At 47.0% G+C, this 109,748-nt stretch overlaps 5 protein-coding genes and 1 pseudogene across 6 annotated transcripts; all 6 read right to left on the bottom strand.

Annotated features, from left to right (window-relative positions):
• Positions 1–39,083: 39,083 nt before the first annotated feature.
• LOC311248381 (uncharacterized protein) lies at positions 39,084–54,883 on the bottom strand (the record flags this gene model as incomplete). Its single annotated transcript, XM_084339271.1, has 4 exons — positions 39,084–40,514; positions 43,251–43,988; positions 48,386–49,024; positions 54,683–54,883. 4 exons carry the CDS (start codon positions 54,881–54,883, stop codon positions 39,084–39,086), a joined length of 3,009 nt encoding a protein of 1,002 aa, XP_084195397.1.
• A 338-nt stretch (positions 54,884–55,221) lies between these two features.
• On the bottom strand, positions 55,222–71,515 carry LOC311248379 (uncharacterized protein; the record flags this gene model as incomplete). The annotated part of the gene is given in 4 exon segments (XM_084339270.1): positions 55,222–56,652; positions 64,360–65,605; positions 65,607–65,704; positions 71,315–71,515. Coding segments are annotated over 4 exon segments (2,976 nt in total).
• A 338-nt stretch (positions 71,516–71,853) lies between these two features.
• Positions 71,854–76,784, bottom strand: LOC311248378 (pleiotropic regulator 1-like; the record flags this gene model as incomplete). The annotated part of the gene is made up of 2 exons (XM_084339269.1): positions 71,854–73,284; positions 76,584–76,784. 2 exons carry the CDS (start codon positions 76,782–76,784, stop codon positions 71,854–71,856), a joined length of 1,632 nt encoding a protein of 543 aa, XP_084195395.1.
• A 338-nt stretch (positions 76,785–77,122) lies between these two features.
• Positions 77,123–82,053, bottom strand: LOC311248377 (pleiotropic regulator 1-like; the record flags this gene model as incomplete). Its single annotated transcript, XM_084339268.1, has 2 exons — positions 77,123–78,553; positions 81,853–82,053. The coding sequence occupies 2 exons, from the start codon at positions 82,051–82,053 to the stop codon at positions 77,123–77,125; spliced, it is 1,632 nt and encodes a 543-aa protein (XP_084195394.1).
• A 338-nt stretch (positions 82,054–82,391) lies between these two features.
• LOC311248376 (uncharacterized protein) lies at positions 82,392–102,816 on the bottom strand (the record flags this gene model as incomplete). Its single annotated transcript, XM_084339267.1, has 3 exons — positions 82,392–83,822; positions 95,556–96,932; positions 102,616–102,816. The coding sequence occupies 3 exons, from the start codon at positions 102,814–102,816 to the stop codon at positions 82,392–82,394; spliced, it is 3,009 nt and encodes a 1,002-aa protein (XP_084195393.1).
• A 473-nt stretch (positions 102,817–103,289) lies between these two features.
• On the bottom strand, positions 103,290–104,661 carry LOC311248386 (pleiotropic regulator 1-like; annotated as a pseudogene). The gene has a single exon. The product of its transcript is annotated as a pleiotropic regulator 1-like (transcript).
• Between the last annotated feature and the right edge of the window lie 5,087 nt (positions 104,662–109,748).

The following is a 109,748-nucleotide window of genomic DNA, read 5'->3' as shown; positions in this document are numbered from 1 at the left end:
ATAAACACTTAAATCTCCTATTTTACTAAAGATTGGTGAGATTTTATTTTTGGAAATCATAGCAATAATAAGGGTTAGGTGTAAACCAGAATTACTAGAATGTGTTGTGTGTTTTGTCTGTTAAAATGAGCAAAAACAAGGAAAGGGTATTCCCAGTAACTTAACAAACAAGTGCAAAAAATACTCTATACTCTATATATATTTCTATATTCAAGAAAGTGGAAAGGAACCCAACATTTTCAATTGTCTGCACACAATCGTTGTTTTGTTATTCCAATATGGCATTTGAACTGAATTTTGAAAAAAAACAGGTATTCCTGGTCACCATGCCCCTAGTCAGTCTACACCACCACCATGCCCCTAGTCAGTCTACACCACCACCATGCCCCTAGTCAGTCTACACCACCACCATGCCCCTAGTCAGTCTACACCAACCTGCGCCTAGTCAGTCTACACCACCACCATGCCCCTAGTCAGTCTACACCACCACCATGCCCCTAGTCAGTATACACCACCATGCCCCTAGTCAGTCTACACCACCATGCCCCTAGTCAGTCTACACCACCACCATGCCCCTAGTCAGTCTACACCAACCTGCCCCTAGTCAGTCTACACCAACCTGCCCCTAGTCAGTCTACACCACCACCATGCCCCTAGTCAGTCTATACCAACCTGCCCCTAGTCAGTCTACACTACCACCATGCCCCTAGTCAGTCTACACCACCACCATGCCCCTAGTCAGTCTACACTACCACCATGCCCCTAGTCAGTCTACACCACCACCATGCCCCTAGTCAGTCTACACCACCATGCCCCTAGTCAGTCTACACCACCACCATGCCCCTAGTCAGTCTACACCACCACCATGCCCCTAGTCAGTCTACACCACCACCATGCCCCTAGTCAGTCTACACCACCACCATGCCCCTAGTTAGTCTACACCACCATGCCCCTAGTCAGTCTACACCACCACCATGCCCCTAGTTAGTCTACACCACCATGCCCCTAGTCAGTCTACACCAACCTGCCCCTAGTCAGTCTACACCACCATGCCCCTAGTCAGTCTACACCACCACCATGCCCCTAGTCAGTATACACCACCATGCCCCTAGTCAGTCTACACCACCATGCCCCTAGTCAGTCTACACCACCATGCCCCTAGTCAGTCTACACCACCACCATGCCCCTAGTCAGTCTACACCAACCTGCCCCTAGTCAGTCTACACCAACCTGCCCCTAGTCAGTCTACACCACCACCATGCCCCTAGTCAGTCTATACCAACCTGCCCCTAGTCAGTCTACACTACCACCATGCCCCTAGTCAGTCTACACCACCACCATGCCCCTAGTCAGTCTACACCACCACCATGCCCCTAGTCAGTCTACACCACCATGCCCCTAGTCAGTCTACACCACCACCATGCCCCTAGTCAGTCTACACCACCACCATGCCCCTAGTCAGTCTACACCACCACCATGCCCCTAGTCAGTCTACACCAACCTGCCCCTAGTCAGTCTACACCACCACCATGCCCCTAGTCAGTCTACACCACCACCATGCCCCTAGTCAGTCTACACCACCACCATGCCCCTAGTTCAGGGGTGGCCAACCAGTCAGAGACTAAGAGCCACAAAAAAATTACTGTGGTACCACAAAGAGCCACACCATATACCAGCGTTTCTCAACCTTTTTTTTCAGTCACGGCACCCTTCATGTGTTTATAGGTCTCACCCTCTGGCCTCTGAAGTTGCTAATGTCTTTTTTATTTGGGCCTCACAGGGTTAAAAGTACCCTGTGAGACCCACGGTTGCAAAATTACAAAATCACTTTTAGCCATTTAAAAAAATAATGTTTATTTAAAAAAAATTAAAGGGGAACTATTTTACTATTTCTTTCACTATTTGGGCACTTTTACACAATTCCTGTGAGTCTATGGAACACCTAGGTTTTTTTTTTTTTAAATGCATTGTTTTGTATTTCTAATCAAGTACTAAAAACCGCATTTTTCTACCTCAAGATCTTAAGCCGTTTTGAGGCTGGGCTCCAACCACTGTGTGGCCTGGTGCCAACTGCCACATCAACTGCCACATTATTATGCAGCTGAGAAATCTCTGACATCACAGATATGCACATTTTCAGATGACTCAGTTCAGTGAGGGTGAATATTGTGAGAGGAGAATTGGAAGAATTCGCCAATATGAGAATTAGAGACATATATCCTATTAATATAAGTCCACATAGCTAAGAAACAATGGTAAACACTGAAAAAAGCCATTTATAAGATAGTTCCCCTTTAAGCACATGTATAGTCAATTGGTCCTGTTGTTCAGCCTCACAATGCTATTTGATAGTAAATGTGTTTATATGTCCCACCCTCTGGCCTCTGAAGTTGCTAATTTCTTTTTAATTTGGGCCTCACAGGGTTAACCTCTTAAGCCCGAGATATACAGTAAAAGTGTATATTTTCAGCATTATGTTTGTTTACCAATTATTTTAACTGTTATTAGTGAAATATAAGATTATAGAAATCTCAGGGCATTGAGTCGGAAACCGGCGCATATTGACAGGAGGAAGTGGCACAGCCAGAAGTGAGTGTAGTCTTTTGAAGGAAGAGACGCAGGGCTTTCAAATTTTGAAAAACGACCCTACCCAGCTCACACCAGCCCCTGTCAATCATCTGACTTCTGGATTTACTTTTTAATTTCTCTTATTTTTTGGGATTATCTCCCACAAACCTGAACGTTATTGTCATAAAACAGAACGCAGTTAGTTTCTCTACCTTTCTGTGAACGTCTTGCAAAAAACGGTGTTGCAATATGATGAAAATGGTGGAGAAATTTACATTATAAAAAAGATGGCAGAATTCAGTACTGTATCTACAAAACCTTCTGTTTAATCATCTTCCCTTTATTCATTTGCTTAGATTTTTCAGGTCTGGTCAATTTTAGCATGGTGTTATTTACAGTCAAAGATAAAAAAAAATTTAAATAGAATTGATATTCTCCTTTGGTTCATTACAATTTACTCAAGCCTAGTAACAGACACACTATTTCTGACACTGATCCATATATGTCCCTAGATTCAGATACCAAGAACATGCAAATGGACCATTTAAAAAAAAATTGTAAATGTTTATTCTACGTCCTTATGGAATGAGTGACATAAAATAAAAAAAAAAGTAAAAAAAAAAAAAAAAAAAAAAAATTTAATTTTTTTTTATGGATGGAAGAGCCGCACATTGACGGGCAAAGAGCCGCATGCGGCTCGCAAGCCGCGGGTTGGCCACCCCTGCCCTAGTTAGTCTACACCACCATGCCCCTAGTCAGTCTACACCACCACCATGCCCCTAGTTAGTCTACACCACCATGCCCCTAGTCAGTCTACACCAACCTGCCCCTAGTCAGTCTACACCACCACCATGCCCCTAGTCAGTCTACACCACCACCATGCCCCTAGTCAGTCTACACCACCACCATGCCCCTAGTCAGTCTACACCACCACCATGCCCCTAGTCAGTCTACACCACCACCATGCCCCTAGTCAGTCTACACCACCATTCTATTATATATGCTAGCCTACCCCTGATAATATTAATACATTTAATTAATGTGTTAGCTTGTAGCTAACGGCCTGGGCCTCCATGTTGTGTTGTTAGCTTGTAGCTAACGGCCTGGGCCTCCATGATGTGTTAGCTTCAATTAATTAATTACCGGAATACATATAAGTTACCGTGAATACCTATATGGTAATAGTATTCCTGGTAACCTCTCCTTTTCACAAGTCACCGGAATACATATCAATATCTAAAGTTACCGTGAATACCTATCAGGTTACGGGAATACCTATTTAGGTAACCAAGAATACCTAGGCATGGTATTCCTGGTACCTAAAGGTATTCTCGGTTACGGGAATACCTTTCTCCAGTTACCGGGAATATATTCTCTCTCCCTCTCTCCCTCTCCCCCCCTCTCCCTCTCTCCCCCTCTCCCCCTCTCCCCCTCTCCCTCTCTCCCCCTCCCCCTCTCCCCCCTCCCCCTCTCTCCCCCTCTCTCCCCCTCTCTCCCTCTCTCTCCCTCTCTCTCCCTCTCTCCCCCTCTCTCGCCCCCTCTCTCGCCCCCTCTCTCTCCCTCTCTCCCCCTCTCTCTCTCTCTCCCTCTCCCTCTCTCTCTCTCTCGACTGTATCATGCCCAGCTCGGGCAGCGCTATTATTTAAGAATATGTTGACTGCGCAGCTCCAGTCATAATATCTATGGCTCCGTCAGCTAGCAACGTTCGGTTCATATGATACTCTTATTTTGAAAAAACCTGTGGCAACTCCGCGAGTCATATCCGCCCAGTCCGTGCTTCTGCTCGCATTACAGCCGAGCGGGGCTACACAGCAGTGCGCCTATTTTGCTAGCGGAAAAAAGTCTGTGGTGTCAAATGCATCCAACATGCGTTGCATCGTCGCCATTCCTTTATGCCCACATCGCCCGAAATGAACGTTACGTTAGCGTAAGCTAACAAGCTAATCCTGATCAGAGGCAGAGCAGAGCCATAGAGAACAGCAGACAGTGTGGACTGGGGAAAGGGAAATGGGGGGGCACTCTCCCTGTGTGTGTGCGTTTGGAAAGACGATGACGTCACTAGTCAGGACAGGAGTATATTATAGTAAACTGAGGATTACTGAGGATGGACATATAATGTTGATATTCAAATATAAAAAGGTTTCGAGAGGAGTGGAAGTTTGAAGACAGACTAGACTACAATATGATGCAGGGGTGGTGAGTTGAAACAGTGTGTGTGTGTGTCCCGACCCCACTTCTATGTTTCAATAAATTATTTGCATTTAAAACTATTAACGCTGACTCATTCCTTCAGTCCACTCAAAATTATGCTAATATTCCTTATGTTGTTTATGATATTAATTGAAAATAGCATATGAGAGTATTATATAGTAATAATAACACATGGCGATATACTAAAAAGCTATTTATAATTTTTGGCTGGTAAAAAATCTGCCTGGCTGGTAGTTTTTAAAATCTAGCAGCCAAATGGCTGGTAAGTCAAAAAGTTAATTTTGTTCCCTGCACTCAGCTCAACATCAGCACCTCAACCTCCACTCCTCTCCCCCCACAGCACCTTGTCAATTGCCTCCTCGACGTCAAGGCCTGTATGTCATCCAACTGCCTTAAACTGTGTACAGCAAGTAGGGCTGAGCCCAAACGTTCGAACCTTCGTTAGTTACGTTGGCATTCAAATTCTAAATCAACATTTGAATTTTTTATTTTTTATTAAAAAAGAAAAAAAATTATATTTTTTTTCTATTCATTCCATTTAAACCAATGGGGTTTTTCTTCACAGTTGCAGATAAAGATTATGCTACACTAATATTCTAGTATTAAAAGAAACTGAGTTATATTTATTAAAGAAAGTTGATTTAATTGATTTAGTTGGGCTGGGGCTTCTCCCTGGGCTGGGTCTGGAAAGTTGATTTAATCACTTTATTCAAATTGAGGATTTAGTTGGATAGTAAAAAAAAAAAAAAAGTATTAAATTTTTGTTTAATTAAAAACGAAGGTTTGAACGTTCGTTCGAAAAACCCTGACGAAGTTCGAATCCCAAAAACAGGGTTCGGGGACAGCCTTAACAGCAAGAAGACAGAGCTCATGGTTGTGGCCAAGCAGTCACTGCTCCGGAAGGTTGGAGATCTCCTTCTAGAAGTTGATGCTCCATCCTGCTCCATCCACCCTTCCCCAGAAGTCCACAACCTGGGTGTCATACTGGACTCCACCCTCTCATTTCATTCACACATCAAATCAATAACCAAATCAGCTTTTTTCCACCTCAAATATATCCAGACTCCGGCCATCTCTCCCTGTAGAGACACTCATCCACTCCTTTATCACCTCCCGTCTCTGGACTACTCCAATTCAGTCCTTCATGGCTACCCAGCAATGACCTGAACAGGCTGCAATATGTCCAGAATTCAGGGTTCTCACACACACCAAGCCCTGGCACCACATCACTCCCATCCTCATCCACCTCCACTGGCTTCCAGTCAAGTCCTGCATCGACCTACAAATCCCTTCACTCCCTTGCCCCCCGGTACCTAGCTGACCTCCTATCCATACATCCCACACCGGAGGCTGCGGTCCTCTGACTCTGGTCTCCTCTCCATCCCCACCACCAACCTGTGCACGGTCTGTCCCAGAGCCTTCTGTGTTGCCGCACCCACCCTCTGGAACTCCCTCCAAACATCCGCAATGCTACTACATCCCTGGGCCCCGTTCCATGTACCGGGATAACCGAGTTAGCCGGATAAAGTTATCCGGCTAACTCGGTTAGCCTGACTTTCCGATTTCATGTACCTGGATTTTCCAAATCACCATGACAACATATCCAAAAGTTTGAGCCTGGTCGAAAGCAGAGTTCAAGTTCAAGTTAGCCTGAACTATCGCCACGCCCCCGCAAAGAAGTGACAGCCCGTTTCCTGAAACTATTCCCACAGTCTACGATCTGCATTATACCATTCTGAATTACGTTTTTGTGCTCCATTCTTCCAGAGGGGGCTTTTGAAATGTAAAATAGACCCAAAATGCTGATATTAAATTCACTTTGTCCTAAATAATGCACGTTATATATACCGTGGCGACGGTGGCGCTCGCCCGTGCGATGTACACATGATGTGGTTATTTTAATTGTAACTGGGATTAAGATGTCTGATGAGATGCGCTGTTTGACGGATTTGAGAAATTGAATGAGCCGTTGACGTCACATTAATGAATGAGGATAAAGAGATAAACTTCATTCAAAACAACGGATATTCTAAACACGGGTCTCTCGTTCATTAATGTATAAACAATGAATTTATCCCATCTGGCCCAGTGGCCCAGCGGTAGTGCTCATGCCTGCCAATTCAGCGACCGGGGTTCAAATCCCCGTGTTTCCAATATGATTTTTTTGAATATAATATTAATGATTATACGCCAAAGTAGCCTGGTTTTAAGTTAAAATACTATAAATCTACATGCATTGAGGATGTCATTCTTTATATAGCTCTCAACGTGCACCAAATTGAATTATTCCTATATTGCAAAAAGAAGGAAAAGACTAGGGCCTTGAACCCCGGTCGTCCGTGTGAAAGTCAAAAGAAGAACCCGTTACACCACAGAGAAGATAAGTAAAAGATTGACTATACATCAATCAATGGGTAAGAGAGCCGTATCGTAATTCTGTATAACAGTTAACTAATAATTTTCGCTAGCAAGATCTCATTTGATTATTCAATCCAGCAGGCAAGTTTAAAGAAATATAATCTGATTGATTGAGGTAATGAGGGACTTAGAATTAGCCTATAGATAACGCATTTAACTTGTCGGCGAGGCGATTGAGCCTATTGCAATCTGTCAATAAAGTCTTAAATCAATTAATCAATCAATGCCGTTGAGAATCAGGGTCTCTGCCATCGATACGTGCTGGCTTTCCACCTAAAACGGGAGCGCGCATCTAGCCTGACTTGAGCCTGACTCTCAAGTCTGGCTTGAGTTAACGAGACTGAATCCTCCTTTGTGAAACAGGAAAATCCCGGCTTTGAACATCGGGTTAACTGAAGCTGGATAATGGACATGTTGATCGACTTAGTTGAACCACGTACATGGAACGGGGCCCTGGACTCCTTCAAATGACAACTCAAATTTGACCTCTTCACCAAATGTATCAATGACTCTGCCTGACTTCCCTCTTATTGTTCCTCTGATTTCCTTCCCCTTTGTCCCCCTCCTCTGTTAAGTGCCTTGAGTTTCCTGAAAGGTGCTATATACATTTAAGAAATTATTATTATTATGAATTCGGAAAGTCTCTAATTATGGCTTTATAAAGAAACAGATTCCAATGCAACTCCTGTCTCTGCCAGAGAAGACCACCAACTTCATCATATAAGATACAATGGTGAGTACCATAACTAGTTATAGAGTACATGAAATGGTTGAATGATAAAGGGAGTCTTAATCTTAGAAAAGATGAGAGCTAGAGCCATCTTTCAGTTTAGGTCTAGTCGATTCCATAACCAACTGAGATACAGTAGGCTGAGGTTGCTACTAACCTCCATAAAAGAATTAGAGGCGTTACTCAGCCAGTCAATATTAAAATCACCTATCACAATTATTTCAACATTAGAATATTGAGACAATAGATCTGCCAATTTATCAATATAACTATCATTAGCAGATGGAGGTCCCAATAATATGGGGGAAGCAACAGGCAGTGTTTCCCATTAATTACCTATAGACTGTTTTTCTTTTTTAATATATATATATAAAGTTTGCCAATAGGGATGTATCAGTAGTATTGGCAGTGGTAGTAGTCGTAATAGTAATCCAGTATATATTTTTATTAAAAAAAAAAAAAAAAAAAAAAAAAAAGTTCAACACAGGTAACCACTTTTGCTTCATTCAGTTTGGATTTGATTGAAGTTTATTTCAAATATGCAACATAACAAACATCAAGTATATATAGCCTTAAGCAGTGTTGAGCACAAAGTTAATCATAGATCTAGTCTCTTTATTTTGCTCTCAAAGTGCACCAGATTGATGCATTTTACTTTCAAATGTACAAAAACTATTTTTTTTGCATGCCGATGGACCACCCTAGAGGGTCCGAGGTTCACCCACCACAGTCTCACAAAATCCTGAGGGAAACACTGAACAGCTGTAATTGCATAATTCAGAAAAGAGGTGGGGCTTAAGATAGTCAATTCAGATAGGCTATTTTATATATAAAAATAAATCTCCATTATTACACTCAATCACAAGAGTGAGTCTGCATCTCTAAACTTCACTCTGCTACACTTACCAGTGCTGTGTTTGGACCCTGAAGAGCCATCCTTGTCGACTTTGGACTTCCTCTTTTTGTGAGAGTCTGAAGTTGCTGATCTTTTCTCTATGGAAAAAAATTGAAAAACCTTCGAACCTTCATTTAATCAGATTAATCACTTTATTCAAATTGAGGATTTAGTTTGAGGATAGTAAAAATATATATATATATTATTAAAAAGATATTTTACTTTTTATTTTTTTTTATTTTTATTTAATTAAAAACGAAGGTTCTAACGTTCGTTCGAAAAATCCTGACGAAGTTCGAATCCCAAAAACAGGGTTCGGGGACAGCCTTAACAGCAAGAAGACAGAGCTAATGGTTGTGGCCAAGCAGTCACTGCTCCGGAAGGTTGGAGATCTCCTTCTAGAAGTTGACGCTCTATCCTGCTCCATCCACCCTTCCCCAGAAGTCCACAACCTGGGTGTCATACTGGACTCCACCCTCTCATTTCATTCACACATCAAATCAATAACCAAATCAGCTTTTTTCCACCTCAAAAATATATCCAGACTCCGGCCATCTCTCCCCGACTCCGTAGTAGAGACACTCATCCACTCCTTTATCACCTCCCGTCTCTGGACTACTCCAATTCAGTCCTTCATGGCTACCCAGCAATGACCTGAACAGACTGCAATATGTCCAGAATTCAGCTGCTAGGGTTCACACACACCAAGCCCTGGCACCACACCACTCCCATCCTCATCCACCTCCACTGGCTTCCAGTCAAGTCCTGCATCGACCTACAAATCCCTTCACTCCCTTGCCCCCCGGTACCTAGCTGACCTCCTATCCATATCCCACACCGGAGGCTGCGGTCCTCTGACTCTGGTCTCCTCTCCATCCCCACCACCAACCTGTGCACGGTCTGTCCCAGAGCCTTCTGTGTTGCCGCACCCACCCTCTGGAACTCCCTCCAAACATCCGCAATGCTACTACATCCCTGGACTCCTTCAAATGACAACTCAAATTTGACCTCTTCACCAAATGTATCAATGACTCTGCCTGACTTCCCTCTTATTGTTCCTCTGATTTCCTTCCCCTTTGTCCCCCTCCTCTGTTAAGTGCCTTGAGTTTCCTGAAAGGTGCTATATACATTTAAGAAATTATTATTATTATGAATTCGGAAAGTCTCTAATTATGGCTTTATAAAGAAACAGATTCCAATGCAACTCCTGTCTCTGCCAGAGAAGACCACCAACTTCATCATATAAGATACAATGGTGAGTACCATAACTAGTTATAGAGTACATCAAATGGTTGAATGATAAAGGGAGACTTAATCTTTGAAAAGATGAGAGCTAGAGCTATCTTTCAGTTTAGGTCTAGTGGATTCCATAACCAACTGAGATACAGTAAGCTGAGGTTGCTACTAGGGGTGCACGATATTGATTTTTTGACCCCGATACAGATAACTTTATGCTCCTCAAGCCGATAACGATAACCGATATTTATTGTATTATACAATTTCTTTTTAAATGTATATTCCTGTAGTTTTGACCTACCCAGATTTCACAAAATTCACAATCCGTCAATAACTTATAATACATCCAAGTCACCTGCAACATCACCACCGCTACGATGGTGTGTTAAAAGCCTACGACGACGCGCGAGCAGCTTGCTGCTGTGAATCCAAAGCCAGCTACAAAGGAACCGGCGGCGCTTGCCTTGTACCTATTGACGAGGCGTTTGCTAAATTAAAGAAGTTTGACAGAAATGACCCAAGGGCTCAAGCCGCTAGCTTTTAAGCAGTGCTTGGTGGTGCAAATTAACCTGGCTACTACGGAGCAATAAGTGACTGCGTATTCAACCAAGGGTTGCATCACAGTCATGAAAGGGGATAGATTTGCAGCAGCTTTAGCTGCGCGTCGTCGTAGGCTTTTAACACAATAACGCACCATCGTAGCGGTGGTGATGTTGCAGGTGACTTGTTAGGTTGGATGTATTATAAGTTGTTGCCCTTTTCCCTCCTCGTGAAACTTCTGCATTGCATTTGTTACAAATAGCAAGCAAACTTTTTTCCTCTGAAACTATTCCACACTACCGACGCCATCTTTGTTTACATCCGCGCTGCTGCATAAACTTACGTTACGTCATTTTGACCTCCGACAAGTCCATGATCTCCAATAAAGGGGTGATAGCATGCAGGTTAAGTGATCATTATATGATTTTCTGTACCCGCAAAAAGCTAAAACAGAAGGCCGGCTGTCACAAAACAGTCACATCTAGAGACCTCAAAACTTACTCTAGAGAGGCCTTTAACCTAGAACTGGGGAGCTTGGACTTGTCAGATGAACTCAGTGGTACACAGGTTGAAGAAACATGGCTTGGATTCAAAACAAAATTCACAGCAATACTCAACAACATGGCACCCATAAGAACCACCAGGGTTAAAAATCGCGCTGAGCCATGGATGCACACTGAAATACTGGCCGCTATGAAAACCAGAGACAAAAAATGCTCTGAACTTCATAAAAGTCAGACAAAGCTTTCCAAAAGCTCAAACAGTGAACTCCAAGCCCACGTGGTTGAACTAAAAATTCAAAGAAACAGACTAAGAAATGACGTAAACACCATGATCAAAACCGCAAAAAGAAATTTCATCAACGACAAAACTGAGGAAAACAAAAACAAACCCTGCGAACTTTGGAAATTACTCAATAATCAACTAGGCTGCAGTAAAAAACTTAAAACCAGATTCTCAAACATAAACATAAAGACGGACAACACGCTCATCACAGACAAGCTGAAGCTGGATGTAGCCAATTACTTAAACATCTTATTCACAAACATAGCCACAACACTGGTAAACAAACTACCCTCCCACTCACTCAGGGCATTATGGGGTAGAACACATAGTAGCATACTACAAAAACCTAGGGGTCCACAAAGACGACTTCAAACTTGAAATGGTAACAACCGATGAAGTACTAAAAAAATTTAGCGCCCTCCAACCTAACAAGGCCACTGGCCATGACAACATCCCCTCCAAATTCCTCAGAGACGCAGCAGCCGCCATCACCCCAGTCATCACTCACATAATAAACCTCTCTAAACCTCTCTATAAAACAGGGAAAATTGCGAGAGTGACCCCTCTGCACAAAAAGGGCAGCAAATTAGACCCAGGCAACTACCGCCCTGTTTCTATTCTTACCTCCATCTCGAAAGTCATGGAGAAAATAGTCTTCGAACAGGTCGAAAAGTACCTGGCGGAAAAAAATCTAATGTACGAATTCCAATCTGGCTTCAGAACGTCCCACTCCACTGACACATGCCTCCTCTATTTGAACGACCACATCAAACAAGAGGTGGACGCGGGCAAATACTGCGGCATGGTCATGCTGGACCTACAAAAGGCCTTCGACACTGTCAATCACTCCATTCTGATTGACAAGCTAAAAGCAATTGGTTTTGATTAGGGCTGGGCGATATGGCCTAAATATGATATCACGATATTTTCTGACCTTTCGGCGATACACGATACACATCACAATGTTTTTCTTTTTTCCCCCAAGCATCGACGGGGCACCAGTTGAGAGAGTGAACAGTTTCAAGTACCTCGGAGCCCACATATCCGAGGACTTGACATGGACCACACACATTGACAGTGTTGTGAAGAAGGCACGACAACGCCTCTACTTCCTCAGGCGCCTAAGGAAGTTCCAAGTCAGTCAGAAGATCCTTAGGAACTTCTACTCATGTACAATAGAGAGCATCCTGACCGGCAACATCACCTCCTGGTTTGGGAATAGCACTGCACAAGACCGTAGCAGACTACAAAGAGTGACACGTTCAGCCGAACGCACAATTAGAGGGGGGCTCCCCACCCTCCAGAACATTTACAACAAGCGGTGCAAGGGGAAGGCTAAGAGAATTATTAAGGACTCGAGCCACCCGAACAACTGCCTCTTTGAACTGCTGCCGTCAGGCAAGCGATACCGGAGTCTTATGGCGAGCACAGAAAGACTCAGAAGGAGCTTCTACCCCCAGGCCATCAGGCTGCTAAACGAACAATAATCGCTAAACGAACAATAATCACTATGCAACAACCATCAAATGCACACAGCACACACACCCACACGCACACACACACTCACTCAAACAAACAACACACTGCAGCACCCACTCTCCACACTTTAGATCACACAAACACACTTACACTTTATATTTATTGATAAAGGATTTGCACTACAACTCGTACACCTACTGTGAATTGTACCTAAACTGCACCTCGTCCATTTATGCCTTGCACTATATAGTATTGTATATTAGTACACTGCACAGTATTGTATATTGTATGGTAACTACGTCTACGAACATTGTACATATGTCTAAACTGAACACTGTGACCTCTTTTTTTCTTCTAATTTTTACTATGTTTTTATTTCATACTTATCTTGTCATGCACAGTCTCTGGAGCGCAACAGTAAGAAGCATTTTGTACAAAAGTATTCTGTACTTCTGTATGACAACTATTAAAGAAACTTGAAACAATTCATTATGAGGCTTACCAAGACAGTATTTGAGTTTGCAAGCTAACATTAAAGACAAAATAAAATACCCATGCATTTAGCATTTTTATATTATATATTAGATTTAGATTATTGTATTATTAGATTATATATTGCATATATTTAGCAACGAGATATTATATGATTAAGATATGAAATATGATTAATTGAAAATGGGGGACCCTGATGTAAACAAGACGACAGTCTTTCTCTGGTCTGCATCCCCTTAACAATTGTATGTATTGAGCTGTACTGTACCCATTCTGCAATATGTTAATAAAGTTTTAAATCAATCAATCAATCAATCAATAGCATTTTAGCATTTTTATGAAACTATTGTATATTTGTATGTCTCTAAATGTTTTGATGAATTGAAAATGGAGGACCCTTATGTAAAAAAGCCGAAAGTCTTTTTCTGGTCTTCATCCTCCAGTCCACTGTTGTTGTATTGAGCTGTACTGTATTGTACCCATTCTGCAATCGTTAACACTTTCACTGCCACACACGAGAATACTCGGGTTTATTTATAGGTGGTTGAAAGCCACTCACGAGATTTCCCGGATTTTTTTTTTTTTAGCGATCTGAAATCATATTGCATCACCCGAGTATACCCGAGCGGCGCCGGCGATCATTGTGGAAAAAAGCGCCCCCTGTCGTCTCCCAGATGACATAAGGGATTTTGGAATGGACTCAATGAAAATGGATGGGGAAAGAAATCCGGTACTCCACATTTTCCAGTACACTGATGCAGCCGGAGTCCCAGCGTTCATTCAGGGGGCTCTGAGCCCCGCGGATTCATGTACTGCACTGTACACACGTTGGATCAATACACTTATCGATTTTTTCGAATGGTGATCAGGAATTGGAATATACCAGTTGGATACCATCTGATGTCAGGTAAGGAATCTATGTTATCAGTGTTAGGATAATCAGACTAATTCTGATGAAGATATAGGCTGTTTTGTGAAATGGGCTCTTTCGGTTTCTATGTAAAAGTCGAAGAGGAAATGAAAACGGCGATTATCCGTGTGCGCGGCCCGAATGTGCTTGCGTGCACGTATAATATTGATCATCTAGCGTTTATTTGAAAACGATTCATAAATAGGCAGACAAATAACAACGTTATGGAATATTACAGTAAAAGACTATTTTCACAGAATGGTCCAGAATGAACTGTTTTTTATCTCAAAACGAGTGCTTTTCTAAATGCTCTGGAACGGAAATGAAGTGATAAAAAAAACAATCTGCCTTGACAGCACTGACTGGAAAAGCGGTCTTTGATAAGCGACGGGCAGATTAGACACAGCCATAATTTAAAACATAGATTAGGCGATATTAAGCGTAACATTGGAGCGGACCGTGGCATTCAGGGGGTAAAAAGGAAAACCCGGAGTGGCACTCAAAGTGTTAATAATGTTTTCATTCATTCAATCATTCAGCCGGCAACAGAATAATTTTGATTGACAGTCGAGTCTGCCAATTACGTCACACCGCTTGCACCCGCCCTGCTGTTCTTAGCACCAATCGGCAAGCGCTATGCGTTTTTTACTTTCCTGAAAGTCCTCCATTGATTTTGACGAGAGCTCAGCTCAACGACAACAACAACAACAGCTCCCCGCGGCCGACGAATGATTACCAGCGCACCGCAGCATGACTAAACGAGGCATAATGATTTTACTGCAACGAATGTTATAATAAAAGCCTTTCCATACATCTGTCCGATTGAAAACTTTATTAACAGACCGCAGAATGGGCACGCACAACTCAGCACGGGCTGAGATATGAACAGTAAATTAATGCTTGCCATCTACCGGTATGTCGTCATCGTTGCTATGTTTGGGTAAATACGCTGATGTTATTGAACGTGTAACTATATAACGTTAATGCCACAAAACGAATGCCTTTGTTAATAATAAGTAGTGTGGCAACCCCAGGCCACCCCTGGGCTTGGTGATTGATGGGCGTTACGTGGCGACCCAATGGCTGGGCGCTGCCCATGTTTGGGCATCCGCTTCCGGACGCACCTGTCGCTAGAGAACCATCAGGAGTGATTATCGAATCACGGCGCAGTGCGCCTGTTGGGGAGGGGGGACTTAACAGAGCCTCCTCTCAGTCCCCCGTAGCAGCGCAAGGCGAGAGGCCACAGAGCGGAGACGCCGCCCGGCCGACAGATTAACGCCAACAAGCTATTATTTAATAGGAAATAAAGAGTATGATTTTGGGAACTGCAACCTGTCTGTGTGTTGTTTATTCTGCCACCCCTACACCTGGAATTGCCACAGTAGTAACTTTGATGTAGTAGTGTGTGTGTGGGGGCGGTGTTGTTCAAAAGTTTGAACGGGTGTGGACCAGATTGACGCGACACAATCCTCTTGGGCAAAACATCACGATATCCACGATACGTTAAAAAAGTGTATAGTTAATGAACTGTACCCGATATTTATATAATATCGTCATATCGCCCAGCCCTAGTTTTGATAGCTTATCAGTGAGCTGGATGCAATCCTACCTGGAGGGGAGAGAACAGATGGTAGAGGTAAACGGTACTCTATCCCCCCCCCCCTCACAGTGAGCTGTGGTGTTCCACAAGGAAGCATACTAGGACCGCTACTCTTCCTAATTTATGCAAATGACATGTCGTCAGCCTGTGACTGCAACTTGTTCCTGTTTGCGGACGACTCAGCCCTGCTGGTCTCTGACAAGAACAAGTTGCAGGTTGAAAAAACCCTCAGTTCGGAACTAGGCAAAATCTGCATATGGCTCTCTGATAACAAACTATCATTACACATGGACAAAACAGAGTCCATTTTCTTCGGTTCAAATAACAAACTCAGCAAGACCGACGGCTTCTCAGTTGCAGTGGGTGACAATATTGTCACAAGGAAAGACGAAATTACCTACCTGGGTTCCATCCTAGAGGCAAATCTTTCCTGTGACAAAATGGCATCCAATGTAATAAAAAAAAGTCAACCAACGAATTAGATTCTTGTACCGGATCTCCTCTCTGGTAAACAAGAATACCCTGAAGACTCTGGCAGGAGCACTCATTCAAGGGTAATACGACTATGCGTGCACCTCATGGTACCAAAGCACCTCAAAGGCGCTTAAAACAAAATTACAAACATCACAAAATAAACTGGTCAGACTACTACTTGACCTTACCCCCAGAACCCACCTCACCCCTGCCCACTTTGACAACCTAGGATGGCTTAGAGTAGACAACAGAGTACAGCAACTTGCAATGGGCCTGGTCTACAAGATACACTATACGACTAAGGTACCCATGTACATGTCAAAATACTTCCCAAAGGTCAGTGAATACCACAACCACTACACCAGAGGAAGCTCAACAAATCATGTTAAACCCAGATTCGGCTCAAACAAGGGACTAAATACGTTTCGCAATTATGCCACATCAATGTGGAACGCCCTACCTAAAGCTGTAAAGGAATGTGAATCCCTACCCACATTCAAAACCGCTCTTAAAGAGCACCTACGGGAGGCTGCAATTCGAAACTGGCCACCGTAAATGCCCAAAACCCCCATCACCTCCTAATAGACAGTCTCCTCCCCACCGCATGTATATATTTCCTCCCCGCCGTATGTATATCTCTCTCCCACCCACCCCCTCCTAATGTACAGTCCCCTCCCCATCATATGTATATACTCTGTCAGGATCTAGGGGTAACAGTACTGTATATTTGAATACCGTTTATGTCACAAATGTATCAGTACTAAATACCTATATGTCCCTATGCCATAAATGTCATGTATGTTGTGTATGTCATAAATGTCTATATGAATTGAAAATGGGGGACCCTGATGGAAACAAGACTAACGTCTTTCTCAGGTCTGCATCCCCTTAACAATTGTGTGTATTGAGCCATACTGTATTGTACCCATTCTGCAATCTGTTAAATAAAGTTCTCATTCATTCACGTGGCTACGTCACAGCCAAGAAAGGGAGTGCTGGATTTGTGTAAAACGCCCTCTTCCTAAACCACACGCTATCAGTCGTACCACAGTACTGGCTAGCCCCTTTCGTGACTTTCGGTTGCAAACCGAAAGTCACGAAAGGGGCTAAGTACTGGCAAAACGGGAGGAACCTACAGTAAAACGCCCTTCATCCCAATTCACCCACACCGAATTTTTTTTAACCAAAGAATATATTATATTATCGGAGCCATTAATAACGTTATCGGGTTTATCGGGATGACGTCATAATTGCTGATATCGGCCCGATAATTATCGTGCATCCCTAATACTAATGCACCAATATTTGACTCAGATATTTAGGTACATGTGTAAATGTCAATTTCAGAGTGATTTTGTCTTCCTTACAAATACATTTTCTTTTGTAATTTCCATACATATACATTTATGGCCCCTGACAAATCAGCAGGATATCTTGCCGAGAACTTTTAAATCAGAATGTAGTTCCCAGACGTGGGAACGAAAATAATTTTCTAGACACTTTTCAGGGTTCACCTTATGGCCTATTCCCCTTAATTGGCTGATAGCAATCCCTGTCTCCTGAGCCGTTCAGCCATTGTGTAGTGTGATGTGTGCCTGGTGCCAGTGTATGGCAGCCATTGAGCCTGCGTAGCCCAAGGTTGGGTGCTACCAGTGGTGGTGAAGGAGTCAATTTCCACCCTACATTGTGGGGAGCACTTTGAGTGTCTAGAAAAGCGCTATATAAATGTAATGAATTATTATTATAAACAGTTATGGAATTTTGGACTAGATCATAAAGAAAAGAAAATAATCCTCTCAGACGGGGGTTCACTGATATGAAAAGGTTTGAGAACCTCTGCTCGACCACACATGCCATCCATCTCCATCAAGCCCGTGTGTGTCGCTCTCACCTCCTCCTCCTTGTCCTTGTCCTCCTCCACGTCCTCCTCCCTCACCCCCCGTTCCAGGGGACTCTCAGTCACGCGGGTCTCGGTTGCCCAGGGCGTCATGCCAGGAGCGTTTGCGTGAAGCCATGTCCATGCCCTGTTTGGTAAGGCTGTCCCCGAAGCCTGTTTTTTGGATTCAAACTTCATCAGGGTTTTTCGAACGGACGTTTGAACCTTCGTTTTTAATAAAAATAAAAAAAAATTATACTTTTTTTTTTTATCCTCAAACTAAATCCTCAAACTAAATCCTCAATTTGAATAAAGTGATTAAACGGACGTTCGAACCATCATCCCTCCTGGGGGCCCTTGCATCCCACCAGGTGGCCCCTGCATCCCTCTGGGTCCTTGGGCCATCCCAGGAGGCCCCTGAGGGCCCATGTTTCTGTGGGGGCCCGGGTGTCTCTGCATACCTTGTCTATGTTGGTCCGGAGGCCCCATCATACCCCGAGGGGGTCCTTGGTGTGGTGGGGGTCCGGATGGAGGGCCCATCTGTCCTGGGGGCATGAAAGGCGGCTGCATGCCACCAGGACCCATAGGAGGGCCCATGTTGGGTGGCATCTGCTGAGGGGGCATGTTTGGGGGGAAGCCCTGTGGTGGAGGTCCCCCTGGGCCAGGAAAGGGTGGCATGGACCCCTGTCCAGGTGGAGGACCCATGCTGCAATCTGGATTCATCCGCTCCATCTTAATTTGCTGCACAAAAGGAAAACATATTATGCATGGCTTTTTATAATTTCTTCTTAACATATGCACACTGTGCAACAGGTAGGTGCTAAACCCGGTGTTCTGGGTCTCTGCACGACAGCGAAGCCCCTTGGTGTTTGTCCAATTATCTAGCAGTCTCAGTCAATGAGTCAACTAGATGTCCCCCTTGGAAGGGTGTGGGCGAAATGACTTTTCTTAAACCATAGAAACAATTCGGACTTTATAAGAATGTTCGTTTATTTGGACCTTGAAGCCCAGCATCCAACTCATCCTCTGTTACAATAATCACCAGGTGGTCAATTAACAAGGGGTTAGCTTGTAGCTGATAGTTGGTAGTAGGCGTAGCTTAGTTACATCCAAGCATTAGTGGATAATGTTAGTGGAGGTCGATATGGTGTTGGTAATGTTCAACCAAGTCGCCTCTGTTGATAGTTCGTTAATAGTTAGGTTGCAATTTAGCAACCGGTTCTGGTTAGTGTAGCCAGACATTAGTTGGTCTGCATGTACATTCAGCCAGACGTTTAGCCAGTCTATTGTCAATAGCGTGTAGTCAGCATGTAGACAGCGTTTCCATTAAGTCAGTTAGTACCAGTGGTGCGTTATTGAAATCATCTGGGGTGACACGCACCACGTGCACGCGCGCTCCCGCGAATGCGCATTTAATGTCCCCTCGCTTGGGCACAGACTAAAGACAGTGCCTAATTGCCTCTACGAATGGAATGTAACACGTCTTCACAACAAGGTTAGGTGTGAATGTGTCTGAGAACGTATTTAACACACCTGACGACCGGAGCTATTGATATGCAAATAGCGAGTGAGGTCCCACACCGTGGGACCCCGTCCCATGAACAACGCATGCCTGGTTAGTACATTCAGTCAGCATTTAGTCGGCAACGTACAATCAGACGTTAGTCAGTCAGTCAGTAGTTAGTCAGTAGTAGATTATTTACCTATACAAAGGAAAGGAAAACAAACGGGATTAATTAATAACTAGACATATGAATTAAAGAGAAATGCGGATATTAACGGCGCATATAATGCTACGTACCGTTGGCCAGTCAAGAGTTCGCCCACAGGGCTTTTCACCTTACAGTCTAGACTGAGAGTGTCACTTAAATAGCGCGACGCGCCTGCGCAGAGCCAGCTTACCTGCTCAGAGTCGCAATACGTACTCCAAAGTGCGTCCACTAGGCGGCACCAGATAATAATTAACTCATGCAATAAATGTATACAATAAATGTTACCCATGATAATAATGAAGGATAATAATGATTAATATATTAGGAAAAACGTCGGATAATTCTCCAGTGTTTTCATGGTCACATCACATGCTCGCGCACATGCATACTTTAGCGGCATCCCATCAGGGCCCGCGTCCACCTAGCGCATATTTCTCCGTGAAACATGCTGGGAGTGCGCCGGCAGCGCTGGCTTGCAGCGCATCTTGTAGATGACAGAAATAAATCTACAGCCATGCCGCGGTTTTGCACATATTATAGCATATTTGAATAACTTTATTGTATATTAATTATATATATAGTTATTGCCTGACACCACAGTTCGCCCTTTGCTTTTTATTAGCTTTTTAGTAGTGTATTCGTGTAGTTATTATTATTAGTTTTGTCGCGAATCTCAATGGTCTGTGGGAGACAGCCAGACAGGCAGGCAGCTCCGGTGTCAGGTTACAAACAGAGTGGTAGATGAATGGCTGTGATTGTGTGGTGTTATCATAGTTTTTAGACCATCTATGTGGGCCGGGTCTATTGGTATGACGAACAGGAAGTAAGGTGAGTGCCCGGCCAATAGGAATGGGGCTGGGGACTATGTATAGGAGGGGAGTTCAAGGTAACGGGAGAGTTGGGCAGATCCGCCCTCTGTGCGAAAGGGAACTCGGACGAGTGGAGGGAAGTTTAACCAAACGAGTCAGTCTACCCTACCGCGGAGATGTCGTCAGAGAGAGGAGGAAGGCACGGAGGAGGGTTGGACCCGGTCGCTCGGAGAGAGAGAGAGAGAGAGAAAGCGGAGTCGAAGCGTGGCGGGGGAGGGTCTGAGAATTGGGAGGAAGTGTGTCGGCGGATGGACGAGAGGGTGATGGCGCGGAGTTTGGAAGTTGATGTCAGAAAGTTATGCGGAGATGTGGAGGCGGTGCCGGCGTTTAGGGTGGGATCTCGCTGTCGTGCTGTGTTTTCGGGGGATGGCAAGAGTTACTCGGGGGTTGTTTCCTGGATCGAAGGAAAAAAGTGCCGGGTCGAGTTTGATGGCTGTAACGGTGACGAGGAGATGGATGTGGCAGCCTTGTTGGTCTGTGATGAACTGCTTTCGGCGTCGGGAGCTGGGGAGGGTAGTGAGAGCGAGGGAGGAGTCGATAGGGACGGGGACGGTCGTGACAGGGGAAGGGAGTCAGATGGTGAAAGTATGGAGGGGGGTGAGAGCGGGGGAGAAGGGTGGAGTAAGGTGGAGAAGAGGAGCAGAGACAGTGGGAAGGGGATAAAGAGGAAGAAGGGTAGGGGAGATAGCTCGAGTGGGTCAGAAGGTGAGGGTAGCGGAAATGTTAGTGCAGAAGTGAGGAAAATTGTGGTGGTAGTTCGGTTTGGGGATGCAGAGCGGAAAATGATGAGAGAGTTTAATCCAATGGTGCTGTCTGATGATCTAAAAAAGCAGTTGGGGAGTATAGGGTATGCGAGGGTCCTTCCTGATGGGAACCTGTTGGTTTCATGTAAGAGTGAGGGGCAGGCTGAGAAGGCTAAAGAGTTGAAGATGGTAATGAATTGTGCAGTGGTGGAGGTGGGTAGGGTGGGGGAGCGGAGAGGGGCAGGCAGTAAGGGGGTGATAGCCGGGGTGCCGAAGGGCTTGAGTGAGGATGAATTAAAGGAGAATCTTAAGGGAGGTACGCTAGTTAGAGTAAGGAGGTTGCAAATGACTAGAGATGGGAAGAAGGAGCCTAGTGAGGCAGTGTTACTGGAGTTTGAGGGGGAGGGGCTGCCTGGAAGAGTGAATATGGGGTATGTGAGCTACTCGGTGAGGGCTTATGTGCCGAGGGCGATGCGGTGCTTTAACTGCCAGCGGTTTGGCCATATGGCCCGGGGATGTAGGGAAAGTAGGAGGTGTGCGAGGTGTGGGGGGGACCATGAGTATGGGGATTGCAGGGAGGTAAAGCCTAGGTGTTGTAGCTGTGGTGGGGAGCATAATGTGGCTTCTGGGGATTGTGAGGTCATGAGGAGGGAGACGAATGTCCAGAAGGTGAGAGTGGAAGGTCGGCTCTCATATGCTCAGGCAGTGAGGGCGGAGGGGGGACAAGGTGGAGAGGCCAGGGGGCGGGAGGCGAGGGAGGTAGTGGTCGGTGAGGTGGATAGGCAGATGGCTGGTAGGATATTAGTGGAGAAGAAGGCGCTTGTGTTTTTTATAGCTGAGGTGATTAATAGTGCTTTCGGGGTTACATCTAGGACTGCAAAGGTTCAGGTGGTAGTGAAGGCAGCAGTGAGTCATTTGGGAGTAGAGGGGCTGGGGTGGGAGGAGGTGCATAGGGTGCTTTATTCGGGCGGGGTATCACAGAAGGTTTGAGGGAGATGGGGGTTAGGGAGTTGGGGATATCGGAAATACTGAGTGGGGGAGGGGGTGATAAGGCGAGGGTGGTGATGGGGTTTTGAGGAATGTGGGGGTGTATGATAGGGTCTGAGGGAAAGGGTCAGGGTTGGAAGTTAGATAGAAAGTTGAAATATACATGAGTCAGAGAGTGGGATATGTAGTATAATGTAGATGTAGGTTTATAGGGATGGTGAACAGTGTGGTTGTAGGAAGGTGTTTGTAGGTTAGGTAGTTAGTTAGACTAGTGGTTAGAGAGGGGAGACTGGAAGGCTGGCCCGATCGCCGGGTCGGTAGGTGGCGGTAAATGGCCCAAATTTGGTGCCCGTCCGCCGTAAAACACCATTTAGAAGAAGAAGAAGAAGAAGTAACGGGAGAGTTAACTTACGTGATTGCGATGGTAAATAAATGACCAGATCAGTTCACAGTTGTAGTCTCACGTTATTCCAAGAATACGCGACATGGTGTCAGAAGTGCTGTGAAACAGATCAAACGGTCTACCTCGGAGGTGGAATGAAGAGGCTTCATGAGTGACAAGGAGGAGAAAGAGCAGCCAGGTAGAAGCGGAGGTAGCATCATGGCTAACGTACCTGCGGCTACTTTCAACATCCAACCGCCTGAGCCCTTTGATTTCTCCAAGCCGCTCGAGTGAACTAAATGGATCAGGAGATTCGAGAGGTTCCGTCAGGCAAGCAATTTAACTGCAAACTCAGAAGAAAATCAGGTAAACACGTTGATTTACTGTATGGGAGATGAAGCGGATGATGTTTTGAGAGGCTTGAATCTCAGTGCTACAGACCAGCTGGAATACGGTAAAGTGCGAGATGGCTTTCAGTCTTTCTTTGTTGTGAAAAAGAACATTGTGTATGAACGTGCACGTTTTAACATGCGCAAGCAGGAAGCAAACGAGACTGTGGATGCATTTATTACTTCACTGTATGGATTAGCAGAGCACTGCAATTATGGGACGTTGCATGATGAGCTAATTAGGGACAGGATCGTAGTGGGACTGGCTAACACACATCTCTCAGAACGCATGCAGATGGAGAAAAATCTAGACCTGGAAAAAGCCATTAACATGGCTAGACAATCAGAAGAGATTAAAAAACAGCAACACACACTGAGGAGCGATGCCGGTTGTGTAAGACTCATGGATAGTGTTAGCTCTATGGACAGAGTGTTTAAAGGCAGGCAGCAGTATGACAAGCCTAGTTTCACCAAAAATAAGAGTTATGGAGCACACAGCAGCCAGAGTAAAAATCAAAACAGCTCACAGTGTTACAAATGTGGGGGCGGACCCCATCCTAAACACGAGTGCCCTGCAAATGAGGTCAGGTGCCATTCCTGTGGGAAAATGGGTCACTACCAGCATGTGTGCCGTGCTGGTAAGGCTGTGCATGGTATTGAGGAAGAAGAGGAAAGGGGCTATTTTCTTGGCTCTGTGACATCTGAGCAAGAGGCATGGACTGCTGAGATAGGCATAATGGGGAAAAGCATCGTTTTCAAATTGGACACCGGAGCGGATGTTACGGCTGTGTCACAGACAATGTTTAACGGTATATTTTCCCATGCACAGCAGCCTCTTCTCCAGAAAGCAGAGAGACCCTTATTGGGTCCAGGACGGGTTCCGTTGGATGTGTCGGGTTTCGCCAGACTGCAGCTGAGAAAGGGAGCCAAACATACCACGGAGAAAGTCTATGTGGTCAAAAATCTGAGTACGCCATTGCTCGGGTTGCCAGCCATAGTAGCCCTGGGCCTGCTCATCCGAAAGTTCATCCCTCAGCTGGCCGAGACTGATAAGCCGCTTCGTGACCTCCTCTCAAAGAGAAATTGTTGGGTCTGGGACGTGGACCAAGCTATGGCGTTTGAAGCGCTGAAGAAGGCACTGTGTTCTGCTCCTGTGCTGGCTATGTATGACCCGAACAGAGACACTAAAGTGTCAGCTGATGCATCATCATATGGATTGGGAGGCGTTCTTCTCCAGAGAGAGGAGGAGGGATGGAAGCCTGTGGCGTATGCATCACGCTCGCTCAATCCAACTGAGCAGCGTTACGCGCAGGTAGAGAAGGAGGCGCTAGCCCTCACATGGGCCTGTGAAAGGTTCCGGGATTACCTCATAGGGAAACATTTCTGCCTGGAGACCGACCACAAACCCCTACTCAGTCTACTTGGAGCCCAAGCACTGGATCTGCTGCCGCCAAGAATCCAGCGCTTCAGAATGAGGCTCATGCGCTACTCATACTCCATTGTGCATGTACCAGGAAAGTCACTTTGGACAGCAGACATGCTGTCGCGTGCACCTGTGGAGTCACGTATGTCTGCAGGAGATAAAGAGCTGATGGAGAGCACCAACATATACGTGGACTTTGTTCTCGAGAGTCTACCTGTCAGTGCCTCATACATGGAAAACCTGAAAGAACAGCTGAAAGCTGACAGTGTTTGCTCACGTATTATAACACTGTGCACAGAAGGATGGCCAGCGCATGTAAAAGAGGAACCGCTGTTGAAAAACTACTGGCCAGAGCGAGATACACTCACAGTGGAAGATGGATTACTGTTGAAAGGAGCACGGCTTGTAATACCAGCAACAATGCAAAATGATGTGCTGGCCAAAATTCATGAGGGACACCAAGGCGTGGTGAAATGTAAAGCGCGCGCGCATCAGTCCGTGTGGTGGCCAGGACTCGGGCAGCAGATAAATAACATGGTACTCAACTGCAGGACATGTATACAAGAGCGCCATAACCACAGAGAGCCACTCATGGTGTCTGAACGCCCTGAAAGACCATGGCAGAAGTTGGGGGCAGATCTGTTTGTCTTGGGAAGCAAGACATACCTGCTCGTTGTCGACTACTTCTCCAGGTATGTTGAGATTGCACTATTATCTCACACCAGGTCCACCGACATCATCGTTCACCTCAGCTCAATCTTCGCCCGCCATGGCATTCCAGAGGTCCTGATGTCAGATAATGGGCCACAGTTTTCTGGACAGGCCTTCGCGTCCTTTGCAGCTACATATGGATTCAGGCATGTCACCAGCAGCCCGAGGTTTCCCCAAAGTAATGGCGAAGCGGAACGCGCAGTCCAGACAGTAAAAAATCTGCTGAAAAAGGCTGGAGATCCTTATCTGGCTCTACTCGCCTACAGAGCCACACCTCTCCAGAGTGGTTACAGCCCGGCTCAACTTCTTATGGGCCGACGTCTCCGCACCACTGTGCCGACCATTCCCTCCCAGCTGGTTCCTGCGCTGCCGGACTGCAGTGCGTTCGCTCGGAAGGAGGAGAAGAGAGGCGTGGCGGATGTTGAAACTTACAACAAACGTCACCGTGCCAAAGCTCTCAGTGACTTGTCACCAGGAGAACAAGTATGGGTCACTGACGCTGAAGAGTCTGGGACAGTGCTCCAGAAGCACTCCACTCCAAGGTCATACTTGGTGGATCTACCTCAGGGGGTGGTGAGACGCAACCGCCTGCACCTGATACCTCTTCAGACATCTGAGCAGGACAGAGGTTCCCCACTACAGCACCAAACGCCAGAGCCAACTCTTGAGCAGGCTGAGCCAACTCCTGAGCAGGCTCCCATGTCACCGGGTGTGGTATCCCAAGCCGCACCTAAAGGGACTCTCACTCTCAAAACCCGGTCTGGGAGAACTGTAGTGAAACCTAATAGGCTTGACCTGTGAACTGGGGGGGGAAAAGGGGATCTGAAATTGTAAAAAAAAAAAAAAAAAAAAAAGGGCACAAATGTATAAGACAAATTAAATGTTATGTAAATATGGTATGTAGAATGTAAATGGTATAGTCTAGTATAAGGCACTATGAATAATAATGTTTGTGTTAACAGGGTTAAACAGGGACAGACCTTTCTACACAAGAGGCAGAATAATCCTCTAAGGTTTGATGAGACAAAGGCAGTCTACCCTTTTGTTCTCGAGAAAGGGGAGATGTGGTGTTATCATAGTTTAGACCATCTATGTGGGCCGGGTCTATTGGTATGACGAACAGGAAGTAAGGTGAGTGCCCGGCCAATAGGAATGGGGCTGGGGACTATGTATAGGAGGGGAGTTCAAGGTAACGGGAGAGTTAACTTACGTGATTGCGATGGTAAATAAATGACCAGATCAGTTCACAGTTGTGGTCTCACGTTATTCCAAGAATACGCGACAATTGGTTGTCTGAAAATGAGCCCAGCGCATGGCTCTGAAAGTTCAGAAAGTTTCAACTTTCGTCCGCACAAAAAAGCTGAGAAAAGAAGCCGACGGCAGCGCACTTCCTAGAGGCGGCCGCATGCGGCCGCATGCGCTCCCTCCCCATTGGAATACATTGAAAACAGATGCGTGCGGTCAGAAATATGCGCCAAGTGGACGCGGGCCCTTAATCACCCATTTCTGAAAAAAAATTATTTGGCGCTGTACTACACAATACTCCAGGCTATGGACCCGCAGTGTTTTCCAGCTTATACCAATTTTTTGGGATATAATTCTTTGGGATATTGCAACTATACTACAGAAAAACGTGAGTACACAAGTACAAGTACAACTCAAGTTCAGCCCTATGTTACTCTATTTCATTAGCACTAAAAGTGATTTTTCTTTATTGTGTAAGAAACGTCAGAATGTTATCTTTCAAAAGAGACCAGGCTCATGCATGTGCTATAAGTAATGTATAAAGATAAGCTTTGCAAAAAAAGTATGCAGTCCTCAAGTTCAAGTATAAAAGAATGGCCGCTTTTCTGAGCGCTGATGTTATGTGGTTAATTTGTGTTGATGACAAGACCTCAGCAATGCTTCTGGTGATGAAATTTGTGTTCCTTAATCAAACCCATTATTTGTATTTCTTTGAGGAAATAATTGTCAATTTATCTTATAAAAGGACCAACATGTTTCAAATGTATTTCTATGAGATTCAAAAATAACAAAATATCCTCAAAAGGCAGGCGTGCACCCATGCCTCGATTACTGACCAGGCATTATGGGTAGTCAGGGCCCCAGACCACTAAAGACCCCAAAAGCCCAGGATTCATATGGATATTAATTGCATCATCTCACTAATTACACCTGAGGTGGTATTGCAATCACGTCTGTCTGTCTGTCTGTCTGTCTGTCTGTCTGTCTGTCTGTCTGCCTGCCTGCCTGCCTGCCTGCCTGCCTGCCTGCCTGCCTGCCTGCCTGCCTGCCTGCCTGCCTGCCTGCCTGCCTGCAGTTAGTTTTGAGATGTTTGTAATTTAGTTTTTAGCGCCTTTGAGGTGCTTTGGTACCATGAGGTGCAAGCATAGTCGTAGTACCCTTGAATGAGTGCTCCTGCCAGAGTCTTCAGGGTATTCTTGTTTACCAGAGAGGAGATCCGGTAAAAGAATCGAGTTCGTTGGTTGACTTTTTTTATTACATTGGATGCCATTTTGTCACAGGAAAGATTAGCCTCTAGGATGGAACCCAGGTAGGTAATTTCATCTTTCCTTGTGACAATATTGTCACCCACTGTAACTGAGAAGCCGTCGGACTTGCTGAGTTTGTTATTTGAACCGAAGAGAATGGACTCTGTTTTGCCCATGTGTAATGATAGTTTGTTATCAGCGAGCCATATGCAGATTCTGCCGAGTTCCGAGCTGAGGGTTTTTTCAACCTGTAACTTGTTCTTGTCAGAGACCAGCAGGGCTGAGTCGTCCGCAAACAGGAAGCCGTACTATTTCCCCTAAAATACACATTTGTGATGAAAAAGATAATAATATATATAATAAATTACTGAACGACTATAAATGTTTTGATGACCAAGACCTAACAACTGATGGACTACCTTCAGTCAGCTCTTGGACAGTGATTGAGTGGGCCTGTACACACCACTTATTTCTTCACAGCAGCCTGTGTGTTACACTGAGATGTGCCAGTGACTCCTAGGTGGAGGGGGGGGGGGGGCAACCGCGGGGGGGGCGGGGATGCTCTCTTATTGTCGGTACACAGTGTGAGAAGAGCATTTATGCAGGTGAACACCAGAAAGGCTGCTGGCCCAGATGGAATAACAGGTCGCATACTTAAGTCCTGTGCTAACCAATAGCCCCTGTGTTCACCGCCATATTTTATCGATCCCTGGCGGAGTCAGTGGTCCCTGCCTGCTTCAAGATGTCTACCATCATCCCTGTACCAAAGAAACCCTCCCCAACAGGTCTCAATGACTACAGACCGGTGGCACTCACCTCTGTGGCCATGAAATGTTTCGAGAGGCTGGTCAAGGATCACATTTGTGCCTCCCTCCCCAGTGATATGGACCCTATGCAATTTGCATACAGGCTGATGATACTGCACAGCACCCTCTCTCACCTGGACCGCCAGAAGGGGGGCTATGTGAGACTGTTGTTCATTGACTACAGCTCAGCGTTCAACACCATAGTCCCCACCAGACTGGTGGACAAGCTGATCGAGCTGGGTCTGAGCTCCGCTCTGAGCGCCTGGATACTGGACTTTCTGAGTGAAAGGCCCCAGGCGGTCAGGGTGGGGGGACAGACCTCCAACACCATCACCCTGAGCATCGGGTCCCCCCAGGGCTGTGTTCTGAGCCCCCTGCTGTACTCACTATACACACATGACTGTGTGGCCAAGTTCAGCTCCAACTCCATAGTGAAGTTTGCGGACGACACAGTGGTGGTGGGGCTGATCTCGGACAACGACGAGAAGGCCTACCGGGAGGAGGTTGAGGTACTGGAACGCTGGTGCCAGGACAACAGCCTGCTCCTGAACATTGGTAAAACCAAGGAGCTGATCGTGGATTTTAGGAGGAGACAGCAGGAGACACACACACCACTGAGGATAAACGGGGCTACCGTGGACAGGGTGAGCAGCTTCAAGTACCTGGGGGTCCACATCTCAGAGGACCTGACATGGACAACACACATACTGTAGACTCAGTCGTAAAAAAGGCGAAGCAGCGCCTCTACCACCTGAGACAGTTAAGGAAGTTCAGAGTATCTGGGAAGATACTCCAGTCCTTCTACTCCGGAGCTGTAGAGAGCATCTTGACTGGAAACATCACTGCCTGGTATGGCAACAGCACGGCACAGGACAAGAAGGCCCTACAGAGAGTGGTGCGCTCAGCCGAGCGTACCACGGGTATTGCACTACCAACCCTGCAGGTCCTATACAACAAGAGGTGCAAATCCAGAGCCTGCAGGATAATGAAAGACCCTCACCACCCCAACAACAGCCTGTTCATGCTGCTGCGGTCAGGCAAACGCCTGCGAACACCAGTAACTAGGACAGAGAGACTTCGGCTCAGCTTCTTCCCCCAGGCCATCAGAACCTTGAACACTGAACTCTCCATGCACAAGAACACATGAGCACACACACAACACACACACTGTACACGCTCACACACTAGCAGCCACTTTAACATGAGCACACACACACTCATGCTGCACACGCTCACACGTAAGGTCACTTTACAGAAGGAAAGGTCACTTTAAGAGTAGTATAGTAGAGCTTAAGATTGTATAATATACCGGGGGCGGCTACGTGGCGTAGTGGGCAAGGCGCTCGCCACGAAATGCTGGAGACGCTGGGCTCGTCAGTTCGAGCCCAGCGCTCCACATTTGCTTTCAGTTTAGCTGGTCGTCCGTACTAATACACATTGGCCGTATTAGGGGGTGGGAAACTGATGGGTGGGGATCGGGCGTTGTGGACAGCGACTCCTACAGGTCGGTTGGTGCGCCTGCGCAGTAGAATCAGGAAGTGTCGGGGGCAGCGTGAGCCTCCCACGCGTTACTCCTCGCCACTGAGAGATCGAGCTGCGCAGGTGAAAAGATGCGACTGCTGTTACCTCAAGTACCGGAGGGGACTTGTGCTATGTATGACTTAGTCCACATTGCAGCCGGCTTGTGGGAGGCAAGAAACAGCGTTCGTGACAGGGGAGGGTTGAATTGGATGATACGAAATTGGGATGGGAGGAAAATATAGAAAATGGGAGAAAAAGTGGATCAAAAAAAAAGATTGTATAATATACCATTGTATAGCAGTGTACATACTGTAAAGACCCAGTGCCTCATCCGTAGCCAACAGTGTATTGCACTATCACAGGACCTAGCATGTCCTACCATGCTCTGTAAATAACTCATGTACAGATACCGATATGCCCTACTTATTTAGTTGTTTATTGCACAATGTTGTTCTATTGGTTGGATTCTTATTATATATTACTATTGTATTATGCACATCGTTGCGGGCGGGACCCCCCGCATTTCACTGCATATCTCCTCAATATTGTGACTGCGGCCATGTTATTTTCCCCTTTTGCTTTTTAATGGAAAGCAGCTCTATGACTGGCAATGTCACTAACTCTGTACTTACATTGTAATCATAACTACCTACCTCAATCTATAGTTTATCCATATAACACTGTATGGTAGCTATGTACAATACTGTACATATACATTTATCTATATCTGTATGAATATATCTGTTATGGTTTGTAACCGACCCCAATCGCACAACACAAGACAGGTATGATGGTTTGCCAAGAAACAGATATTTATTTAGAACAGGGAAAAAGGGCACTGTCCCTTTAAGGGAGAAAACACAAAACACTGGAATAACTCAAGAGGGGAAGGTAAAGTGCCTTTAAGAGGCGGGCAGGAAAAGGGAACACTATGGGAAGGTAAGGGAACGCCTAAGGGAAGGTTAAGGGAACGCCTAGGGAAACATTAAAGGAACGCTAGGGGAAGGCTTAAGGAAACAGAGGAACTAGAGACTAGGAGATGTCGGGACAAGGAGAGCTAGGGAACAGGAGAACTGGGGACTAGGAGAACTAGGGACAAGGAACTAGCTGGAACTAGAAGGGGAGAACTTGGGACCAGGAACTAGGTGGAACTAGAAGGGGAGAACTAGGGACAGAGGGAACTGAGGCCCGCGGAGGCGGGCTGGGGAACAGGGAGGAACTGGGGACAGAGAACCGCGGAGGCGGGCTGGGGACAGGGAGGAACTGGGGACTGGTGGGAAAACATCTGGGCCGCTCTGCAGAACAGAGGAGAGGGTTAATATTCAAAAGGAACAAACAGAGCAGATGCAGAACAGTCCAAATAACAAAGTAACAAAGTAAATACTATCTTCGTGTGAACAAACACACAGTGGGAGATGAAATGTCCAAAATAATATCCACGAGAGAACAAAACAGAGTGGGAGATGAAATGTCCAAACTAATAACTAAGTGAGAACTAAAGGGGGCAATACGCTGGGGAACAGCAGCGGGACGAGGGCAAGGGGCATTACGCTGAGTGAGTGACATCACAATCAAAACTCACCCAGGCGTATGCGTAAAGGTACAGGGACAGCTGCGGGAACGGGGGCAAAAAGCATTACGCTGAGTGAGTGACATCACAATCAAAACTCACCCAGGCGTATGCGTAAAGGTACAGGAACAGCAGCGGGAACGGGGGCAAAAAGCATTACGCTGAGTGAGTGACATCACAATCAAAACTCACCCAGGCGTATGCGTAAAGGTACAGGGACAGCAGCGGGAACGGGGGCAAAAAGCATTACGCTGAGTGAGTGACATCACAATCAAAACTCACCCAGGCGTATGCGTAAAGGTACAGGGACAGCAGCGGGAACGGGGGCAAGGGCACTACGCTGGGTGAGTGACATCACAATCAAAACTCACCCAGGCGTATGCGTAATGGTACAGGGACAGCAACGGGGCGAGGGCATCGCCACCGGGTGGCTGGCTGTCCGAGCCGAGGAACAGAGCGCTGGGACAGCGGCGGTGGCGAGGGCGTCGTCCACCGGGTAGCCGCTGTCGGAGCCGAGGAACAGAGTGCTGGAACAACGGCGGTGGCGAGGATGTCGTCCACCGGGTAGCCGCTGTCGGAGCCGAGGAACAGGGTGCTGGAACAGCGGCGGTGGCGAGGATGTCGTCCACCGGGTAGCCGCTGTCGGAGCCGAGGAACAGAGTGCGCGCCACACCTTGGTGTGCGCGTCGGAACAGTGGCGGTGGCGAGGGCGTCGTCCACCGGGTAGCCGCTGTCGGAGCCGAGGAACAGAGTGCGCGCCACACCTTGGTGTGCGCGTCGGAACAGTGGCGGTGGCGAGGGCGTCGTCCACCGGGTAGCCGCTGTCGGAGCCGAGGAACAGAGTGCGCGCCACACCTTGGTGTGCTTGTCGGAACAGTGGCGGTGGCGAGGGCGTCGTCCACCGGGTAGCCGCTGTCGGAGCCGAGGAACAGAGTGCGCGCCACACCTTGGTGTGCGCGTCGGAACCGAGAGACGCCTCGGGGTGCGTCTGCGAGGAGGAGTGTGCCAAGCACGAAGGTCTGGAAGATGCGCGTCGGCGCGCTGAGGTCTGGAGAGCGTGCCAAGCTCGAAGGTCTGGAAGATGCGCGTCTGTGCGCTGGTACGGAGGAGCGTGCCAAGCTCGAAGGTCTGGAAGATGCGCATCTGTGCGCTGGTACGGAGGAGCGTGCCAAGCTCGAAGGTCTGGAAGATGCGCGTCTGTGCGCTGGTACGGAGGAGCGTGCCAAGCTCGAAGGTCTGAAGTGGAACACTGGAATACCTCCCGTAGAGGATTAGAGAGCGCAGTACAGTGTCTCCCTCCAGGCAAACGGCGGCAGGTGGCGAAGGCTTGAGCGCATCTGGCGCGCTGGTCTGGAGTGGAACACTGGAATACCTCCCGTAGAGAATTAGAGAGCGCAGTACAATGTCTCCCTCCAGGCAAACGGCGACAGGTGGCCAAAGCCCTTGAAGATGCGCGTTGCGCGCTGGTGACTGGAGAGCGTGCCAAGCTCGAGGGTCCGGGAGATGCGCGTTGGTCTAGATGTGCGTCAGGACGAACAGCTGCGCTGGGGTCTGCAGTGGAGCGCTGGGGTGCCTCCCGTGGAAGTTACAGAGAGCGCAGAACAGTCTCCTCCACAGGCTACGGCGACAGCAGACGAAGGCTGGAGCAAACATCTCAAGGCTGGAGAGATCCATCTTACAGCATTGGTAGACCAGAGGATCTCCCGAAAGAGTCTAGATGTTAGAGAATATGACTCAGCATGAATACAACACGACCCCACGCCAAAACGAGGGGAAGCGCCCTGGTATTTAAAGCCCACAGGGGGACTAATTAGCCTGCCACCACAGGTGCGAGAGATAATAGAATATCAAACAGGTGTGGCCACTAAGGGTAAGGAACGAGAGGGTGGGGGCTAGAGAGAGTGAGTAGGGAATTCCTAACAGTAGGCTTAAAGAAGACAGAGAAAAGGTAGTGAGCAGCGGGCAAAACCTCACAGTACCCCCCCCTCAACGGGAGCCACCCGGCGACCCAAAACAAATACAGACAGAGTGGCAGGGGGCAAAACAAGAGGTACTGGCCAAGCCAGCAGGGGAAGCCACCACAAGAGTGGGGCTAGCAAAAGAAACAGGGTCGCCGAGGGGTAACTAGGGTAGCAGAGGGGCAACTGGTCTAGAGGAACTGGGTCTAGAGAACTAGTCTAGCGAACTGGGCAAGAGAACTGGTCTAGAGAACTGGTTTAGGGAACTGGTCTAGAGAACTGGTCTAGAGGAACTGGTCTAGAGGAACTGAGGGGCAAGCAGGGTAGCTAAGGGGTAACCATGGAAGCACCGGGAAAGGGCTAGCAGAGGGAAGGTTAGCTGCCAGGGCACTGATAGCTACAGGGCCTATGCTAGCTGTACTGCTACATCAACATAGAGGCTGCGCTAGCTGCCGGAGCTAGGCTGGCAGACAGGGCTGGACCAGCATGAGAGCACAAGCTAGCTGGAAGGACAGTCCTAGCTGTGTGAGAAAAACTGACCTTGCTAGCTGAAAGGGCAGTCCTAGCAGTGGGATAAACTACACAAAAAAAGTGGAGGCCATGCAGAGGGACCGGGTTAGCTGCTTGGGCCTGGCTAGCTACAGGGCCTATGCCAGCTGCAAGGCTGCATAAACATAGAGGCTGTGCTAGCAGCCGGGGCTAAGCTAGCAGACAGGGGCTCTGCTGAGGGACTGGGTTAGCTGCCAGGGCATGGCTAGCTACAGGGGGGTAACAGGCTAACAAGGGAGCTAAACAGGACTAACAGGGAAGCTAAACTGGGCAAACAGGGAAGCTAACAGGGCTAACAGGGGAGCTAGAGGGGACAAGAAAAAAAAAGGCAAACTCAACATACACAGTCTGTGCTGGCTGGGGTCGTAGACTTGGTGGGGTCGTACTGTTATGGTTTGTAACCGACCCCAATCGCACAACACAAGACAGGTATGATGGTTTGCCAAGAAACAGATATTTATTTAGAACAGGGAAAAAGGGCACTGTCCCTTTAAGGGAGAAAACACAAAACACTGGAATAACTCAAGAGGGGAAGGTAAAGTGCCTTTAAGAGGCGGGCAGGAAAAGGGAACACTATGGGAAGGTAAGGGAACGCCTAAGGGAAGGTTAAGGGAACGCCTAGGGAAACATTAAAGGAACGCTAGGGGAAGGCTTAAGGAAACAGAGGAACTAGAGACTAGGAGATGTCGGGACAAGGAGAGCTAGGGAACAGGAGAACTGGGGACTAGGAGAACTAGGGACAAGGAACTAGCTGGAACTAGAAGGGGAGAACTTGGGACCAGGAACTAGGTGGAACTAGAAGGGGAGAACTAGGGACAGAGGGAACTGAGGCCCGCGGAGGCGGGCTGGGGAACAGGGAGGAACTGGGGACAGAGAACCGCGGAGGCGGGCTGGGGACAGGGAGGAACTGGGGACTGGTGGGAAAACATCTGGGCCGCTCTGCAGAACAGAGGAGAGGGTTAATATTCAAAAGGAACAAACAGAGCAGATGCAGAACAGTCCAAATAACAAAGTAACAAAGTAAATACTATCTTCGTGTGAACAAACACACAGTGGGAGATGAAATGTCCAAAATAATATCCACGAGAGAACAAAACAGAGTGGGAGATGAAATGTCCAAACTAATAACTAAGTGAGAACTAAAGGGGGCAATACGCTGGGGAACAGCAGCGGGACGAGGGCAAGGGGCATTACGCTGAGTGAGTGACATCACAATCAAAACTCACCCAGGCGTATGCGTAAAGGTACAGGGACAGCTGCGGGAACGGGGGCAAAAAGCATTACGCTGAGTGAGTGACATCACAATCAAAACTCACCCAGGCGTATGCGTAAAGGTACAGGAACAGCAGCGGGAACGGGGGCAAAAAGCATTACGCTGAGTGAGTGACATCACAATCAAAACTCACCCAGGCGTATGCGTAAAGGTACAGGGACAGCAGCGGGAACGGGGGCAAAAAGCATTACGCTGAGTGAGTGACATCACAATCAAAACTCACCCAGGCGTATGCGTAAAGGTACAGGGACAGCAGCGGGAACGGGGGCAAGGGCACTACGCTGGGTGAGTGACATCACAATCAAAACTCACCCAGGCGTATGCGTAATGGTACAGGGACAGCAACGGGGCGAGGGCATCGCCACCGGGTGGCTGGCTGTCCGAGCCGAGGAACAGAGCGCTGGGACAGCGGCGGTGGCGAGGGCGTCGTCCACCGGGTAGCCGCTGTCGGAGCCGAGGAACAGAGTGCTGGAACAACGGCGGTGGCGAGGATGTCGTCCACCGGGTAGCCGCTGTCGGAGCCGAGGAACAGGGTGCTGGAACAGCGGCGGTGGCGAGGATGTCGTCCACCGGGTAGCCGCTGTCGGAGCCGAGGAACAGAGTGCGCGCCACACCTTGGTGTGCGCGTCGGAACAGTGGCGGTGGCGAGGGCGTCGTCCACCGGGTAGCCGCTGTCGGAGCCGAGGAACAGAGTGCGCGCCACACCTTGGTGTGCGCGTCGGAACAGTGGCGGTGGCGAGGGCGTCGTCCACCGGGTAGCCGCTGTCGGAGCCGAGGAACAGAGTGCGCGCCACACCTTGGTGTGCGCGTCGGAACAGTGGCGGTGGCGAGGGCGTCGTCCACCGGGTAGCCGCTGTCGGAGCCGAGGAACAGAGTGCGCGCCACACCTTGGTGTGCGCGTCGGAACCGAGAGACGCCTCGGGGTGCGTCTGCGAGGAGGAGTGTGCCAAGCACGAAGGTCTGGAAGATGCGCGTCGGCGCGCTGAGGTCTGGAGAGCGTGCCAAGCTCGAAGGTCTGGAAGATGCGCGTCTGTGCGCTGGTACGGAGGAGCGTGCCAAGCTCGAAGGTCTGGAAGATGCGCATCTGTGCGCTGGTACGGAGGAGCGTGCCAAGCTCGAAGGTCTGGAAGATGCGCGTCTGTGCGCTGGTACGGAGGAGCGTGCCAAGCTCGAAGGTCTGAAGTGGAACACTGGAATACCTCCCGTAGAGGATTAGAGAGCGCAGTACAGTGTCTCCCTCCAGGCAAACGGCGGCAGGTGGCGAAGGCTTGAGCGCATCTGGCGCGCTGGTCTGGAGTGGAACACTGGAATACCTCCCGTAGAGAATTAGAGAGCGCAGTACAATGTCTCCCTCCAGGCAAACGGCGACAGGTGGCCAAAGCCCTTGAAGATGCGCGTTGCGCGCTGGTGACTGGAGAGCGTGCCAAGCTCGAGGGTCCGGGAGATGCGCGTTGGTCTAGATGTGCGTCAGGACGAACAGCTGCGCTGGGGTCTGCAGTGGAGCGCTGGGGTGCCTCCCGTGGAAGTTACAGAGAGCGCAGAACAGTCTCCTCCACAGGCTACGGCGACAGCAGACGAAGGCTGGAGCAAACATCTCAAGGCTGGAGAGATCCATCTTACAGCATTGGTAGACCAGAGGATCTCCCGAAAGAGTCTAGATGTTAGAGAATATGACTCAGCATGAATACAACACGACCCCACGCCAAAACGAGGGGAAGCGCCCTGGTATTTAAAGCCCACAGGGGGACTAATTAGCCTGCCACCACAGGTGCGAGAGATAATAGAATATCAAACAGGTGTGGCCACTAAGGGTAAGGAACGAGAGGGTGGGGGCTAGAGAGAGTGAGTAGGGAATTCCTAACAGTAGGCTTAAAGAAGACAGAGAAAAGGTAGTGAGCAGCGGGCAAAACCTCACAATATCTGCATATATTCCTGTTTACATACCCGTATATACTACCCACACACTGTATATACTTTATATATATACTCTGTTATACCACTGGATAGTATGGCTTACTACCAGTGTATCTGTGTATTACTGTACATACATTAGATTAGCACAATTACTCAGTAGCTTTGTTATATCTATTCCATATAATCACTTGTTACATTGTATATTGTTTTGCACTTTACTGTTACCTTGCACTCTGGTTAGATGCAAACTTTTCATTGTACTGTATTTGTGCTGTACAAGGATGATACATTTTTATCTAATCCACTAGAAACTCAGTGGCATGACGTTTAATATATTTGAGAACGCGTTGCATCTATGCAACACTTTGACCATGTTCCAATATTGTTGAGTAGGTTGCCATAGGGCATAAAAAGACAGGACATGTTGGGAGCTATTCAACACATAGGCCTACAGTAAGATAATGGTAATGATGACCCACTGCAAGGTAGTGGAAAGGAAGTGACCAAAACACAGAAAATATATATTTTTGGGTATAAAATCAAGTTTATTTCACAAACATTTGTAAATAGTAGATATCTGCAGTGAGGAGGATGAAACTATCTCACAGCCTTGTATTATAGCTGACCTCTGACTGGGTTGATCCACATTTCTGGCGCAGTGGTGGTTGGAGGGTATTTTGGTTTTGGTTCCACATACAGTGCATCCCTGTTCTGGTCCCGGATATGGTTCTAGTGCAGAACACACCAACCAACAGTGTTCTTATTTAGATCCTTTATTAGAATATGTTTGTATTTTGAGGGCAAATTAAGCGAAATCATAGTTACTTTAATTTCTACATTTATTTTAGTGGAGGTAAAAAAAAATAAACGGAACAAAAAATACACTGGTGGTGGCATTCTGAATGTATAGGGTAAACAGATATGCTAAGATACATAAAGAAAAGTCAAAACACACTAAAAGCCATGATTGAATTTGGTAGAACATCCCCACCCTTCAGGAAGCACACTGCAGCCGAGGAGCAGCTAACACTCTGGCAACGGCACCAGGTTCTTCAGCCAGCGTGAATCGGTGAGTCTTCTTGGCCGAGCCGAAGCCCGAGAAGCCCATGACTGCGGCCATCTCGTCATCCTCCTCAAAGTCCACGTCCTCCTCCGCCCTCCTCTTCCTCTCTTTCTGCTTCTCCTTCTTGTACGCCTTGGATTTCTCCTCCTCCTCCCGGAGCTCCTGCATGCGCTCATCGAAGTCGTACTCCTTTTGTTCTTATTCTTAAGTTAAATCAAATCAAATACAAAATACAATATCAAAATAACACAAGATGAACGGGATCGACTCCCTTGGAAGTCCTTGTAGTCTCGTTCAGTTCAATCCTACCGGACTGTTAGTTGAGCAATAGTTGGCATTAGTCTGGGCGATGTTGCTGGTTCGGAGGTCGAGGCGGAAAGAGTTAAGGATGAACAATTAAGTAAAACAAATGGATTTGTATCTACAACAGACTGGTAGAAATGTTTTTGTAAGATGGGTTCTATGACAATATGAATAATTAACAATAAAAAAAAAAAAAAACATTTCTAAAATCTTTTCCTCTTGAGGATCTCTGGTTTCCAGTTGACTGGATGGCTTTCCTCCGTCGCTGTGTCGTCCTCCTTGTACACTTTAATGGTCTTGTCGGCCTCTGCGGTGATCAGTCTGCTCTCCGAGTTGTCGAACATGCAGGCGAAGATCCCGGACTCGCTGTCCAGGGACCCGGGCTGCACGGCGGAGTGGATGCGCTGGAAGTTGTAACCCGTTCTCCAGTCCCACATGTGGATGGTTCCGTTGTCGGCTCCAGACACCAAGACGCCGTCGGAGTTGACGGCCAGTGTGTTGATGATGGCGTTGTGTCCAGACAGATTTTGGATGAAGTTCCCATCTGGGAACATCCACTGTTTGATGTTGTCGGCAGAGCCAGAAGCAAAGGTGTATTGTCGGGGGTGCAACACCACAGAGCGGACAGACTTCTTGTGGTTGGTCAGAGTGGCTCTGGTCTTCCCAGCAATCAGATCCCACAGCCTAATGGTTGAGTCGTGGCTGCCTGTGATGATCTGTGGCTCGGCCGCCTGGCACCTCACTGTGGCCACGGTGTTGGTGTGGCCCGACAGGGTGTGTACGTTGGCTTTGGTCCTGATATCCCACACCCTGGCTGTGGCGTCTCGGCTGCAGGTCACCAGCACGTCGATGGTGGGATGCAGGTCTAAACCATACACAGCACTGAGGTGTCCATGGAAGTGCCTGATGACCTTGTTGTACTCCAGGTCCCAGCACTTGACTTGCTTGTCTTCTCCACAGGAGAACAGGTACGGGCTGCGGGTGCTGACAGCCACACCCCGCACTGTGCTGATGTGTCCAGTCAGAGAGAGCTTCAGCTTCCCACTGGCCAGGTCCCAGATCTTGATGGTTCTGTCGGCAGATCCAGTGACAAACCATTGATTTCCTGGTTCCACGGCTATGGACCTCACCCAGCCCAGATGACCACTGATGACCCGAAACAGCTTCCATGGGGGATGCCACTGGGGTTTGGGCATAGTCGGTGCTTTCCTGGCGAGGGCAGTGTTTTTGGTACCACCTCCTTCCATGAGTGACACCGTGTTTGAGTGAGGCAGGGATCTTTCCGCTCCCACAGCATGTCTGTGGATATCACCAACACTGGCTGCTGTGCGACTGGCATCCAGCCTGGCTTGAGAGGGCGGCAGAGTGAGGGCCAGGGCGTTGACTCCTCCCTCACTAGGCAACCTGTGTAGCTTGGAGTCAGCCGTCAAGGCGATGCCAGGTCCAGCGGGGTAAGCGTGGGTCCCGGTGATCAAATACTCTGGGTCGTCTCCTCCTGGCTCTGTGTAGCTATGCGGACCGAGCACACCACCAGCAGGCATGATCTGTGGGGGTCGGTCCTTCCCTCCTTCCTTTAGGACAGGCATGTGCATCACAGCAGCAAAGTCTGATTTCAGCTTCACGGACATCTTCACCTTGTGATCGTGAGTAGTACGTCCGTTGATAAAGAAAAGCAAGGTCCACAGGGTAAATAAGGATAGCCAAATGGTTTATTTGCGAAGTATCTCTTTACAGAAGTGGTCCTAAATCTACTTTCCTGCTTTCTCCTGTCAATACTACTACAAGGTAAGAAAACTGTATTTTCCCAGTCTCCAAAAGTCACCGCCGACTCCACACAGGAAATTCCTTAGTAGGGCGCAAGCCGTAAAATTACTTGCTGGTTTCTGCCTTCAGGCCCTTGTTGAGTCCATCCTTCTTCTTCTTCTTCTTATTTGAATTTCCGGCAGTGTAGACGGAAAGATATATATAGATACACAAATGTTCTAGAATGTTCTATCATGACATCATACTGTGACATCACAAATGTTCTAGAATGTTCTATCATGACATCATACTGTGACATCAAAATGTTCTAGAATGTTCTATTATGACATCATACTGTGACATCACAAATGTTCTAGAATGTTCTATTATGACCATACTGTGACATCACAAATGTTCTAGAATGTTCTATTATGACATCATACTGTGACATCACAAATGTTCTAGAATGTTCTATTATGACATCATACTGTGACATCACAACGGAACATGTTTGAGTTCCATTTGAATAATAATAATGTTTGGTAAGGCTGTCCCCGAAGCCTGTTTTTTGGATTCAAACTTCGTCAGGGTTCTTAATTTTTAATAAAAAAATTTAAATACATTTTTTGTTTTAATATAAATTCTTAATTATTATTATTTTTTATCCTCAAACTAAATCCTCAATTTGAATATAGTGATTCAAACTTCGTCAGGGTTTTTCGTACGGACGTTCGAACCTTCATTTTTTATTTAAAAATGTTAATAAAAATTTCTCAATTTCTTTATAGATTTTATATATTTTTTTATATCCTCAAACTAAATTCTCAATTTGAATAAAGTGATTAATCTGATTAAATTAGTCTTTTTTCTTTTATTATTTTGTTATTGATGTAATCAAAAATAACACTGAAACAAAAAAAACGATAATATACGATTGGTAAACACTGTGATTAACCAAAACACTTAAAAGAAAACTGGATGAATTATTATAATAATATGTGGTTGGCACTTCTTTAGCGTTGCTAAAGCCACTAGCCAATGAGTGTATAGCTTTCCAATGATACCCCACGTGGGGTTGTGCGAATCAGGGATCTATAGGTGAAAAATGACAAGCGAAAACAGGAAGTGAAAAACACACACTTCAATGAGTAAATGGAATACTGGAGAACTTTTCTTTTTGTACACAGTTTACCAAAAATCACTCTTAATCACCCATTTCTGAAAAAAAATTATTTGGCGCTGTACTACACAATACTCCAGGCTATGGACCCGCAGTGTTTTCCAGCTTATACCAATTTTTTGGGATATAATTCTTTGGGATATTGCAACTATACTACAGAAAAACGTGAGTACACATGTACAAGTACAACTCAAGTTCAGCCCTATGTTACTCTATTTCATTAGCACTAAAAGTGATTTTTCTTTATTGTGTAAGAAACGTCAGAATGTTATCTTTCAAAAGAGACCAGGCTCATGCATGTGCTATAAGTAATGTATAAAGATAAGCTTTGCAAAAAAAGTATGCAGTCCTCAAGTTCAAGTATAAAAGAATGGCCGCTTTTCTGAGCGCTGATGTTATGTGGTTAATTTGTGTTGATGACAAGACCTCAGCAATGCTTCTGGTGATGAAATTTGTGTTCCTTAATCAAACCCATTTATTTGTATTTCTTTGAGGAAATAATTGTCAATTTATCTTATAAAAGGACCAACATGTTTCAAATGTATTTCTATGAGATTCAAAAATAACAAAATATCCTCAAAAGGCAGGCGTGCACCCATGCCTCGATTACTGACCAGGCATTATGGGTAGTCAGGGCCCCAGACCACTAAAGACCCCAAAAGCCCATATGGATATTAATTGCATCATCTCACTAATTACACCTGAGGTGGTATTGCAATCACGTCTGCCTGCCAGCCAGCCAGCCAGCCAGCCAGCCAGCCAGCCAGCCAGCCAGCCAGCCAGCCAGCCAGCCAGCCAGCCAGCCAGCCAGCCAGCCAGCCAGCCAGCCAGCCAGCCAGCCAGCCAGCCAGCCAGCCAGCCAGCCAGCCAGCCAGCCAGCCAGCCAGCCAGCCAGCCAGCCAGCCAGCCAGCCAGCCAGCCAGCCAGCCAGCCAGCCAGCCAGCCAGCCAGCCAGCCAGCCAGCCAGCCAGCCAGCCAGCCAGCCAGCCAGCCAGCCAGCCAGCCAGCCAGCCAGCCAGCCAGCCAGCCAGCCAGCCAGCCAGCCAGCCAGCCAGCCAGCCAGCAGTCTGACCAGTTCGTTTTGAGATGTTTGTAATTTAGTTTTTAGCGCCTTTGAGGTGCTTTGGTACCATGAGGTGCAAGCATAGTCGTAGTACCCTTGAATGAGTGCTCCTGCCAGAGTCTTCAGGGTATTCTTGTTTACCAGAGAGGAGATCCGGTAAAAGAATCGAGTTCGTTGGTTGACTTTTTTTATTACATTGGATGCCATTTTGTCACAGGAAAGATTAGCCTCTAGGATGGAACCCAGGTAGGTAATTTCATCTTTCCTTGTGACAATATTGTCACCCACTGTAACTGAGAAGCCGTCGGTCTTGCTGAGTTTGTTATTTGAACCGAAGAGAATGGACTCTGTTTTGCCCATGTGTAATGATAGTTTGTTATCAGCGAGCCATATGCAGATTCTGCCGAGTTCCGAGCTAATGGTCTTGTCGGCCTCTGCGGTGATCAGTCTGCTCTCCGAGTTGTCGAACATGCAGGCGAAGATCCCGGACTCGCTGTCCAGGGACCCGGGCTGCACGGCGGCGTGGATGCGCTGGAAGTTGTAACCCGTTCTCCAGTCCCACATGTGGATGGTTCCGTTGTCGGCTCCAGACACCAAGACGCCGTCGGAGTTGACGGCCAGTGTGTTGATGATGGCGTTGTGTCCAGACAGATTTTGGATGAAGTTCCCATCTGGGAACATCCACTGTTTGATGTTGTCGGCAGAGCCAGAAGCAAAGGTGTATTGTCGGGGGTGCAACACCACAGAGCGGACAGACTTCTTGTGGTTGGTCAGAGTGGCTCTGGTCTTCCCAGCAATCAGATCCCACAGCCTAATGGTTGAGTCGTGGCTGCCTGTGATGATCTGTGGCTCGGCCGCCTGGCACCTCACTGTGGCCACGGTGTTGGTGTGGCCCGACAGGGTGTGTACGTTGGCTTTGGTCCTGATATCCCACACCCTGGCTGTGGCGTCTCGGCTGCAGGTCACCAGCACGTCGATGGTGGGATGCAGGTCTAAACCATACACAGCACTGAGGTGTCCATGGTAGTGCCTGACTACCTTGTTGTACTCCAGGTCCCAGCACTTGACTTGCTTGTCTTCTCCACAGGAGAACAGGTATGGGCTGCGGGTGCTGACAGCCACACCCAGTGGCGGACTGGCCATCGGGACGTTCGGGACGAATCCCGATGGGCCGGGACCAAAGTGGGCTGGTCCAAAAAAAAAAAAAAAAAAAAAAAATATATATATATTTTTTTTTTTTTTTTTTTTTTTACTTTTTTTTTTTTTTTTTTTGGCCAGTGTGTGGGCCAGTGTGTGGGCCACTAATGTGGGCCGATGTGTGGGCCAGTGTGTGGGCCAGTGTGTGGGCCAGTGTGTGGGCCAGTGTGTGAGTCGGTGTGTGGGCCACTAATGTGGGCCAGTGTGTGGGCCGGTGTGTGGGCCAGTGTGTGAGTCGGTGTGTGGGCCACTAATGTGGGCCAGTGTGTGGGCCAGTATGTGGGCCGGTGTGTGGGCCGGTGTGTGGGCCAGTATGTGGGCCAGTCTGTGGGCCGGTGTGTGGGCCAGTGTGTGAGTCGGTGTGTGGGCCACTAATGTGGGCCAGTGTGTGGGCCGGTGTGTGGGCCAGTATGTGGGCCGGTGTGTGGGCCGGTGTGTGGGCCAGTATGTGGGCCAGTGTGTGGGCCGGTGTGTGGGCCAGTATGTGGGCCAGTGTGTGGGCCACTAATGTGGGCTGGTATGTGGGCCGGTGTAGTGTGTGGGCCGGTGTAGTGTGTGGGCCAGTGTGTGGGCCATATGTGGGCCGGTGTGTGGGCCATTATGTGGGCCGGTGTGTGGGCCAGTGTGTGGGCCGGCAATAAAACAATAAACAAGTTGCATAAACTAAATCAGATTAAACATGATCACAGTTCTGGTTTGCCTTAAGATGCAGTTTAAGATGGGTCTTGAACATGGAGTATGTAGGGCACTCTCTAATCACAACTGGCAGGCTATTCCAGTAGTTACCACTTTTAACAGAGAACACAGTTTTTGCAATGGTATACCGAAAAGGCACCTTACAGTCCCCTCTACTGATGGCCCTGGTGGTAATGCCAGTGTCTGCTTTCTGTTGGATGAACTCATTCAATGGGGGAGGGGCAAGTCCATGCAGAACCTTGTACATGAAGCAAGTATATTTGAAAACTTGGAAATTCTCGAAACTTAGCATGTTATGTTTTTCTAAAACATTACAGTGATGAAATGAAATTGGTTTCCTATCAAATACTTTTATGGCTTTTTTGTAGAGTAATTATATTGGTGTAAGAGTAGTGACATATGAAAGAGACCAGTTGATAAAACAGTAGGCCTACTCGATGTGTGATAAAATCATTGAATGCAGAAACATCCTTGAACAGGGCCTGATCTGCCTGAAGTTTTCGATGTTAAACTTGACTGTTTGTCACTTTATTCACATGACTTTTTGAAGGTCAATGTAGAGTCCAATGTGACCCCAAGATACTTGAATTAATGTACAATGTCCAGCTCCGCCTCTCCCAGAAACACATTAGAGTGAGTGACCTCTACTGGTGACTTTGTGAACATCATACACACTGTTTTCTTGGTGTTAAGTGAAAGACATGCTTTTGTTAGCCAGTCTTGAATGAGACATGAGACATCAGTGAATGAGATTCACGTTTCCTCCCAACCGCGAGTAGGCCTAGAAGCGCAGAAATGGAGAATGCAAAAAAAAGAAAGGGTGGAGCTGAAAAAGCTAGAATTAAAAAACTAAAATTGCTAGTAAAAGACGCAGAACAATGTTCTAAAATTACAGACATGTTTACCCGCTGCTGCTGCTAATGATGATGAAGTTCAAGTGGAAGGAACCAACAGTAACATGACAGGTGCATGCAGTAGCCTAGTGCATATTCTACTGTTGGTGTCTGCCGGTTCATGAGGGCTAGCTAGCCTATACTAGCTCTTGCAGTGATTTCAGTCATTCTATTACAAGACAATGTGCTTTCCGTATTCCTGATTCCTTACAGCACGTGGACGTAAATAGTTGTGACTCGTGACGTTTTTTCTCGGACTAAAAGTTTAGTTAGCAATGTTAGGACTAGTGCCCACCACAGCATCAGAAGCTAAAGTGCTAACCTAGAGAGCCAATCAGAACCTAGGACGGGCTGCAAATTAATCGGCTACTAATATTATAATAGTAAATACTAAAATAAAATACTATTATGTTCCCTTCCAAATTTTCATGTTGATATAATATTGGTAATCTAATTGATTGAATTGATTAGTTGCCATTTTACATGCTTAAATAAGATGTACCTTAGAATTCCCAACTGTTAGCCATGTTCTCGATCTGTATATGATTAGTCTCATCTACATGTTTGTAAATAACCACAGCTAACTAGCTTAAGCTAACAACTAGGTCAACTACTACCCTGTAGTTAAACATATGTGATTGCATATAACAGCTAACTGCTACAGCTAAGTTGGTAGTTAGCCTATTCCATTAATGTTGAATCTATTTATGAAGGTTGTTGATGGTGGTTGGCGCTGATTAGCAGACATGATTCCGTCAGTCTGCCACAGGGCAGCTGTGTTTGCTGATGCTGCTCACAACCACCAGTAGTGTATGACTGTGTGAATGCTTGATGGTTTCTGTGAAGCGCTTTGTGGAACAATGCTGATATACAGTTAAGAATAATTCGCTTTTGGTTTTTAAGAAACATTTGTAAAGCTATTTTTGAAAACTACAGGGGTGAATAATACTGTTTTCTTTTGCTATTTTCTTTTAGAATACTGTTTTGGAGTCTTAATTTTTTTAATTTTTGTTTTTTTTTATCCACTTTTTCTCCCATTTTCTACATTTTCTCCCATCCCAATTTCGTATCATCCAATTCAACCCTCCCCTGTCACGAACGCTGTTTCTTGCCTCCCACAAGCCGGCTGCAATGTGGACTAAGTCATACATAGCACAAGTCCCCTCCGGTACTTGAGGTAACAGCAGTCGCATCTTTTCACCTGCGCAGCTCGATCTCTCAGTGGCGAGGAGTAATGCGTGGGAGGCTCACGCTGCCCCCGACACTTCCTGATTCTACTGCGCAGGCACACCAACCGACCTGTAGGAGTCGCTGTCCACAACGCCCAATCCCCACCCATCAGTTTCCCACCCCCTAATACGGCCAATGTGTATTAGTATGAACGACCAGCTAAACTGAAAGCAATGTGGAGCGCTGGGCTCGAACAGCCGAGCCCAGCGTCTCCAGTATTTGTGGCGAGCGCCTTGCCCACTACGCCACGTAGCCGCCAATTTTTTAAATTTTTGTTAAGAATATAGGACAGGCATATATAAGCATTATGCTTCAGTCTGTACCTTTTCAGTCACTGTAAAATCAAATATTGTTAAATGATGGGGTATATTGTATTGTGTGAGATGATGACTGAATAAACTACTACTACTACTACTACTACTACTACTTTGGGTGTTTTCAAAAGGCTGAAAAACGCTGTATGAATTCAAGCCATTATTATTGATTGCTGATGTTCTTCTTATGCAGTTGACTCTGAGGAAAGAGAGAGAGAGAGAGAGAGAGAGAGAGAGAGAGAGAGCGAGAGAGAGAGAGAGAGAGAGAGAGAGAGAGAGAGAGAGAGAGAGAGAGAGAGAGAGAGAAAACAGGCTCTTGGAATGGGTGTCTGGGAGGAAGTGGGGGGTCTTTCAATGTTGATTAAACGGCAAGCAACTAATGTCATGAGTGCCAAATTAAAGGACAATAAATCCAATCTAACTGAAATTGTGTAGCACAGACCTTTCTATTAGGGATGCTTGATATTGGCTTTTTTACCGATACCGATATACCGATATTGTCCAACTCTTAATTTCCGATACCGATATCAACCGATATCAACCGATACCGATATATGCAGGGTTTCCCGCCCCAAGAAATGGAATAATTTCAGGTAATTAACATTACATATCTCTTGTTGTGGAATTAACACAACATTATGCATACTTTTGACAATAAATAAAATCAGAATTGGTTCTTACTTGCTTGCCTGGGTAAATAAAGGTTATAGAAATGTAAATAAAATATTATTTCTTTAAAACCGATACAGATATTTTTCGATATCACATTTTAATGCCGATATCGGCCGATAATATCGGTAGGCCGATAATATCGGACATCCCTACTTTCTATGGATCAAAACCTCAATATTATTATGGTGTAGTTAATACTTCATGTATCCTTAATCCCTAGGCTAATGAGGCACTAAGATGTTAGTAAAAAAAAAACATATGCCAATGACGGGAAGTAACGGTATATGTATGTGTGTGTCTGTGTGTGTGTGTGTGTGCACTGTGCATGAGTGCACATCTAGGGGCGGTGTGTAGATTTGGTCTCCCTGATGTTGACTCCTCTGGACAAGTGTTTCATAACGCCCGTTGTGTGGGCCGGTTTCGGGGCCGGTGCGTGGGCCGGTTTCGGGGCCGGTGTGTGGGCTGGTGCGTCTGAATGTCCCGGGCTGAATTTGTGTCCCAGTCCGCCACTGGCCACACCCCGCACTGTGCTGATGTGTCCAGTCAGAGAGAGCTTCAGCTTCCCACTGGCCAGGTCCCAGATCTTGATGGTTCTGTCGGCAGATCCAGTGACAAACCATTGATTTCCTGGTTCCACGGCTATGGACCTCACCCAGCCCAGATGACCACTGATGACCCGAAACAGCTTCCATGGGGGATGCCACTGGGGTTTGGGCATAGTCGGTGCTTTCCTGGCGAGGGCGGTGTTTTTGGTACCACCTCCTTCCATGAGTGACACCGTGTTTGAGTGAGGCAGGGATCTTTCCGCTCCCACAGCATGTCTGTGGATATCACCAACACTGGCTGCTGTGCGACTGGCATCCAGCCTGGCTTGAGAGGGCGGCAGAGTGAGGGCCAGGGCGTTGACTCCTCCCTCACTAGGCAACCTGTGTAGCTTGGAGTCAGCCGTCAAGGCGATGCCAGGTCCAGCGGGGTAAGCGTGGGTCCCGGTGATCAGGTACTCTGGGTCGTCTCCTCCTGGCTCTGTGTAGCTATGCGGACCGAGCACACCACCAGCAGGCATGATCTGTGGGGGTCGGTCCTTCCCTCCTTCCTTTAGGACAGGCATGTGCATCACAGCAGCAAAGTCTGATTTCAGCTTCACGGACATCTTCACCTTGTGATCGTGAGTAGTACGTCCGTTGATAAAGAAAAGCAAGGTCCACAGGGTAAATAAGGATAGCCAAATGGTTTATTTGCGAAGTATCTCTTTACAGAAGTGGTCCTAAATCTACTTTCCTGCTTTCTCCTGTCAATACTACTACAAGGTAAGAAAACTGTATTTTCCCAGTCTCCAAAAGTCACCGCCGACTCCACACAGGAAATTCCTTAGTAGGGCGCAAGCCGTAAAACTACTTGCTGGTTTCTGCCTTCAGGCCCTTGTTGAGTCCATCCTTCTTCTTCTTCTTCTTATTTGAATTTCCGGCAGAGTAGACGCATCGAGGCGTATTACTGCCCTCCGCAATTCTTTTTATGGGCTCTTCTTCTTCTCCTTCTTCTCCTTCTTCACCTTCTTTTTCTTCTTCTACTGGACCCCGTCATCACCTACATTGTCCATTGGAGTGCAGCTACGGGTTCGATTCCCGCTCCTCCCGGGCAGCGTGTCGATGTGTCCTTGAGCAAGACACTTAACCCCTAATTGCTCCCGATGAGCAGGTTGGCACCTTGCATGGTTGCTTCCGCCGTCGGTGTGTGAATGTGTGAGTGAATGGGTAAAATGTGAGTAACAAATTGTAAAGCGCTTTGGATAAAAGCGCTATATAAAAAAGCAGCCATTTACCATTTACAAGTACAACTCAAGTTCAGCCCTATGTTACTCTATTTCATTAGCACTAAAAGTGATTTTTCTTTATTGTGTAAGAAACGTCAGAATGTTATCTTTCAAAAGAGACCAGGCTCATGCATGTGCTATAAGTAATGTATAAAGATAAGCTTTGCAAAAAAAGTATGCAGTCCTCAAGTTCAAGTATAAAAGAATGGCCGCTTTTCTGAGCGCTGATGTTATGTGGTTAATTTGTGTTGATGACAAGACCTCAGCAATGCTTCTGGTGATGAAATTTGTGTTCCTTAATCAAACCCATTTATTTGTATTTCTTTGAGGAAATAATTGTCAATTTATCTTATAAAAGGACCAACATGTTTCAAATGTATTTCTATGAGATTCAAAAATAACAAAATATCCTCAAAAGGCAGGCGTGCACCCATGCCTCGATTACTGACCAGGCATTATGGGTAGTCAGGGCCCCAGACCACTAAAGACCCCAAAAGCCCAGGATTCATATGGATATTAATTGCATCATCTCACTAATTACACCTGAGGTGGTATTGCAATCACGCCTGCCTGCCTGCCTGCCTGCCTGCCTGCCTGCCTGCCTGCCTGCCTGCCTGCCTGCCTGCCTGCCTGCCTGCCTGCCTGCCTGCCTGCCTGCCTGCCTGCCTGCCTGCCTGCCTGCCTGCCTGCCTGCCTGCCTGCCTGCCTGCCTGCCTGCCTGCCTGCCTGCCTGCAGTTAGTTTTGAGATGTTTGTAATTTAGTTTTTAGCGCCTTTGAGGTGCTTTGGTACCATGAGGTGCAAGCATAGTCGTAGTACCCTTGAATGAGTGCTCCTGCCAGAGTCTTCAGGGTATTCTTGTTTACCAGAGAGGAGATCCGGTAAAAGAATCGAGTTCGTTGGTTGACTTTTTTTATTACATTGGATGCCATTTTGTCACAGGAAAGATTAGCCTCTAGGATGGAACCCAGGTAGGTAATTTCATCTTTCCTTGTGACAATATTGTCACCCACTGTAACTGAGAAGCCGTCGGACTTGCTGAGTTTGTTATTTGAACCGAAGAGAATGGACTCTGTTTTGCCCATGTGTAATGATAGTTTGTTATCAGCGAGCCATATGCAGATTCTGCCGAGTTCCGAGCTGAGGGTTTTTTCAACCTGTAACTTGTTCTTGTCAGAGACCAGCAGGGCTGAGTCGTCCGCAAACAGGAAGCCATACTATTTCCCCTAAAATACACATTTGTGATGAAAAAGATAATAATATATATAATAAATTACTGAACGACTATAAATGTTTTGATGACCAAGACCTAACAACTGATGGACTACCTTCAGTCAGCTCTTGGACAGTGATTGAGTGGGCCTGTACACACCACTTATTTCTTCACAGCAGCCTGTGTGTTACACTGAGATGTGCCAGTGACTCCTAGGTGGAGGGGGGCGGGGGCAACCGCGGGGGGGGGCGGGGATGCTCTCTTATTGTCGGTACACAGTGTGAGAAGAGCATTTATGCAGGTGAACACCAGAAAGGCTGCTGGCCCAGATGGAATAACAGGTCGCATACTTAAGTCCTGTGCTAACCAATAGCCCCTGTGTTCACCGCCATATTTTATCGATCCCTGGCGGAGTCAGTGGTCCCTGCCTGCTTCAAGATGTCTACCATCATCCCTGTACCAAAGAAACCCTCCCCAACAGGTCTCAATGACTACAGACCGGTGGCACTCACCTCTGTGGCCATGAAATGTTTCGAGAGGCTGGTCAAGGATCACATTTGTGCCTCCCTCCCCAGTGATATGGACCCTATGCAATTTGCATACAGGCTGATGATACTGCACAGCACCCTCTCTCACCTGGACCGCCAGAAGGGGGGCTATGTGAGACTGTTGTTCATTGCCTACAGCTCAGCGTTCAACACCATAGTCCCCACCAGACTGGTGGACAAGCTGATCGAGCTGGGTCTGAGCTCCGCTCTGAGCGCCTGGATACTGGACTTTCTGAGTGAAAGGCCCCAGGCGGTCAGGGTGGGGGGACAGACCTCCAACACCATCACCCTGAGCATCGGGTCCCCCCAGGGCTGTGTTCTGAGCCCCCTGCTGTACTCACTATACACACATGACTGTGTGGCCAAGTTCAGCTCCAACTCCATAGTGAAGTTTGCGGACGACACAGTGGTGGTGGGGCTGATCTCGGACAACGACGAGAAGGCCTACCGGGAGGAGGTTGAGGTACTGGAACGCTGGTGCCAGGACAACAGCCTGCTCCTGAACATTGGTAAAACCAAGGAGCTGATCGTGGATTTTAGGAGGAGACAGCAGGAGACACACACACCACTGAGGATAAACGGGGCTACCGTGGACAGGGTGAGCAGCTTCAAGTACCTGGGGGTCCACATCTCAGAGGACCTGACATGGACAACACACATACTGTAGACTCAGTCGTAAAAAAGGCGAAGCAGCGCCTCTACCACCTGAGACAGTTAAGGAAGTTCAGAGTATCTGGGAAGATACTCCAGTCCTTCTACTCCGGAGCTGTAGAGAGCATCTTGACTGGAAACATCACTGCCTGGTATGGCAACAGCACGGCACAGGACAAGAAGGCCCTACAGAGAGTGGTGCGCTCAGCCGAGCGTACCACGGGTATTGCACTACCAACCCTGCAGGTCCTATACAACGAGGTGCAAATCCAGAGCCTGCAGGATAATGAAAGACCCTCACCACCCCAACAACAGCCTGTTCATGCTGCTGCGGTCAGGCAAACGCCTGCGAACACCAGTAACTAGGACAGAGAGACTTCGGCTCAGCTTCTTCCCCCAGGCCATCAGAACCTTGAACACTGAACTCTCCATGCACAAGAACACATGAGCACACACACAACACACACACACACACTGTACACGCTCACACACTAGCAGCCACTTTAACATGAGCACACACACACTCATGCTGCACACGCTCACACGTAAGGTCACTTTACAGAAGGAAAGGTCACTTTAAGAGTAGTATAGTAGAGCTTAAGATTGTATAATATACCGGGGGCGGCTACGTGGCGTAGTGGGCAAGGCGCTCGCCACGAAATGCTGGAGACGCTGGGCTCGTCAGTTCGATCCCAGCGCTCCACATTTGCTTTCAGTTTAGCTGGTCGTCCGTACTAATACACATTGGCCGTATTAGGGGGTGGGAAACTGATGGGTGGGGATCGGGCGTTGTGGACAGCGACTCCTACAGGTCGGTTGGTGCGCCTGCGCAGTAGAATCAGGAAGTGTCGGGGGCAGCGTGAGCCTCCCACGCGTTACTCCTCGCCACTGAGAGATCGAGCTGCGCAGGTGAAAAGATGCGACTGCTGTTACCTCAAGTACCGGAGGGGACTTGTGCTATGTATGACTTAGTCCACATTGCAGCCGGCTTGTGGGAGGCAAGAAACAGCGTTCGTGACAGGGGAGGGTTGAATTGGATGATACGAAATTGGGATGGGAGGAAAATATAGAAAATGGGAGAAAAAGTGGATCAAAAAAAAAGATTGTATAATATACCATTGTATAGCAGTGTACATACTGTAAAGACCCAGTGCCTCATCCGTAGCCAACAGTGTATTGCACTATCACAGGACCTAGCATGTCCTACCATGCTCTGTAAATAACTCATGTACAGATACCGATATGCCCTACTTATTTAGTTGTTTATTGCACAATGTTGTTCTATTGGTTGGATTCTTATTATATATTACTATTGTATTATGCACATCGTTGCGGGCGGGACCCCCCGCATTTCACTGCATATCTCCTCAATATTGTGACTGCGGCCATGTTATTTTCCCCTTTTGCTTTTTAATGGAAAGCAGCTCTATGACTGGCAATGTCACTAACTCTGTACTTACATTGTAATCATAACTACCTACCTCAATCTATAGTTTATCCATATAACACTGTATGGTAGCTATGTACAATACTGTACATATACATTTATCTATATCTGTATGAATATATCTGCATATATTCCTGTTTACATACCCGTATATACTACCCACACACTGTATATACTTTATATATATACTCTGTTATACCACTGGATAGTATGGCTTACTACCAGTGTATCTGTGTATTACTGTACATACATTAGATTAGCACAATTACTCAGTAGCTTTGTTATATCTATTCCATATAATCACTTGTTACATTGTATATTGTTTTGCACTTTACTGTTACCTTGCACTCTGGTTAGATGCAAACTTTTCATTGTACTGTATTTGTGCTGTACAAGGATGATACATTTTTATCTAATCCACTAGAAACTCAGTGGCATGACGTTTAATATATTTGAGAACGCGTTGCATCTATGCAACACTTTGACCATGTTCCAATATTGTTGAGTAGGTTGCCATAGGGCATAAAAAGACAGGACATGTTGGGAGCTATTCAACACATAGGCCTACAGTAAGATAATGGTAATGATGACCCACTGCAAGGTAGTGGAAAGGAAGTGACCAAAACACAGAAAATATATATTTTTGGGTATAAAATCAAGTTTATTTCACAAACATTTGTAAATAGTAGATATCTGCAGTGAGGAGGATGAAACTATCTCACAGCCTTGTATTATAGCTGACCTCTGACTGGGTTGATCCACATTTCTGGCGCAGTGGTGGTTGGAGGGTATTTTGGTTTTGGTTCCACATACAGTGCATCCCTGTTCTGGTCCCGGATATGGTTCTAGTGCAGAACACACCAACCAACAGTGTTCTTATTTAGATCCTTTATTAGAATATGTTTGTATTTTGAGGGCAAATTAAGCGAAATCATAGTTACTTTAATTTCTACATTTATTTTAGTGGAGGTAAAAAAAAATAAACGGAACAAAAAATACACTGGTGGTGGCATTCTGAATGTATAGGGTAAACAGATATGCTAAGATACATAAAGAAAAGTCAAAACACACTAAAAGCCATGATTGAATTTGGTAGAACATCCCCACCCTTCAGGAAGCACACTGCAGCCGAGGAGCAGCTAACACTCTGGCAACGGCACCAGGTTCTTCAGCCAGCGTGAATCGGTGAGTCTTCTTGGCCGAGCCGAAGCCCGAGAAGCCCATGACTGCGGCCATCTCGTCATCCTCCTCAAAGTCCACGTCCTCCTCCGCCCTCCTCTTCCTCTCTTTCTGCTTCTCCTTCTTGTACGCCTTGGATTTCTCCTCCTCCTCCCGGAGCTCCTGCATGCGCTCATCGAAGTCGTACTCCTTTTGTTCTTATTCTTAAGTTAAATCAAATCAAATACAAAATACAATATCAAAATAACACAAGATGAACGGGATCGACTCCCTTGGAAGTCCTTGTAGTCTCGTTCAGTTCAATCCTACCGGACTGTTAGTTGAGCAATAGTTGGCATTAGTCTGGGCGATGTTGCTGGTTCGGAGGTCGAGGCGGAAAGAGTTAAGGATGAACAATTAAGTAAAACAAATGGATTTGTATCTACAACAGACTGGTAGAAATGTTTTTGTAAGATGGGTTCTATGACAATATGAATAATTAACAATAAAAAAAAAAAAAAACATTTCTAAAATCTTTTCCTCTTGAGGATCTCTGGTTTCCAGTTGACTGGATGGCTTTCCTCCGTCGCTGTGTCGTCCTCCTTGTACACTTTAATGGTCTTGTCGGCCTCTGCGGTGATCAGTCTGCTCTCCGAGTTGTCGAACATGCAGGCGAAGATCCCGGACTCGCTGTCCAGGGACCCGGGCTGCACGGCGGAGTGGATGCGCTGGAAGTTGTAACCCGTTCTCCAGTCCCACATGTGGATGGTTCCGTTGTCGGCTCCAGACACCAAGACGCCGTCGGAGTTGACGGCCAGTGTGTTGATGATGGCGTTGTGTCCAGACAGATTTTGGATGAAGTTCCCATCTGGGAACATCCACTGTTTGATGTTGTCGGCAGAGCCAGAAGCAAAGGTGTATTGTCGGGGGTGCAACACCACAGAGCGGACAGACTTCTTGTGGTTGGTCAGAGTGGCTCTGGTCTTCCCAGCAATCAGATCCCACAGCCTAATGGTTGAGTCGTGGCTGCCTGTGATGATCTGTGGCTCGGCCGCCTGGCACCTCACTGTGGCCACGGTGTTGGTGTGGCCCGACAGGGTGTGTACGTTGGCTTTGGTCCTGATATCCCACACCCTGGCTGTGGCGTCTCGGCTGCAGGTCACCAGCACGTCGATGGTGGGATGCAGGTCTAAACCATACACAGCACTGAGGTGTCCATGGAAGTGCCTGATGACCTTGTTGTACTCCAGGTCCCAGCACTTGACTTGCTTGTCTTCTCCACAGGAGAACAGGTACGGGCTGCGGGTGCTGACAGCCACACCCCGCACTGTGCTGATGTGTCCAGTCAGAGAGAGCTTCAGCTTCCCACTGGCCAGGTCCCAGATCTTGATGGTTCTGTCGGCAGATCCAGTGACAAACCATTGATTTCCTGGTTCCACGGCTATGGACCTCACCCAGCCCAGATGACCACTGATGACCCGAAACAGCTTCCATGGGGGATGCCACTGGGGTTTGGGCATAGTCGGTGCTTTCCTGGCGAGGGCAGTGTTTTTGGTACCACCTCCTTCCATGAGTGACACCGTGTTTGAGTGAGGCAGGGATCTTTCCGCTCCCACAGCATGTCTGTGGATATCACCAACACTGGCTGCTGTGCGACTGGCATCCAGCCTGGCTTGAGAGGGCGGCAGAGTGAGGGCCAGGGCGTTGACTCCTCCCTCACTAGGCAACCTGTGTAGCTTGGAGTCAGCCGTCAAGGCGATGCCAGGTCCAGCGGGGTAAGCGTGGGTCCCGGTGATCAAATACTCTGGGTCGTCTCCTCCTGGCTCTGTGTAGCTATGCGGACCGAGCACACCACCAGCAGGCATGATCTGTGGGGGTCGGTCCTTCCCTCCTTCCTTTAGGACAGGCATGTGCATCACAGCAGCAAAGTCTGATTTCAGCTTCACGGACATCTTCACCTTGTGATCGTGAGTAGTACGTCCGTTGATAAAGAAAAGCAAGGTCCACAGGGTAAATAAGGATAGCCAAATGGTTTATTTGCGAAGTATCTCTTTACAGAAGTGGTCCTAAATCTACTTTCCTGCTTTCTCCTGTCAATACTACTACAAGGTAAGAAAACTGTATTTTCCCAGTCTCCAAAAGTCACCGCCGACTCCACACAGGAAATTCCTTAGTAGGGCGCAAGCCGTAAAATTACTTGCTGGTTTCTGCCTTCAGGCCCTTGTTGAGTCCATCCTTCTTCTTCTTCTTCTTATTTGAATTTCCGGCAGTGTAGACGGAAAGATATATATAGATACACAAATGTTCTAGAATGTTCTATCATGACATCATACTGTGACATCACAAATGTTCTAGAATGTTCTATCATGACATCATACTGTGACATCAAAATGTTCTAGAATGTTCTATTATGACATCATACTGTGACATCACAAATGTTCTAGAATGTTCTATTATGACCATACTGTGACATCACAAATGTTCTAGAATGTTCTATTATGACATCATACTGTGACATCACAAATGTTCTAGAATGTTCTATTATGACATCATACTGTGACATCACAACGGAACATGTTTGAGTTCCATTTGAATAATAATAATGTTTGGTAAGGCTGTCCCCGAAGCCTGTTTTTTGGATTCAAACTTCGTCAGGGTTCTTAATTTTTAATAAAAAAATTTAAATACATTTTTTGTTTTAATATAAATTCTTAATTATTATTATTTTTTATCCTCAAACTAAATCCTCAATTTGAATATAGTGATTCAAACTTCGTCAGGGTTTTTCGTACGGACGTTCGAACCTTCATTTTTTATTTAAAAATGTTAATAAAAATTTCTCAATTTCTTTATAGATTTTATATATTTTTTTATATCCTCAAACTAAATTCTCAATTTGAATAAAGTGATTAATCTGATTAAATTAGTCTTTTTTCTTTTATTATTTTGTTATTGATGTAATCAAAAATAACACTGAAACAAAAAAAACGATAATATACGATTGGTAAACACTGTGATTAACCAAAACACTTAAAAGAAAACTGGATGAATTATTATAATAATATGTGGTTGGCACTTCTTTAGCGTTGCTAAAGCCACTAGCCAATGAGTGTATAGCTTTCCAATGATACCCCACGTGGGGTTGTGCGAATCAGGGATCTATAGGTGAAAAATGACAAGCGAAAACAGGAAGTGAAAAACACACACTTCAATGAGTAAATGGAATACTGGAGAACTTTTCTTTTTGTACACAGTTTACCAAAAATCACTCTTAATCACCCATTTCTGAAAAAAAATTATTTGGCGCTGTACTACACAATACTCCAGGCTATGGACCCGCAGTGTTTTCCAGCTTATACCAATTTTTTGGGATATAATTCTTTGGGATATTGCAACTATACTACAGAAAAACGTGAGTACACATGTACAAGTACAACTCAAGTTCAGCCCTATGTTACTCTATTTCATTAGCACTAAAAGTGATTTTTCTTTATTGTGTAAGAAACGTCAGAATGTTATCTTTCAAAAGAGACCAGGCTCATGCATGTGCTATAAGTAATGTATAAAGATAAGCTTTGCAAAAAAAGTATGCAGTCCTCAAGTTCAAGTATAAAAGAATGGCCGCTTTTCTGAGCGCTGATGTTATGTGGTTAATTTGTGTTGATGACAAGACCTCAGCAATGCTTCTGGTGATGAAATTTGTGTTCCTTAATCAAACCCATTTATTTGTATTTCTTTGAGGAAATAATTGTCAATTTATCTTATAAAAGGACCAACATGTTTCAAATGTATTTCTATGAGATTCAAAAATAACAAAATATCCTCAAAAGGCAGGCGTGCACCCATGCCTCGATTACTGACCAGGCATTATGGGTAGTCAGGGCCCCAGACCACTAAAGACCCCAAAAGCCCATATGGATATTAATTGCATCATCTCACTAATTACACCTGAGGTGGTATTGCAATCACGTCTGCCTGCCAGCCAGCCAGCCAGCCAGCCAGCCAGCCAGCCAGCCAGCCAGCCAGCCAGCCAGCCAGCCAGCCAGCCAGCCAGCCAGCCAGCCAGCCAGCCAGCCAGCCAGCCAGCCAGCCAGCCAGCCAGCCAGCCAGCCAGCCAGCCAGCCAGCCAGCCAGCCAGCCAGCCAGCCAGCCAGCCAGCCAGCCAGCCAGCCAGCCAGCCAGCCAGCCAGCCAGCCAGCCAGCCAGCCAGCCAGCCAGCCAGCCAGCCAGCCAGCCAGCCAGCCAGCCAGCCAGCCAGCCAGCCAGCCAGCCAGCCAGCCAGCCAGCCAGCCAGCCAGCCAGCCAGCCAGCCAGCAGTCTGACCAGTTCGTTTTGAGATGTTTGTAATTTAGTTTTTAGCGCCTTTGAGGTGCTTTGGTACCATGAGGTGCAAGCATAGTCGTAGTACCCTTGAATGAGTGCTCCTGCCAGAGTCTTCAGGGTATTCTTGTTTACCAGAGAGGAGATCCGGTAAAAGAATCGAGTTCGTTGGTTGACTTTTTTTATTACATTGGATGCCATTTTGTCACAGGAAAGATTAGCCTCTAGGATGGAACCCAGGTAGGTAATTTCATCTTTCCTTGTGACAATATTGTCACCCACTGTAACTGAGAAGCCGTCGGTCTTGCTGAGTTTGTTATTTGAACCGAAGAGAATGGACTCTGTTTTGCCCATGTGTAATGATAGTTTGTTATCAGCGAGCCATATGCAGATTCTGCCGAGTTCCGAGCTGAGGGTTTTTTCAACCTGTAACTTGTTCTTGTCAGAGACCAGCAGGGCTGAGTCGTCCGCAAACAGGAAGCCGTACTATTTCCCCTAAAATACACATTTGTGATGAAAAAGATAATAATATATATAATAAATTACTGAACGACTATAAATGTTTTGATGACCAAGACCTAACAACTGATGGACTACCTTCAGTCAGCCCTTGGACAGTGATTGAGTGGGCCTGTACACACCACTTATTTCTTCACAGCAGCCTGTGTGTTACACTGAGATGTGCCAGTGACTCCTAGGTGGAGGGGGGGGGGGGGGGGGGGGGCAACCGCGGGGGGGGGGCGGGGATGCTCTCTTATTGTCGGTACACAGTGTGAGAAGAGCATTTATGCAGGTGAACACCAGAAAGGCTGCTGGCCCAGATGGAATAACAGGTCGCATACTTAAGTCCTGTGCTAACCAATAGCCCCTGTGTTCACCGCCATATTTTATCGATCCCTGGCGGAGTCAGTGGTCCCTGCCTGCTTCAAGATGTCTACCATCATCCCTGTACCAAAGAAACCCTCCCCAACAGGTCTCAATGACTACAGACCGGTGGCACTCACCTCTGTGGCCATGAAATGTTTCGAGAGGCTGGTCAAGGATCACATTTGTGCCTCCCTCCCCAGTGATATGGACCCTATGCAATTTGCATACAGGCTGATGATACTGCACAGCACCCTCTCTCACCTGGACCGCCAGAAGGGGGGCTATGTGAGACTGTTGTTCATTGACTACAGCTCAGCGTTCAACACCATAGTCCCCACCAGACTGGTGGACAAGCTGATCGAGCTGGGTCTGAGCTCCGCTCTGAGCGCCTGGATACTGGACTTTCTGAGTGAAAGGCCCCAGGCGGTCAGGGTGGGGGGACAGACCTCCAACACCATCACCCTGAGCATCGGGTCCCCCCAGGGCTGTGTTCTGAGCCCCCTGCTGTACTCACTATACACACACGACTGTGTGGCCAAGTTCAGCTCCAACTCCATAGTGAAGTTTGCGGACGACACAGTGGTGGTGGGGCTGATCTCGGACAACGACGAGAAGGCCTACCGGGAGGAGGTTGAGGTACTGGAACGCTGGTGCCAGGACAACAGCCTGCTCCTGAACATTGGTAAAACCAAGGAGCTGATCGTGGATTTTAGGAGGAGACAGCAGGAGACACACACACCACTGAGGATAAACGGGGCTACCGTGGACAGGGTGAGCAGCTTCAAGTACCTGGGGGTCCACATCTCAGAGGACCTGACATGGACAACACACATACTGTAGACTCACTCGTAAAAAAGGCGAAGCAGCGCCTCTACCACCTGAGACAGTTAAGGAAGTTCAGAGTATCTGGGAAGATACTCCAGTCCTTCTACTCCGGAGCTGTAGAGAGCATCTTGACTGGAAACATCACTGCCTGGTATGGCAACAGCACGGCACAGGACAAGAAGGCCCTACAGAGAGTGGTGCGCTCAGCCGAGCGTACCACGGGTATTGCACTACCAACCCTGCAGGTCCTATACAACAAGAGGTGCAAATCCAGAGCCTGCAGGATAATGAAAGACCCTCACCACCCCAACAACAGCCTGTTCATGCTGCTGCGGTCAGGCAAACGCCTGCGAACACCAGTAACTAGGACAGAGAGACTTCGGCTCAGCTTCTTCCCCCAGGCCATCAGAACCTTGAACACTGAACTCTCCATGCACAAGAACACATGAGCACACACACAACACACACACTGTACACGCTCACACACTAGCAGCCACTTTAACATGAGCACACACACACTCATGCTGCACACGCTCACACGTAAGGTCACTTTACAGAAGGAAAGGTCACTTTAAGAGTAGTATAGTAGAGCTTAAGATTGTATAATATACCGGGGGCGGCTACGTGGCGTAGTGGGCAAGGCGCTCGCCATGAAATGCTGGAGACGCTGGGCTCGTCAGTTCGAGCCCAGCGCTCCACATTTGCTTTCAGTTTAGCTGGTCGTCCGTACTAATACACATTGGCTGTATTAGGGGGTGGGAAACTGATGGGTGGGGATCGGGCGTTGTGGACAGCGACTCCTACAGGTCGGTTGGTGCGCCTGCGCAGTAGAATCAGGAAGTGTCGGGGGCAGCGTGAGCCTCCCACGCGTTACTCCTCGCCACTGAGAGATCGAGCTGCGCAGGTGAAAAGATGCGACTGCTGTTACCTCAAGTACCGGAGGGGACTTGTGCTATGTATGACTTAGTCCACATTGCAGCCGGCTTGTGGGAGGCAAGAAACAGCGTTCGTGACAGGGGAGGGTTGAATTGGATGATACGAAATTGGGATGGGAGGAAAATATAGAAAATGGGAGAAAAAGTGGATCAAAAAAAAAGATTGTATAATATACCATTGTATGGCAGTGTACATACTGTAAAGACCCAGTGCCTCATCCGTAGCCAACAGTGTATTGCACTATCACAGGACCTAGCATGTCCTACCATGCTCTGTAAATAACTCATGTACAGATACCGATATGCCCTACTTATTTAGTTGTTTATTGCACAATGTTGTTCTATTGGTTGGATAAAGTGATTAATCTGATTAAATTAGTATTTTTTCTTTTATTATTTTGTTAGTGATGTAATCAAAAATAACACTGAAACAAAAAAAACGATAATATACGATTGGTAAACACTGTGATTAACCAAAACACTTAAAAGAAAACTGGATGAATTATTATAATAATATGTGGTTGGCACTTCTTTAGCGTTGCTAAAGCCACTAGCCAATGAGTGTATAGCTTTCCAATGATACCCCACGTGGGGTTGTGCGAATCAGGGATCTATAGGTGAAAAATGACAAGCGAAAACAGGAAGTGAAAAACACACACTTCAATGAGTAAATGGAATACTGGAGAACTTTTCTTTTTGTACACAGTTTACCAAAAATCACTCTTAATCACCCATTTCTGAAAAAAAATTATTTGGCGCTGTACTACACAATACTCCAGGCTATGGACCCGCAGTGTTTTCCAGCTTATACCAATTTTTTGGGATATAATTCTTTGGGATATTGCAACTATACTACAGAAAAACGTGAGTACACAAGTACAAGTACAACTCAAGTTCAGCCCTATGTTACTCTATTTCATTAGAGCTAAAAGTGATTTTTCTTTATTGTGTAAGAAACGTCAGAATGTTATCTTTCAAAAGAGACCAGGCTCATGCATGTGCTATAAGTAATGTATAAAGATAAGCTTTGCAAAAAAAGTATGCAGTCCTCAAGTTCAAGTATAAAAGAATGGCCGCTTTTCTGAGCGCTGATGTTATGTGGTTAATTTGTGTTGATGACAAGACCTCAGCAATGCTTCTGGTGATGAAATTTGTGTTCCTTAATCAAACCCATTTATTTGTATTTCTTTGAGGAAATAATTGTCAATTTATCTTATAAAAGGACCAACATGTTTCAAATGTATTTCTATGAGATTCAAAAATAACAAAATATCCTCAAAAGGCAGGCGTGCACCCATGCCTCGATTACTGACCAGGCATTATGGGTAGTCAGGGCCCCAGACCACTAAAGACCCCAAAAGCCCAGGATTCATATGGATATTAATTGCATCATCTCACTAATTACACCTGAGGTGGTATTGCAATCACGTCTGCCTGCCTGCCTGCCTGCCTGCCTGCCTGCCTGCCTGCCTGCCTGCCTGCCTGCCTGCCTGCCTGCCTGCCTGCCTGCCTGCCTGCCTGCCTGCCTGCCTGCCTGCCTGCCTGCCTGCCTCACAGCAGCCTGTGTGTTACACTGAGATGTGCCAGTGACTCCTAGGTGGAGGGGGGGGGGGGCAACCGCGGGGGGGGCGGGGATGCTCTCTTATTGTCGGTACACAGTGTGAGAAGAGCATTTATGCAGGTGAACACCAGAAAGGCTGCTGGCCCAGATGGAATAACAGGTCGCATACTTAAGTCCTGTGCTAACCAATAGCCCCTGTGTTCACCGCCATATTTTATCGATCCCTGGCGGAGTCAGTGGTCCCTGCCTGCTTCAAGATGTCTACCATCATCCCTGTACCAAAGAAACCCTCCCCAACAGGTCTCAATGACTACAGACCGGTGGCACTCACCTCTGTGGCCATGAAATGTTTCGAGAGGCTGGTCAAGGATCACATTTGTGCCTCCCTCCCCAGTGATATGGACCCTATGCAATTTGCATACAGGCTGATGATCCTGCCTGCCTGCCTGCCTGCCTGCCTGCCTGCCAGCCAGCCAGCCAGCCAGCCAGCCAGCCAGCCAGCCAGCCAGCCAGCCAGCCAGCCAGCCAGCCAGCCAGCCAGCCAGCCAGCCAGCCAGCCAGCCAGCCAGCCAGCCAGCCAGCCAGCCAGCCAGCCAGCCAGCCAGCCAGCCAGCCAGCCAGCCAGCCAGCCAGCCAGCCAGCCAGCCAGCCAGCCAGCCAGCCAGCCAGCCAGCCAGCCAGCCAGCCAGCCAGCCAGCCAGCCAGCCAGCCAGCCAGCCAGCCAGCCAGCCAGCCAGCCAGCCAGCCAGCCAGCCAGCCAGCCAGCCAGCCAGCCGTCTGACCAGTTCGTTTTGAGATGTTTGTAATTTAGTTTTTAGCGCCTTTGAGGTGCTTTGGTACCATGAGGTGCAAGCATAGTCGTAGTACCCTTGAATGAGTGCTCCTGCCAGAGTCTTCAGGGTATTCTTGTTTACCAGAGAGGAGATCCGGTAAAAGAATCGAGTTCGTTGGTTGACTTTTTTTATTACATTGGATGCCATTTTGTCACAGGAAAGATTAGCCTCTAGGATGGAACCCAGGTAGGTAATTTCATCTTTCCTTGTGACAATATTGTCACCCACTGTAACTGAGAAGCCGTCGGTCTTGCTGAGTTTGTTATTTGAACCGAAGAGAATGGACTCTGTTTTGCCCATGTGTAATGATAGTTTGTTATCAGCGAGCCATATGCAGATTCTGCCGAGTTCCGAGCTAATGGTCTTGTCGGCCTCTGCGGTGATCAGTCTGCTCTCCGAGTTGTCGAACATGCAGGCGAAGATCCCGGACTCGCTGTCCAGGGACCCGGGCTGCACGGCGGCGTGGATGCGCTGGAAGTTGTAACCCGTTCTCCAGTCCCACATGTGGATGGTTCCGTTGTCGGCTCCAGACACCAAGACGCCGTCGGAGTTGACGGCCAGTGTGTTGATGATGGCGTTGTGTCCAGACAGATTTTGGATGAAGTTCCCATCTGGGAACATCCACTGTTTGATGTTGTCGGCAGAGCCAGAAGCAAAGGTGTATTGTCGGGGGTGCAACACCACAGAGCGGACAGACTTCTTGTGGTTGGTCAGAGTGGCTCTGGTCTTCCCAGCAATCAGATCCCACAGCCTAATGGTTGAGTCGTGGCTGCCTGTGATGATCTGTGGCTCGGCCGCCTGGCACCTCACTGTGGCCACGGTGTTGGTGTGGCCTGACAGGGTGTGTACGTTGGCTTTGGTCCTGATATCCCACACCCTGGCTGTGGCGTCTCGGCTGCAGGTCACCAGCACGTCGATGGTGGGATGCAGGTCTAAACCATACACAGCACTGAGGTGTCCATGGTAGTGCCTGATGACCTTGTTGTACTCCAGGTCCCAGCACTTGACTTGCTTGTCTTCTCCACAGGAGAACAGGTATGGGCTGCGGGTGCTGACAGCCACACCCCGCACTGTGCTGATGTGTCCAGTCAGAGAGAGCTTCAGCTTCCCACTGGCCAGGTCCCAGATCTTGATGGTTCTGTCGGCAGATCCAGTGACAAACCATTGATTTCCTGGTTCCACGGCTATGGACCTCACCCAGCCCAGATGACCACTGATGACCCGAAACAGCTTCCATGGGGGATGCCACTGGGGTTTGGGCATAGTCGGTGCTTTCCTGGCGAGGGCGGTGTTTTTGGTACCACCTCCTTCCATGAGTGACACCGTGTTTGAGTGAGGCAGGGATCTTTCCGCTCCCACAGCATGTCTGTGGATATCACCAACACTGGCTGCTGTGCGACTGGCATCCAGCCTGGCTTGAGAGGGCGGCAGAGTGAGGGCCAGGGCGTTGACTCCTCCCTCACTAGGCAACCTGTGTAGCTTGGAGTCAGCCGTCAAGGCGATGCCAGGTCCAGCGGGGTAAGCGTGGGTCCCGGTGATCAGGTACTCTGGGTCGTCTCCTCCTGGCTCTAGGCATGATCTGTGGGGGTCGGTCCTTCCCTCCTTCCTTTAGGACAGGCATGTGCATCACAGCAGCAAAGTCTGATTTCAGCTTCACGGACATCTTCACCTTGTGATCGTGAGTAGTACGTCCGTTGATAAAGAAAAGCAAGGTCCACAGGGTAAATAAGGATAGCCAAATGGTTTATTTGCGAAGTATCTCTTTACAGAAGTGGTCCTAAATCTACTTTCCTGCTTTCTCCTGTCAATACTACTACAAGGTAAGAAAACTGTATTTTCCCAGTCTCCAAAAGTCACCGCCGACTCCACACAGGAAATTCCTTAGTAGGGCGCAAGCCGTAAAACTACTTGCTGGTTTCTGCCTTCAGGCCCTTGTTGAGTCCATCCTTCTTCTTCTTCTTCTTATTTGAATTTCCGGCAGAGTAGACGCATCGAGGCGTATTACTGCCCTCCGCAATTCTTTTTATGGGCTCTTCTTCTTCTCCTTCTTCTCCTTCTTCACCTTCTTTTTCTTCTTCTACTGGACCCCGTCATCACCTACATTGTCCATTGGAGTGCAGCTACGGGTTCGATTCCCGCTCCTCCCGGGCAGCGTGTCGATGTGTCCTTGAGCAAGACACTTAACCCCTAATTGCTCCCGATGAGCAGGTTGGCACCTTGCATGGTTGCTTCCGCCGTCGGTGTGTGAATGTGTGAGTGAATGGGTAAAATGTGAGTAACAAATTGTAAAGCGCTTTGGATAAAAGCGCTATATAAAAAAGCAGCCATTTACCATTTACAAGTACAACTCAAGTTCAGCCCTATGTTACTCTATTTCATTAGCACTAAAAGTGATTTTTCTTTATTGTGTAAGAAACGTCAGAATGTTATCTTTCAAAAGAGACCAGGCTCATGCATGTGCTATAAGTAATGTATAAAGATAAGCTTTGCAAAAAAAGTATGCAGTCCTCAAGTTCAAGTATAAAAGAATGGCCGCTTTTCTGAGCGCTGATGTTATGTGGTTAATTTGTGTTGATGACAAGACCTCAGCAATGCTTCTGGTGATGAAATTTGTGTTCCTTAATCAAACCCATTTATTTGTATTTCTTTGAGGAAATAATTGTCAATTTATCTTATAAAAGGACCAACATGTTTCAAATGTATTTCTATGAGATTCAAAAATAACAAAATATCCTCAAAAGGCAGGCGTGCACCCATGCCTCGATTACTGACCAGGCATTATGGGTAGTCAGGGCCCCAGACCACTAAAGACCCCAAAAGCCCAGGATTCATATGGATATTAATTGCATCATCTCACTAATTACACCTGAGGTGGTATTGCAATCACGCCTGCCTGCCTGCCTGCCTGCCTGCCTGCCTGCCTGCCTGCCTGCCTGCCTGCCTGCCTGCCTGCCTGCCTGCCTGCCTGCCTGCCTGCCTGCCTGCCTGCCTGCCTGCCTGCCTGCCTGCAGTTAGTTTTGAGATGTTTGTAATTTAGTTTTTAGCGCCTTTGAGGTGCTTTGGTACCATGAGGTGCAAGCATAGTCGTAGTACCCTTGAATGAGTGCTCCTGCCAGAGTCTTCAGGGTATTCTTGTTTACCAGAGAGGAGATCCGGTAAAAGAATCGAGTTCGTTGGTTGACTTTTTTTATTACATTGGATGCCATTTTGTCACAGGAAAGATTAGCCTCTAGGATGGAACCCAGGTAGGTAATTTCATCTTTCCTTGTGACAATATTGTCACCCACTGTAACTGAGAAGCCGTCGGACTTGCTGAGTTTGTTATTTGAACCGAAGAGAATGGACTCTGTTTTGCCCATGTGTAATGATAGTTTGTTATCAGCGAGCCATATGCAGATTCTGCCGAGTTCCGAGCTGAGGGTTTTTTCAACCTGTAACTTGTTCTTGTCAGAGACCAGCAGGGCTGAGTCGTCCGCAAACAGGAAGCCGTACTATTTCCCCTAAAATACACATTTGTGATGAAAAAGATAATAATATATATAATAAATTACTGAACGACTATAAATGTTTTGATGACCAAGACCTAACAACTGATGGACTACCTTCAGTCAGCTCTTGGACAGTGATTGAGTGGGCCTGTACACACCACTTATTTCTTCACAGCAGCCTGTGTGTTACACTGAGATGTGCCAGTGACTCCTAGGTGGAGGGGGGCGGGGGCAACCGCGGGGGGGGGCGGGGATGCTCTCTTATTGTCGGTACACAGTGTGAGAAGAGCATTTATGCAGGTGAACACCAGAAAGGCTGCTGGCCCAGATGGAATAACAGGTCGCATACTTAAGTCCTGTGCTAACCAATAGCCCCTGTGTTCACCGCCATATTTTATCGATCCCTGGCGGAGTCAGTGGTCCCTGCCTGCTTCAAGATGTCTACCATCATCCCTGTACCAAAGAAACCCTCCCCAACAGGTCTCAATGACTACAGACCGGTGGCACTCACCTCTGTGGCCATGAAATGTTTCGAGAGGCTGGTCAAGGATCACATTTGTGCCTCCCTCCCCAGTGATATGGACCCTATGCAATTTGCATACAGGCTGATGATACTGCACAGCACCCTCTCTCACCTGGACCGCCAGAAGGGGGGCTATGTGAGACTGTTGTTCATTGCCTACAGCTCAGCGTTCAACACCATAGTCCCCACCAGACTGGTGGACAAGCTGATCGAGCTGGGTCTGAGCTCCGCTCTGAGCGCCTGGATACTGGACTTTCTGAGTGAAAGGCCCCAGGCGGTCAGGGTGGGGGGACAGACCTCCAACACCATCACCCTGAGCATCGGGTCCCCCCAGGGCTGTGTTCTGAGCCCCCTGCTGTACTCACTATACACACATGACTGTGTGGCCAAGTTCAGCTCCAACTCCATAGTGAAGTTTGCGGACGACACAGTGGTGGTGGGGCTGATCTCGGACAACGACGAGAAGGCCTACCGGGAGGAGGTTGAGGTACTGGAACGCTGGTGCCAGGACAACAGCCTGCTCCTGAACATTGGTAAAACCAAGGAGCTGATCGTGGATTTTAGGAGGAGACAGCAGGAGACACACACACCACTGAGGATAAACGGGGCTACCGTGGACAGGGTGAGCAGCTTCAAGTACCTGGGGGTCCACATCTCAGAGGACCTGACATGGACAACACACATACTGTAGACTCAGTCGTAAAAAAGGCGAAGCAGCGCCTCTACCACCTGAGACAGTTAAGGAAGTTCAGAGTATCTGGGAAGATACTCCAGTCCTTCTACTCCGGAGCTGTAGAGAGCATCTTGACTGGAAACATCACTGCCTGGTATGGCAACAGCACGGCACAGGACAAGAAGGCCCTACAGAGAGTGGTGCGCTCAGCCGAGCGTACCACGGGTATTGCACTACCAACCCTGCAGGTCCTATACAACGAGGTGCAAATCCAGAGCCTGCAGGATAATGAAAGACCCTCACCACCCCAACAACAGCCTGTTCATGCTGCTGCGGTCAGGCAAACGCCTGCGAACACCAGTAACTAGGACAGAGAGACTTCGGCTCAGCTTCTTCCCCCAGGCCATCAGAACCTTGAACACTGAACTCTCCATGCACAAGAACACATGAGCACACACACAACACACACACACACACTGTACACGCTCACACACTAGCAGCCACTTTAACATGAGCACACACACACTCATGCTGCACACGCTCACACGTAAGGTCACTTTACAGAAGGAAAGGTCACTTTAAGAGTAGTATAGTAGAGCTTAAGATTGTATAATATACCGGGGGCGGCTACGTGGCGTAGTGGGCAAGGCGCTCGCCACGAAATGCTGGAGACGCTGGGCTCGTCAGTTCGAGCCCAGCGCTCCACATTTGCTTTCAGTTTAGCTGGTTGTCCGTACTAATACACATTGGCCGTATTAGGGGGTGGGAAACTGATGGGTGGGGATCGGGCGTTGTGGACAGCGACTCCTACAGGTCGGTTGGTGCGCCTGCGCAGTAGAATCAGGAAGTGTCGGGGGCAGCGTGAGCCTCCCACGCGTTACTCCTCGCCACTGAGAGATCGAGCTGCGCAGGTGAAAAGATGCGACTGCTGTTACCTCAAGTACCGGAGGGGACTTGTGCTATGTATGACTTAGTCCACATTGCAGCCGGCTTGTGGGAGGCAAGAAACAGCGTTCGTGACAGGGGAGGGTTGAATTGGCTGATACGAAATTGGGATGGGAGGAAAATATAGAAAATGGGAGAAAAAGTGGATCAAAAAAAAAGATTGTATAATATACCATTGTATAGCAGTGTACATACTGTAAAGACCCAGTGCCTCATCCGTAGCCAACAGTGTATTGCACTATCACAGGACCTAGCATGTCCTACCATGCTCTGTAAATAACTCATGTACAGATACCGATATGCCCTACTTATTTAGTTGTTTATTGCACAATGTTGTTCTATTGGTTGGATTCTTATTATATATTACTATTGTATTATGCACATCGTTGCGGGCGGGACCCCCCGCATTTCACTGCATATCTCCTCAATATTGTGACTGCGGCCATGTTATTTTCCCCTTTTGCTTTTTAATGGAAAGCAGCTCTATGACTGGCAATGTCACTAACTCTGTACTTACATTGTAATCATAACTACCTACCTCAATCTATAGTTTATCCATATAACACTGTATGGTAGCTATGTACAATACTGTACATATACATTTATCTATATCTGTATGAATATATCTGCATATATTCCTGTTTACATACCCGTATATACTACCCACACACTGTATATACTTTATATATATACTCTGTTATACCACTGGATAGTATGGCTTACTACCAGTGTATCTGTGTATTACTGTACATACATTAGATTAGCACAATTACTCAGTAGCTTTGTTATATCTATTCCATATAATCACTTGTTACATTGTATATTGTTTTGCACTTTACTGTTACCTTGCACTCTGGTTAGATGCAAACTTTTCATTGTACTGTATTTGTGCTGTACAAGGATGATACATTTTTATCTAATCCACTAGAAACTCAGTGGCATGACGTTTAATATATTTGAGAACGCGTTGCATCTATGCAACACTTTGACCATGTTCCAATATTGTTGAGTAGGTTGCCATAGGGCATAAAAAGACAGGACATGTTGGGAGCTATTCAACACATAGGCCTACAGTAAGATAATGGTAATGATGACCCACTGCAAGGTAGTGGAAAGGAAGTGACCAAAACACAGAAAATATATATTTTTGGGTATAAAATCAAGTTTATTTCACAAACATTTGTAAATAGTAGATATCTGCAGTGAGGAGGATGAAACTATCTCACAGCCTTGTATTATAGCTGACCTCTGACTGGGTTGATCCACATTTCTGGCGCAGTGGTGGTTGGAGGGTATTTTGGTTTTGGTTCCACATACAGTGCATCCCTGTTCTGGTCCCGGATATGGTTCTAGTGCAGAACACACCAACCAACAGTGTTCTTATTTAGATCCTTTATTAGAATATGTTTGTATTTTGAGGGCAAATTAAGCGAAATCATAGTTACTTTAATTTCTACATTTATTTTAGTGGAGGTAAAAAAAAATAAACGGAACAAAAAATACACTGGTGGTGGCATTCTGAATGTATAGGGTAAACAGATATGCTAAGATACATAAAGAAAAGTCAAAACACACTAAAAGCCATGATTGAATTTGGTAGAACATCCCCACCCTTCAGGAAGCACACTGCAGCCGAGGAGCAGCTAACACTCTGGCAACGGCACCAGGTTCTTCAGCCAGCGTGAATCGGTGAGTCTTCTTGGCCGAGCCGAAGCCCGAGAAGCCCATGACTGCGGCCATCTCGTCATCCTCCTCAAAGTCCACGTCCTCCTCCGCCCTCCTCTTCCTCTCTTTCTGCTTCTCCTTCTTGTACGCCTTGGATTTCTCCTCCTCCTCCCGGAGCTCCTGCATGCGCTCATCGAAGTCGTACTCCTTTTGTTCTTATTCTTAAGTTAAATCAAATCAAATACAAAATACAATATCAAAATAACACAAGATGAACGGGATCGACTCCCTTGGAAGTCCTTGTAGTCTCGTTCAGTTCAATCCTACCGGACTGTTAGTTGAGCAATAGTTGGCATTAGTCTGGGCGATGTTGCTGGTTCGGAGGTCGAGGCGGAAAGAGTTAAGGATGAACAATTAAGTAAAACAAATGGATTTGTATCTACAACAGACTGGTAGAAATGTTTTTGTAAGATGGGTTCTATGACAATATGAATAATTAACAATAAAAAAAAAAAAAAACATTTCTAAAATCTTTTCCTCTTGAGGATCTCTGGTTTCCAGTTGACTGGATGGCTTTCCTCCGTCGCTGTGTCGTCCTCCTTGTACACTTTAATGGTCTTGTCGGCCTCTGCGGTGATCAGTCTGCTCTCCGAGTTGTCGAACATGCAGGCGAAGATCCCGGACTCGCTGTCCAGGGACCCGGGCTGCACGGCGGAGTGGATGCGCTGGAAGTTGTAACCCGTTCTCCAGTCCCACATGTGGATGGTTCCGTTGTCGGCTCCAGACACCAAGACGCCGTCGGAGTTGACGGCCAGTGTGTTGATGATGGCGTTGTGTCCAGACAGATTTTGGATGAAGTTCCCATCTGGGAACATCCACTGTTTGATGTTGTCGGCAGAGCCAGAAGCAAAGGTGTATTGTCGGGGGTGCAACACCACAGAGCGGACAGACTTCTTGTGGTTGGTCAGAGTGGCTCTGGTCTTCCCAGCAATCAGATCCCACAGCCTAATGGTTGAGTCGTGGCTGCCTGTGATGATCTGTGGCTCGGCCGCCTGGCACCTCACTGTGGCCACGGTGTTGGTGTGGCCCGACAGGGTGTGTACGTTGGCTTTGGTCCTGATATCCCACACCCTGGCTGTGGCGTCTCGGCTGCAGGTCACCAGCACGTCGATGGTGGGATGCAGGTCTAAACCATACACAGCACTGAGGTGTCCATGGAAGTGCCTGATGACCTTGTTGTACTCCAGGTCCCAGCACTTGACTTGCTTGTCTTCTCCACAGGAGAACAGGTACGGGCTGCGGGTGCTGACAGCCACACCCCGCACTGTGCTGATGTGTCCAGTCAGAGAGAGCTTCAGCTTCCCACTGGCCAGGTCCCAGATCTTGATGGTTCTGTCGGCAGATCCAGTGACAAACCATTGATTTCCTGGTTCCACGGCTATGGACCTCACCCAGCCCAGATGACCACTGATGACCCGAAACAGCTTCCATGGGGGATGCCACTGGGGTTTGGGCATAGTCGGTGCTTTCCTGGCGAGGGCAGTGTTTTTGGTACCACCTCCTTCCATGAGTGACACCGTGTTTGAGTGAGGCAGGGATCTTTCCGCTCCCACAGCATGTCTGTGGATATCACCAACACTGGCTGCTGTGCGACTGGCATCCAGCCTGGCTTGAGAGGGCGGCAGAGTGAGGGCCAGGGCGTTGACTCCTCCCTCACTAGGCAACCTGTGTAGCTTGGAGTCAGCCGTCAAGGCGATGCCAGGTCCAGCGGGGTAAGCGTGGGTCCCGGTGATCAAATACTCTGGGTCGTCTCCTCCTGGCTCTGTGTAGCTATGCGGACCGAGCACACCACCAGCAGGCATGATCTGTGGGGGTCGGTCCTTCCCTCCTTCCTTTAGGACAGGCATGTGCATCACAGCAGCAAAGTCTGATTTCAGCTTCACGGACATCTTCACCTTGTGATCGTGAGTAGTACGTCCGTTGATAAAGAAAAGCAAGGTCCACAGGGTAAATAAGGATAGCCAAATGGTTTATTTGCGAAGTATCTCTTTACAGAAGTGGTCCTAAATCTACTTTCCTGCTTTCCCCTGTCAATACTACTACAAGGTAAGAAAACTGTATTTTCCCAGTCTCCAAAAGTCACCGCCGACTCCACACAGGAAATTCCTTAGTAGGGCGCAAGCCGTAAAATTACTTGCTGGTTTCTGCCTTCAGGCCCTTGTTGAGTCCATCCTTCTTCTTCTTCTTCTTATTTGAATTTCCGGCAGTGTAGACGGAAAGATATATATAGATACACAAATGTTCTAGAATGTTCTATCATGACATCATACTGTGACATCACAAATGTTCTAGAATGTTCTATCATGACATCATACTGTGACATCAAAATGTTCTAGAATGTTCTATTATGACATCATACTGTGACATCACAAATGTTCTAGAATGTTCTATTATGACCATACTGTGACATCACAAATGTTCTAGAATGTTCTATTATGACATCATACTGTGACATCACAAATGTTCTAGAATGTTCTATTATGACATCATACTGTGACATCACAACGGAACATGTTTGAGTTCCATTTGAATAATAATAATGTTTGGTAAGGCTGTCCCCGAAGCCTGTTTTTTGGATTCAAACTTCGTCAGGGTTCTTAATTTTTAATAAAAAAATTTAAATACATTTTTTGTTTTAATATAAATTCTTAATTATTATTATTTTTTATCCTCAAACTAAATCCTCAATTTGAATATAGTGATTCAAACTTCGTCAGGGTTTTTCGTACGGACGTTCGAACCTTCATTTTTTATTTAAAAATGTTAATAAAAATTTCTCAATTTCTTTATAGATTTTATATATTTTTTTATATCCTCAAACTAAATTCTCAATTTGAATAAAGTGATTAATCTGATTAAATTAGTCTTTTTTCTTTTATTATTTTGTTATTGATGTAATCAAAAATAACACTGAAACAAAAAAAACGATAATATACGATTGGTAAACACTGTGATTAACCAAAACACTTAAAAGAAAACTGGATGAATTATTATAATAATATGTGGTTGGCACTTCTTTAGCGTTGCTAAAGCCACTAGCCAATGAGTGTATAGCACACAACACACACACACACACTGTACACGCTCACACACTAGCAGCCACTTTAACATGAGCACACACACACTCATGCTGCACACGCTCACACGTAAGGTCACTTTACAGAAGGAAAGGTCACTTTAAGAGTAGTATAGTAGAGCTTAAGATTGTATAATATACCGGGGGCGGCTACGTGGCGTAGTGGGCAAGGCGCTCGCCACGAAATGCTGGAGACGCTGGGCTCGTCAGTTCGAGCCCAGCGCTCCACATTTGCTTTCAGTTTAGCTGGTCGTCCGTACTAATACACATTGGCCGTATTAGGGGGTGGGAAACTGATGGGTGGGGATCGGGCGTTGTGGACAGCGACTCCTACAGGTCGGTTGGTGCGCCTGCGCAGTAGAATCAGGAAGTGTCGGGGGCAGCGTGAGCCTCCCACGCGTTACTCCTCGCCACTGAGAGATCGAGCTGCGCAGGTGAAAAGATGCGACTGCTGTTACCTCAAGTACCGGAGGGGACTTGTGCTATGTATGACTTAGTCCACATTGCAGCCGGCTTGTGGGAGGCAAGAAACAGCGTTCGTGACAGGGGAGGGTTGAATTGGATGATACGAAATTGGGATGGGAGGAAAATATAGAAAATGGGAGAAAAAGTGGATCAAAAAAAAAGATTGTATAATATACCATTGTATAGCAGTGTACATACTGTAAAGACCCAGTGCCTCATCCGTAGCCAACAGTGTATTGCACTATCACAGGACCTAGCATGTCCTACCATGCTCTGTAAATAACTCATGTACAGATACCGATATGCCCTACTTATTTAGTTGTTTATTGCACAATGTTGTTCTATTGGTTGGATTCTTATTATATATTACTATTGTATTATGCACATCGTTGCGGGCGGGACCCCCCGCATTTCACTGCATATCTCCTCAATATTGTGACTGCGGCCATGTTATTTTCCCCTTTTGCTTTTTAATGGAAAGCAGCTCTATGACTGGCAATGTCACTAACTCTGTACTTACATTGTAATCATAACTACCTACCTCAATCTATAGTTTATCCATATAACACTGTATGGTAGCTATGTACAATACTGTACATATACATTTATCTATATCTGTATGAATATATCTGCATATATTCCTGTTTACATACCCGTATATACTACCCACACACTGTATATACTTTATATATATACTCTGTTATACCACTGGATAGTATGGCTTACTACCAGTGTATCTGTGTATTACTGTACATACATTAGATTAGCACAATTACTCAGTAGCTTTGTTATATCTATTCCATATAATCACTTGTTACATTGTATATTGTTTTGCACTTTACTGTTACCTTGCACTCTGGTTAGATGCAAACTTTTCATTGTACTGTATTTGTGCTGTACAAGGATGATACATTTTTATCTAATCCACTAGAAACTCAGTGGCATGACGTTTAATATATTTGAGAATGCGTTGCATCTATGCAACACTTTGACCATGTTCCAATATTGTTGAGTAGGTTGCCATAGGGCATAAAAAGACAGGACATGTTGGGAGCTATTCAACACATAGGCCTACAGTAAGATAATGGTAATGATGACCCACTGCAAGGTAGTGGAAAGGAAGTGACCAAAACACAGAAAATATATATTTTTGGGTATAAAATCAAGTTTATTTCACAAACATTTGTAAATAGTAGATATCTGCAGTGAGGAGGATGAAACTATCTCACAGCCTTGTATTATAGCTGACCTCTGACTGGGTTGATCCACATTTCTGGCGCAGTGGTGGTTGGAGGGTATTTTGGTTTTGGTTCCACATACAGTGCATCCCTGTTCTGGTCCCGGATATGGTTCTAGTGCAGAACACACCAACCAACAGTGTTCTTATTTAGATCCTTTATTAGAATATGTTTGTATTTTGAGGGCAAATTAAGCGAAATCATAGTTACTTTAATTTCTACATTTATTTTAGTGGAGGTAAAAAAAAATAAACGGAACAAAAAATACACTGGTGGTGGCATTCTGAATGTATAGGGTAAACAGATATGCTAAGATACATAAAGAAAAGTCAAAACACACTAAAAGCCATGATTGAATTTGGTAGAACATCCCCACCCTTCAGGAAGCACACTGCAGCCGAGGAGCAGCTAACACTCTGGCAACGGCACCAGGTTCTTCAGCCAGCGTGAATCGGTGAGTCTTCTTGGCCGAGCCGAAGCCCGAGAAGCCCATGACTGCGGCCATCTCGTCATCCTCCTCAAAGTCCACGTCCTCCTCCGCCCTCCTCTTCCTCTCTTTCTGCTTCTCCTTCTTGTACGCCTTGGATTTCTCCTCCTCCTCCCGGAGCTCCTGCATGCGCTCATCGAAGTCGTACTCCTTTTGTTCTTATTCTTAAGTTAAATCAAATCAAATACAAAATACAATATCAAAATAACACAAGATGAACGGGATCGACTCCCTTGGAAGTCCTTGTAGTCTCGTTCAGTTCAATCCTACCGGACTGTTAGTTGAGCAATAGTTGGCATTAGTCTGGGCGATGTTGCTGGTTCGGAGGTCGAGGCGGAAAGAGTTAAGGATGAACAATTAAGTAAAACAAATGGATTTGTATCTACAACAGACTGGTAGAAATGTTTTTGTAAGATGGGTTCTATGACAATATGAATAATTAACAATAAAAAAAAAAAAAAACATTTCTAAAATCTTTTCCTCTTGAGGATCTCTGGTTTCCAGTTGACTGGATGGCTTTCCTCCGTCGCTGTGTCGTCCTCCTTGTACACTTTAATGGTCTTGTCGGCCTCTGCGGTGATCAGTCTGCTCTCCGAGTTGTCGAACATGCAGGCGAAGATCCCGGACTCGCTGTCCAGGGACCCGGGCTGCACGGCGGAGTGGATGCGCTGGAAGTTGTAACCCGTTCTCCAGTCCCACATGTGGATGGTTCCGTTGTCGGCTCCAGACACCAAGACGCCGTCGGAGTTGACGGCCAGTGTGTTGATGATGGCGTTGTGTCCAGACAGATTTTGGATGAAGTTCCCATCTGGGAACATCCACTGTTTGATGTTGTCGGCAGAGCCAGAAGCAAAGGTGTATTGTCGGGGGTGCAACACCACAGAGCGGACAGACTTCTTGTGGTTGGTCAGAGTGGCTCTGGTCTTCCCAGCAATCAGATCCCACAGCCTAATGGTTGAGTCGTGGCTGCCTGTGATGATCTGTGGCTCGGCCGCCTGGCACCTCACTGTGGCCACGGTGTTGGTGTGGCCCGACAGGGTGTGTACGTTGGCTTTGGTCCTGATATCCCACACCCTGGCTGTGGCGTCTCGGCTGCAGGTCACCAGCACGTCGATGGTGGGATGCAGGTCTAAACCATACACAGCACTGAGGTGTCCATGGAAGTGCCTGATGACCTTGTTGTACTCCAGGTCCCAGCACTTGACTTGCTTGTCTTCTCCACAGGAGAACAGGTACGGGCTGCGGGTGCTGACAGCCACACCCCGCACTGTGCTGATGTGTCCAGTCAGAGAGAGCTTCAGCTTCCCACTGGCCAGGTCCCAGATCTTGATGGTTCTGTCGGCAGATCCAGTGACAAACCATTGATTTCCTGGTTCCACGGCTATGGACCTCACCCAGCCCAGATGACCACTGATGACCCGAAACAGCTTCCATGGGGGATGCCACTGGGGTTTGGGCATAGTCGGTGCTTTCCTGGCGAGGGCAGTGTTTTTGGTACCACCTCCTTCCATGAGTGACACCGTGTTTGAGTGAGGCAGGGATCTTTCCGCTCCCACAGCATGTCTGTGGATATCACCAACACTGGCTGCTGTGCGACTGGCATCCAGCCTGGCTTGAGAGGGCGGCAGAGTGAGGGCCAGGGCGTTGACTCCTCCCTCACTAGGCAACCTGTGTAGCTTGGAGTCAGCCGTCAAGGCGATGCCAGGTCCAGCGGGGTAAGCGTGGGTCCCGGTGATCAAATACTCTGGGTCGTCTCCTCCTGGCTCTGTGTAGCTATGCGGACCGAGCACACCACCAGCAGGCATGATCTGTGGGGGTCGGTCCTTCCCTCCTTCCTTTAGGACAGGCATGTGCATCACAGCAGCAAAGTCTGATTTCAGCTTCACGGACATCTTCACCTTGTGATCGTGAGTAGTACGTCCGTTGATAAAGAAAAGCAAGGTCCACAGGGTAAATAAGGATAGCCAAATGGTTTATTTGCGAAGTATCTCTTTACAGAAGTGGTCCTAAATCTACTTTCCTGCTTTCTCCTGTCAATACTACTACAAGGTAAGAAAACTGTATTTTCCCAGTCTCCAAAAGTCACCGCCGACTCCACACAGGAAATTCCTTAGTAGGGCGCAAGCCGTAAAATTACTTGCTGGTTTCTGCCTTCAGGCCCTTGTTGAGTCCATCCTTCTTCTTCTTCTTCTTATTTGAATTTCCGGCAGTGTAGACGGAAAGATATATATAGATACACAAATGTTCTAGAATGTTCTATCATGACATCATACTGTGACATCACAAATGTTCTAGAATGTTCTATCATGACATCATACTGTGACATCAAAATGTTCTAGAATGTTCTATTATGACATCATACTGTGACATCACAAATGTTCTAGAATGTTCTATTATGACCATACTGTGACATCACAAATGTTCTAGAATGTTCTATTATGACATCATACTGTGACATCACAAATGTTCTAGAATGTTCTATTATGACATCATACTGTGACATCACAACGGAACATGTTTGAGTTCCATTTGAATAATAATAATGTTTGGTAAGGCTGTCCCCGAAGCCTGTTTTTTGGATTCAAACTTCGTCAGGGTTCTTAATTTTTAATAAAAAAATTTAAATAAATTTTTTGTTTTAATATAAATTCTTAATTATTATTATTTTTTATCCTCAAACTAAATCCTCAATTTGAATATAGTGATTCAAACTTCGTCAGGGTTTTTCGTACGGACGTTCGAACCTTCATTTTTTATTTAAAAATGTTAATAAAAATTTCTCAATTTCTTTATAGATTTTATATATTTTTTTATATCCTCAAACTAAATTCTCAATTTGAATAAAGTGATTAATCTGATTAAATTAGTCTTTTTTCTTTTATTATTTTGTTATTGATGTAATCAAAAATAACACTGAAACAAAAAAAACGATAATATACGATTGGTAAACACTGTGATTAACCAAAACACTTAAAAGAAAACTGGATGAATTATTATAATAATATGTGGTTGGCACTTCTTTAGCGTTGCTAAAGCCACTAGCCAATGAGTGTATAGCACACAACACACACACACACACTGTACACGCTCACACACTAGCAGCCACTTTAACATGAGCACACACACACTCATGCTGCACACGCTCACACGTAAGGTCACTTTACAGAAGGAAAGGTCACTTTAAGAGTAGTATAGTAGAGCTTAAGATTGTATAATATACCGGGGGCGGCTACGTGGCGTAGTGGGCAAGGCGCTCGCCACGAAATGCTGGAGACGCTGGGCTCGTCAGTTCGAGCCCAGCGCTCCACATTTGCTTTCAGTTTAGCTGGTCGTCCGTACTAATACACATTGGCCGTATTAGGGGGTGGGAAACTGATGGGTGGGGATCGGGCGTTGTGGACAGCGACTCCTACAGGTCGGTTGGTGCGCCTGCGCAGTAGAATCAGGAAGTGTCGGGGGCAGCGTGAGCCTCCCACGCGTTACTCCTCGCCACTGAGAGATCGAGCTGCGCAGGTGAAAAGATGCGACTGCTGTTACCTCAAGTACCGGAGGGGACTTGTGCTATGTATGACTTAGTCCACATTGCAGCCGGCTTGTGGGAGGCAAGAAACAGCGTTCGTGACAGGGGAGGGTTGAATTGGATGATACGAAATTGGGATGGGAGGAAAATATAGAAAATGGGAGAAAAAGTGGATAAAAAAAAAAGATTGTATAATATACCATTGTATAGCAGTGTACATACTGTAAAGACCCAGTGCCTCATCCGTAGCCAACAGTGTATTGCACTATCACAGGACCTAGCATGTCCTACCATGCTCTGTAAATAACTCATGTACAGATACCGATATGCCCTACTTATTTAGTTGTTTATTGCACAATGTTGTTCTATTGGTTGGATTCTTATTATATATTACTATTGTATTATGCACATCGTTGCGGGCGGGACCCCCCGCATTTCACTGCATATCTCCTCAATATTGTGACTGCGGCCATGTTATTTTCCCCTTTTGCTTTTTAATGGAAAGCAGCTCTATGACTGGCAATGTCACTAACTCTGTACTTACATTGTAATCATAACTACCTACCTCAATCTATAGTTTATCCATATAACACTGTATGGTAGCTATGTACAATACTGTACATATACATTTATCTATATCTGTATGAATATATCTGCATATATTCCTGTTTACATACCCGTATATACTACCCACACACTGTATATACTTTATATATATACTCTGTTATACCACTGGATAGTATGGCTTACTACCAGTGTATCTGTGTATTACTGTACATACATTAGATTAGCACAATTACTCAGTAGCTTTGTTATATCTATTCCATATAATCACTTGTTACATTGTATATTGTTTTGCACTTTACTGTTACCTTGCACTCTGGTTAGATGCAAACTTTTCATTGTACTGTATTTGTGCTGTACAAGGATGATACATTTTTATCTAATCCACTAGAAACTCAGTGGCATGACGTTTAATATATTTGAGAACGCGTTGCATCTATGCAACACTTTGACCATGTTCCAATATTGTTGAGTAGGTTGCCATAGGGCATAAAAAGACAGGACATGTTGGGAGCTATTCAACACATAGGCCTACAGTAAGATAATGGTAATGATGACCCACTGCAAGGTAGTGGAAAGGAAGTGACCAAAACACAGAAAATATATATTTTTGGGTATAAAATCAAGTTTATTTCACAAACATTTGTAAATAGTAGATATCTGCAGTGAGGAGGATGAAACTATCTCACAGCCTTGTATTATAGCTGACCTCTGACTGGGTTGATCCACATTTCTGGCGCAGTGGTGGTTGGAGGGTATTTTGGTTTTGGTTCCACATACAGTGCATCCCTGTTCTGGTCCCGGATATGGTTCTAGTGCAGAACACACCAACCAACAGTGTTCTTATTTAGATCCTTTATTAGAATATGTTTGTATTTTGAGGGCAAATTAAGCGAAATCATAGTTACTTTAATTTCTACATTTATTTTAGTGGAGGTAAAAAAAAATAAACGGAACAAAAAATACACTGGTGGTGGCATTCTGAATGTATAGGGTAAACAGATATGCTAAGATACATAAAGAAAAGTCAAAACACACTAAAAGCCATGATTGAATTTGGTAGAACATCCCCACCCTTCAGGAAGCACACTGCAGCCGAGGAGCAGCTAACACTCTGGCAACGGCACCAGGTTCTTCAGCCAGCGTGAATCGGTGAGTCTTCTTGGCCGAGCCGAAGCCCGAGAAGCCCATGACTGCGGCCATCTCGTCATCCTCCTCAAAGTCCACGTCCTCCTCCGCCCTCCTCTTCCTCTCTTTCTGCTTCTCCTTCTTGTACGCCTTGGATTTCTCCTCCTCCTCCCGGAGCTCCTGCATGCGCTCATCGAAGTCGTACTCCTTTTGTTCTTATTCTTAAGTTAAATCAAATCAAATACAAAATACAATATCAAAATAACACAAGATGAACGGGATCGACTCCCTTGGAAGTCCTTGTAGTCTCGTTCAGTTCAATCCTACCGGACTGTTAGTTGAGCAATAGTTGGCATTAGTCTGGGCGATGTTGCTGGTTCGGAGGTCGAGGCGGAAAGAGTTAAGGATGAACAATTAAGTAAAACAAATGGATTTGTATCTACAACAGACTGGTAGAAATGTTTTTGTAAGATGGGTTCTATGACAATATGAATAATTAACAATAAAAAAAAAAAAAAACATTTCTAAAATCTTTTCCTCTTGAGGATCTCTGGTTTCCAGTTGACTGGATGGCTTTCCTCCGTCGCTGTGTCGTCCTCCTTGTACACTTTAATGGTCTTGTCGGCCTCTGCGGTGATCAGTCTGCTCTCCGAGTTGTCGAACATGCAGGCGAAGATCCCGGACTCGCTGTCCAGGGACCCGGGCTGCACGGCGGAGTGGATGCGCTGGAAGTTGTAACCCGTTCTCCAGTCCCACATGTGGATGGTTCCGTTGTCGGCTCCAGACACCAAGACGCCGTCGGAGTTGACGGCCAGTGTGTTGATGATGGCGTTGTGTCCAGACAGATTTTGGATGAAGTTCCCATCTGGGAACATCCACTGTTTGATGTTGTCGGCAGAGCCAGAAGCAAAGGTGTATTGTCGGGGGTGCAACACCACAGAGCGGACAGACTTCTTGTGGTTGGTCAGAGTGGCTCTGGTCTTCCCAGCAATCAGATCCCACAGCCTAATGGTTGAGTCGTGGCTGCCTGTGATGATCTGTGGCTCGGCCGCCTGGCACCTCACTGTGGCCACGGTGTTGGTGTGGCCCGACAGGGTGTGTACGTTGGCTTTGGTCCTGATATCCCACACCCTGGCTGTGGCGTCTCGGCTGCAGGTCACCAGCACGTCGATGGTGGGATGCAGGTCTAAACCATACACAGCACTGAGGTGTCCATGGAAGTGCCTGATGACCTTGTTGTACTCCAGGTCCCAGCACTTGACTTGCTTGTCTTCTCCACAGGAGAACAGGTACGGGCTGCGGGTGCTGACAGCCACACCCCGCACTGTGCTGATGTGTCCAGTCAGAGAGAGCTTCAGCTTCCCACTGGCCAGGTCCCAGATCTTGATGGTTCTGTCGGCAGATCCAGTGACAAACCATTGATTTCCTGGTTCCACGGCTATGGACCTCACCCAGCCCAGATGACCACTGATGACCCGAAACAGCTTCCATGGGGGATGCCACTGGGGTTTGGGCATAGTCGGTGCTTTCCTGGCGAGGGCAGTGTTTTTGGTACCACCTCCTTCCATGAGTGACACCGTGTTTGAGTGAGGCAGGGATCTTTCCGCTCCCACAGCATGTCTGTGGATATCACCAACACTGGCTGCTGTGCGACTGGCATCCAGCCTGGCTTGAGAGGGCGGCAGAGTGAGGGCCAGGGCGTTGACTCCTCCCTCACTAGGCAACCTGTGTAGCTTGGAGTCAGCCGTCAAGGCGATGCCAGGTCCAGCGGGGTAAGCGTGGGTCCCGGTGATCAAATACTCTGGGTCGTCTCCTCCTGGCTCTGTGTAGCTATGCGGACCGAGCACACCACCAGCAGGCATGATCTGTGGGGGTCGGTCCTTCCCTCCTTCCTTTAGGACAGGCATGTGCATCACAGCAGCAAAGTCTGATTTCAGCTTCACGGACATCTTCACCTTGTGATCGTGAGTAGTACGTCCGTTGATAAAGAAAAGCAAGGTCCACAGGGTAAATAAGGATAGCCAAATGGTTTATTTGCGAAGTATCTCTTTACAGAAGTGGTCCTAAATCTACTTTCCTGCTTTCTCCTGTCAATACTACTACAAGGTAAGAAAACTGTATTTTCCCAGTCTCCAAAAGTCACCGCCGACTCCACACAGGAAATTCCTTAGTAGGGCGCAAGCCGTAAAATTACTTGCTGGTTTCTGCCTTCAGGCCCTTGTTGAGTCCATCCTTCTTCTTCTTCTTCTTATTTGAATTTCCGGCAGTGTAGACGGAAAGATATATATAGATACACAAATGTTCTAGAATGTTCTATCATGACATCATACTGTGACATCACAAATGTTCTAGAATGTTCTATCATGACATCATACTGTGACATCAAAATGTTCTAGAATGTTCTATTATGACATCATACTGTGACATCACAAATGTTCTAGAATGTTCTATTATGACCATACTGTGACATCACAAATGTTCTAGAATGTTCTATTATGACATCATACTGTGACATCACAAATGTTCTAGAATGTTCTATTATGACATCATACTGTGACATCACAACGGAACATGTTTGAGTTCCATTTGAATAATAATAATGTTTGGTAAGGCTGTCCCCGAAGCCTGTTTTTTGGATTCAAACTTCGTCAGGGTTCTTAATTTTTAATAAAAAAATTTAAATAAATTTTTTGTTTTAATATAAATTCTTAATTATTATTATTTTTTATCCTCAAACTAAATCCTCAATTTGAATATAGTGATTCAAACTTCGTCAGGGTTTTTCGTACGGACGTTCGAACCTTCATTTTTTATTTAAAAATGTTAATAAAAATTTCTCAATTTCTTTATAGATTTTATATATTTTTTTATATCCTCAAACTAAATTCTCAATTTGAATAAAGTGATTAATCTGATTAAATTAGTCTTTTTTCTTTTATTATTTTGTTATTGATGTAATCAAAAATAACACTGAAACAAAAAAAACGATAATATACGATTGGTAAACACTGTGATTAACCAAAACACTTAAAAGAAAACTGGATGAATTATTATAATAATATGTGGTTGGCACTTCTTTAGCGTTGCTAAAGCCACTAGCCAATGAGTGTATAGCTTTCCAATGATACCCCACGTGGGGTTGTGCGAATCAGGGATCTATAGGTGAAAAATGACAAGCGAAAACAGGAAGTGAAAAACACACACTTCAATGAGTAAATGGAATACTGGAGAACTTTTCTTTTTGTACACAGTTTACCAAAAATCACTCTTAATCACCCATTTCTGAAAAAAAATTATTTGGCGCTGTACTACACAATACTCCAGGCTATGGACCCGCAGTGTTTTCCAGCTTATACCAATTTTTTGGGATATAATTCTTTGGGATATTGCAACTATACTACAGAAAAACGTGAGTACACATGTACAAGTACAACTCAAGTTCAGCCCTATGTTACTCTATTTCATTAGCACTAAAAGTGATTTTTCTTTATTGTGTAAGAAACGTCAGAATGTTATCTTTCAAAAGAGACCAGGCTCATGCATGTGCTATAAGTAATGTATAAAGATAAGCTTTGCAAAAAAAGTATGCAGTCCTCAAGTTCAAGTATAAAAGAATGGCCGCTTTTCTGAGCGCTGATGTTATGTGGTTAATTTGTGTTGATGACAAGACCTCAGCAATGCTTCTGGTGATGAAATTTGTGTTCCTTAATCAAACCCATTTATTTGTATTTCTTTGAGGAAATAATTGTCAATTTATCTTATAAAAGGACCAACATGTTTCAAATGTATTTCTATGAGATTCAAAAATAACAAAATATCCTCAAAAGGCAGGCGTGCACCCATGCCTCGATTACTGACCAGGCATTATGGGTAGTCAGGGCCCCAGACCACTAAAGACCCCAAAAGCCCATATGGATATTAATTGCATCATCTCACTAATTACACCTGAGGTGGTATTGCAATCACGTCTGCCTGCCAGCCAGCCAGCCAGCCAGCCCGCCAGCCAGCCAGCCAGCCAGCCAGCCAGCCAGCCAGCCAGCCAGCCAGCCAGCCAGCCAGCCAGCCAGCCAGCCAGCCAGCCAGCCAGCCAGCCAGCCAGCCAGCCAGCCAGCCAGCCAGCCAGCCAGCCAGCCAGCCAGCCAGCCAGCCAGCCAGCCAGCCAGCCAGCCAGCCAGCCAGCCAGCCAGCCAGCCAGCCAGCCAGCCAGCCAGCCAGCCAGCCAGCCAGCCAGCCAGCCAGCCAGCCAGCCAGCCAGCCAGCCAGCCAGCCAGCCAGCCAGCCAGCCAGCCAGCCAGCCAGCCAGCCAGCCAGCCAGCCAGCCAATGAGTGTATAGCTTTCCAATGATACCCCACGTGGGGTTGTGCGAATCAGGGATCTATAGGTGAAAAATGACAAGCGAAAACAGGAAGTGAAAAACACACACTTCAATGAGTAAATGGAATACTGGAGAACTTTTCTTTTTGTACACAGTTTACCAAAAATCACTCTTAATCACCCATTTCTGAAAAAAAATTATTTGGCGCTGTACTACACAATACTCCAGGCTATGGACCCGCAGTGTTTTCCAGCTTATACCAATTTTTTGGGATATAATTCTTTGGGATATTGCAACTATACTACAGAAAAACGTGAGTACACATGTACAAGTACAACTCAAGTTCAGCCCTATGTTACTCTATTTCATTAGCACTAAAAGTGCTAAAAGCAGTCTGACCAGTTAGTTTTGAGATGTTTGTAATTTAGTTTTTAGCGCCTTTGAGGTGCTTTGGTACCATGAGGTGCAAGCATAGTCGTAGTACCCTTGAATGAGTGCTCCTGCCAGAGTCTTCAGGGTATTCTTGTTTACCAGAGAGGAGATCCGGTAAAAGAATCGAGTTCGTTGGTTGACTTTTTTTTATTACATTGGATGCCATTTTGTCACAGGAAAGATTAGCCTCTAGGATGGAACCCAGGTAGGTAATTTCATCTTTCCTTGTGACAATATTGTCACCCACTGTAACTGAGAAGCCGTCGGTCTTGCTGAGTTTGTTATTTGAACCGAAGAGAATGGACTCTGTTTTGCCCATGTGTAATGATAGTTTGTTATCAGCGAGCCATATGCAGATTCTGCCGAGTTCCGAGCTGAGGGTTTTTTCAACCTGTAACTTTTTTCTTGTCAGAGACCAGCAGGGCTGAGTCGTCCGCAAACAGGAAGCCGTACTATTTCCCCTAAAATACACATTTGTGATGAAAAAGATAATAATATATATAATAAATTACTGAACGACTATAAATGTTTTGATGACCAAGACCTAACAACTGATGGACTACCTTCAGTCAGCCCTTGGACAGTGATTGAGTGGGCCTGTACACACCACTTATTTCTTCACAGCAGCCTGTGTGTTACACTGAGATGTGCCAGTGACTCCTAGGTGGAGGGGGGGGGGGGGGGGGGGCAACCGCGGGGGGGGGGCGGGGATGCTCTCTTATTGTCGGTACACAGTGTGAGAAGAGCATTTATGCAGGTGAACACCAGAAAGGCTGCTGGCCCAGATGGAATAACAGGTCGCATACTTAAGTCCTGTGCTAACCAATAGCCCCTGTGTTCACCGCCATATTTTATCGATCCCTGGCGGAGTCAGTGGTCCCTGCCTGCTTCAAGATGTCTACCATCATCCCTGTACCAAAGAAACCCTCCCCAACAGGTCTCAATGACTACAGACCGGTGGCACTCACCTCTGTGGCCATGAAATGTTTCGAGAGGCTGGTCAAGGATCACATTTGTGCCTCCCTCCCCAGTGATATGGACCCTATGCAATTTGCATACAGGCTGATGATACTGCACAGCACCCTCTCTCACCTGGACCGCCAGAAGGGGGGCTATGTGAGACTGTTGTTCATTGACTACAGCTCAGCGTTCAACACCATAGTCCCCACCAGACTGGTGGACAAGCTGATCGAGCTGGGTCTGAGCTCCGCTCTGAGCGCCTGGATACTGGACTTTCTGAGTGAAAGGCCCCAGGCGGTCAGGGTGGGGGGACAGACCTCCAACACCATCACCCTGAGCATCGGGTCCCCCCAGGGCTGTGTTCTGAGCCCCCTGCTGTACTCACTATACACACACGACTGTGTGGCCAAGTTCAGCTCCAACTCCATAGTGAAGTTTGCGGACGACACAGTGGTGGTGGGGCTGATCTCGGACAACGACGAGAAGGCCTACCGGGAGGAGGTTGAGGTACTGGAACGCTGGTGCCAGGACAACAGCCTGCTCCTGAACATTGGTAAAACCAAGGAGCTGATCGTGGATTTTAGGAGGAGACAGCAGGAGACACACACACCACTGAGGATAAACGGGGCTACCGTGGACAGGGTGAGCAGCTTCAAGTACCTGGGGGTCCACATCTCAGAGGACCTGACATGGACAACACACATACTGTAGACTCACTCGTAAAAAAGGCGAAGCAGCGCCTCTACCACCTGAGACAGTTAAGGAAGTTCAGAGTATCTGGGAAGATACTCCAGTCCTTCTACTCCGGAGCTGTAGAGAGCATCTTGACTGGAAACATCACTGCCTGGTATGGCAACAGCACGGCACAGGACAAGAAGGCCCTACAGAGAGTGGTGCGCTCAGCCGAGCGTACCACGGGTATTGCACTACCAACCCTGCAGGTCCTATACAACAAGAGGTGCAAATCCAGAGCCTGCAGGATAATGAAAGACCCTCACCACCCCAACAACAGCCTGTTCATGCTGCTGCGGTCAGGCAAACGCCTGCGAACACCAGTAACTAGGACAGAGAGACTTCGGCTCAGCTTCTTCCCCCAGGCCATCAGAACCGTGAACACTGAACTCTCCATGCACAAGAACACATGAGCACACACACAACACACACACTGTACACGCTCACACACTAGCAGCCACTTTAACATGAGCACACACACACTCATGCTGCACACGCTCACACGTAAGGTCACTTTACAGAAGGAAAGGTCACTTTAAGAGTAGTATAGTAGAGCTTAAGATTGTATAATATACCGGGGGCGGCTACGTGGCGTAGTGGGCAAGGCGCTCGCCATGAAATGCTGGAGACGCTGGGCTCGTCAGTTCGAGCCCAGCGCTCCACATTTGCTTTCAGTTTAGCTGGTCGTCCGTACTAATACACATTGGCTGTATTAGGGGGTGGGAAACTGATGGGTGGGGATCGGGCGTTGTGGACAGCGACTCCTACAGGTCGGTTGGTGCGCCTGCGCAGTAGAATCAGGAAGTGTCGGGGGCAGCGTGAGCCTCCCACGCGTTACTCCTCGCCACTGAGAGATCGAGCTGCGCAGGTGAAAAGATGCGACTGCTGTTACCTCAAGTACCGGAGGGGACTTGTGCTATGTATGACTTAGTCCACATTGCAGCCGGCTTGTGGGAGGCAAGAAACAGCGTTCGTGACAGGGGAGGGTTGAATTGGATGATACGAAATTGGGATGGGAGGAAAATATAGAAAATGGGAGAAAAAGTGGATCAAAAAAAAAGATTGTATAATATACCATTGTATGGCAGTGTACATACTGTAAAGACCCAGTGCCTCATCCGTAGCCAACAGTGTATTGCACTATCACAGGACCTAGCATGTCCTACCATGCTCTGTAAATAACTCATGTACAGATACCGATATGCCCTACTTATTTAGTTGTTTATTGCACAATGTTGTTCTATTGGTTGGATAAAGTGATTAATCTGATTAAATTAGTATTTTTTCTTTTATTATTTTGTTAGTGATGTAATCAAAAATAACACTGAAACAAAAAAAACGATAATATACGATTGGTAAACACTGTGATTAACCAAAACACTTAAAAGAAAACTGGATGAATTATTATAATAATATGTGGTTGGCACTTCTTTAGCGTTGCTAAAGCCACTAGCCAATGAGTGTATAGCTTTCCAATGATACCCCACGTGGGGTTGTGCGAATCAGGGATCTATAGGTGAAAAATGACAAGCGAAAACAGGAAGTGAAAAACACACACTTCAATGAGTAAATGGAATACTGGAGAACTTTTCTTTTTGTACACAGTTTACCAAAAATCACTCTTAATCACCCATTTCTGAAAAAAAATTATTTGGCGCTGTACTACACAATACTCCAGGCTATGGACCCGCAGTGTTTTCCAGCTTATACCAATTTTTTGGGATATAATTCTTTGGGATATTGCAACTATACTACAGAAAAACGTGAGTACACATGTACAAGTACAACTCAAGTTCAGCCCTATGTTACTCTATTTCATTAGCACTAAAAGTGCTAAAAGCAGTCTGACCAGTTAGTTTTGAGATGTTTGTAATTTAGTTTTTAGCGCCTTTGAGGTGCTTTGGTACCATGAGGTGCAAGCATAGTCGTAGTACCCTTGAATGAGTGCTCCTGCCAGAGTCTTCAGGGTATTCTTGTTTACCAGAGAGGAGATCCGGTAAAAGAATCGAGTTCGTTGGTTGACTTTTTTTTATTACATTGGATGCCATTTTGTCACAGGAAAGATTAGCCTCTAGGATGGAACCCAGGTAGGTAATTTCATCTTTCCTTGTGACAATATTGTCACCCACTGTAACTGAGAAGCCGTCGGTCTTGCTGAGTTTGTTATTTGAACCGAAGAGAATGGACTCTGTTTTGCCCATGTGTAATGATAGTTTGTTATCAGCGAGCCATATGCAGATTCTGCCGAGTTCCGAGCTGAGGGTTTTTTCAACCTGTAACTTTTTTCTTGTCAGAGACCAGCAGGGCTGAGTCGTCCGCAAACAGGAAGCCGTACTATTTCCCCTAAAATACACATTTGTGATGAAAAAGATAATAATATATATAATAAATTACTGAACGACTATAAATGTTTTGATGACCAAGACCTAACAACTGATGGACTACCTTCAGTCAGCCCTTGGACAGTGATTGAGTGGGCCTGTACACACCACTTATTTCTTCACAGCAGCCTGTGTGTTACACTGAGATGTGCCAGTGACTCCTAGGTGGAGGGGGGGGGGGGGGGGGGGGCAACCGCGGGGGGGGGGCGGGGATGCTCTCTTATTGTCGGTACACAGTGTGAGAAGAGCATTTATGCAGGTGAACACCAGAAAGGCTGCTGGCCCAGATGGAATAACAGGTCGCATACTTAAGTCCTGTGCTAACCAATAGCCCCTGTGTTCACCGCCATATTTTATCGATCCCTGGCGGAGTCAGTGGTCCCTGCCTGCTTCAAGATGTCTACCATCATCCCTGTACCAAAGAAACCCTCCCCAACAGGTCTCAATGACTACAGACCGGTGGCACTCACCTCTGTGGCCATGAAATGTTTCGAGAGGCTGGTCAAGGATCACATTTGTGCCTCCCTCCCCAGTGATATGGACCCTATGCAATTTGCATACAGGCTGATGATACTGCACAGCACCCTCTCTCACCTGGACCGCCAGAAGGGGGGCTATGTGAGACTGTTGTTCATTGACTACAGCTCAGCGTTCAACACCATAGTCCCCACCAGACTGGTGGACAAGCTGATCGAGCTGGGTCTGAGCTCCGCTCTGAGCGCCTGGATACTGGACTTTCTGAGTGAAAGGCCCCAGGCGGTCAGGGTGGGGGGACAGACCTCCAACACCATCACCCTGAGCATCGGGTCCCCCCAGGGCTGTGTTCTGAGCCCCCTGCTGTACTCACTATACACACACGACTGTGTGGCCAAGTTCAGCTCCAACTCCATAGTGAAGTTTGCGGACGACACAGTGGTGGTGGGGCTGATCTCGGACAACGACGAGAAGGCCTACCGGGAGGAGGTTGAGGTACTGGAACGCTGGTGCCAGGACAACAGCCTGCTCCTGAACATTGGTAAAACCAAGGAGCTGATCGTGGATTTTAGGAGGAGACAGCAGGAGACACACACACCACTGAGGATAAACGGGGCTACCGTGGACAGGGTGAGCAGCTTCAAGTACCTGGGGGTCCACATCTCAGAGGACCTGACATGGACAACACACATACTGTAGACTCACTCGTAAAAAAGGCGAAGCAGCGCCTCTACCACCTGAGACAGTTAAGGAAGTTCAGAGTATCTGGGAAGATACTCCAGTCCTTCTACTCCGGAGCTGTAGAGAGCATCTTGACTGGAAACATCACTGCCTGGTATGGCAACAGCACGGCACAGGACAAGAAGGCCCTACAGAGAGTGGTGCGCTCAGCCGAGCGTACCACGGGTATTGCACTACCAACCCTGCAGGTCCTATACAACAAGAGGTGCAAATCCAGAGCCTGCAGGATAATGAAAGACCCTCACCACCCCAACAACAGCCTGTTCATGCTGCTGCGGTCAGGCAAACGCCTGCGAACACCAGTAACTAGGACAGAGAGACTTCGGCTCAGCTTCTTCCCCCAGGCCATCAGAACCGTGAACACTGAACTCTCCATGCACAAGAACACATGAGCACACACACAACACACACACTGTACACGCTCACACACTAGCAGCCACTTTAACATGAGCACACACACACTCATGCTGCACACGCTCACACGTAAGGTCACTTTACAGAAGGAAAGGTCACTTTAAGAGTAGTATAGTAGAGCTTAAGATTGTATAATATACCGGGGGCGGCTACGTGGCGTAGTGGGCAAGGCGCTCGCCATGAAATGCTGGAGACGCTGGGCTCGTCAGTTCGAGCCCAGCGCTCCACATTTGCTTTCAGTTTAGCTGGTCGTCCGTACTAATACACATTGGCTGTATTAGGGGGTGGGAAACTGATGGGTGGGGATCGGGCGTTGTGGACAGCGACTCCTACAGGTCGGTTGGTGCGCCTGCGCAGTAGAATCAGGAAGTGTCGGGGGCAGCGTGAGCCTCCCACGCGTTACTCCTCGCCACTGAGAGATCGAGCTGCGCAGGTGAAAAGATGCGACTGCTGTTACCTCAAGTACCGGAGGGGACTTGTGCTATGTATGACTTAGTCCACATTGCAGCCGGCTTGTGGGAGGCAAGAAACAGCGTTCGTGACAGGGGAGGGTTGAATTGGATGATACGAAATTGGGATGGGAGGAAAATATAGAAAATGGGAGAAAAAGTGGATCAAAAAAAAAGATTGTATAATATACCATTGTATGGCAGTGTACATACTGTAAAGACCCAGTGCCTCATCCGTAGCCAACAGTGTATTGCACTATCACAGGACCTAGCATGTCCTACCATGCTCTGTAAATAACTCATGTACAGATACCGATATGCCCTACTTATTTAGTTGTTTATTGCACAATGTTGTTCTATTGGTTGGATAAAGTGATTAATCTGATTAAATTAGTATTTTTTCTTTTATTATTTTGTTAGTGATGTAATCAAAAATAACACTGAAACAAAAAAAACGATAATATACGATTGGTAAACACTGTGATTAACCAAAACACTTAAAAGAAAACTGGATGAATTATTATAATAATATGTGGTTGGCACTTCTTTAGCGTTGCTAAAGCCACTAGCCAATGAGTGTATAGCTTTCCAATGATACCCCACGTGGGGTTGTGCGAATCAGGGATCTATAGGTGAAAAATGACAAGCGAAAACAGGAAGTGAAAAACACACACTTCAATGAGTAAATGGAATACTGGAGAACTTTTCTTTTTGTACACAGTTTACCAAAAATCACTCTTAATCACCCATTTCTGAAAAAAAATTATTTGGCGCTGTACTACACAATACTCCAGGCTATGGACCCGCAGTGTTTTCCAGCTTATACCAATTTTTTGGGATATAATTCTTTGGGATATTGCAACTATACTACAGAAAAACGTGAGTACACAAGTACAAGTACAACTCAAGTTCAGCCCTATGTTACTCTATTTCATTAGAGCTAAAAGTGATTTTTCTTTATTGTGTAAGAAACGTCAGAATGTTATCTTTCAAAAGAGACCAGGCTCATGCATGTGCTATAAGTAATGTATAAAGATAAGCTTTGCAAAAAAAGTATGCAGTCCTCAAGTTCAAGTATAAAAGAATGGCCGCTTTTCTGAGCGCTGATGTTATGTGGTTAATTTGTGTTGATGACAAGACCTCAGCAATGCTTCTGGTGATGAAATTTGTGTTCCTTAATCAAACCCATTTATTTGTATTTCTTTGAGGAAATAATTGTCAATTTATCTTATAAAAGGACCAACATGTTTCAAATGTATTTCTATGAGATTCAAAAATAACAAAATATCCTCAAAAGGCAGGCGTGCACCCATGCCTCGATTACTGACCAGGCATTATGGGTAGTCAGGGCCCCAGACCACTAAAGACCCCAAAAGCCCAGGATTCATATGGATATTAATTGCATCATCTCACTAATTACACCTGAGGTGGTATTGCAATCACGTCTGCCTGCCTGCCTGCCTGCCTGCCTGCCTGCCTGCCTGCCTGCCTGCCTGCCTGCCTGCCTGCCTGCCTGCCTGCCTGCCTGCCTGCCTGCCTGCCTGCCTGCCTGCCTGCCTGCCTGCCTGCCTGCCTGCCTGCCTGCCTGCCTGCCTGCCTGCCTGCCTGCCTGCCTGCCTGCCTGCCTGCCTGCCTCACAGCAGCCTGTGTGTTACACTGAGATGTGCCAGTGACTCCTAGGTGGAGGGGGGGGGGGGCAACCGCGGGGGGGGCGGGGATGCTCTCTTATTGTCGGTACACAGTGTGAGAAGAGCATTTATGCAGGTGAACACCAGAAAGGCTGCTGGCCCAGATGGAATAACAGGTTGCATACTTAAGTCCTGTGCTAACCAATAGCCCCTGTGTTCACCGCCATATTTTATCGATCCCTGGCGGAGTCAGTGGTCCCTGCCTGCTTCAAGATGTCTACCATCATCCCTGTACCAAAGAAACCCTCCCCAACAGGTCTCAATGACTACAGACCGGTGGCACTCACCTCTGTGGCCATGAAATGTTTCGAGAGGCTGGTCAAGGATCACATTTGTGCCTCCCTCCCCAGTGATATGGACCCTATGCAATTTGCATACAGGCTGATGATCCTGCCTGCCTGCCTGCCTGCCTGCCTGCCTGCCAGCCAGCCAGCCAGCCAGCCAGCCAGCCAGCCAGCCAGCCAGCCAGCCAGCCAGCCAGCCAGCCAGCCAGCCAGCCAGCCAGCCAGCCAGCCAGCCAGCCAGCCAGCCAGCCAGCCAGCCAGCCAGCCAGCCAGCCAGCCAGCCAGCCAGCCAGCCAGCCAGCCAGCCAGCCAGCCAGCCAGCCAGCCAGCCAGCCAGCCAGCCAGCCAGCCAGCCAGCCAGCCAGCCAGCCAGCCAGCCAGCCAGCCAGCCAGCCAGCCAGCCAGTCAGCCAGCCAGCCAGCCAGCCAGCCAGCAGTCTGACCAGTTCGTTTTGAGATGTTTGTAATTTAGTTTTTAGCGCCTTTGAGGTGCTTTGGTACCATGAGGTGCAAGCATAGTCGTAGTACCCTTGAATGAGTGCTCCTGCCAGAGTCTTCAGGGTATTCTTGTTTACCAGAGAGGAGATCCGGTAAAAGAATCGAGTTCGTTGGTTGACTTTTTTTATTACATTGGATGCCATTTTGTCACAGGAAAGATTAGCCTCTAGGATGGAACCCAGGTAGGTAATTTCATCTTTCCTTGTGACAATATTGTCACCCACTGTAACTGAGAAGCCGTCGGTCTTGCTGAGTTTGTTATTTGAACCGAAGAGAATGGACTCTGTTTTGCCCATGTGTAATGATAGTTTGTTATCAGCGAGCCATATGCAGATTCTGCCGAGTTCCGAGCTAATGGTCTTGTCGGCCTCTGCGGTGATCAGTCTGCTCTCCGAGTTGTCGAACATGCAGGCGAAGATCCCGGACTCGCTGTCCAGGGACCCGGGCTGCACGGCGGCGTGGATGCGCTGGAAGTTGTAACCCGTTCTCCAGTCCCACATGTGGATGGTTCCGTTGTCGGCTCCAGACACCAAGACGCCGTCGGAGTTGACGGCCAGTGTGTTGATGATGGCGTTGTGTCCAGACAGATTTTGGATGAAGTTCCCATCTGGGAACATCCACTGTTTGATGTTGTCGGCAGAGCCAGAAGCAAAGGTGTATTGTCGGGGGTGCAACACCACAGAGCGGACAGACTTCTTGTGGTTGGTCAGAGTGGCTCTGGTCTTCCCAGCAATCAGATCCCACAGCCTAATGGTTGAGTCGTGGCTGCCTGTGATGATCTGTGGCTCGGCCGCCTGGCACCTCACTGTGGCCACGGTGTTGGTGTGGCCTGACAGGGTGTGTACGTTGGCTTTGGTCCTGATATCCCACACCCTGGCTGTGGCGTCTCGGCTGCAGGTCACCAGCACGTCGATGGTGGGATGCAGGTCTAAACCATACACAGCACTGAGGTGTCCATGGTAGTGCCTGATGACCTTGTTGTACTCCAGGTCCCAGCACTTGACTTGCTTGTCTTCTCCACAGGAGAACAGGTATGGGCTGCGGGTGCTGACAGCCACACCCCGCACTGTGCTGATGTGTCCAGTCAGAGAGAGCTTCAGCTTCCCACTGGCCAGGTCCCAGATCTTGATGGTTCTGTCGGCAGATCCAGTGACAAACCATTGATTTCCTGGTTCCACGGCTATGGACCTCACCCAGCCCAGATGACCACTGATGACCCGAAACAGCTTCCATGGGGGATGCCACTGGGGTTTGGGCATAGTCGGTGCTTTCCTGGCGAGGGCGGTGTTTTTGGTACCACCTCCTTCCATGAGTGACACCGTGTTTGAGTGAGGCAGGGATCTTTCCGCTCCCACAGCATGTCTGTGGATATCACCAACACTGGCTGCTGTGCGACTGGCATCCAGCCTGGCTTGAGAGGGCGGCAGAGTGAGGGCCAGGGCGTTGACTCCTCCCTCACTAGGCAACCTGTGTAGCTTGGAGTCAGCCGTCAAGGCGATGCCAGGTCCAGCGGGGTAAGCGTGGGTCCCGGTGATCAGGTACTCTGGGTCGTCTCCTCCTGGCTCTGTGTAGCTATGCGGACCGAGCACACCACCAGCAGGCATGATCTGTGGGGGTCGGTCCTTCCCTCCTTCCTTTAGGACAGGCATGTGCATCACAGCAGCAAAGTCTGATTTCAGCTTCACGGACATCTTCACCTTGTGATCGTGAGTAGTACGTCCGTTGATAAAGAAAAGCAAGGTCCACAGGGTAAATAAGGATAGCCAAATGGTTTATTTGCGAAGTATCTCTTTACAGAAGTGGTCCTAAATCTACTTTCCTGCTTTCTCCTGTCAATACTACTACAAGGTAAGAAAACTGTATTTTCCCAGTCTCCAAAAGTCACCGCCGACTCCACACAGGAAATTCCTTAGTAGGGCGCAAGCCGTAAAACTACTTGCTGGTTTCTGCCTTCAGGCCCTTGTTGAGTCCATCCTTCTTCTTCTTCTTCTTATTTGAATTTCCGGCAGAGTAGACGCATCGAGGCGTATTACTGCCCTCCGCAATTCTTTTTATGGGCTCTTCTTCTTCTCCTTCTTCTCCTTCTTCACCTTCTTTTTCTTCTTCTACTGGACCCCGTCATCACCTACATTGTCCATTGGAGTGCAGCTACGGGTTCGATTCCCGCTCCTCCCGGGCAGCGTGTCGATGTGTCCTTGAGCAAGACACTTAACCCCTAATTGCTCCCGATGAGCAGGTTGGCACCTTGCATGGTTGCTTCCGCCGTCGGTGTGTAAAATGTGAGTAACAAATTGTAAAGCGCTTTGGATAAAAGCGCTATATAAAAAAGCAGCCATTTACCATTTACAAGTACAACTCAAGTTCAGCCCTATGTTACTCTATTTCATTAGCACTAAAAGTGATTTTTCTTTATTGTGTAAGAAACGTCAGAATGTTATCTTTCAAAAGAGACCAGGCTCATGCATGTGCTATAAGTAATGTATAAAGATAAGCTTTGCAAAAAAAGTATGCAGTCCTCAAGTTCAAGTATAAAATAATGGCCGCTTTTCTGAGCGCTGATGTTATGTGGTTAATTTGTGTTGATGACAAGACCTCAGCAATGCTTCTGGTGATGAAATTTGTGTTCCTTAATCAAACCCATTTATTTGTATTTCTTTGAGGAAATAATTGTCAATTTATCTTATAAAAGGACCAACATGTTTCAAATGTATTTCTATGAGATTCAAAAATAACAAAATATCCTCAAAAGGCAGGCGTGCACCCATGCCTCGATTACTGACCAGGCATTATGGGTAGTCAGGGCCCCAGACCACTAAAGACCCCAAAAGCCCAGGATTCATATGGATATTAATTGCATCATCTCACTAATTACACCTGAGGTGGTATTGCAATCACGCCTGCCTGCCTGCCTGCCTGCCTGCCTGCCTGCCTGCCTGCCTGCCTGCCTGCCTGCCTGCCTGCCTGCCTGCCTGCCTGCCTGCCTGCCTGCCTGCCTGCCTGCCTGCCTGCCTGCCTGCCTGCCTGCCTGCCTGCCTGCCTGCCTGCCTGCCTGCCTGCCTGCCTGCCTGCCTGCCTGCCTGCCTGCCTGCCTGCCTGCCTGCCTGCCTGCAGTTAGTTTTGAGATGTTTGTAATTTAGTTTTTAGCGCCTTTGAGGTGCTTTGGTACCATGAGGTGCAAGCATAGTCGTAGTACCCTTGAATGAGTGCTCCTGCCAGAGTCTTCAGGGTATTCTTGTTTACCAGAGAGGAGATCCGGTAAAAGAATCGAGTTCGTTGGTTGACTTTTTTTATTACATTGGATGCCATTTTGTCACAGGAAAGATTAGCCTCTAGGATGGAACCCAGGTAGGTAATTTCATCTTTCCTTGTGACAATATTGTCACCCACTGTAACTGAGAAGCCGTCGGACTTGCTGAGTTTGTTATTTGAACCGAAGAGAATGGACTCTGTTTTGCCCATGTGTAATGATAGTTTGTTATCAGCGAGCCATATGCAGATTCTGCCGAGTTCCGAGCTGAGGGTTTTTTCAACCTGTAACTTGTTCTTGTCAGAGACCAGCAGGGCTGAGTCGTCCGCAAACAGGAAGCCGTACTATTTCCCCTAAAATACACATTTGTGATGAAAAAGATAATAATATATATAATAAATTACTGAACGACTATAAATGTTTTGATGACCAAGACCTAACAACTGATGGACTACCTTCAGTCAGCTCTTGGACAGTGATTGAGTGGGCCTGTACACACCACTTATTTCTTCACAGCAGCCTGTGTGTTACACTGAGATGTGCCAGTGACTCCTAGGTGGAGGGGGGCGGGGGCAACCGCGGGGGGGGGGCGGGGATGCTCTCTTATTGTCGGTACACAGTGTGAGAAGAGCATTTATGCAGGTGAACACCAGAAAGGCTGCTGGCCCAGATGGAATAACAGGTTGCATACTTAAGTCCTGTGCTAACCAATAGCCCCTGTGTTCACCGCCATATTTTATCGATCCCTGGCGGAGTCAGTGGTCCCTGCCTGCTTCAAGATGTCTACCATCATCCCTGTACCAAAGAAACCCTCCCCAACAGGTCTCAATGACTACAGACCGGTGGCACTCACCTCTGTGGCCATGAAATGTTTCGAGAGGCTGGTCAAGGATCACATTTGTGCCTCCCTCCCCAGTGATATGGACCCTATGCAATTTGCATACAGGCTGATGATACTGCACAGCACCCTCTCTCACCTGGACCGCCAGAAGGGGGGCTATGTGAGACTGTTGTTCATTGCCTACAGCTCAGCGTTCAACACCATAGTCCCCACCAGACTGGTGGACAAGCTGATCGAGCTGGGTCTGAGCTCCGCTCTGAGCGCCTGGATACTGGACTTTCTGAGTGAAAGGCCCCAGGCGGTCAGGGTGGGGGGACAGACCTCCAACACCATCACCCTGAGCATCGGGTCCCCCCAGGGCTGTGTTCTGAGCCCCCTGCTGTACTCACTATACACACATGACTGTGTGGCCAAGTTCAGCTCCAACTCCATAGTGAAGTTTGCGGACGACACAGTGGTGGTGGGGCTGATCTCGGACAACGACGAGAAGGCCTACCGGGAGGAGGTTGAGGTACTGGAACGCTGGTGCCAGGACAACAGCCTGCTCCTGAACATTGGTAAAACCAAGGAGCTGATCGTGGATTTTAGGAGGAGACAGCAGGAGACACACACACCACTGAGGATAAACGGGGCTACCGTGGACAGGGTGAGCAGCTTCAAGTACCTGGGGGTCCACATCTCAGAGGACCTGACATGGACAACACACATACTGTAGACTCAGTCGTAAAAAAGGCGAAGCAGCGCCTCTACCACCTGAGACAGTTAAGGAAGTTCAGAGTATCTGGGAAGATACTCCAGTCCTTCTACTCCGGAGCTGTAGAGAGCATCTTGACTGGAAACATCACTGCCTGGTATGGCAACAGCACGGCACAGGACAAGAAGGCCCTACAGAGAGTGGTGCGCTCAGCCGAGCGTACCACGGGTATTGCACTACCAACCCTGCAGGTCCTATACAACGAGGTGCAAATCCAGAGCCTGCAGGATAATGAAAGACCCTCACCACCCCAACAACAGCCTGTTCATGCTGCTGCGGTCAGGCAAACGCCTGCGAACACCAGTAACTAGGACAGAGAGACTTCGGCTCAGCTTCTTCCCCCAGGCCATCAGAACCTTGAACACTGAACTCTCCATGCACAAGAACACATGAGCACACACACAACACACACACACACACTGTACACGCTCACACACTAGCAGCCACTTTAACATGAGCACACACACACTCATGCTGCACACGCTCACACGTAAGGTCACTTTACAGAAGGAAAGGTCACTTTAAGAGTAGTATAGTAGAGCTTAAGATTGTATAATATACCGGGGGCGGCTACGTGGCGTAGTGGGCAAGGCGCTCGCCACGAAATGCTGGAGACGCTGGGCTCGTCAGTTCAAGCCCAGCGCTCCACATTTGCTTTCAGTTTAGCTGGTCGTCCGTACTAATACACATTGGCCGTATTAGGGGGTGGGAAACTGATGGGTGGGGATCGGGCGTTGTGGACAGCGACTCCTACAGGTCGGTTGGTGCGCCTGCGCAGTAGAATCAGGAAGTGTCGGGGGCAGCGTGAGCCTCCCACGCGTTACTCCTCGCCACTGAGAGATCGAGCTGCGCAGGTGAAAAGATGCGACTGCTGTTACCTCAAGTACCGGAGGGGACTTGTGCTATGTATGACTTAGTCCACATTGCAGCCGGCTTGTGGGAGGCAAGAAACAGCGTTCGTGACAGGGGAGGGTTGAATTGGATGATACGAAATTGGGATGGGAGGAAAATATAGAAAATGGGAGAAAAAGTGGATCAAAAAAAAAGATTGTATAATATACCATTGTATAGCAGTGTACATACTGTAAAGACCCAGTGCCTCATCCGTAGCCAACAGTGTATTGCACTATCACAGGACCTAGCATGTCCTACCATGCTCTGTAAATAACTCATGTACAGATACCGATATGCCCTACTTATTTAGTTGTTTATTGCACAATGTTGTTCTATTGGTTGGATTCTTATTATATATTACTATTGTATTATGCACATCGTTGCGGGCGGGACCCCCCGCATTTCACTGCATATCTCCTCAATATTGTGACTGCGGCCATGTTATTTTCCCCTTTTGCTTTTTAATGGAAAGCAGCTCTATGACTGGCAATGTCACTAACTCTGTACTTACATTGTAATCATAACTACCTACCTCAATCTATAGTTTATCCATATAACACTGTATGGTAGCTATGTACAATACTGTACATATACATTTATCTATATCTGTATGAATATATCTGCATATATTCCTGTTTACATACCCGTATATACTACCCACACACTGTATATACTTTATATATATACTCTGTTATACCACTGGATAGTATGGCTTACTACCAGTGTATCTGTGTATTACTGTACATACATTAGATTAGCACAATTACTCAGTAGCTTTGTTATATCTATTCCATATAATCACTTGTTACATTGTATATTGTTTTGCACTTTACTGTTACCTTGCACTCTGGTTAGATGCAAACTTTTCATTGTACTGTATTTGTGCTGTACAAGGATGATACATTTGTATCTAATCCACTAGAAACTCAGTGGCATGACGTTTAATATATTTGAGAACGCGTTGCATCTATGCAACACTTTGACCATGTTCCAATATTGTTGAGTAGGTTGCCATAGGGCATAAAAAGACAGGACATGTTGGGAGCTATTCAACACATAGGCCTACAGTAAGATAATGGTAATGATGACCCACTGCAAGGTAGTGGAAAGGAAGTGACCAAAACACAGAAAATATATATTTTTGGGTATAAAATCAAGTTTATTTCACAAACATTTGTAAATAGTAGATATCTGCAGTGAGGAGGATGAAACTATCTCACAGCCTTGTATTATAGCTGACCTCTGACTGGGTTGATCCACATTTCTGGCGCAGTGGTGGTTGGAGGGTATTTTGGTTTTGGTTCCACATACAGTGCATCCCTGTTCTGGTCCCGGATATGGTTCTAGTGCAGAACACACCAACCAACAGTGTTCTTATTTAGATCCTTTATTAGAATATGTTTGTATTTTGAGGGCAAATTAAGCGAAATCATAGTTACTTTAATTTCTACATTTATTTTAGTGGAGGTAAAAAAAAATAAACGGAACAAAAAATACACTGGTGGTGGCATTCTGAATGTATAGGGTAAACAGATATGCTAAGATACATAAAGAAAAGTCAAAACACACTAAAAGCCATGATTGAATTTGGTAGAACATCCCCACCCTTCAGGAAGCACACTGCAGCCGAGGAGCAGCTAACACTCTGGCAACGGCACCAGGTTCTTCAGCCAGCGTGAATCGGTGAGTCTTCTTGGCCGAGCCGAAGCCCGAGAAGCCCATGACTGCGGCCATCTCGTCATCCTCCTCAAAGTCCACGTCCTCCTCCGCCCTCCTCTTCCTCTCTTTCTGCTTCTCCTTCTTGTACGCCTTGGATTTCTCCTCCTCCTCCCGGAGCTCCTGCATGCGCTCATCGAAGTCGTACTCCTTTTGTTCTTATTCTTAAGTTAAATCAAATCAAATACAAAATACAATATCAAAATAACACAAGATGAACGGGATCGACTCCCTTGGAAGTCCTTGTAGTCTCGTTCAGTTCAATCCTACCGGACTGTTAGTTGAGCAATAGTTGGCATTAGTCTGGAGGTATATCAAATGTTCCGGGGTTGGCTCGCCATCGGGTATCGATCCAGCTAGGCACACTTAGTGATGGGTGGTCTGGACTGCTCCGGGATGCTGGTTGAGACTTGCAGCTTTAGTCGGTTGGTTAGTCCGGTCCGTCTGGGCGATGTTGCTGGTTCGGAGGTCGAGGCGGAAAGAGTTAAGGATGAACAATTAAGTAAAACAAATGGATTTGTATCTACAACAGACTGGTAAAAATGTTTTTGTAAGATGGGTTCTATGACAATATGAATAATAAAAAAAAAGAAACAACATTTCTAAAATCTTTTCCTCTTGAGGATCTCTGGTTTCCAGTTGACTGGATGGCTTTCCTCCGTCGCTGTGTCGTCCTCCTTGTACACTTTAATGGTCTTGTCGGCCTCTGCGGTGATCAGTCTGCTCTCCGAGTTGTCGAACATGCAGGCGAAGATCCCAGACTCGCTGTCCAGGGACCCGGGCTGCACGGCGGCGTGGATGCGCTGGAAGTTGTAACCCGTTCTCCAGTCCCACATGTGGATGGTTCCGTTGTCGGCTCCAGACACCAAGACGCCGTCGGAGTTGACGGCCAGTGTGTTGATGATGGCGTTGTGTCCAGACAGATTTTGGATGAAGTTCCCATCTGGGAACATCCACTGTTTGATGTTGTCGGCAGAGCCAGAAGCAAAGGTGTATTGTCGGGGGTGCAACACCACAGAGCGGACAGACTTCTTGTGGTTGGTCAGAGTGGCTCTGGTCTTCCCAGCAATCAGATCCCACAGCCTAATGGTTGAGTCGTGGCTGCCTGTGATGATCTGTGGTGTTGGTGTGGCCCGACAGGGTGTGTACGTTGGCTTTGGTCCTGATATCCCACACCCTGGCTGTGGCGTCTCGGCTGCAGGTCACCAGCACGTCGATGGTGGGATGCAGGTCTAAACCATACACAGCACTGAGGTGTCCATGGTAGTGCCTGATGACCTTGTTGTACTCCAGGTCCCAGCACTTGACTTGCTTGTCTTCTCCACAGGAGAACAGGTATGGGCTGCGGGTGCTGACAGCCACACCCCGCACTGTGCTGATGTGTCCAGTCAGAGAGAGCTTCAGCTTCCCACTGGCCAGGTCCCAGATCTTGATGGTTCTGTCGGCAGATCCAGTGACAAACCATTGATTTCCTGGTTCCACGGCTATGGACCTCACCCAGCCCAGATGACCACTGATGACCCGAAACAGCTTCCATGGGGGATGCCACTGGGGTTTGGGCATAGTCGGTGCTTTCCTGGCGAGGGCGGTGTTTTTGGTACCACCTCCTTCCAGGGATCTTTCCGCTCCCACAGCATGTCTGTGGATATCACCAACACTGGCTGCTGTGCGACTGGCATCCAGCCTGGCTTGAGAGGGCGGCAGAGTGAGGGCCAGGGCGTTGACTCCTCCCTCACTAGGCAACCTGTGTAGCTTGGAGTCAGCCGTCAAGGCGATGCCAGGTCCAGCGGGGTAAGCGTGGGTCCCGGTGATCAGGTACTCTGGGTCGTCTCCTCCTGGCTCTGTGTAGCTATGCGGACCGAGCACACCACCAGCAGGCATGATCTGTGGGGGTCGGTCCTTCCCTCCTTCCTTTAGGACAGGCATGTGCATCACAGCAGCAAAGTCTGATTTCAGCTTCACGGACATCTTCACCTTGTGATCGTGAGTAGTACGTCCGTTGATAAAGAAAAGCAAGGTCCACAGGGTAAATAAGGATAGCCAAATGGTTTATTTGCGAAGTATCTCTTTACAGAAGTGGTCCTAAATCTACTTTCCTGCTTTCTCCTGTCAATACTACTACAAGGTAAGAAAACTGTATTTTCCCAGTCTCCAAAAGTCACCGCCGACTCCTCACAGGAAATTCCTTAGTATGGCGCAAGCCGTAAAACTACTTGCTGGTTTCTGCCTTCAGGCCCTTGTTGAGTCCATCCTTCTTCTTCTTCTTTTGAATTTCCGGCAGAGTAGACGCATCGTGGCGTATTACTGCCCTCCACACTTCTTTTGATGATCTCTTCTTCTTCTTCTTCTTCTTCTTCTTCTTTCTTGGCGTATTTCTTCCCTCCTCATTTCTTATACTACACTAGTGGTGTTCCATCTTTAGGCCTCTTCAACTCACACTTTCTCCTTCTTCTCTGCTCCTCTTGCCTGTCCAATACTAATACATACCCTAACGCTATATCCTCTGGTACAACTCTGAAGCATGCAGAAATGTCAGCACTGCCTCTGTGATCAACTGGTGGTTCTCATTATCCATGCCAAAGAATGATTTAAGAGAGAAGGAAGAGACTCCCAGCTCTTCCAGACTTTTATAAAAGATTTCCCTCTCTTTCCTATACCTTTCACATTTTAGGAAGACATGCCCGACAGTTTCAGTCTCTCCACATTCACACACCCCATCTGGATGTTTGCCCACAATGCACAAGCTACTGTTCAACCCACAGTGCCCCAGCCTCAGTCTACACATCTTCACCCTATCACTCCTTGACCCATATCCCTCCACCTTGATCTTGACCCGAGGCTGCAGAGAGAAATAGTGCCTTCCCTTGGTCCCCCTTTCCCACTCATCCTGCCACTCAGCCTCAACTCCTTTCTTTATCTTATCTCTGAGTTCTACTCTTCCCATTGAAATGCCTATCTCTTCCTCCCTTCCCAGGCTCTGTTTAGCAAGGGAGTCAGCCATCTCCTTCCCCGCAATCCCAGCGTGCCCCGGGACCCAACAAAACTCCACTGACCAGCCTGCCTTCGCAATCCTATATAAAACCAACATTATTTCCTGAATGAGATCAGGGCGAGCTTTAGACCCACCTGCACTCAGAGCCATCAGTGCAGCAGCCGAGTCAGAGCATATAATCACCTGGCTTGGTCCCACTTCCTCCACCCACCACAATGCCCAGAGGATGGCAAGCAACTCTGTCACAAATACTGAGCTGCCATCGGATATTCTTTGTCCCTTACCGATCCCTAACCGAGGCACCCACCACCCAAATCCTGCCCTCCCACTTACAGGATCCACAGAGCCATCAGTGTACACCTCCAGAGCCCCTGATTCCAGAAGGAACCTCTCTATTTCCTCCACAATCTCGCCCTTATCCTCCTCCTTCAAGAACCTAAGTTCAATGACTCGATCAGGCACTAGCCAAAATGGCACTGATAGCCACCGAGTGTGCTCCGCCACTCCCCCCTGATGCAATCTCAACTTCCTGGCCCACTGATCAATACTGGCCAAAAAAGGTTTATACTTATCCCCATCTCCTGAAAGTAAACACCTAGCTGGGAAGGACAGACTTGTCCCACTCAATTTTGCCCAGTACTGTAGCCCTAACTTTACTCTCCTCAGGTTTAGGGGCAACTCCCCCATTTCCACCAATAGTGCTGAAGCAGGGGTGGTCTTAAAAGCTCCACAGCAGATTCTCAGAGCCTTGCACTGAAGCACATCCAGCTTTCGCAAATTAGACTTGGCCGCAGAGCCGTACACATAACCATAATCAATTGTTGACCTGATCATCGCCTGGTATATCATGCACGTAGTCTCTCTATCCGCTCCCCACCCACTCCCAGCCAAACTTCTCAGCACATTCACTATTCTTTCACACTTTGCCAGGATTTTCTCTATATGAGCAGCCCAATTCAATCTTTCGTCAAACCAAACTCCCAAAAATTTAAACACCTTTACTCTCTCTAAGGGAGATCCATACATAACCAGCCTTCCCCTAGGCACCCTCTTTCTAAAACCAAAAATCATATAATTAGACTTAGAGGCGGATATTTTAAAACCCCACTTGTCTCCCCATTCCTCTACATCCCCCAGAGCTCTTTGTACCTGCTTTAAACAATACTCAACATTCTTCCCTCTTTTCCATATGGCCCCATCGTCCGCAAAATAAAGACAACCCATATCCTTTTCCAATTTGCCCAAAAATGTCATTAATCATCACATCAAAGAGGACCGGACTAATCACGCTTCCTTGCGGGGTGCCATTTTCTATTTTTACAGTTTTTGAGGTTTGCCCCCCCCACACGTACTTGGATCGTCCTGTCTAATAGAAAATCCTTTATCCAATTAAACAATCTCCCTCTAACTCCTAGGTCATACAATTTCAAAAGCAGCCCCTCTTTCCACAAAGAGTCATACGCCTTCTCAATATCCAAAAATACACTTATCACTACTTCCTTATTGTCAAAAGCCTGTCTAATGTCCTGGTCTAGAACAGCTACTGATTCCATTGTAGACCTGCCATTTCTAAACCCATTCTGATACCCAACATAAAGATCCTTACTTTCTAAAAAGTAAACTAATCTATTAGTAATCATCCTTTCCATAATTTTACACAATACAGACGTCAAGGCTATGGGTCGGTAAGATCCTGGATCAGCCGCTACTTTACCTGGCTTCAAAATAGGAATGATGACGGCATGCTTCCACTCCTTTGGCAAGCAGCCTTCTAGCCACACATTATTAAACAAACCCAGTATTTCAATCATTACAAATTCGTCCAAATTCTTAAATAATTCATAGGATAATCCATCTCTGCCAGGCGTCGTATTTGCACCAGCCTGGATAGCATCCCCTAACTCTTTCATTGAAAAGTACAAATTAATCGGATTATTATTTTCTGAGCTTCTTCTCAACTTCCACTCATTCTGCGATAGCAGTTCAGTCCTCTTTCTCCCTCTCTCCTCCCCCAGACTCCCAGAGTTATGCACTGCCTGAAATGCCTCCACCAGCATGTCTGCCTTCTCTTTATTGGTTACTGCTTCTACCCCCCCCCTTCTGAATCACTGGAATCGAGCTTTTTTTATATATTCCAGCCATTCTGTGTACGACTGCCCACATCTGCCTCACAGAAGTCTCAGGGCCTAGTGTTTCACAGAACTTCCTCCAACTACTCTTTTTAGCATCTTTAATAACTCTTCATGCTACTCCCCTTAACCTCTTATATTCTACTGACTGGCACAACCCTGGAAACCGTCTCACCCTCTTGTATGCTTTATTCCTATTCCTTACAGCTACGTCACATTCTTTATTCCACCAGGGAACCATCCTTCTAGCTCTGGGTTCCTCCTTCATAGGGATTGTGCCCTGCGCTGCCCTATGTATCATCTCACTAAGAGAAGCATTCCACTCGTCTACACTCCCCTCAGAATCAATCTCTCCTATCCACTTTCGGGCCGCCTCCAAGAACTCTTCCCAATTAGCTTTCGAAAAATTATACCTGGGCACCCTCTCCTCGATTTCTATTATCAGATCCCTTCCAAATTTGCACAGAATAGGACAGTGGTCGCTTCCCATAGTATTACTATCCAGCGCTTCCCACTCTCCAACTCTAGCCAAACCCGAGGAGGCAAAACACAAATCTATGTGACTGCAAGTATTCCTTGTGACATCAAACCTAGTCGGTCTATCATCATTTATCATAACTAGCTCATGCTTATCCAGGATCTCCTCAACCACGACTCCATTACTGTCTTTACTATTGCTTCCCCACAATGGGTTACGAGCATTAAAATCACCGACCCATATAACTGGACATCTCACCTTCTGCATAATTTCATCAAATTCAGGCAAAATAAGTTGTTTACACGGATTATATAAATTAAGCACCGTTATGGGACTATGGCTCTGATTACTCCAAACTTCCACTGCCACACACTCAAGGTTAGATGTTATGTCCAATGCCCTATACTGGATCCCTTCTCTAACGAAAGTTGCACACCCTCCGCCTCTTCTACCAACTCTGTCTTTTCTTAAACACTCATATCCTGGAATAACAAACTCAAGGCAAGGTTTCAGCCACGTCTCCTGAATGCAAATTAACTCAGGTTTCACTATGACTTCCTCCACAAATCTTTTTAACTCCTGTCCATTAGCGATCAGGCTCCGGGCATTCCACTGAAGAATACAGAACATCAGTTATCTAATCCACTTTCTTCTTCCTCCATACTGCTGGCCCCCTCACTCTCCCTGTCTGTCGTCCGCCCCCTGCCTATCTGCCCACTTTTCTTCCCATTCTCCTTTGCCCCTAGTGCACACGACTGTTCACCCCCACTTTTCTTCTCATTCTCCTTCTTCTCCCTCTCCTTTGCCCCTCCACTCCTGCGTATCTGCCATTCAACCCCACTTTTCTTCTCCTTCCCCTTTGCCCCCAGTGCAGCACCCTTGTCCGGCCGCTGCCCACCCTCACCCAGCACCCCACTCTCCTCCAGTACAGTATGGATTTCTTCTGGCCTTATCCCTACCCCCAAAAACCTCTCAGCTGCATTAGCCACCCTTTTACAGACGTTAGACTTTGATTCACTGCCCTTCACTCCCGCCACCACCTCTACCATGAAAGCCAGAAACCCTGTCTTGGTCATTATCATCACCTCATCCTGAGACGCGGCTGGCAGACCAGGTCCAGACCGAGATGCATCGGAAATAATAGGAGGCGCGGCTGGCAGAGTTGGAGCAGATTGCTGACTCCCCTGCTGCACCCTGTTCACCCCCTGTCTCCTTTCCTTCTCTTTCGCAGTCGCAACTGACTTAACTGCCTCGGCATATGACACCTTGTTCTGATCCCTCACAGATTGCACTTCCTTGGCCTGAGCAACATATGCACACCCACGAAACGCTACATGGTGTTCCCCTCCACAGTTACAGCATTTGGGAACCTCTGCATTGCACTCCTTGATCTCATGACCCTCGCCACACTTCGCACACCTGTTTCGCCCTGCAAGCCCCTGCAATATGCCCGAATTTCTGG

The sequence above is a fragment of the Notolepis coatsorum genome (assembly GCF_963971535.1).
Source record: "Notolepis coatsorum genome assembly, contig: SCAFFOLD_267, whole genome shotgun sequence".
NCBI classification, from domain to species: domain Eukaryota; kingdom Metazoa; phylum Chordata; class Actinopteri; order Aulopiformes; family Paralepididae; genus Notolepis; species Notolepis coatsorum.
This window is presented reverse-complemented; position numbering and strand designations above follow the sequence as displayed.